This window comes from Grus americana, chromosome Z, assembly GCF_028858705.1.
Source record: "Grus americana isolate bGruAme1 chromosome Z, bGruAme1.mat, whole genome shotgun sequence".
Lineage (NCBI taxonomy): Eukaryota > Metazoa > Chordata > Aves > Gruiformes > Gruidae > Grus > Grus americana.
This window is the reverse complement of record NC_072891.1, coordinates 3,858,646-4,002,824: the sequence shown is the minus strand read 5'-3', so window position 1 is coordinate 4,002,824 and position 144,179 is coordinate 3,858,646. Positions and strand designations below refer to the sequence as shown.

General features: G+C 42.7%; 1 protein-coding gene across 4 annotated transcripts; it reads right to left on the bottom strand.

Annotated features, from left to right (window-relative positions):
- Nucleotides 1-88,136: 88,136 nt before the first annotated feature.
- On the bottom strand, nucleotides 88,137-143,739 carry SMAD2 (SMAD family member 2). 4 transcript variants are annotated; one of them, XM_054810015.1, is made up of 12 exons: nucleotides 143,689-143,739; nucleotides 140,096-140,134; nucleotides 129,613-129,905; nucleotides 103,499-103,588; nucleotides 102,148-102,341; nucleotides 101,519-101,653; nucleotides 98,307-98,381; nucleotides 96,955-97,008; nucleotides 95,645-95,857; nucleotides 93,706-93,843; nucleotides 93,398-93,542; nucleotides 88,137-90,073 (listed from the first exon to the last, which is right to left on the bottom strand). In XM_054810015.1, the coding sequence occupies exons 3-12, from the start codon at nucleotides 129,846-129,848 to the stop codon at nucleotides 89,950-89,952; spliced, it is 1,404 nt and encodes a 467-aa protein (XP_054665990.1). In that variant the 5' UTR covers nucleotides 129,849-129,905; nucleotides 140,096-140,134; nucleotides 143,689-143,739; the 3' UTR covers nucleotides 88,137-89,949. The 4 variants fall into 4 exon arrangements, with proteins under 4 accessions (XP_054665990.1, XP_054665991.1, XP_054665993.1 ...); XM_054810016.1 differs by lacking the exon at nucleotides 140,096-140,134; XM_054810018.1 differs by lacking the exons at nucleotides 103,499-103,588; nucleotides 143,689-143,739.
- Between the last annotated feature and the right edge of the window lie 440 nt (nucleotides 143,740-144,179).

Here is a 144,179-nt window from a genome sequence, read left to right as displayed (position 1 = left end):
CTCATGCAGCTTCCCTAGTCTGCATTTTGCACAGCGAGAGGCAAGGACTATTATTTCCCAGTGCTGGGTGCGAAACCCCAGGGGCTATGAGATCATTTTCAATGTAAATGTGACCTCATCACAATTGCTCACATTAAGGATCACTGTACTTTGCAAGTCATCCTAATAAATTCACTTATCCGCCTGAGGCGGGGGAGAGTCATACATCCTGAAGAGTGGCCACAAATCTGGTCTTTGATATCTGCCTTTGCAGAGTTCGGGAAAATCCTTCTACCCATCGCGTGTGCTCAGCCGTGGAACTCAATGTCACGAGATAATTTTAGACAGAGACTACTAGAAGTAACTAAAGAACTAATCTACGCAAATGAAGTCATGTGTACTAAGGCAATGCTTGGATCAGGCTATAAACCGAAATGTCGGAAACCACTTTTTGGAAGTAGCTGTTCCTTAATTTATTAGGACAGGCACGTATCTCTTGCCAATTGGAGTCTGATGGTGACTTCTCCCTTGCTGTGGGAAATGGGGCTTTTCATGGGATTTCTGTTGCTGTGTGAGCAGGGGACCCTCTTCCCTAGTTCAAGTTCACATCCCTGGCATGCTGCTGACCCACCAAAGGTGACTATCTGATCTTGATTTCTGGGAACTGAATAATTCAAAAGCAATTTATCTGCATTTTCAGGACTGTTCAGGGTAGTGAGTCCACTATTATTTATAGCTCATATACTATCGTATTGGGGCAGACCCACTCCCTGTTCCACTTACTTGATTGATGAGTCTCAAAATCTCAGAAGAATCATAAATTCCAGAGACAAATAATCATGCATTAGGGGAATAAATAAATAAATAAATAAACCCCCAATCCAATTACTGTTTGTTATTTGCCATTCTCTAGTTTATGTAATTTTACAGACATCCAGTCAGAGTCCAGTTACACTACCATATTTTGGGGACTGGTTATGTACCGCACAGTCTGAACAATTCATAACTGATTAACTGGAGGAAAATATGTTTCCAGGCATTTTCAGGTGAAAATTTATCAGGGAAACAGAATCCTATGAATCAGCATTAAGTAATGAACAGTGAAAAGGGGCAAATATATCAGACCTGCTGCAAATGAAAAGGAATTGCCAACACCAGCATCAGCCAAGTTTTAATTACTTTTAACCAGTTTTTTGATCCAGACCTTGGAGAAAATAACTGGAGTCTGTCTTTGATGTCTCCATCCTCACATCAGGCTCTTTTTACTGCAAAGTTTTCCTCTCCGGCACAACTTGGCATGCAGCATATGTTCTCCACAAAGCGCTTAAAAGAGAAGGTAATTCAGCTGTTTTACTTTCCTGCCTAGTGGGAGCTCTGCTCGGTGCTCAGAAATGTATGCAAGTGTGTGACTAATGTACAGCAAAAAGACTCAGGATGGAGCCACTTTATTCATTGTTTGTTATTGTTCTTTGTTGCTCAGTGTTTTGTAAATCCCCCTGGTTATGGAGACGTTTTTATTAGAGAATACATTTTTGAAAATGGGGGTCCGCAAAAATGAAATTTCAGAGGTGTGTGTCTCAGCATTGATTTTTCTATTTGTAATAACACACTATAGCATTTCTTGTTTTATATCAAGAGGATAAAATGTCCCTAACACAGTGATCTCCATTCTGTGGTAATGGATAAAGCCTGTTTATGAGATGTCATTTATTCCACAATAGACAGTAAATAAAAGCCATTTCAAGCTTCGGTTAAATCAAAGCTTGTTCGGGATTTCAGCAGATTTGCAAATTACCTTTGGGACCATTTTCAGTTTCAGTTGTTTTCCCACATGCTATTGACTATCCATGTTTTACTATAAATACTACTTCTTGCTCGCTCGCTCTCTGTCTCACACCAAACATTTGGATTGTAGAGTGATTTGTAAAGACAAGCAGATAAAGTAAATACATGGTACCGTATTAAAATTTCTTTCCCATCAATGGAACAGAAATAAAACTACAAGTTTTGATAGCAGACTGACAGCCAGAGTACCCTGGACAAAGACTTCTGGAAAGTACATAGATCTTCATGAGATCTTCTGAAGGCACCAAAAGAGATACAGCAGACACAGGGTTTTGTCCAAAAAATATCCACTAAAAACTGTCTTATACCAGCCACTTTGGCTTTGGGACTTACTACTGATACTGGACGTAGTCATAAGAGGGTGCTGGGACCACACATCCCTTTCGTGCTCTGCTTTGTAGATGGAAGAGTTAACACCAGCATACAAAGGATGAAGAGTCCCTGGCCTCTGGACTCAGAAAGTACCTCACAAGCCTGAAGTCATCACACAAAAAACCCCAAAGTTTAATCAGAATATCACACATGTGGTATTTTATAAACACTGAGATGGGGACAGCAAGTGTTTTAATCTGCAGTGAAGCAATTTTGGTAATTTATGGGAGGTTCTGCTTTCTTAAAAATGGTTTACCTGTGAAGAAAGGCAGTTTTGGGTCAACCAAAACTTCTTGGAAATTCAGAGTCCAGGTAGCGCACTCACTTAATTGGAAATAATGAAAATGGTTCACGTCACACTGTTTGAAACAAAAAGACTTAATCTGTTCCCTGGTAGGTTTGCAGTGGGTATAAGTGAACATGTAGGAGGACGGATGACTTGCAGCCCATTAGTTAGGGTATGGACAGTTGGCTTCAAATGCTGTCTTCATCTATACTTTTACTTTGCTTTTATTAGAAAAACTTCCAAAGAGGAAAGACATTTTGGTTGAGAGTCTTTGTAATGTCCTGTTTGACCTAAAAACCTATCTTTTCCAAGCTACTGAATATTCTGAAACATTTAGGATAGGGTTGCTACTCCCATAAATTTATTCTTTGCTTTTAATAGTTGAGTCAAAAATCAGTGATTCTCAAAAGCATCTCTATGAATTATTTTGTTCCTTGAAGCTATTTCTTGTTAGTTATTCCTGTATTTGTTTTACTGTTGCCTTTTAAAATTGTGGTGGCTGTCAGTAAAGGGATGAGTGACACTATTTTACTCAACAACAGTTTTCAGGAGGCAAAAAGACTGAGCAAAGCAGGTACCAGGCAAGCCCTATTTAAGACATCAGCTGAACAGTGGCACTGATTTCAGCTCTGCCCACTTCCAGTTGCTGAGGTTTGGAGCCCAGTCTTTACTGTAGACCTTAGAGGTCTCTGAGGTGGTCCTCAGAGATGCCCATCCTTGTACAATGTTGAATGTTAATCAAAACATGTTGGAATCACATACAGAGGGACAAACCTATTTTCACCTCTGCAACCACTAGAGAAACAATATTGCCACAGGAAAGTAAACCAGATTCCCTTCTAGCTCATATCCTACTGAGAAAGTCACATAAAACCATTAGCTCAAGTAACTCAACCTCGGAGAGAAAACTCAGACCCACCTTTCTATATGCAATGTGAATGCCATGTTGTGGTTGAAGAAAGCAAGAAAAAAGAGCTCCCATCCTCCCTGTAGGACTTTGCATTGCAAGATCAGCAATTAGACAGCCAGTTTTAATGCCTGTAAATGGCCTGGTATTTTTAAAAGTGGCCCTGCATTGCCCTAACAGTTGTCCTCTGTGTCTTGGGTGCCTTTGATCCAGAAACTCCTAAAGGGAAGAACTGAACTCACCACAACAAAAAAGGTTAACAAGGTCTTTAGGCTACTTAGAGACATATTTCAAAGCATTTTCCCACTTTCTGGATTTGAAGAAGCATCGTGTTCTGTTCTTTAACTGGACTTTTACCAAAATTCATGGATAACAGGCAGGAAAATTAATTTCAAAGGCCATCCTTTGACAATAGTCAGGAAGAGTCTTTGAAATCTTCATGATGATACATACTTATAGATTCTGAAACATAGTAGTAAACTAGTAGGGAACCAGGCAGGTTTCAATGGAAAACCTTCTTGTGTTTCAGTGGAAGTTCACTGAAAATGAACTTATTCTCCGCTCAGAAAAATTTGGGGTTTTTTAATTGTTTCTGGGAAACTTCCAGACCTTCTGATGGGGGGAGAGCTTTAAGCAGAGTCCTTCTGATAGCCCCCAAATCGGAGCTTTTTGAGAGCACCAGAATCCTAATTTTCATTCTATTTCCAAACAAACCCACTTTGAAGTGCCGTAACATCACAGGTGATGGAAAGGGCAAGACTCACACAGCTCCAGTGATGAATGTCCATTGAAACATCTCTGTACTTGTGCAACCTTTAATGCACAAGTGGCTTCCATGGGACCACTGATGTTCCCAAAATTATATCACTTACCTGTTTTGCTGGAGCAGCACCCAGGCCAGGGTCTCTCTGACTCAAAGGAGTCATGTCTTTCCAATAGACAATTACCAGATATTCATGGAAATGTCTGCAGTTTCCTCCAAGAATGTTGAAGCAAATAGTTGCTCTACCTAGATGTTGGACAAAGAATATTTTTTTGATCATTGGTTACTCTTTTTCTAATGTTTTAAAGATGTCAGTTGTCCAGTCAGGGAGCAAACGTGACACTGAGGAGTCTGGGAAGCTGCTCACACACAGAGCTACTATTTCATAGAGAACTCTTTAAAAAAAATGGATCATTTGATCTCTTAATATTTCCAACAAAAGGGTTTATATATACTGTGGAATTTAACTAGGTATAGCAGATATCTACAGCCTGCGTTATACCAGGGTTTCACTAACTCTCAGTGTTGCTCTGATACAGAGAAGCACTCTGGAGAAAGATTTAAAAAAGCAGTTCTGGGTATGACACCAACATACCGAATGCAGGACTTTAATTTCTTTACAGTTTTGCCTGAAAGTACCGTTACAGTTCAAGTTGTGTCAGCACTTTCATTAGAAATCCAGTTTTGATTTATAACACCAGCTGCAAAAAATTTGCTGCTGGCAGAAATTCAGTGTGAGGTCTCTGGCCAGGGGAAACATTTTAAACATTTTTTGAAAGCTTGTTTGAAGCAAGTTCTATTATACAGACGTTACACAGAAGTTTTCCTTAGATTTTACTAGGTGAAACTAGATTTTTTTTTTTAAATGAACAGAAACAAAAGGTTATTTTGAGAGATCACCTTATTTCTTAAGTTATATCTTTAGACATTTTAAAATATTCCATTAGAAATTGGGTTTTTCTACTAGAAACCCTAGGACTTACATTAAAAAGTACCACCAAAACTAACCAATATCTAAAGAACATCATCAGCAAACATATGTTTTGGCGTAAGTGTTCCCAGCCCGTTACGCTACACTCTGTTCGGTTAAAGTGCATTTAAAGCACTCTATGAAAATGTGCTCAGCGACTCTGCTATTCCTACTTTATTAGCTGGGCATTAGCAAACCCTAGCAGTATCCGTGGTACACACTGGTGTTTAGATTAATTTAGCGCTGGTGAATGTTGTCAGGCTGACAGCGGCGGGGATGAGAGACAATTCATCACCTGGACGGTTACGACACAGCAGCTCCCTCTTCCCACAGCCACTGCCTGGAGGCACCACAGTGAGCAACAAGAGCGTAACTCAACCCCGTGCCCATCCAGCCCTCAACCCCTCGGCGAGGGATACCAGCGTAGACAGCAATTAAACTATTCATGCTGCAGATGGCCACCAGAACTCCCACAAAATGACCAATGTGAAGTCCTGCAGGATTCCTATAGAGCAGCGGCAGAGCCAGTGGTGAGCCTGAAGTGGAAGTCACTGTAACCTACCACATCTTCTACCATTGATCCATGCAATCCCTGCTGGTGGGGGTCCAGTACTAGGAAATGTCTTGTTACCTGTGCGATTCTTCAGGTTATGCCCTGGCATTATTTTCTAACCAAAAGGTGTCTGTCCGTATTTCAGGCGTCTGCTTTCCAAAACATCGTTCGTCTAGGCGACCTAACAGTGCATACGACAGAGGCTGTAGAGAACCCATGAGACTGTGGGATTAAGTCTGTTTCTTCTCTCCTCATCCAGTCATTTTCCCCCATGCTGACCCTCCAAAGCAATGAAAGTATCACCTAGTACAAACAGAAATCATGTGTTTAGTGCACCCATATGATTGTATTTGGAAATTTAATGATAAGTATTAAAGAGGAGGGACATACCTGGGCATGGGAACTTGGTCACTACACTTCAGACTGTCAGAACGGACCTTGGCCCTGTTTTGGCCAAGCAACTAGTCCTCAGCCATTTTCAAGGCATGACTTGAGACTTAAGGTAGTCCAGTGATCCCTCCAAGCAAGTATTTTGGACAGGGCAGCCCTGTTTTGGATGATGAGATCAAGAGCATGGATGCAGACCATACCATACCAGCCGGCTACGGTGCCAGCAGGAAGCCCTGGAGATGTTTAATTTATTATATGGTCATTTATGGAACACTAGGGACTCTGGATTAAGAAATATGAGCATGTAGCCACGTCCACCAGATTGGCACCTGCTGTCCTGACACTCTGCAGAGGAAAATTAACCTACCCTTGGGTAAGTAGATTCAAGTTATTATCCAGACAGTGTGATTTTTGGGACAGGTACTGTATCTTTCAGGGAGTATATACTGCATTTGGCACAAGGGTACACTAATCTCAGCTGGAAAATAGAGATATTATAATAGCATAGAAGTAAATTAACAGAATTCGTCAAAGTATTTTTTGCAAAAGCTACAGAATAAGTATAAATACTCTTGAAGCTGCAATGACAAGTTTACTGTCCTGTCTACCAATGTTCCCCACTCAAGTCAAGGTGCAGAAAAATAATAAAAATTTGGAGGCAAAGATAAAGAGATAAATCTGAGCCCACCACCCTCAGGGAGCCTGGGGGTCCCTTGGGGCAAGGGAAGATGCTGGGAGCCCCAGGGGAGCTCTGGATGTCCCGCAGGTGGTGAGCTGGGTCCCACTGAGGCTCAGGGCACCTGGCTCTGGGACCAAGGGTCAGCATGAAGATGACTGGAGCAGCAGCTCCATAAGGCATGGGGGAGACAGAAACCCTCTCCTCTTCCCTGTACCCCACTGCCCATCCCCGTAGCCAGCACAGCTGAGTGATCCAGCGCTGCCTCACCGTGCACAGGCAAAAACCCCACATCTGAATTCCCTGGCACGGCTGCACTATTGGGGCCTTTTTAATGCCACAACTCATGCAAATAAAATCCTTTTACTGTGAATCTTAATTAAGGGAATGATTGTTTCTGGCCATCACTTGAAAGGCAAATGTTTTAATTGGTTCTGATATTTTTTCCTGCAAAACCCTTTTTTTTTGCCCAGAAGCCATATATCCCAGGGAGATTGCTTTCCCTTACTGCCTGTCCTGTAAGGGTCCAGCAGCAGGGAGAAGAGCCGGTTTAAGGGGCTATCAAGTGAAACGCACACATGAGTTAAAGAGCAGGAGCCGTTTAAGATCCCGAAGTGTCATTAGCAGTAACATGTCACATAAAATGAGGTGCAGATTTCCATTTTCATTTGAACTTCAGGTGTTTAGTAATCCAGAAGCTTTATTTAAGGACTGACCTTTAACCTGGCCTGTCATTCCAATTGCAAGGAGTTGATGGCTACTGGGAATCAATGGGCAGCATGAAGGTCACTTCCTAGAAAAACTGTGGCTATCAATGTGTCAGTTCCAATGAAGTATTATAACAAAGCAGGCGAAGAGCCTATCTGGATCTACGAGGCACTAGCTCACTCTTGGGCTGCCTCCCTCCCTGTCTTCAGCTATTTTGTAAACACAAATAGAAATAAGCTGCTATTTAATGATATGTGTTTCTGAAGACACGTGGTGTTTTCAGTTCTGTGGGTGGCACAAGGCGGGGTGTTTAGAAATACAACACTCATTGATCTGGATGCCAGCAGAAATCCACTTATTCCTCCACACCAGGCACTGCAGCAGAGCCTGTCATAGAGCCACTGGTCCAGTGAGACCTGGGCAACCCCTTCTGGCATGGCCATGAATGCCATGGCCATGCAACAGTTTCCTTGTTGGTGGCATCCAGGATTGAATTCAAATCCCCGCGCAGGATATGGCTGTTTGAAGCATCTCCAAGGTGGACGCAAAGACCACCCTTGAGCATGAGAAGAGGAAGGAGCATGGTGACAACTGCCAGAGGAGCACATGTGCACATGGGAACAGGGCAGGAGGAGCAGCGTGTTGAGATGGTCTTCAGGTCACGTTGAGCTCAGCACACTTCCCTGGCCCTTCAGAAGGAAAAACACATGAAAGTCATGGTCAGTCTTACCTGATAACACTGCTGTGATTAAAATGCACTCTTACTGAAAAAAGGATTTGGTTTGGAGGTTTTGCTCAGAGGTTCAGATCTGTGTCCTGGACAACGTCTGTGGTGTCTATGTAGTGAATCCTGTTTGTAATAATGTAAAAGTAAGATCTAGATTATTTTGATTTCTAATGAAATCTCGGTACTTTAAGCTTTTAGGAGCAGATCCCTGAGGAGTCAGACCCCAACTCCTGTTGTGTGCTATAGGCAATGGATAGCCACCACCTTTAGGGTCTGGCCTGGGGAAGAGTGGGCACAAAAGCTACATGTGTCTATTGTGAGGCTCAAGTAAGGTGCCACCATGAGAACTGGTAATCCAAATTCCAACCAAGGGACAAGAGAGCAGCCAGGAGGTCATGGGATGGACATTGCAGATTGCCCCAGGCACATCCACCATCCTGCTCTGTCCCAGTGCCACATGGAGGGCAGATGTAGTCCCTCTCCACCTGCTGACTACTCCTGGACCAGTGAAGGTTTTGTCTTGTAGGGTCAAGGATGAGCATCAGTGTTAGTTAAAATCACTCAAAAGTCTGCAACATCTTTGTGCTGAGTTTTCAGCTTACAGCTCTCTTCAGCAATCTGTCTCCAGGGGTTGGGAAATTCCCCTATAGAAAAATCCATTGAAAAGTCTTTTGAAAGACCTTTATAATAATTAATAATTACAGTAATTTATTATCAGCCTTTTTTGTACTCTTACAAAGCTTGCAAGATCTTCCCCATCAATTTGTAATAGTTTTGAGAGATAAACCCATTCCCCGGAAATCCTGCACAATATAATTTTAATTTGAATCTCCTTACCAGTCATAGGAGCTAGAAAGAAAAGATCTTTATATTGTTGAGCTTAACATTTGTATATTTAATATCTGTTTAGATCACTGAGCATGCAGACCCGCTGTGCAAAATGGACGTGAAGTCTGTACCTGCCTGTCATACAGATATGGAACCCTCTGTAAAAGGTCAACTTGACAGAAATTAACGTATCATTGGACAAATTCAAAGTTTCAATTTTGAATTAAAACCCGAGAAAGATGACAAAAAAGTACAACCAAAGGTTTGGATTTCATATAACAACACGTAGATATGAATTGGAACCGGATCAGAGAAAGACTGTTAAGAGCATTTCCTCCATGAAGATAATGAACCCTGTGCAAAAGTGAAAAAATTAAATACACTAATGTTGTAAAGAGGCAGCACAGTTTGCTAAAAATGTGGTTGATATAAGGCACTGTTGTCCAGTTTAATCACACAGATAAAGTGGAGTTCAAATACACATGAAGTCCAATCACCTGTGATTTTGGAACCAATCCTGCATTCTATCAGCCTCTGAGTATTTCAGTCACCGAAGAAAGGAATAGAGTCTCTTCAGGAATTTAAATAGGTGAGTCAGATAATCTGCCAGGATATTATTTATTATTCACAACACTTTATTTTAAACTCATTTATTTCCTCTTATTTCCATTCTTTGTATCCTGTTATTAAGGGGGGAAAAGAAAGTATTTATCATGCAAAGGGGCTGTTTTAAAGCATTCTACACATATTTATCTGACTGCTAGTTATAAATGATTGTGTTTAGTATTATTAAATGGATTTTTAAATGTATTTATTCCCATGCCCTGCCTCTCATTTGCAGATTGAAATATTGGATACTAAACACAAAGGTGAGCATATCCTTTTTGCAAACAAACAGAACAAAGTACAATTCCTACCGTGGTACCAAAATGAAGCTAAAATCAGATTTTGGTGATCCGAAAATAGATCAAGAGTAGCATCTCTGTTTCAGTAGAATTGCATGGAGTGGGGCATATTCCATACAAGGTCCTGTGCATTTAATAATTTGCCTTTTTTTCCAGCTCCCATCATCTTAAAGGGTCTAGACCACCTTCACCTTAGATTGTACTTTGTCTAATTTACACAGTGACGGTTTTGTCTGTACACACAAAATTAAGAAAACCACTAACTATAGAATAAATAAACCATATGGGAGGGGAAAGTCCTGCGTGCTGAGGATGCTGCTACACCAAGGAATCAAGATGATTAGGGCTGGTTATTGTTATGATTTTTTTTTTTTTTTCTTTCAGAGCTGGAGATCCCCTAGCAAAGACCTGGAAGCAGCCTGAGTTTCCGTGCAATAAAGCAGCAGTGAGAAAAGCTCAGAGTAATTAAGTGGCTGACGCACAGAAGAAGCCGTTACAAAGATTTGACTAAATTGCCCATTCATTAGTAGCTCGGCATGGAAGGAGAATTACAAATAGACAATAGAGCCTGCAGTAATTCAATCTAACCTTGTACTTACAGAAAACAATGAGATAATGAACAGAAAAATTACCAGGCACATATTGCATTTCGTTGAAGGGAGGAAGGGGTGTGGGGGGGATTGGAATGGGATTGGGGGCATGGAAGGATGGAAGTGGGGGGTGCTGGCAAGAGTGGCCTGGCACATGTAACACTAATGGCATCGCTCAAGCTGAGCAAACGTTTCTCCAACACAATCATAGTTCTCAGTCTAAGGGCCTCTGGGGAGCTGAGATGAGGCTAGATCGTGAACAAAAAAATGTAATTTATAAGGCGTCTGTGGACTGGAATTTATCATCGGATCCGCTCGCCGCCGCTCAATTGATATGTAGTTGATTTCAAACAACACCCCCCAGGCGCCCACAGGGAACATTTTTTAGATTTTACGCTTGGATATATCTGTTTAACTCGCCATTTACCAAAACAACGGCTGATGACAGCACAAACAAGTCACTCAGGAAAAAAAAATACACACACATACACGCGCGTGCGCTCCCCTAGATGGGACTAAACAGTGAGCGCTAGGGTTTTGGTGGGGATGTGGGGAGGGAGAAAGCAGAGACAGAGGCTGAATTTGGGGTGTATATTGCAAGGAAGACATGGATGAATTGTCCAACTCAATTTTTAAACCCACGTTGGGGCTCCTTGCTGTTCTGTTTTGTATTTGCTTCCACGGGTGAGCATCACGTGGGGCCTGTCCCCTGGAGCAGATGTTGGGGCTAGTGGCTCTGGGAGGGGGTTGTGGGGCAAGGCAACCCCAGGGTGGGGGTTCAATACGATGGGAGGTTTGCAAAGCACAGCAAAGGGTGCGGGTAGTGCCCCTTGCTTCGATGGCCAGATGTCCCAACATCATGGTCCTGCTCGTTCCTGAGATGGGCACTGGGGAGAGGTGGTGGTGTGCATCACTGGAGGGATGGAAAAGAAAAGTTATCATCTCTGTATGTCAGCGCCACCAGAGATTCCAAACCAGCATCCTCATTGTATAAGAGATCTCATTGCCTGAGTTAATAAAGTGCTGCTACTTCCCATCTTGCAAGAGAACTTGTGAAATTCCCACAGATGAATTTTACTATGAATAACAAGAAATCTCCCCTGACCGAGACGGTTCATATAATAAGTTTCTGTTGCATTTACTCTCCAAGGGAGGAAAAACAATGCCGACATTAAACTATTTCTTGCAATTCCCTTCCAGCATTGCTTGGAAGCCCTGGACTTAAGCCTTCTGTGGTGGTAGGTGCTGTACAGACACACAGCCTGGAGGTGACCCTGCCCCACAGAGCTCATAGGGAAACAAAAAAAAAAAAAAGGGAATTTTAAGAAAAGCAGGTTTTTGAAGGTGTCAGTGAAAGTTATGTTGTGCCATACCACAAGCAGTTCACAACAATATCTTACTTTCTTCAGGATTCTCATCAATCAATATTCAAAATAAGTATGTCAATAAAGAACTCATGTCAACTGGAGATGGCATTTGGCTGCTCTACCGGGATAACTACTGAGCATGGAAGAGCCTCTCCAGGGGCCACAGGCCATATGTGAACTACACAGCTGAGGTGTTACTGCTGTTATGGGGCAGGTCTCTCCACTGATGTCCTGTTCTTCTACATCACCAACATGGAACAAACCCATGTCACCTGTGGAAAGGTTTTGGGGGTGCCCTTGTGACGACTGGGAACTGTTGCCTCGTAAGCAGTGGTGCAAGGACTGGATGTTCACCAGGGGTGAGGAGCAGTTGGGAGGAATGAGGTGATGCAGGGTAGGAAGGAGATGGGGTGGGAGGATGTGTGACCTGGCAGGGACAGATCCACCTATAGCACAGGAGCAGGTCCACCAAACAGATCAGCAGTGCCTGACCACCTGTCAGTCTGCCTGTTAGGCATCTCCCAAGTGCAGTAAAAGCAAAGATCATTATACAAGAAACTTGCTTTTTGAAAGGCCACAAAGGCAGTATCTGAATTAACCCCTCTTCGCTAGGTGGAAAATAGGTCCATGTAAAGGAATGGGCCATGTTGGATCAACTGCAAAAATTCTTTCAATAATCAAAACTAAGAATTGCTACATGGCTCCTTACTGCTAGTTGTAACTGACAGCAATTTCACCAAGCACTTTCTCACCTAAGACATTTCCTCTGCACTCCTTGAAATGTATTTTACAAAACATTTTCTGACATATAAAATTTCTCCATACTGAAAAGCACACAAAAGGGAAATGCCAATGTATGCAGCACAAGAGCCCTCTACAATCCATGGCTGTGGAGGCAATTAGTATTCTCTCGCTACACAAAGGCTTTCTAATACTAAAGACAACACATGATTGCATGGGATCTGAAGGATTGTGGCTAGAGCTGCATAAAATGGTTTGGAATAAACATTACCCATGGCAAATATCGTGTAACTTAATGAGCCAGACATGGGCTTTCAGTAGGAAAAGGAAAAAAACCCCAACATATCAAGCTTAGAAATGCTGCTTTGGGTTTGCTTTAGGTTTTGCCTCCGTTCAAAGTGATACATTTGCAAATGATGTTCCTTATAGGTTTTGTTGTGGTCTAAAAGAAAGTAGGTTGATGGCTGGATTTGCAGCACCATGGTCTATCCTGTGTCTTGAGGTGGAGCTTGCAGGATTTGCTAAAGTTTGTGCCAGCTGAAATCACTGGGTCTGAACACTGGGGAACTCTAGATTGCTGTCCCCAGATAAATGTACACAACACACCCAGCCCAAACTCCCTCCTCAATGATATGGTAGGGTACGGTGTCAAAACTTCACTTCTGGGTTTAAATTTCAGAGCCCAAGACCAATGCTAGCTCTCAATTCAATAGAAAGTGCATTATTTAGTGTAAAAATGGATGAATACCAGGTGAATTTACCTAGTAAATTGAGTAACCAGTAATTTTCAGAGAATCTTCAGAGTAGTATCACTTCTATGTTGTCACAGTCTAATCTGATTTCTTAAGGAAGCCTCTGTTACCTTACTATCCATGTGTCTGTGCATCCATTTGAGTGTTTCCCTGGTGTATTTTTTATTGCATTTCTTGGTTTCACCCAAAATCAATAAGACAGAAGTCTCCAGCATTACCCAGTCTTTACAAATTACATGAGCACAAGTAGGCTGAGGACAGAGTCCTTCTGAATATGGGAAGGCTGAAATTCATACTTTAGAGGACCTCAAGAGAGCCAACGTGAGAGATCTCACAAATTCCTCCAAATATGGAAAACATTTTAGCTGAGTTCATTCTTTCTTAGATACCCAAGACTGTCAATCACAGGACACAAATCCACAAACCACCACATTTCATCATTTCTGGTGCCAGTGAGATAGCTGCTGTTAATCACCTTCAGAAGACACAGGAGAAGAACACCTCGACTCTAATCAGAGAGATATCAGATCTAAAGATGAGGAAAGCCCAAACTCACCAGTGATAAAGCAGCAGTTTTTATAGTTTCAAATGCTCACTTTTAACGTGTTGAAAGCTTTACACTAAAATTGTGGTCCGCAAAACCACAAAACCCACTTTGAACAATGCAAGGCAACCATCTGCAGACATGCGGTGCTAGAGCTTGCATGCTGACGTGGTGTGTTGGGATGTTGGGGCACCTCTGTCACATCTTTTATTGGCGATGGGACAAAAGCAGGCCTGGCAGGACGTGTATGCTCTTGCTTTTGTTCTCACTAATGACTTGGATTGATTTTTTTTGGCAGCATGCCCAAAGGAAACTTACCCAGGACAAGCAGAACCAGATCTGAACATGGGTCACCACATTGACCAACCTTTATCAGAGGATCACTGGGATGTCCTGTACCAGTTCCCGTCTGTGGTGCCCAGGCAGGACCAGACCCTTTCACCACCAGATTTCAACTGTGGGATCATCAGAGCGGACATGGTTTAGTGGTGGAATTGGCAGTGTCAGGTCAACGGTTAAACTCAATCATCTTAAGGGTCTTTTCCAACCTAAATGATTCTGTGATTCAGCATAATGCCTTTGCTATGAGCATCACCTGATTTGGGGTTCAGATCACCTCTCTCCACTGACCCTGATCTGGAATTAGGAGATAAAATGGCTTTTGTTATGACTTTCCCCTCTAAGTGAAGTAAATGGAAGCGCAGCGTTATGTCAGCCACGGCATGCCAGCAGCGCAACTATTTTCACCATGGCAAAATGCCTTTTTCTTTCCTCCTGGATTGCGCAGTTCCTTTGACAAGGAAGGGTAAAGACCCTCAAGGGTTCTCAGAGAACATCAATATGTTTTGTATTTAATGTGCTGGCTCAGTTACAGCAAATTAAGGAGAGTGGGCCCGGTACAAGATAATGCAGCCTGCAGTTCCTCACTCCCTAGCCGAGTGGTATACACTGAAAATGATACTCCAGTGTGGAGAAATACTGCACATTACATCCCCCTGCAGTAACAGAAGAGACATTAGGCAAAGCCCTGACTCTTAATGGTACACATCAGGAAAACATCTGAGCTTGGGCCTTCAATCACAAACGCTGCAGGATTTAAAAATGAATAAACTTCACATTGTGATTCTCTTATTTATCCTTTATGCAAATTGTCCCTGGGAGGACACATTATGTTCGCTGCATGGCACGGCGCAGACCCACATTAAAGCGTGGAGGGCCACTCTTATGTAATGTACGATCCTCCCGGCCTCTTCGTGCAGTTTGTGGTGCAAAGAGAAACACACACAACCGAAAAAACAGCCTCAGCCCCCAAACCTAGAAATATATTCCCCATTAACTGCTGAAAATATCCCCATGTTAAGCAAAGAAGCAGCGCCGAAAAATCCCCCTCTCTTGTCCGGGTTATCAGTCTGTTACAGAAGGAGATGGCAAGACTGGAAAAATTTCTTTGTAAATTAAAAATATATAAACAGGAGAAGCAAATATTCTAAACCCCTACATCTCTACAAGGTAGCTGAGAAGTGTGCTTAGAAAAATATAATGCATTAATTCACATGGCCACAACCCCTTAAAGCCAGCCCGTTAGCTAACCTTTCTGTTATTAGCTCCTTCTTCTCAATGGGACAGAGACACAGTAGAGTTGATCGACATTATTTTTCCTGGGCAAAATCTCTTTCTCCCTTCAAGCTTTTCATTATTAGCACAAATCTTCCACGGTGTCCTTGAGCAAGCATTCGCGAGATGACTGGATGGCAGAGAAGCAAACAGCCCTACACGTGAAAAAGGAACGGGAAGAGAGTTCAGGGACTTGGCCACAAAATTAACTGCTTGAAAAGACACAGGCAAGACCTGTTAAGTAGAGCTCCAAGGGCAGACTACCAGGTGGGTCAAAACACCATAATCACAAATCCACCCTCTTTTAACATTATCCGAGCAATTTCCTAATATGCCTCCCGCAAACCCAGGCTTCTGCAGAGCAAGTGAGGGGTCCCACGTTTAAAGATGTCCCTGTGCTATGTAATTATGGCTGGCAAATAATCCAGGCTGAACAAGCCCGTCGTGTGAATAAGAATATATACACTAGCTATGATCTACGCCTCTGTAACAGCTTCTTCTGAATGCAGGATCTGATTCAACCCATTCTTCTCCATCCAAGTCGCACTCCAGGTAGATGCTTGGGGTGAAAGGGTGCATGATGTAGATGGCAAGCAACGGGCCATGGGTATTGTGTCCCGCCTCTGTGCACGAGAGAGTTTTGCTGCTGGTCGGACTGTAGGGCAGGTGTGCCACTTGGACACGCTCTTCCTCTCGTCCTCAGCCTCTTTCGTCATGTCTCCAGTAGTAAAAGCCGGTATCAAAGGCCAAATCGCTGTATCCTGTGAGATAAAAGAGAGTGAATACCAGAAGTAGTGGGGGTCTCCTCCCGACCTGTCCCTGTCCCCTCATTTTGATCTTCGTTACTAACAACAAGAGCTGCCAACTGCACGGACATGAAGCCAGTCCCTAGCTGTGCATATGTTTCCCTGAAATCACTGCCCTCCATAATTTTATCAGCTTTACAGGTCCACCAACATTGCTCTTTTCTGCAACCCTTCACTGCAAATTTAGAAAGTAGGTATTTGGGTTTTATTAAGTGGAAAGTAGGATATTTATGTTTGGACAACCAGGAACCTGGATAGTGAAAAAGCAGCCGAGTAAGGAGATGTGGTGGTTCAGCATGTGGTTTTATAGAAATAGTCTACCAAAAAAATCCCTCTGCTCTTTGATAAGACTGTCTGATGGGTTGATGAAGGTAATTGCAGAGATACATCAGGCTGAGAGTTTAGCAAAATGTTTGACTTTTCTGTACAACACTGATTAAACAAGCAGTTCCATAAGCAGCCTGGAAACCTGTTTCTGGAATCCCACTGCCTGGGATCAGGATATTTCTAATTTTACTCTTCCGCACAGATTCTTTGGAGCATTCTCAGCTCAACCTGAATATTTTAACAGAACTTGTAGGAACCAGTGGTTGAAGGTGAGCAACAGATTCAAAAGCTATTATAACAGAACGAGCAGTTCATTTGCAAAAGTGTCTCATTTCCTTAAAAATCCAGGCTGAAAACATCACAGAACATTAATAGATCCAATCCAATAAAGAGAAAATTATTTCTGATGCATGTCAGAACTACATCTGGTTGGGGACTGGATCCTCAGCTATATGGACCCTTTGCGTGAGCCAGTACAGCCACTCTTAGATTATGGAAAATAGTGTAAAAGTCTTAATTTTGCAAATAGCAGCAGACTGGGAGAAATTGCAAGAACTGAATGAAAAAGGCTACCAGATTCTGCTCTTACTGGTACAGCATTTGCTGTTGCCTATTGTGAAGAGAAAGGCGGTTAGAAATAAAAATGGCTAAAGAGAAAACAAAAGTAAGGATAAATTACCAGGAGAAATATAGAAGAACAGAGACTTGACTGTATCTTTGCCAATCATTACCTGGCATCAGGTTAAAGAAAAAAATATGCCGTGCTTTAACAGTGATATTTTTAACTAGGTTGCTTAAGGAAATGAGGCTGATAACTTTTGAGGCTGTTAAAAAGTTTCAACTAAATATGACAGAAGGTTAGCAAACACAGATATATAAATATATTAAATATATTATATTGTAAATTTTCTGGGGAAAACCTTTTCCAACCTGGAAATTTTGTTCTTGTTCTCCTGGAAGAACGGCCCAGGATGTGCTCAGCCATATTATTAGACACAAACCAGAAACATTAGGAAAATAGGTTTCAGAAGTCCTGCTGCTTAAGAACTAGGATAAGTGTAACCCAAGAAATCACAAACAAAAATGGAAATTTTTCATCAAATGTTTCTAACAACATGGAACTTACACAGCTTGAAAGATGTTCATATAGGATATAAACGCCAGCAATATTTCATAGAAGATGAGGGGCTGGTCTTCAAAATTCACTGAATGGAGGCAGATCTCAAAAAATGTTTCATGGCATTTTTAATTTTTGAATGCTACTCAGACATCTGAAGTGACTTAAATCAAGGTGGTGGGTAGCGGTGCAGCAATTCCCCAGCAAGGGCTGGATTCCCTGAACTTGGGCTGTATCGCGTACCTGCCCAGCGTGATGTAAATTTTGGAAGTGCGAAGGAGCTGAGTGGCTCCTCAGGCATGACAAATTTCACACTCCTCTTCGTCTTTATAAAGTATTCCTAGGTTACAAGTTTCTCCAGTGTATTTGCGAATCAGAATTAGCTACCAGTGTGTTTTGCACTTTATAATTTAAAAAAAAAAAAAAAAATCCAACTTGTCCTTATTTGTCACGCCTGGCTTCCTTAAATCACACTGGATGCTCAAAGTCTGCCTGAGCTCAAGGGCAGACAGATGAGCTCATGGAAGGGAGGTAATTTGCACTGAGCAACCGTATTTAGCTCAGATTGCACAAAAAACGGAAATTTTGGAGAGCTGGGTGAGAGTTTGGAGGAAGCATCACATATACAGAATTAGCCTTAATATGCATTGATATTTTAAAGACAAAAGGTGGACTCAAACCCATTGATCTGTGAGTTTCCATAACTCTCCGCTGTGGTGGGAAGCGGTGCAGGAGAAGGCTGCAAATGGTGGACGTCAGCACCACCCGTCTGGATCTGGCAGATTTACCCTCCTTCTGCTGGTGGATATTCTTGCTTCACCCAGCTTTCTTGTGCAAAAATAACTGCTGGCTTTCCTTCATGAGACTCTTTGTAATTTCTTTGGTAATTTTAATCCTGGTTTGGATGCTTTTCATGCCATCCTTTGTTATAGCCTCTTCCCCAGCAAAAATCAAGTGTTTTCCATGGTATGGGAGATTTGGGGTTGTCTTAAAAGAGGTAAAAAGAAAAACAAGGTGTCACAATTGAATCCCCAAAACATTTTCAACTCCCATGAGACTTCTGACATACACTAGCAAGAAACCATAGCTAGGAAATACTGTAGATGCTCACTTTTCTGTTGAACAGACTCCAAACAGCCCAATTCCATAGTGTAGCTCCAGTGCAGCACCTTCTCCTCCAAGGCTGCAAGAGACTGCTCTTCTGCTGCTGCTAACGGACCCACCTGGGGACAAGAAGAGCACCTGAGGTGCTGGGAGGGTCCCATGAGATGGTTCAGGCACCTGAAGATCTGGTGACATTTCTGCCCTGACCCACAGGTAGGGTTTTGCTCTGTAAGACATAGAAAAGATTGCTTGCTGTGCAGGGGTAAATTCCTTCTTCAAGGTTAGAGTGACTCTGCAGCGCAGTTTTCATTGTATAATCCAGAGTAATTGTATCCCACACCTGAAGGACCAAAGCAAAGGCTCTTTTACCACTGTACACCACATCAACATGTGCCTTCCCAAAGGACAAGCCTGTCACTTGGCACCCACAGGTGACAAACCCCTCTTTTAGGGTCCTCTCCAGTCCTTCTCTGTGGACAGACAACACCGCACCAGCCACCATCCCCTTTTTCCTCCAGGACAGCCTGCTGGACACGTGCCCTTTATAGCCTTTCCCCCGTTTCTCCGCAAGCGTTACAGTAATATGCAGTATGAGATTAACAAAGAAAAGCCACAAGTATTTTTTTTCCCCAATAGGAATTTTGAAAAGGTATTTCTTTCTAATATTATGGGGGAAAAAAATGAAGCTGGGCAAATACAGCAATAAGAATATAGCCAAAAAGCAAAAATACGGAGAAAACTAGACATTTTAAAAAGTAAGTGCTCTGCAACAACATAATCTTACTTTAAAAAAATATTCTGGACAAATTTCCAGATGTCCTGTGTCTTACGAGAAAAGTAAGTATGCATGACATCTTAGTCAGCACCTCCTAAAGAAGTATGGACACGAATCACCCCACAGACACCCTTGCCCCATGCCCATAAAGCTCTCTGAGAGCCTCCAACCAGAAGGAGATGCAGAAACAGCTTTGACAGCAGCCCAATGCCAGTGCCCATAAGAAGATGTATCTTACTCCTGAACAACTCCATGGGTGATACCGTTGCTTGGTCCTAAGTAGATAATGGGAGTAATTTAGCTTGCAGTTAATCCAGTAAAAAAACATCTAGGGAGAAAAGAAAACCTCATTCGTTTTTAAGTGAAACCTAAAATAAACATTGTTCTCCTTTTTTAATTTCACAAAACGATCTCTTTACTTTGGTTTCGCATCTACAGAGAAGCACTTTCTGCAGTGCCCTTACAAGGATTAGTAAGTTAATCTTCCGTCTCTTCCTAGTGGCTTTGCATACTTGGATGACTCTGAGTTTTCTGTAATTTAATTAAATCTATGAGCAAATGTCATCTGGGTAATGCTGGACCTGAGCCCTGGTGTTTGCAGGGAGGATCATAAGACCCGCGGTGGGTTAAACCCATTCTAGACACAGGTCATTCCTATGGGTAGCAAATGTGATTTTGGGGGAACGCTGTGCACACCCTCACTGATCCCTTCCTCTGCACCCTCAGGTTCCCACCAAGCCAACAGAAGCTCGACCCCTTCTGCTCACATCCAGGAGTTTGTATAGTCTGTAATGAAGAAGTCCTGCCTTGGCAATGCCAGTGAGACAAGCTGTTTGCTGGTCCCTTGGATCCGGCACGGCGCTGCGTTTTTGTGAGCAATGCTTTTAGTAGTCAAACATTACAGAGCTCTCTCTGGTCGGCTTTTGATTCCCATTTAAGAACAAGCCACTCTGGCAAATGGTCCTATTGACCCAGCCGAATGTTTCACTTACTCCATCCTGCTTAGATAAAGCTCTAGAAATGTTCTGTGAAATAATACTTGCATGGTAAATATTTAACAAAGGGAATGCCTCCGACCTCCTGTGCGCTCTCCGTATATTCAAGACGACTATGATGCATTATTTTGGGAATGGAAATTCTGTTCTTCTGCCCACCTGCTCTCCCCATTTCAAACTCCTGTTATGAACTATCTTGCCCTTCTTACGGGACCATTAATGATTTGCTATTGCAGACTGCTGAGTCAGAACTGGTACATAGAGGGAGAGACGTGAAGGCCAGTCATGCAATTTAGCTAACACCTTTTAGCTAAATGGTTCTCTTAACAAACTGATTCACAAATGGAGAAGCTGGTGCTGCTCCAGTAAAAACATTTCCCATCCCTTTTGTTTTAGCTTGTTTTATTTTAGAGGAGTAAGAGTGAGCCAGTGGTGCTGGATCCAAATTTTCTTCAGGCTTGGTTCTGAAATGGGGTTGTCACTCAGAGCTGAGGTGCGTTTATTGTGGGATATAACCAGAAACTCTGAAGCCAAGTGAAGTAGGTGCATAGACCAGACGCCAAATGGAAGGTGTTTAAGTGAAGTTATCCAGGAGTAGATACAGGCTGAGAGTGACCAGCTGGGCTGCAATGAGTCAAGGTGTGAATATAGATCCCACGCTGGTAAGATGTGCCAGGTAGACAGGCAGCAATTCTCCGTACCTTAATGCAAAGGAGGCCAGAAGCCCCCAGGCTCCAGAGATGGGCGCTGACCTAAGGACAGCTTATGGCCTCCTAACTTGTCATTGTTATGCAAATGTTTATTTGTTCCAGGTTTCAGCTGATGAAACAGTCAGTCAGTAAAAAGACCATCAATGAGCAAAAGGAGTGAGTAAAACAGGAACGGAGAGGTTGTTATTTTGCTCTTTTAACTGTAGGCTGTCTCCAAGCAGCCTGAATTATGAGACAGATCCCAAACAAGTGCTGAGTGACATCTCTTACCCTGGAAAATTACCCCATTTTGCTTTGGGTCCCTGCTACGTAATTGCTTTACTTGCGGATATGCTGCTAAAGACATAAAGCAGCAGAAAGAAAGCAAAGAGACGGATAGTTGAGAAGCATTCAGGAACCGGGTTTCTCTGTTCAAATGCCCACTCTGACACTTGAACTAGTACTTTAATTTGGAGAGAGAATCTGGACCACAAGCAGAGCCCCAACAGCCAGGAAGCCATGCTACATGGAATGCCTCATTCTCCAAAACCATTTATCCCTTCCCCTCCACCCACCATTAGCCAGAGAAGATAGTCTCCATCTACGTGGTTGACTTGCTGTAGTACCCATTGTGCCTAAACCTGCCAGTATCCATGATGTACGACTCTCAGACAAGTATGAAAACACACTGGCAGAGAGACCTGGTCCTTGCAGCAAACAGCGCGCTGCTAAGACAAGGTGGATGCTCAGCAGAGCGTAGGATGCTCCAGCCATGGCAGCATCACTGAAACGGGGTTATTGCCTAATCCCTCGCGGCTCCAACCAGCACTGTCCGGCTGCAGCTCGAGCCCTCATTTGTTTCAAGTTGTTTCAGGCGGGTTGTTGTGTTGGAAAGCTTTAGATTCGATTTCTCCAGCCAGCCCAGCGCTCTTATGGGAAACAGTGGGAGATCATTCCATGCATGGGAAAGTGTCTTTGCTCAGGGCAAAATGTGCTGGTTGGTGAACCAAGCTGCATTGCCTTTGTGTCAGGATGATTTGAGGGCAATGTTGAAGCTTTAACAATGCAGAAAATAAATTCATCTCTCTCTCTGCGTCTTCCCGTACACACACTTGTGAAAGGGGGAACTGCCAAACTTGAAGCACAGAGGAGCAGGGGAGGTTTTACACAAAACTTCTGTCTGAGTGGAGAAGTGCGATTGCTCTAACCCTCAGAGATGAGGCAGATGATAGAATAGGGGATCCCTTTACCAGAGGCCACTGGTTTTAACTGAAATGGAAAAAACATCACTTTGTTGGCAGGGAGCAAAAACGCACAGCCCGAACCCTTGCTTAGCAGGAGCAGGGGAGGGAGGAGGGCAGCCCTCTGCAAACGGCGCAGGGGTGACAGCAGGACCAGCCCTCTCCATCCACTGCAGGGGCATCACCAGGCACTGTGGCTCCTCAGCTCGGTGGCTTGGTGAGGACCAGCCTTGGGGTGGTCAGCAAGGACCCCGCGAGATCTCCCAGTGACTGCTTTTAAGAAACCACCGTGACTCTTTCATCCACATCCTCAGCATCATCAGGATGCCACTGAAGATTATGGTCCAGCCTGCACCCATTTTGGGGGTGACAGAAATGAGATCAAGCCCTTGTTGGTGACTTTTAGTGAATGAAACAGGGCCAGAAAGCAGGGTACAGAGCTCACTCCACTCACCTGTTAGCAGGCTGGGGAAGGAAGAGGGCACTGGTGTGGACACAAGCCAAACCATACCTATTGCCCTGTGGGCAGGAACAGGTCTGGCCCACTTTACTGGCTGGTAAAGAAACAGCCATAAACCTTCGTGATGACAAAATTATTTATACCCTCTGTCTGTGTGGTCTCTAGTCTGAGCTACAGAAAGAATCTCCCGAGGTACATGGTCAAGTTATCCTTCCTTCCTTCTTTTTTTTTAATTTTATTTTTTTTTTTAAACCTAAAGTGAATATCCTCTGTAATGATTTTTTTTTTTTTTTAATATCCTGGTTGAGTGGCACAGGGAGAAACAGGGGGAGGGGTGCCTGTGTTTTTCCTTCAGCATGAGCTCCTAATTCCCATCCATGCTAATGGGACTGGCATGCATGCATCAAGGGGAGAAGAGACCCCTGAGGGTTCACAAAATATGCAGATGACTGGTTTTTAATGAATGCAAAATGTAAAACAAAAGAAGTATCACAGTCAAGCTGCTCATGCATAATAAAGTCACAGTGAAAAGGGAGCAAATAAATAGAAAAGTCTTCTTGGCTATAACCATCCTTAATATGCAATGGACAATTGGGAACAGCAGGCCTTCCGAAGCCCACATCATCAAATAGCAAATACATTTTGGCAACATGAAACCATCTAAGGCAGGGTTTCGCAAGCTCCATCCCACCAAGTTATGGGAAAAATATTCAGGTCTCTCCCGATGTATATTTTTAAGGGAAGCACAGACGTCCCCCTGAGGAGACTGGAGAGCTCTGAGAGGATATTACAGCGGTGCGGTAGAGTCGAAGCCTGCGGAGAGGGGTGGATGCTCATTCCTCCTTGTTTTGGGAGGGGTTTCACCAGGAGTTCACTGAGGCAGAGCTGTAGACAAAGCAGTCACGCCGTGGGGCAGGACGAAGCAAGGGAGTCGTCCCACCAAAGTCAATGCAATGTGTTCACTTGCTAATTTGATGACATTCTGGGCAGCAGACTTAATTAGACATAATTTGAGAAGTCCAGCATGGGAAGCTGTTCAGAAGCATGATGCTCCCTCCTCCTCCTCCTCCTCCCTCCTCTTCCTCCTCCCTCCAACAAGCACATTCCCTTCTTAGCATCTCTTTGCACTGCACACCCCCCCTTCTGAAACAGGACTTCACGTCGCTGTTGCAGCTGAACGCACGCCTACATGCTAGCTCTGGTATTCAGCTGGGTCCAGAAATCCAGGCCCTGCCTCCTCCTCTTTTTGTGCCAGCATCCAGTCGTTAAATCCTTATTTCCCAATTTTACCAGCTTTCTCTACTGGTACAACACCAAATACAAAGTCCTGCTCAACCTGAACCCAGCTGGGACAATTCGCTCTTCAGACTGCTTATAGCACCTATATCCAAGCATGGGAAAATTCTAGTTTTTAGTTTTAGGTTTGGCTTGTTAGGGGAAAGTGAATTTTTTTAAATCCAAGTCCTGACCATATGTAATTGCTTGAGGTTCAATACGAATTCAGGTCTGCTGTGCTCTTTGCCTTGCCCCTAACTTGAGGGAGCACGTGGCCACCTGAGAAACCTTTTCTCAAGAGCTTCCTAGGGAGCATCAAATGCTCAGATGGAGGGTAACGTGATCAAACCCCTCTATAGTAATAGCACTTAACACATAATGAAAATATTGGTGGAAACACAATGAAGGTATGGCATACCAAAATACGGTACTGCAGAGCTGTACTTAGTAAACCTCAAAATGAAAAATGAAACCTTAAAATAAAACCCCTAATAAAACAGTTTTCAGCACTTAGAAAAATCAGAGAAATTATAATATCTGTGCTCTGTACCAGGCAACTAGGGGAGAGATTAAAGAGAACACATGTATAAATGTCATTAGCATGCTAGCAGTGATATAAAAAAACCTCCAACTTTTAAAATAAATGAGCTGCTACAAAATAAACTACCTTACGACAAAATGTACGTAGGGGATATACAAAGTAAATTAAAAAACAGATTAAAGCAACATCTGTATATTAACATCGTCATAAAACAGCATAGTAGTAATAGCAGTGGCATGCAAAGGTATTATAAAATTATAATCTATCCAAGATGTTATGTCATCTTAATGAAACTGTACAGCCAATACATCTCAAGTATTATTCCTTTATGGTTCAAAAACATCCTTTGCTGCAGCTATGTGGAATTAGGCCAACCTCAGTCCTGGTGCAAGGGGCACACCTGCTCCCCAGCTTACACAAGTGATACCTGACGGCCAGCACTAGTGCAGTGATTTGCCTTCAACACAGTTTTTTGCCTTTACAAATCCCATTTTCCCCTTTTCTTATGCTCCTAATTTGGGAGACGGAGCATGAAAACATCTGTCTCTGAGTTTGCAGCAGGACTTGCCCATGATGCACGCAGGACAGCAGCGAAGTCCCACTCCACAGGTGACTTCTGCAGAGAAATGGGGCACAGTTTCCATCTCTTGGCAGAAATGTTTTTTCCACTGTTTCATATTCTGATGCACCCTCCCACTCATGTCAGTGAGCTGAAGACTCATGCCCACTGGTAAAAACTCACAAGTCATAGCCTTTTCTGTCCCTTTCCTTGCCTCTTCCTGCTCTTTCTGTAGAGCTGCACAGTCCTAGATTTTTGCTTTACAAAACTTTCACCACCACTTGTTGGTAAAGTCAGTTTCTCAGCATTTCCATGACATCCGAATAAATGCTCAGCGATCTTACGAAATTGCCTTTCCCCACAAAACCGCATAGATTTTGAAAGAATTGTGCTGCTTTCTCAGTGGGATTTGCTATCCCAGGTTTCCTACTGTGTCACTGAACGCATAAGCAGACCTCTCCACCACTCAGATGAGGTTGCCTGGGGCAAGGGGACTGAAGATTTTTTATTCACCTGGTTCTACCTGAACCTTGATCCTTAGACAAGGACTATGTCAGACCGAGGAGGCCTTCATCTTTGCTTGATTCCCTGCTTAGAGTTTGGTACACTAAAAATCTTGGACTTCCCATTTTGAGGGGAGGTCCCCATAGGAAGAAAGAGGAGGTGGAAGACAGAGCGTGGCATAAATGGGAATCCCTGCCTGCCAGGGAGGAAGCATGGGTGGACTGAGCCCACCTGCACGTGACTGACTTGGTGCCCGTATAAGAAACATCCTTGCCTGTATTCATCCCACCTAAAAGGAGGTGCTTAGAGGAGACAGATCGCTTTGGAGCATGGCTGCCCCATCTCCATCTCTCCTTGTTAGAGACAGACCTGCAGAGAGCAACTCAGTCTCCCTAAGCTCAGTGTTGCCCTGAAGTCTTCCACCAAGTACCTTGAGTCTTTCACCAAGTGCCTAACAGTAATGGGATTTATTGGCACAGATTTATGAATACACCTAAAAACCTCAGCATTCCCATTTACTTAATACTTATCACCAGCTTAAAGCCACCTACATGTTGCCATGGGAGAGTTATGGACACTTACTACCTGTTTCTGTTATTTACCAGCTGAGGCATTGAAATAGAAGTTTATGTGAGTTCAAAAGAGCCCAGAAAAATTTACAGAAGGAAAATACACCGAGACCTATTGAATACAAAGGCTGGACTATGGTAAGGCAGGTCCTAGAGCCAAAGGGCTTTGGAGGCTGGGAGAGTATCCCGGGGAGGAATCTGCGTGCTCACCCTGTTCCTATATCCTCCCCAAGGCATTGAATGTTGGTCACTGTTGGATAGTGGTCTGGATTAATCTTTAGTCTGTGCTCTTTTGTTCTTGTGCTACAGCCTTACGAGCAGCACAGCCAGCCAACAAGACAGCAAAACATGCTCATTCTGCACTTGCAACTTCCCATTTATTTTCCATTACACAACGCTATGGCAGTAGAGGGCTAAAAGCATCTCACTAGATTAGGACTAAAATCTCATAGATATTATTAGCATGACACAGCACAAGAGTCTACATTTGCTGCTATCAGTAACTTAGCACATTAATGACTCATGTAGCAAGGCTAATGCTATAAGAATTATGTAATATATATCATAATTGCTGAAGCAACTGTGCAAGGCTAATGAGAAAGCGGAGAGCCTGCCTACGTAATACAAGGATGGAAAATCCTGATACCATGTGCCTACTAGTCCTCACGTGTCTTGTTTCCTTTCCGGGTGCCTTCTTTCTTGCTCCCAGAAAAAGGGCTGGAGGAAAGGGAGTGAGCAAAACAGACAAGACAGCAGTGGGTGGGAGAAAGGAGTCGTATAGCTACTGGAAATGTGCTTCTGCAGGGGTCTTGCTTGCAGCTAATGCTCCCTAAGATGTTACCTGCAAAAGTGGACAGAGGTGGGAGAAATGCTCCATCTTTGAGGAAAGGTGGTTTGGTTTCATCTGTTGCCCTGCAGCCCTATGTTGGCTTGGGGAAGCTCCTCCTGAGCTGCATTTGTCTCAACAACCACCTGGAGCATCTAGGGTGGACCCAGGAGAGCTGGGGAGGAACAACAGTCCCATGAGGCTCTCCAAAGGCCATGAGCGATGGGGCAGGGCTCATGCCCAGCTCACGCATCAGATTTAGCTGCTAAAGCTGCTTCTGCTTTTGACAATGCATTGAACCCAACTGGATACCATGGCTGCAAACCTCAGCAAGGAGCAGACCATACCAACAACGGGAAGATCCTCACCGCATCAGGTTGCTCAGGCCTGGGCAGATGTTTGCCTTTGGCAGGCAGCTGAGCAGACAGTCTCAGGTAGGCTGCTATTTGCATTACGTATGGAAAGTTGGAAAAGCAAAGTGGTACTCACCAAGAGGATTTGAATCCAGGATGTCTCCTAATCTCTAAAAGGGTGGTAGTGATTAAACCTTGCAGATGGCTGTAACTTGACTCACCTCTGTCTGCTTTGCAGTGGTGCCTGCTAAAAAACTACATTTCCAAAGCCTAAACAGTGTGACTGTTGTTACTACCAGGCAAGAGAAACCCAGAGAAACCACCTCTGTCAAATTCAAGCCCAAGCTCCCAACACACCAGCCTGGTGGTGGGGTCACCCCCTCCAATGCCTCCTGCCTCTGCAAAGACATGCACAGCCATGTGGCACGTCCAAGCCTCACCGTCAGCATCTCCCCTTGCAGCCCAGAGCCGTATGGCCACCTCTGTTATAAGACCTGCTGCATCTGAGAGCCACCAGTACATTTTCGCATAGCTCCCTGATGATCAAAGGATGTATTGAGATCTCACTCAGCCCAGCTCTGGCTTTAACCTCTGAGCCATGCCCTGCTTGTACTCCATCCACCGTGGGCTTTCTGATCGTCTCTGAAGCAAACCTCTCTGCTGGTGTCTCTGTTTTTTTTGTCGTTTTGGTTGTTTGTTTTTACTTTAATGCAATACGTCAAGTGAAATGCAGAAGTTTTAATAAGAGAGGAACGATCATTCAGTGGATTTCACTGCAGTGGGAAGAAACCAAAAAGGAGGGGTAAAAAATGGGAACATTCACAGCTTATGGCAAGGGAAATGAAATATTTAATAAGCCAAACGCTGTATGTGCAAGGAGGGCTCCCCCAGCCCCCTGCTTTCTTCCTTGGCAGAAATTAAACAACTTTTACACACCACGTAGTCTTCAGTACAGTATGCTAATGATGTCCCTGATGCCCTCTTCATCTGATCAAACTTAATTGTCTGTGTCAGGCTGCCAATTAACAAAAGGATCTCCTAGAGTACCAACTTCCAGAGCTACCTTAAAGGTTAATTGAATCATGTAAGCCCAATGCTCTGGCGGACTCAACTTCAGGATCCTATTCTAACCAGGGGTCTGTAGGGGTAACAAATAAAGGAAAAGTTTAATTGCCAAATCTAACAGTTGCATTAGGAAAGAAATGATCTTTCACAGCTCTCCATCCTCATTTTTTTTTTTTCAAATCTCTGAAATAATCTTGGGGTTTTTATGTATTTCAGACAGTTTCTAGATTTCACTAGCAGGGGGTAAATAGAAAGAACCGAATTTTGCTCTTCAATGCATATGCAAACTGGGTCAAAGAAGATACCCAGGTAAATCCAAGAACATGATTTGTTCTTTTATTTACCCAGTACTTCCTGAAATGTTCTCCTACCAAATGCAAAATGGCAGCGGGGGGAGGGTCACAGCACAAGAGCTGTGGGGATGTGGAGGCAACAAGCACTGCCATCGCTCAAGGCATGGAAAGCTGGCTAAAGGGCATCCCTGTTTCCTCTCCATCTACCTCATTTTCCAAGTTATTCATTACTACCCATTTCTGATGGTTTCCCACTTTTTTTCTAAACACATTTTTAAAGTGCCTGTCTTGCTATGAAAGAGTATTATGGCTGTTTCAAAGACAGCAAACTGAAAAAGAGGGTGCCCATAGGAAATATTCAATAAAAAAAATAAGTACTATGAGTAGGATACAGACTGGGTTGAAATCACAGGCTGGAGCTAGGGTCCTCCATGTTTTTGGGAATATTTACTTTTGGGATAAATCCTGTCACGTTTGGACCAAGTGTGGCATCACCCCTTTTTGCCTTGGTACCCCAGAGCTGGGGTTTGAGCTGGGCATCATGCCTTATTTGTCTGGTCCCCAAAAGAATATGGAACCCTTTTGAGCCTAAAAGTGTACAAAACCATAAAGGAAGCGGTGAAAAATAAATGAAATTCTAATATTTTGAAGGATCTGAAGGGGGTTGGTTACAAGGAAATACAAAAAAAATTAGAACAGGCTGGCAAAGCTGTGCCCAAACTGCAGTACCACAGATGAGACAACCAGGAGGTTGGCCAAGGGGATACCTGAGCTGAATGTAATTTTAAATTAACTCAATAAGCATGTGAACAGTCTGAGGACCAAGCAGAAAAAGGCATTGCTAAAGGGATAAGAAATAATATGATAAAAAATATCAAACAACAAACAAAAATACCTCACCAGCAGGATTTTATGAAGGCATCTGATGATGGTGCTTAACAGAGTTGCCTTTCCTTGCATCCTGCTAACAAACTGGGTCTCCACATGCTTCTCCCATCTTCACCCCAGACGTGCAAGAAAGAGGTTGGTGCCCTTTTTGCATAGCTGAAAAACCAAGGTACAGAAGGTGGCAGCACCAGGGCAGCAGAGGTGTTATGGGACAGGGAGCCATGCCCTTGCCCCACCATCCCTCCACCCATCTCACACAAGGGGCTGGTTTCACCATTCCCCATGTGGAGGGGTGACCTAGGAAAGGATGCAAGGATGCTCATGGACCACGCTGCCCAACAGCTCAGCGAGGAAGGGTTTCCTACAACAGCTCTGGGGCAATTCCCCCAATCCCCCCAAAAAAACCAGCTCAACAGGTTGAGACGTCTTGGCCATCCTCCAGATGTGCCGAGTGTCCCTTCATGTCCTGAACCATGGGTGAGTTAAGCCAAACAAAACCTGCTGCATCCACCAGCAAAGAAATGCGCTGCTCAGGAGGAGCAGACAAAAGTCTGCAGCCAAGAGCTTAGGAATGCATTTTAAACTGCAAAGTCTAGGGAAAAAGGGCTGTAAAGCTAACAGAGCTAACCTATATACCCATGGATGATATGATCCCAGAGGTATTTATCTAGAATTCATTCCCAAATTTCTTTTATTTGCAATTTGACCTCTCCAGCCATTTTCCATTTAAATATATATCACTTTAATAATCTAGGCTTGGTAAAAGTTTCCCTTGCTTAAATGTTATGCTCCTCTTACAGCATAACACTGCCTTTTCAACTCTTAAAAAAAATAAACTAAAAATCACTGCATCCCTCTCATTTTTCTGCTTTGTCTTTTCCAAGGGTACTCCGGCCGCTCTTGCGCTCTCTTGCAAGAGCTCTCTCCCCTCCCACAGCTGTGCATCGCGATGATGGCGGTGGTTGGCACTTAACTGACATTGTCTGCATGTGAGCAAACAGAAGCAGACACGACCGCCCCTCTAACAAACTCCTACAAACTGATCTATTATCAACGGCAGGGGCCTGCTGTATCGCTGGCGGGCACAGTAATTAATTTCCATGCATATCATTGCCAGGATCGCTTACTGATCCAGGGAGCAAGATCAGAGATGTCACACCATAAATTGAGTCAGAGCCTTCACCTCTGTGTTCAGCGTGCAATTTTACACGCGCTTGACAAAGTAACAAACAGGGGGTAAAAAAGGCAGCAGTTCCCCAGGGTGATGGACGGGGGGAATTGGCCCAATAAATTGTTCCCTGTAAAAAGCAATGTTTTCCTCATTAAAAGGCAGTGAATTCTCTATTGCTTTTCATTAGTTGTGGCCTTGCTAGACGTGAGGTTTAATTGGCAGTGTGTTTACAGGACGCCGGCCCCAGAGGTGAAGGAGACGAAGAGGCTGAAAAGAGATTCTTATTTATTAAGGAGAGGTGACAGGCAGCCGCTTAATAAGTTTTTGTGTGGGTCCTGGAGAAGTTGCACCATGAAGAATGGCTGTGGAGGTGTAACCCCTTCTGTGCCATTGCTTCATTTGTTTTTACCATCAGAATTTAAAGTGACCATCCTTCCCCTTTTTGCAAGGACGATAAAATAAATATATTTTTTTTAAATAATGAAATAACAATATAATAATTAAAGCCAATTTGCATTGGTTTCAAAGGCCCTGGCTGACTGCTCTGCTCTCAGATTAATCTGAGATATTGAAGCATCCTCCCTCTGCTCGGTGTCTGTAAGAGAGGATGTAATGGGATTACTCCCTTGCTTCTTACTCACAGGAGGGTATGGATGCAGTGTCAGTCCCTCCATGCCCTGGTAAAGTGGGAAAAGCCCAGGAAAACAGAAGAATATTCATGTGCAGAAGTATGGGGCTTTTACAGCTGTCCTCTATAGGCAGCAGCATCTGCAGAAAGGCCCTTAGCACCCAGCAATGGCAAAAAACCAGCAATATTTAATAATAATAAAAAAATATTCAGATACAGGAGTGCAAGGATTAAATGAACTCAAATAGAAAATGCAAAAAGCAAGGTGCTCTCTAAGAGAGGAAGAGAGGTGCGAAGAGGAGAGGACAGGCTCTCACCATTGATGTCCGGCAGAACTGGTTTTAGCTATAGAGCTGAGCTGAAGAGAAGAAAAAAGGCTGTGACTTGGCAAGCAATATTATCTATCACATTTTTCCCACCAAAGAGATACATCCATCCTTCAAAATTATATGTATAGTGAAACAAACCCACCTTTTTGGCAAATTCTGGCTATCTGCCTACCTACAAAAACAGGGTGTTTGAATTTTGTAGTGTTGAACACACAACAAAGAAAAAAAATTTAAGTGGCACAAAATCTTGACAAAAACAGATCAGAGCATTTCTCTATCTAAAGGAGCTTGAATGTTACAGTTCATCCCAATTTAGCAATCAGAGAAACCCTACGTTTACCATAAAGTGTGTTTTGAATCCGATTGCCTGTCACCCAAGACGTTTTTGCTTTGCCCCCTAACAAGCCTATGCAGAAGTGCACCTCTTCAGCACATCTTCTTCCATGCTTTGAATTATCTCCCCCAGAGAAAAAGATTTACCAGGGTCTGCCTGAAAGCTCATAGATGAAAAGCGTCACAGAAATCGTTTCACTCCGGTAACATGGGTCTTTCCTTCTGATTGTTGGATGGGAGATGAAGTGAGGTGGATGGGAGATGAAATGAGGTGCATGGGCTGAAGCAGTGGTACAGGCTCTGCTGTGCTTGCAAATCCAGTTTGCACCGCAATGTGGGGCCCCCTTTCTGGGGTAACAAATGGAGGGTCTCCGTTTCTGAGTGCTACCTAAGGTTGTAGATCTTTATGTAACTTAGGGAAGCAAAGTGAAAACTGCAAACAATACTCCAAATCAACACTCAACACTTATCCCCATTTTCTATTTGTCTTTAACCAACATATTTAAGAGCAATGCGGCCATCCTGGCACTCCACAGCTTGTTGTGTTTACAAGAAATACTGGTGGAATGGGAGCCTTAAAATTAAGTAGCATGGAGTGTCCAGTAATTAAATTAATTTAATTAATTTGATTTTTACATCCATTCTTTATTTAATGCAACTTTAAAACTACGTTAGGAGCTGGAAATGAGCAGTGTAGCATGAAAATGAACTGGCCAGGTTCCAAGTTAGGCAGGGATTAGCATAATGTTAAATCTTGAGGATTCTCCTCATCTCTGAGCTTAGGAGGAGGGGATCTGATGGAGGGAGAGACCATCCACATGCCTATCACCATAGAGATCAAAGCACAGTGCAGTGCCATGCAAAAAGACCATTTCTGCTCCAATCCCAACAGAAGAGAAGGGAGAGAAGGAGGCAAAGACCAGGGATTTGACCAGATCTTGGGAGGAGACTGGTGTCTGGATTGGAAGGCTGGAGCACCGAGTTTGAGTTCTGCTCTGGGGACCATCACACCTGCACTTTGCTCTGCATGATTCGTGTTGCACGAATGAAGCCTCCACAAGTTGCGGGAATGGTCCCATTCCCTGGGATCACGTTGTTTAAACTTGAGTTTGTGTTGGTTCTTTAAGGTAACTGGGCGTGATCAGCTCCCAGCTCTCTGATACCTTGTGTGTTGCTGCTCTGCACCTTTTTGGGGTACCATCTTCTCTATTTCTTACCAGCTGTGAATGTCTTTTGAGAAGGATTTGGTCTGGTCATCACAGTTGCTGTTTGCCGGTAAACCACCTGGTCCTGAGAAGTTGGGTGCTGACAGGTTTGCAGCCAAGAAGGTACTGGTGCTAACGCACTGCTCTTGGGTACTCTCTGATGTGAACACTCACAGTTTCAGGTTCTGGTCCCCCCGCCTCGGGGCTGCCCACACACACACACACACACACACACAGAGTCACCAGCCCATAGATGGGCAAACCCCCTGCCTGGGCTAGCTGTCACTTGGGACTGTACCCACCCACCGCTGATGCTTTTGCCACAGCCAGAACCAGGACTCAAGGACGAATGAACACCTTCATTTAAAAAGCGTAGTCCCCAGAGCACAAGGAGTGGCACTGTGCACTTGGCGACAAGGTTGTCTCGGCTGGCAGGGCTGGCTCATTTGTCCCATGCCTTGTGGCTGGCCTGGCAGCTCTGAGGGTTGCTTTTCCCTCTCCTCTTGCTGAGCACGACTGCCAGAGCCACCCAGGGCTGCTCCCCAGCACGGGTATCCTGCCTTGCTCACTTCTCCCTACGGAAACCCTGCTTCTGTGTCTCTTGTGATCGAACATGGGGACTACACAGCCCTGCAGTAACACCCTCTCCCTCTTGCACCCCACTGCTTCTTGACTCCTTAATTACTTTAAATTCCTGGCCTTAAATTTCAGCCCTTTTGAAGCACAGCGGTGTAACACGAGCAGATATAATGGCATGAGCTCTTTTGAAGATGTTCCCATGTTTGACTTTCCAAAGAGACCATGCACCGAGTCCCAGCCAAGCAAGACATGACCTCTAGAGGGGAAATCCATGAACAGGACCTAACCCTGTAGAGTCCGGCTGTGTGCCAGCAAGCCCTAGCAGAAGTATGCATCCACTGGCCACATGTCTATGATGGTCCACCACGAGCCCTGCCTAACCTCTGTAATTGCATTCCCATTGCCAGCCTTGCTCACACCGAAGCCAGCAGCAGCCTATCTCCGCTGTTTGGTTCCAGTCGTTGGGTTTCCTACTCCAATTTGTAAGAATAAAACCTTAAGGTATTGAGTACATAAAACGGACCTCACATCCCATTACTGCAGCATGCCCAACTTTTATGCAGGCTCTTTTTGTAGCTCGTATGTGTACCGAACGGCCATTAATATTAATGTTAATGGGTGTTACACTCCAAGAGCAGCAGCAAAGGCCCCGAGGAATGGCAACTTTTATAGCACCGATGGTTTCTTTACAGACCATGTCCTGGCTTAAGGTTATCAAGAACTCTTCACGTCTTTCTAACTGCAGGGAGTGGGTTTCAAAGCCAAGAGGAAAAGCATCCGTTGTCAGATGGGCGATGTTCGTATTATTGCTCCGGCTCAAAGTCCGATGCACATTGCAGTATGTAACAGGTAGCGACGTGGCAATCTGGCACGTGAAAATCCATCAGTCACTGAGAAGATTGTTTTGTGTGGACACCTGACGGACATCTTGTGGACCTTTCTTCTGGACACTACTTAAAAAGAGACTTTTATGGGTTTCTTGAATAACTAGAGTGTTTTCTCCCAACAGCAGCACATTTGCCCAGTGTTGGCTGATGCATGGGAGCCAAATTAAATATACGACAGCCCCAGTGCTAGATGCTTGTGGCAGATGTATATAGCATATAAAACGCTTTTCTAAGTTATTTTTCCCAGCACCAGGGGCTGGTTATTTTCACTCCATTTTTGCCCACTGCCCAGAGTTTGTTGCTCCACTTGAGTGATCTGTTCTCCAGATCTTCACACTGATTTGAGGTTTGACCTAATGGAGTGATAGAGGAGAGCAGCATGGCTCCTAGACCTGCAGCTCAGCCCCTTCACTGGTGCCTTTGCAAAAAAGCTGTCTCCTGACCAGAGCCTCAGAGCAGCTTTCCAGCAAAACGTGGCTCCACATCACACCCAGGCATCGCCTTGCAAAAAAATCCCAGGGCTGCACCCAGCCTGAACCAAAGCAAAGCCCACCAGCACCACAGAGATCCTCCACCGCCCCTTTTATTCCCATTTATTCGTGGGATGCTCTTTAATTGAATTGGGAGCAAAGCAAATGTTCTGCTGCCTGTGCACAGCCCTACCTGCCCAGCACCATACATTTGTGTTTTCCTTGGAAGAGTTTAATAATCTGAAGGGAAGACTGTATGTACAGATGGGGAAGAGGGAATTGCTGTGGTCCCCCGTGATGGACCAAGCTGATGAGAAGTCGCTGCTGCCTCCAAGCTCAGCTGTGCCCGTGGGTCGCAGAGAAGCACAGAAAGTCCCACCACAAGCCTGAGAAGGAAATAAACAGGTCCTTTCTATAGTGTTTACCAAAATACCCCAAGTGTCAGCCAAAGGGGCTCCAAGCAAGGGTGGCACGGATCTGCTGCAGCGGGATGGGATGAGGGAGGCTGGGGTTTAACCACGGGCTCCATCCTGGGGCTCTGCCAAAGCATCGCCTTTGTGGCTAATCCTGGGTGAATGGAGTTAAAACTTTTCCATGTCAAAAGGAGAATATCCTGTGCTTAATACTAAGATGCTGAGGGATTCCTTGGCATCCAGGGAAATGCCCTTTTTTTTTTTTTTTTTAAACCAAGAGAGAGAACTATCTGGTTTTGGGGTTTTCTTCCCCTGTCTCTGCATATGACAATTAACGTTTAAGGACAATTTTTTTTTTTTTTTACCAAAAGTTTTAACATAACAAGCACTAGGATGGCTCTACACTGCCACCAGTAATGAAAGTCAGGCTTGCCAGCCAGGCAGGCAGTTTAACCCCTTGGTGACACCTTGTCTTTTAATTCCCTTTGAATAGGCCTGATACAGTTTTGATGGAAAACGCACCCGGTGCATGGTTCAGAAGGCTACAGAATTGAGAGCTATTAAATACTAAAAAGACAAGGTGAGAAACAATTTGCAAAATCTCCTCTTTTTATAGACTGCAGCTATTGAGAAAAATTGAGTAAATTCCCCAGCTACCAAGACTGCAGTCTGTTTCAAGATTCCATCAATTTTTTACGGTACAATCAATATTTATGAATCCCCAAAGAAATGTTGCAAAGAGAAACATGGTGAAACATTTTCCATGCAGTTGCAAAGATGTAACACGGGGACCTAAATAACTTTTAAAATAATCTCAATGACAATCAAAGTGCCTTACATAGCCAATATGGTTTAATGTCAGTGTTTATATTAGCTCTCTTCTAAAGAATAGATGGAGAAGGGAAAAAAAGTAAGGAAAATGTTTGCAGTTTAATCTCTCCTAAAGAAGACATTTTGCTATAATAAGTATTCTGTAATTTGGTGCTTAAAAATTCAAAGGAAGTATTATATTGAAAGTTCTTTGATTTTTTTATGCATTAAAAATATTCACCATCATGCAAGCAATGGATTTTTCAGTCAGCTGGAAAAAAAAAAAAAAGATTTCTATAAAAACTAGGCAAACAAATCCACATTCCTTTAATGGCTACTTTAGGTTTAATATCTAAACTTATTTAAATAACTCTGAACCCTCCTGCTGAGAAATATTGAAAGTAATGGATTCCTTTGTGTGTAATCTCCATTTACATGTAGAGTTTAATTTCCCTCTGGGCTGAACCTGTGTAAAACTTGCCTTGAAATGTCCCTCTGTAAAAACACAATGTTTAGGGGGATGCTTTTTATTTTATTTAAAATTTATTTCACACATTAAAAACAAACAGCCAACTCGCCTACGAGCTGCCGAAACGGTGACTGCACAGTATGAAGCTGAAAATCAGTGATCATGGGAAAGGTCGGTCTGCACCCCAGGTGCCCCAGGTCCACCCAAAAGCAAGGTCAGCCCTGCTGTGCTCATCACACCAGTGAGACAGATCTGTCCAGGGATGCTGGTACCTCCAACCTCTGTGTAGCAGAACCAGGAGGAACAATTTTGCTATGACTTTTCTCCAGGAAAGTCAGATGGCGTTTGCGTTTTTGGGTAGAGGGATTATAAATGTAAAGTTTCTCCCTTGATATTTGGATATCCTTTGGCTCCTTTCCTCATCTCAGTCCTGTCCCACCAGGTGCTGTGCAGATTTTAGCTGCAAATGGTCTATCATGCACGTATTTGGTTGATTGCCATCATCTCTTTTTTCTTTTTTCTTCTTGTTTTTACTCAGAGGAGACAACGCTAAAAGAGATCCCTGTTAATGAAAGAGTAACTCAAAACATTTAATTACCTAAAACAAAGTCTTTACCTTCGATGCTAATATTTTATTTTTGAATACTAGTGAGGGGTAAAGAAGCAGGGAAATCTGATGAGTTTGCAAAACACTTTCAGTGAGGCTTATTTCCCCAAATTAATCAGGCAAGTTGCAGTCCCAGCTATTTAGAAGTCTAGTTAAGTGTTGCTCCCTTGCGAGGTGTTTTTTTCTTTCCTCCCCTCCCATACTTACTGAGGTGTCTCAGTAATTCAGCCTCTTACCTAGATATCTCATCCAGGGGGATCGCGGTGGGAAGATCTGATATCTGATCTGTTTCTATATTTAATGGCATGTTTCATCAGGGGGGAATGTTTTATTGAACCATCTCCCCTGAAATTGTATTTTTATACAGTGAGCTACACTCAAAATAGCGATATTTTAAAACATGTTTTTGCTGGAAAACATGAAAAAAAATTTCTTCTCTACTTCTAGGAAGATTAAGCAGGATCTGCCATAGGGAGAGGGTGGGCCAGCAGGAAAGAGGACTTGTCCTCAGAAATCTTTAGAACGTTATTTAATTTTTTTTTACAAAAAACAATTTCTGAAGTAAAGGTACCTGAGGATGGAGAGGATGAGGGGAAACATCCACAGCAGGATGACCCATGGGTGATGCACCACGATGGAGATGGGGCCCCCTGGCCGCCTGCGCCTTCTTCTGATAAACACCAGAAAGAGTTAAAAGATCAAATGCTCTTCAACCCCACACAGCTCTCCAGTTTATAAAATATATATTTTTTAAAATGCCGCCCCTGCTGGGACAAAAAAAAAAAAAACAAACCCAACAATAACACTGCAGACTGGTTTTGTGGCAGAAGCCTCCCTCTACCCAGGCAGCCAGGGACGACTTGGCCAATGTTTAATGAGTTTACAATGTTACATATCTCTTTATCTTTTAATCCATTTAATCAACAAAATTTCAAACAACAACAATAAAAAAAAAAGATGAAACAACAACAACACAACAACCACCCAAAAAACCCACAATGCCCCCCATTTGTGTTTTGTTTGACTGCGAGTAATATTCATGTCTGCATGAGGATGGCATGTAATTAACATGTCATAATCAAAATGACTAAGTTTGACACATTATAATCACTGCATGGAGATTATAGCATAGCCACAGGCGATCTGCACAGCCTATCTTAATATCATTTGCATAATGAAAGCATGGTGGCAGTAATAGCTTTTTTCTCTTGTTATCATAATTTCACCCAGGGCTGCAAAGGGCTTTGGTACTGTCAGATGTTGCCTGTTAAAAGTCATTGCGAGTTGAAGACTCCAGTCCAAGTGACCTACGTATTTCCGTGTGAGCAATCGCTGCGTGGGTGCATGAAAATACAATGAAATTGAGGGTTTTTTTCCTGTGATTTCTCGGAAAACATACGTGTAGCCTTCATTTCGTGGTCCTGATAGAGGACTTGTTTCTTACCTGAACGACTGGACCGCATTTTCTGAGCAACCCCCAAATTTCCCATGCATTGGGAATAACAGGGCACGCTGTCACAGCACCTTCCCTGAAATATACTTGGAGGGTGCCTGGATGGTGATGCTCCAACCTGGCCCCAGCACCCCCACGAAGGGCGCTGGTGATGGTGATCTGTTCTTACCTACCTGCTTGGAGTAGAGGGACCACATCTGAGCAGCTCGTCGGGCTCAGGCCACCGATTGCGGCTCTCCAGAGCAATCCCAGGCTGGAAGGTGATCATTCACCCTGAATGGAGAATGGCACGTGCTCTGGTGACCTGTGTGGTGAGGTGGTCACTGCTGCAGTCTCTTTAGATGATTCCTATTCAGTAATAAGAGATCAGCACTGCTTGTTAAATCAAAGAAATGTCTGCAGACTCTGGGAGGGGGGGAAAAAAAGGGAGGCTGAGAACTGACACCAGGTCCTGCAGAGCAGCTCAGGTTGATGCCCCATGTCCCCCGTGGTGAAAACAGAGCCATATGGTGAGAAGGGCTGGCAAGGAGCAACTCACTGTCCCTTTGCATGCAAAATGTGTGGCACAGTGCAGAGGGCTGTTCTTTAAATTGCAGTCCCACTTTTGATTCAAGAAGGCTACAGACCACATCCCGGCACCTGAAAGGGTCCCATCAAGGGAAGGGTTCCACCAGCTCCCAAAATTTGTCCATCCCCCAGAATCATAGAATGGTTTGGATTGGAAGGGACCTTTAAAAGTCATCTAGTCCAACCCCCCTGCCATGAGCAGAAACATCTACAACTAAACCAGGTTGCTCAGATCCCCTTCCAACCTGACCTTGAGTGTTTCCAGGGATGGGGCATCTACCACCTCTCTGGGCAACCAGACCCAGCTGATGGCCACAATGCCTCTTCTGCCTGGCCAAACCAAACTCCTAAGGACAGATACACAATAAAGGGAAGCATTTGAGCTGGATCTTGGTCTGGATATGAACCTTGTGCTTCCAGCTGTACCTTTGCTCTAAGTAACGCTTGTAGAGTTTGGTATTTTTTTCAGGAGTTCACTTGTACCAGTAATTCTGTATTTTGTAACTCACAGTATCAGGCTCTTTTATCATTTCTATATTGTCCTAGCCAGTATACAGTCCAATCACATTAACACACAATAATCCTCCTGCAGACATTACAGCATTAGGAATTACAAATTTATCTTATAGCAAAAAGCGCTGCAGTGGCTTGTGTAACATAAACCTGTATAATCCTCCCAGATACACTCAGGAAAGTTCCTGCAGAATTTGGAAAAGACCAGAGGCAATGAACTAAGTTATTTGTGTAGTGTCCTAGCAGCTGGGTAAAATAGTGTCATATATATAGAATTATCTAAAATTATTTTAGCATGGTGTGCTAAAATGATTATGTTAAGTTAGGTTTTGGTAATAGACTCAAGTTGTTTGCCGGGATCTGAGCAGAGATATTCTGTGGGGTCTTTTTATTTAAGTGGAATTTTTATCATATCCACATACAAAGAACAAACGCACTCTGTGAGGTAATTTTTAAATTGCAATGGTATCAGTTAGAAGATCAGCAGTTTTCCCTAATCTGAAATTACCCAACCAGAGGTACAGGTCTGTACCTACTAAACCTATTTGTCCTTTAAAATACCAGCCTTGAGTGTCCAGCAAACTAAAAAGATAGGACATGCAATATTTCCTAAATACTATGAGAAATTACATAATTTCAGAACCAGCAAAGTGAATTATGAAATAACATATCCTTCATGAAAACATCTACCAGCAGCTCCTTTTCCAGTATCTGCCCTGTGTGATCTGTTCAGGCTGGTTGCCACCTTCTACTTCATCTATCAGAGGCTGCAAAGTTGGCCCATGCTTTCTGATGCCCATTCAGGTGTCCGAGGGCTCTGTGGGGTCACATCGAAGCAGCAGGACCCAGATTAAAGCCCCATTTTTCTGTGCAAGTCACACAGCTGCCTGCAGTGGTCACCATGGGACAATAGTGAGCAGCACTGAAGGATGCACAAGAGCTGCTGTCTGTCCCCAAACCTGCAGCCCCTCGGTGCCTGCAAGGAATATATATTTCCTCATGGTTGAGCATCCATGTGCACCATCCCAGCTCGTTAACTGAGGACGCCAAACTAGAGTATTCCCAGATGACAAACCAGGAACATAATGGCCTTCACAAGTGAATAATGCATCTTCTAAAGCAAGGAGGGTCCTTCCAGAACAGGCTCAATGAGTGGCTTGGTGATACACCTGTGGGACTTCAGGCTACTGTAACCCCAAACTGCTTCTGCTCCAGATGTGGCCACCTCGTGGAGACTTCACAACTAGTTGCTAAAGAATAAAGACCTTCAAAAAGGTCCCCCATCTCAGGGACCCCCATGTGAAAACTGCATTGTCCCTCAAGGACCCATTCACCTCTACCTAGCCACTGCTTTTTCCAAATAAAGCATCTTTTGAATGACAGAAATACGAATTCTCACACCAATCACACGTTTGTCAGTGACATCTAACACAGAAAAATGCCAGCCTATGTCTAGCGTCCTGGTAATTTCTGTGCCACTTACAGCATATTTCTGTCCTGCTGATGTCTGGGATCTTTACACATAGATTATAAGATATTTATCTTTTCCCATAAAGGGACCAAGGAGCTGTTTCCAGCCTAATTCAGAATCTCTTCTTGCAGCAGACTCAGTGACTGTGTCCCAACAGATATTATTTATATGACAAAAGCACCCAGAGATCCTAACTGAATTACATTCAACTCTGAAGTCCTGTCTCATAAGAGGGAATTCATGCTCCAGAAAATTGGTATTTTAAACCAACAAAGCCCTGAGACGGAAAGCAGCTGAGCCACGATCATAGGCTGGTATTAGAGCAAGTACCAGGACCTGGATGGGGCAGGATGCTACCAGGCACCCCGGGCCATGCCCTACCCTTGTCAGTCAGATATTTTCTGGTGAAAAGTGCCATGTTGCCTCTGCAATTAGGGTCATCCCAGTCCTCTGCTGAAAATACTGTGCTGTTTTCACTTCTGGGTTGTCCCGTTCCCGTACCCCATTAACCGTACCAGAGACGAGTGCCTTGCAACACACATCCCGCGCCGAACGCGCTGGGCTTTTGCTGAGGAGGATGTCTGGGCTCTGAAAACCTCCCCCGTAGGGCTGAGACATGGTTAATGAGGGTCTCGCCACCAGTTTGGCTTCTCGCAACAGAAACGGCTGTGTATTGTGCTCCCTCCCGGGGCAGCCACCTACCTCAGCCGCTGCAATGGCTTCTTAAATGCCCGTTCTTAAGTCCGACTAAAGTCAAAGCCTATCTCGCTGTACTAATTCCAGTAGTTCATGTGTCTTCTAATCACATGTTTTATGGTTAGCAAAAATGCCCCGTGGGAGCTGATTAAAGGTTTATGAGAACCAAGAAAATCTGATAGGATTTGGTTTGAATCCGACCGGTTTTTTAAGTTTCCTATCCATAAGCTTTTAAGTACTTACAAGCCATTATTTCTATCTTTGATGCGGTAGGGTGGTTGTTTTTCCTTTTATTTTATTTTTTTTTTTTTTTTTAGGGGGAGGGGGACAAAACCCAACCTAAATCTCAGAGCAGAGATTTTTAAAAATGATTATCAGATTTGGGTAAGATTTATCTTCCTCTTTAAAAAAAGCTTTTCACAATCACAATATAAATGCATTAGCACAAAAGCAGTCTAAACTCACATTCGGAAAGATACAGCCCTCTGATATGGGGCTTCTTTAGTGGAAAGTACCTGGAACATGAACGCAGCTTAACTCTTTGCCTCCTAGGTCTTCACCCAGAGCTTGCCTTGGTTATAGCCAGAGGCACTGAAAATTCAGTATTTCAAGCTCTATGAAGTTGCCCCAATGAAAGGTCTTTGGCTATACGGAGAGTTTGCAATGCAGCAGTTGCACCGGTTGCTGGTGCACGTGAAGTTTGGGATATCTTCCCAAACAGTTCCTTCCTTCCTTCCAGCAATATGGCACAAGGCTTTTTTTTTTTTTTTTTTTTTTTTTTTTTTGGCTTTTGACTGGAAATGTGGAAATGTCACCATTTCAGCCTGTCACTTCAGTTGGGCAGTACAATTAGCTCCTGACCAAAAATGGTTGGCAAATATTAATTCAAAGACATTAGCTCTCCACCAAACCCACCTCTGAGCTGATGGGTGCCACGGCCTCAGAAGACGCTCTGATGCAGCTGATTTGGTTGCTTTTTAGTACATCTAATTGCTGAATAACTGAACCAAAACACATCACTTCTGCAATCACAGAGGGAGCATCTGCATGGTCAGTTCACTACTTCTTTATCTCTTTTTTTTTATGTCTTCTTTCTTTGCCTCTCCCTGTAGACCTTCATATAATCTATGGGTCTTGCTGTACGTGATGAATGACTTATTTTCCTTGCCAGTCTTGGGGGCTTCCCTTCTCATAGCAATGAAACACATTTGGTTCCTTCCAACCAAAATTATTTTGTAATTTTAAGGAAGTCTGTAGGAGACAGACTGCGTGAGCCAGGAGGTGCCGAGTTGGACAGCTGATGGGTTCACAGCAGTGACGTGGGGGTCAGGTTGGCTTGTTTCTGCATCCTGAGCAGAACTTCTCTGAGCAGTTTGAGGGGAGCTTAATTTTATATCACCTCATTTTTTTCACCTACAGAAGAAGGGGTAAGGGTGTTTGAATAGTAATACTGGTGAATAAAAGGACATTACAGCTGCTGAAGTGGCAGAATCCACATCTGCCTATATTATACCTATTTTATATGTTTCAGCGCATGGTGGGTATAAAGGTTGGCTGGCTAGTTCTGCTCTCACCCACCTCAACTGCAATCAAGAGGAGCTTCATGCAGCTTAGCATTGGAAGCAGCCCACAAAAATTCAACAGGCACCAAAAGTATCAATTGAAAAGTGTTTTGACAAAATGTAGGTGGATGCAGGAGCAATACCCAATGCCAAGGACACGATGAAGACACAAACACTGCATAAATATTCATAAGCCTTTCTCAGGGTCTGCAGTACTCTCCTCCAATCAGGAACTGTTAATTTGATATCAGTTATTAAAGCCAGATTTCTAGTGGGTATCTAGCAGGTCTTCTTGAAGAACAGCAATATCTGGCCCTATAAATTCCCTTTTTTCCCCATAAAATGTTTACTCTTGTTCTGATAATCCTGTAGCACAGTCTGCAAACTTCCACTTGTACCACTACAGAGGAGGTTCACGACACTGCCTGGATGCTCTCCTTCCCCCTCCATCAGTGTTGGAGGGAAGGTTTAAAACACATAGCACAAAACAGGGAGGGAAAATATTTACATGCTTGACTGGCACTTATTTGCCCCAAAATACCTCTAACCCAACAACAACAAAGTGCTTAAGAAAAAACATAAGACAGTGGTGTTACGGGTGGACCTAGAGACATGTATTTCTGCAAAACATGGTCTTGCCACCCCTTGGTGTCTACCGCTGCTCCCCGGCGCCTGTTGGTGTGTACAGATATTTTGGGAATGGCAGCAGCAAAGGAAGAGGCTGAGTTCAATCTGCATCATTCCCAGCATCAAAGATACAGAAATATTTAAGCTGATGCACTCTCTATCCTGGCATTCAGAGAGCGATGCTAACTTCTGGAAAATAGAAGAGCCCCAGGGCAGGCTAATAACAGCACTACTTAAGAACGTAAGACAATTATTACCTCCAACTGTGAAGGAGTCTGAGTAATTAAAAAGGGTTCTTTATTTTGATTAAAAAAGATTCCTTTCAGTCTGTTTGAATCTTTAGTAAAAGCCCTGAACGATATTTTTAGATGCCAGACAAGAGGCTCTGCAACTAATGCAAGATGCGTAACAAACTCATTAGAAAAATTCTCCTATTATCATCATATTGTCCAAAATTAATTAATTTCTCATTCTTTCACCCACATCACTTCCTGGACACAATACATGTCTAACCCAAAGCTTCCAAAACCTTCTTTGGATTAACAGAAATCCAGAATTAATTGGGTTTAATTACTATAAATTTCCTTCCCAATAAAATCTCAAGAATTTCCAATCATGCTGATTTATTTGAGTAATTAGAAAGCCATTCACAGATGTCACACTGTTAGGTAGTGTGGATAATGCGGGGTTTGCTTAACTGGATCCTGAGACCACAGCGCTGTGAAGAATGACAACTAAAAAACTCCAATAAAAAGCAGGAGATTAAGGGAAGTCAAATGACACAACCTCAGGCCGTGCGGGCAATGCCAGCGGCTTCCCGAGGGAAACCCCCTCCCCTCCGCCATGCCTCCCTGTGTCTGCTGCCCCCAGATAACTTGCTCTGGTCTTAGCACTTTGCACCAGCAGGTTTTGAGGGGCTTTGCAACCAGCCCACATTTACAGAAGGGGAACCCAAGGCTCCTACAGATGAGACATCACACCTAGGGTCGCCCCGAAGGATGGTATCAAAGCTAAAAGAAGAGATGCACCGAAGTTTGTAAAATTCTCAGAGGGTCAGGCAGATCCTACTTCTCTCCAGGGAAAGATGGTGCAGAGTCAGAAGACCTCATGTGCCCATGGGCTCATGATTTTATGAACCTGTAGGACAAATGGGATTGTACCTGCTTGCGAAGGTATTTTACAAAGCAGGTGACCTCTGTAGGCCAAGGTGGAAATCATCCCACCTACCATCAGACACCAATGATAACGCTGCTGAGAGCTGGACTGATCACTCTGCCCATTTGGTGGAGAAAAACAGGTTCACAGGGGTGACTCTTCTAACCTCATATGGGTCCTTGCTCTTCCTCTGGAAAGGCTGAAGGATCAGGGTGACTCTGGAAGAGAACCTTAATTTGTTTTTTCTTCCCACCTCTTCTCAGCAAAGTAAACCCTCTGCTCACCTGGGAGCCAGACTCTTCCTGGGGAGAAAAAGTCCCTGGGTTTTCTTGACTGTCCTTTCCAAGAGTCCTGGGACTCGAAGGAATGTAAAAATTTGGGGAGAATAACACACATTTCAGGTTCTCCTTCCATCCAAGTGAGGAGGTGAGGAGACAGATATAACACACCCTCCCACAAATGGAACACACTTAATTTATTAGAAAGGTCATTTGCTGATTAGTAAATGAAAAGAAAGCATGTCAGGGTTGCCAAACTTTAGTTTGGTGCTGTAAATATAAATAGCAGTTTATAAGAGGTGAAGAGCATATTTTTAAAGACTCGGTTTGAGCTGAATCTAACAGCTTAAATCTGAGCATTGACAGAGAATTCCCTCCTTCCCCAATCCTCCTCCCTGCCCCCCCAAATTATCTTGGGTTTATACATGCCAGTATTTGACTAATAACATAATATTTAAATACCACAGTAATCTTAGCACCATAATCCTAACACTCACAGGTTATCTTAAATAAGGGTCAGCTGAAGAACATAGCATTGTCCAACCCCCCCTGGGCTGTCAGACATCCTCAGCTATAAGAAAATCATCTTTACTTTTGGCTTGAGCCTTTAATGGCTCTGAAAGCTGCTGCTTTTGTCTAAATACATACATTGTGCAGCAGTTTTAGGAAATAGGTGAAAAGGCTTTAATGGAGAGATTAGTGCTAGACATTGTGAAGCTGCAACTAGGTCGTAAGAGATTTCAGAGGTCAGGAAATTTTACAGGGCTTAAGTGTTTTGTAATGTAGTTTAGTTTGCCCCTGGACCAGGACATAATGGATGCTTCAAAACTTGATTTGCATTGATTAAAAATAACCAAGCTGCTAGTCTGCGCTAAGAGTCACTTGACAAACTCCAGCATGTACCAGCAACTGCTCTGGTCTCTGCAATCATTTTAATGGGTTGGGGTCAGGTGGGGCAGAAAAGGCTTTTCTTGCCAAATAAAGGCCACCAAAGTCAATGAATCAGAAAATCAGACAGTTAACAAAACCAGAAGCTTTTTGTCCCTCTTGTATAGTCATAGTCTTCCTAGTCTTTGGTCAGATGGATTAGGGAACATCTCATTAAAAAATTATATACCAACCATTTAAATAAGGTATTCATGGGGAAAGGAGGGGTTTAATGGCAGAATGAGCCTTCCGTGTAAAATCAATGCTGTTAAACTCCATTACAGCAGCTTTCCTCCATGCCTAAGTAACCACCTTTCAGATACCAGCCAGACCATAAACAGTGACACCAACCAGCAACAGGCAGGAAAAGAGAGAAGTCATCTGTCACGTGAAGCATTCTGGAGGATTATTAAAAAATGAATACCTCAAAGACGTAAGGTCTTTGTCCCCTCCACTGAGAGCTGCTCTTTAACCTCCTCTGCCCAAGTCGCCTATTTTCTACTCTCTCACATTTGTGTAATTCAGGAGAGACTTGAGGGAAGGCAACAGAGATGCACCAATATGGATGAACATGAAATCAATGCACGTTAGGTCAGTCAGAAGCCACTGAAGTCAACCAACACCACAGATGATGACAGGTCTGTGCATCCCTACTTATGTGTCTGAAATGACACCTTGGTGCAAATTGATTTGGGTATATAGAGAATGTGGAGCACCAATGATCTGTGCTCATTGCTGGAGAAAAGTTATTCTGAAATTTGAGGGGGAAACATAAACCTGTGCTCATAGACAAGAATAATAGCACCTCTCAAAGTCTCATTCATGTCCAAAGTTGGGTCTCTCTTTGGAGTAGTTTCTCAAAAATTTATCTGTGAAGAACAATGCAAAAAATGACTGAGATACAAAAAAAGTGCCATGGATAGCTTGTAACTGGAGAAAACTCCTGGCAGAGAGCAAGAGCTCTACGCATTTAGCATATCAAGAGAAAGAGATGAATTATAACCCTCCATCATGAGATCAACAACCTGCCCTTCCCAGGAAGAAAGTACAAGGTACCGGGCAAGATCTGCAGATCTACCAGGACAGGCTCAAGAAAAACCCATGGCTGGAAGCAAAAGCCAGGAAAATCATAGCATGACATCAGAAATCATTGATAATTCTAAATTTAATTAACCATGCATCAAGTAATAGCAGTGTATCAAGGGATATGGTGGATTCCCCATTGATTGATGTCTTCCAGCCAAAAGCGTGGTTGCTTCTCTGGAAGATATACTTCAGGTAGATGCAAGTTCTTGGCTCAATCAAGGGGGTCACTGGACCGAGATACAGAGCAAGCCAGGCTGGCTGATCCATTCTGGCCTCCATAAATCTCTGAAATCCTTCCACAGAGACTTGCCCTGGGATGCAAAAGATACATAGACTAAGATCAAAGTGTTGGATCAGCCATGTACATCTTTGTCCAAGACTTCTCTCCCTCCTCCCAGCTCAGCAAAAGCAATGGAAGCTGTAGCCATCAAGCAGAGGGGCAGTTTGGTTAAAAACACTGATAATGCACTTCCAGTTCTTTCTTCGGAAGATCATGCGGTTTCTCAATGTGTGAGGCCAAAAAAGATGTGTGGCCCGGTGCACTCTTGACAAAAGCATAGATTCACTGAAGCTTGCAATTAATATTTAATACCAACAAGTCTTCTGTGATGCTGTGCGGATGTAAATAAGTGGAGAGAACGTGATATTTACCCCACTATAAAACATTCATGAGAGCTAAGCTATTTACAAAAGCTAAATACGACACTGTATTTACTGTAGGTCACCTCCTAGGGTTAGAGATGAAAAGTTTTTGGTCTAATGGAAAGTAACATAATACACCATAATAATACAACCACTGTCTCGTCTGCAAAGAAATATCTCCTGGCTCCTTCTTTCTATTGCAATTACAGGTGGGTAAAGCCACTACAGGGGAAAAAAAAATAAAAAAAAAAAAAAGGAAAGGAAAGAGTGCCTTAAGGAGACTTGATACCTTGGGCGGGCTTGTTTTACTGTGTGCTCTGCTTGCTCATTGTCAAACATTGTCATGTTCATGCAGGAACTCAGGTCACTAGACAGGTATGTGGGATGACTTCACTTTAATTGAAGTTACACTACCTCAGGATTGCAAATTAAATATCAAAGTGTGTTGAAACGATCTGGGGCTTTCCTTCTACTCCAGTTTAATTCAAATTCACCCTGAAAAGGTTCCTTTGTATATACCAAAACCTGCAATCAATATAGGTGGTTAAATGGGATTGTCAAAACTTAAAATGCCAATACACTGGGAGTGAACTCACTGATGCAAGTCTCACAGCATTAGGCTCAGGATTTATAGACCAGCATAGTTAGAAATTTGTTTCCACAAACTAACACCCACAGCAGACCCCCCACCTGCTGGCTGCATTATTTGCTCTAAGTCTCAGAAATCAACAAAGAATTGTCAAAGCCAAAGCAGAGTCCTGATTTAGGAAGCATTTGGGTGAAATTGTATTAAAAAGACTAACAAAGAAATTGCTTAAAAAGACACATTTTTCTCAGAAGTTTGGCTTTTTTTTCGTTTGACATCCACAAGTGAGCTGAAAAATGATGTGAGTCATTTCTAAGGTGATAGGCACTTTTGGTGGAGCAGCAATAAATGTAAAAAGGTAAGGAAACTTCAGTCTTTGGTGCATATGAAAAGTGAATATGTGTTATTGTGAGCATATTAGAAATGGGTCAATGCCACCTACCTCTATTTACACCTTACTCACTTGAGTATTTTCCAGTTGGTGACTTACAGATAGCAGTCTTCATCCCTTTAAAAGTTTTCCAGAGAAGAAAAAATTAGGATGGCTGGATGGGTTGTTTGTTTACCATGAATTTAACAGATATGAAAAAGATAGATAGGGTCAAATCTAAAAATAATAGAATAGTTCAGCTGGAATGGGACCTACAACGATCATCTAGTCCAACTGCCTATCAGGTCAAGTCAAGACTGCCTTGTGCCATAGAGAGAATTTTGAGAAAACAGTTATTAAAAATGGAAGTGGTAGCTAGCATCTCCCCTCCTCCTCACCTGCAAGAAATCTCCAAGTAGAATGGAACCCCCAGCACATATTTGCCAACCTCCTTTCCCTACAAATCCCTTCTGCACAGCTGCCCCAAGGCGCATTGCTCCAATGGACAACAGCATCCCAATATTGGTCTACATACCACCAAGAGATGCCTTCTCTTACAGCTCCTGTGGGACACCCTGCGGCCTTTCCACCTCCTCCATCTCCAGTGGACTGAACCTCAGGAGCTGAAAGGGAAGTACACATTGACTCTAATGTGACACAAGCAAGAGGTCCACATCCTCAGAAACCCTACAATCTCCCACCCATATCAAAAAGTTGGAAGTGCTAATGTATTTTTGCTGCTCTAGGAGCAAATGACTTGCCCAAGGTGACTCCACCTAGTCAGTGGCAGAACCCCAGAGTGCTCTCCTTGTCCAGTTATTATGCTCTGCTCCCTATACAACCATTAATAGATCAAACCAATGGTGGAACCAGTGACAAGATAATGAATCAAGACAGCAGTCTTTAACAAAGGCCTGAGATCTATCTCTGGGGGCTGCTCTTGGGAGTAAATCTTACTACTAATATGCTCAGTATGCATACTTCAGGATAGATAATCTATCACTGCGCCATGCAAAACCTTTTTGATATCTGTTTATTGAATTCCCACAGAGACAGATGAAGTTTCAGTGTGATTGATGAAAGAGAATCAGTAAAAATAGGGAGATCTGCACAGTTTCAGAGTTTTTTTAAGAAAAGATAGCTCACCCCATCCCCTCAAAATTTTCCACAAATGTTGGAAGATTACCCTTCATGCCTGTCATTTGGTGCTTCTCAAAGCATGGGCAGAGGAAGATGCTGTGCTGAGATGCCAATGAGAGAACCCCCACTACTAATCTCCTTTGAGTCCCAAAGGTGGTATGATTTTGGATTCAACTTTAAGTTTGGTCACATTTGGACCCATTGGCACTATGGTGCAGGAGATTTAGGTAGCCTTGATGCTCGGACATCTCATCCACCCCACAATGATGGAGGTCAGCTGGATGAAGTCTCAATGCATGTCAATGTATTCTCCAATCAAGAGAGGTTGGACAGCCTCTCTTGACCAAACAGAAAAGAGGGTGGAAATGAGGTGCCCAAACACCAGTGTCCAGTGCCAGACACCACAAGACTAGTCAAAACATCTCTAAGAGGATGACAGAGTGAAGACATGACCTCCAGGAGACACGTCTTGCACAGCAGCTGGTGATCATTTTGGATGCACTGAGGCAGCTCCGATGTGAGTGAATGCCTGGGTTTTCACCTGAATTCAAATCCAGTCCCTGCAGATTGTAGTCCAGTCATTGTCCATGCAAATGTGACAACAGGGAGAAACTGAGGGAACTCCTGGGCCACAGAATCGGTGGGGTTTACCTTTGAGAGGTCCATGCCAGAGGAAATAAGTTCCTGTTAAGATCAACCCTGCAAGTACGAGGTGGGGGAAAAAGTATTCCCAGTGACACTGTAATGCCTATTGCCTCGCAAGAATTACCTCTCAGACACACTGAGCAGATTTGCATAGATTCATTCCAGGTGAGTACAGACAAAAAAAACAATGTAGAGATTAAAAAATACAATGGAGGAACTTTCCATTGGAGCAAAGTGACATTCACCATGTTGGCAGCTCCCATCTTTGCTCTTTGAGCAGATCTAAAAGGGAAGATCATAGAATCATAGAATGGTTTGGGTTGGAAGGGACCTCAAAACCCATCTAGTTCCAACCCCCTGCCATGGGCAGGGACACCCTCCACTAGACCACATTGCCCAAAGCCCTATCCAGCCTGGCCTTGAACACTTCCAGGGAGCCAGGGGCATCCACAGCTTCTCTGGGCAACCTGTGCCAGGGCCTCAGCACCCTCACAGGGAAGAATTTCTGCCTAACATCTAATCTAAATCTCCCGTCTCTTAGTTTGAACCCATTACCCCTGTCCTGTCACTACACTGCCTGATAAACAGTCCCTCTCCAGCTTTCCTGTAGGCTACCTGAATAAAAGAGGGGAAACAGGTGCCTACCTAAAAAGTAGAGTGGTCTAAAAGTTTGTCATTAAAAGATATTTCCAAGGATTGATGCACTTCTGGCAATACTGAAGGGTTCCTCATGTCTATACTGATTGCAACAAGATTGGTTATACAGAAATGGAAAAACTTCTTACAACACTGAAGTGTCTCATTTAAATTACTTTCCAAACATTTTCATTTAATCTCGAGACATACTTTATTTTGTGCCATCTTTTCAGTAAAACCCCTCTCTAATTTACATTTAGGTTTTTTTCAATTAAATAGTTGTCAGACCGACTTTTCCCCAAAATCTAATTTCAAAAAGGTACCAAAATATTGGCTTTTCATTCAAATTTGGTAAAATGTGAATTTCAAAATCTTGAGGTTTTTAACGACATGAAGAAAAAAAAAATCTTTTCTCCAACCTGATTTACACACAAAATGGCTCCTCAAAACTCAGATGCTCAAAAAACATTGTCATTAGAAATTCTTGCCCCAAGATCCCATTTTTGGATCTCATTCCTCCCCATTTATTGTTCTCTCAAAAGCTTCTCTGAAGCACATTTCCTTTTGCCTCACTTTTCCCTACATGTCCAGCTGTAGTTTAGGAGAATTCAACTACAGACAAACACTGTTGCTCCCATGATTTGCACATTTTTATTTGGGAATATTCGTAGCACAAGTTATTCACAAGAAAGGAGAAACGATCCCAAATGAAGTAGAGGAGATGTTTGGCCATAAGTGTTTTGAAATGCTCCTTCTAATGCCAACCCAAGGAGTTTCTCTCATTACAAATTTCTCTGTCAGCCACAGAAAAGTGACGCTTTTTGTTTATGAGAGGTGAATTAATGGCATGCTGGTGAGTGTTTGCTCAGCACCTGCTCCAGTTGTGGACAGCCTTACCTGGGCGCAGCCCCTAAAAGCTGGCATTTCTGCAAACGAGCCCCAGTCAAGCTACCGAGACACATGAACACCGTGGTGTGGCACCTTGAGCTTACAGATAATTTGTGAAGAGATGACGATAGATGCACAAAAATAGGTTGCAGAGCGTGAAGGTGCCCAGAAGACCAGCCCATGAGCTGGGGCTCTCCTGCCCCATGCAGCCTACAGAGATGATGTGCAGGATTCACTCTTACTGCTTTTCTCTTCCGCATTTTAACACCACTCTGCAACACACACTGATGCTCTGCTACGTCCCGTGGGAGGCAAGATTTCTCCACTTACCCTGTCCATCATCACTGTTAACATTTCTCATGCAATGAAATGTCATCAGAGGAGACAGGATGGAAGATGCCCCAAATTCTATTCCCACTTCCAAGATACAGAGAAACCTTATTTTTATCTTTCCATTCCCATCTTCCTTGGTTTACTACCCCATACAAAGATGACAAGGAAAGCCACCGCCTTTAAAAGGCTGACGACTAGAGCTATGACATTATGAAATTGATAATGCAAAAAATGTTTAAATATCCTCCCTGCAGAGCTGTGCTGAGTAAGTCAGGTAATCACTAAGGGGTGCACAACCATTTTATGGGTCATCAAGTGATAAAGCTAATATGCTGCTTAAACTCCCCGGGAGAGAGGTCTCATTTGGTTGCATCAGGCCATTACGCAGGGCTGTAAAAAATGCAATTGTTTGATTTGCCTAAATACAGGTGAGATGTAATAAAACCCCTTATTTGCTATCCCTTGCTGTGTTATGGCAATCTCAAAGCAGGCACTGACCTTTTTATTTGTCTGTGAAGCACTATTCTTACCTATAGTACCGTAGAAATAAAACTTAAGTATGTATATGCATACACATAATCTATTAATGGTATGGCGGGGGAGAATAAAAAGCAAGAGGTCTTTTCAAGATGAGGCCACGCAGATTGGGAAACGTGATTTCCTTGAGTTCACACCAGTATCTTCAGGCTTGGGGGAAGGGAGGGAAGAGGATAGGGGAGGGCAGCGTGCTTTTGGTTAAAAGGGGAACGTATCCGAGCATCCCGAATGCCTGAGCAAAAAGGTCAAAGAGAGAGAAATAAAAGCGTTCACCAGTGCGGTGGGGGGAGAAGAGAAAAAGAGAAGGACCCTGAGAGCATTACATCTTGATCAAGGAATGACTGATAATATTCCAGCGCACCATCTTTCAGGCCCCTCGTTTGATGACAAAGCACGGCCAACATCCCACATCCATTATCCGCTTCCCTCCCTGAGGCAAGCGCATCAATAACGCTCCCTCTGCCTCTCGGTGCCGCGTCCCCCCGTCTGTGCCGCGGCCGCTGCTGAGGGCTGGTGGGCATTTCCATACAGCCCGCGCGCATCATTACAGCCCACCAATCTTTCACCGCTCGCGCAGCGGATCCTGCTGCTACACAGGAGCGGCGGTTTTAACCAGTTCCTCTCTTTCGGGGATGCTCCATCTATCCCAGGAGGGTTGCAGGAAGAGCGCAGGGGCTGCTCTTTTGTCGTGTAAGATCCATGTCTCCTCCCTTTACACCTGATTACAGGTGGTGAAAAACCTTCCGGCATTTCTGTTTTGTATTGTTTTTCCTTCTCCCCACCTTTTAATTAACAAACACCCTCATCCCGCCTAGTTCATCCAAGAGGGCGAACAGTTTGAATTTGAATGTGAACATCTTCAAACATCTGTTGCCATAATTTGGCTGAATTAACGGTCTAGTTTTTTCGACCATCTGCTGCTCTCCAAGAGCAGAGTTGGTTCCTGGCACACATGGTCCCATCAGCCTGCCAGCCCATACCAAGGTGGGGATGGCCTCATTCATGCTTCGGTTTTCTCCTGAAAACCAGCAATGGGCTCCAAGACGCTCAGAAGTCAGGGGAGGATCTGAACTCCTGACCTACCAACTCTGGATGAAGACACAATGGTTCGGCTTGGGAAGATGATTAGTTGGACCTGGTGTGGATCTTCTTGACAGTGTTTCAGAGGGGTGCTTGAGCCTGCAAGCACCAATGGTGGGAATTATTTTAAATAATTGGCTATGGACCTTCCCTGAAGCTGCAGATGGAGAGAGCTACAACTGGGGCGTTGTCAGTGTGATGGAGACAAGGGAGACACCAGGTGAGGGGAATAGATTTGGAAGATGTTGGTCAAACCTCTGACTGGCACAAGGTTAAAAAGATCTGAAGCAGACTCAGATACCTGCTTGGTTTCTCGGCAGCCTTGACTGACTCCTGATACATCTGTATTTTGCATTTATTCAGGACAAAAAGGTGCAGCTTCAGGTGTGCTGAACACCAACATGGAGACAGGAGCCACCTGGCTGAATCTGTAACAGAGGCAGTCCTTCCATGTCCACCATGCCCAGTTCAAAATCAATTGCCTCTACAAACTGGAGCTGGCAGCAATTTCCTTTCTCCCTCTGCTGAAGTCAACCACTGCCTGACCGCTCCACCTGTTCATCACGGGTGACCCAACAAGTTGGCTGGTGGTGGAAAGCAGAGCACACCTAAGAAAAGCAGCAGAGAGCTTTTCTGCAAATTACTGACTCAAATCCCAGCAGGATCAGTGGTGGGTTTGAAAATAGATCAGGTAAGTTCCAGGCAGCTTCACGAGCTGCTGGAAAAGATTACTTAAGTTCAAGTCCTTTGAAAATGAAATCTCAGCAAATCAGGAAAATTTCTGTCTCTTAACAGAGTCCCCCATTCATTTCCAGGATAAATGGGGGCAATTCCAGGCAAATCAGCTGGTAACACCTCTGATGAACCTTTGACAGTGTTACAAAAGAAATAGGGAATTTCAGAGGTGAAGTGTTCACTGTCATGAGAGAAAGAAAAAAAGTTCCTAAACCATCTCAAACCCACCAGTTGTTTGGTTTTTGGGGTTTTTTTTGCTCTTGAAGGAGCGAAGGGGAGCCCAGCCCATTCCTCCTGCCTTCCCAATTACAGGTTTGCGCTGCCTACATGCTGCGATTAAAGCCAAGACTCAGCCGTCACACCACCTACAGAGAGCAGATCTCTGGCAGGAAAAGATAAGATATGTGGGACTGAAACCTGTGCTTAACACGGAGGGGTGAGGGCCAGGCAGTCTCCAACCTGTCGCCTGCTCCAGGATGGGCTGGGGGGGAAAGGTCAGCTCCATCAAAGCAGCCAGCAAAGTAAGCCAGTTAATAGAAAACCTGTTTCTAATTGCCTCCTGTATTATAGCTACACCTTCAACCACCTGAGACCACCAGGAACCCATTCAAAGCCTTGCTTCCTAGCTTACACATAAGCCTTTCATGTTTTATTGTAACCCTGCCGATTTTTGCTTTCATTTATGTGCGAGAGAAAACGGCTACTTTGCTAGCCTCAACACACAAGGGGACTTTTTTCAGCCTTATTTCCACATACATTGCCTCCAGAAACCCCCAGCAGATCCCCTCTGGATTTCTGCAGTCTGATGCTCGGTGCACTGATGGCGGCGTGTGACACACCGCCAACACCCTCGGGAGCAGGATTTTCATCCTTTCTTGCTCTGTGTTCACGTGGGTGACAAAACCACACCAGTGCTTTCATATTTTGGTTGTTCTAGTTTTAAGTGTGGTCTGTTAAAGTCCCCTACCTTCATGACTGCAGCAGCTACCAAGGCATGGAGGAGGTCCTCCAAGAAGCTCCACGAGAGCTCCCTGCAACGGCAGCTGTTACCGCGACCTCTCACTCATGCCCAAATCCATGCAACCTCATATGACACCATGTGCATTCTCCCTCCAGCCCATCCCAGCCTCATCTGGTTCCCCTGCAATATGACAAGTAATGAGTCAGGAAAGGGTTGGGATGCAAAACGTGGGGAGCAACCACAACCAGACCCAACCTTCCTCTCCCAACTCAGCCCCACATCTCAGCTCTTGCCCATCAGAATATGACCTTGGGGTTCTCTACTCCTGCAGTAAGTACCACGAGGTGGCTGTGCTCTCCTCCACTCACCCCTGGCCCCAAAAGCCCCAATATTTCCTTAGTGGGATGACAGGTCCTGGCCAGACACGGGACGGGAATTGCCTCCCCTCACCAGGCCAGGTCCCTGGCACTGAGCACTGCTCCCCTGCGTGATTCACCTCTCCCTTGACAGTCTACACCTCTGACAGTTAATTCCTAACCACCGACTATGAATATTTCATAGTGGTAGCCAGCACCGGGATGACACCGCGACGGTTGCTCCAGAAACTTGGGCAGACCATCCGGGTAGTCTGATCGCTAAATGGGTTAGGGTTGCCCTGGCATCACAGGACATTTTTTTTCAGCATGGCTCAAGGTTATGGCAAGGGGCACCCACCAGCAGCAGCACCTCGTCCTGAGTTTTCAGGCAGATGTGGTAGGAACGCACTGAATTACAGCCAAACCCAGCCGTGCTCAGCGCTTAATCCTGGCTCAGCGGAGCCCCAGCCACCTTCTCTCTGCTTTTTTTTTTTTTTTGCTTTTTTTCTTTTCCCTGTTATTTAAATGATTTTGAGCAAGAAAGTAGGCCATGAAAAAGGGGGTAGCATTGTTTTAATAATTAGCAATTATGATCGCTGCAATATTAATTGCATATTTCCATAGCAAACACCCCCCTGGAGGGGAAAAGTGAGCGGTGGTTAGAGACCGCCGAAGCCTAAAACTGGAATTCCTGGGAACAGAGAGGGGAAAAAAAGGGAGAGAGAGAATGAACTTCTTACATTCAAGTAAATTACTACAGGGATTCCTTAGAAACCTTTAATTAGCCCTGCTCTGCTGTCGCATTGATTGGTCTGAAACTCATCAATTATTCAATGGCAGCAGCTCTTTCTTTCTCTTTTTTTCCCCCCTTCTTTTCATGCTTTAGGTGGAAGAACCTGTTCTTAACCTGCTGGGGCGTTTCTGTTTCCATGTCATCAAGCCACGGGTCAGGAAACTCAGCTCCATTTCAAACTTCCAGCCCAAACCCTACAGGGACCCGGTCTGATCTTCACGCCGGAGGATCGAGGTCCCATGCCCTTGCCTTGCTGGGGTTGTCTCTCCCTGGCAGGGCTGGGATGGTTCACAGGTCACCCATGCTGGCTTTTGGGGATCTCTCACCAGCCCTGGCTGCTTTCCAGCTTGGGTAATTGCATACTGGCCTCCAAACGTGGTTTTTTTTCAGGGCACAAGGTGCTGCTCACCCTAGGCATCCCTGCAAGGTGGCTGTCACCGGAGGGATCACGCATCATGGCTCTTCCCGAGTGAGGGCTGCATTTCCATGTGGGGAAAGCCATTTTGGGGAACGCAAGAAAAGTAGATCCAGCAGACAGCCCTCATCAGCTCTGGCAAGAAGAGGCTGACCTGGATATGCAGTTAATTGCTCCCCAGCCAAATTTGACCTGGGAAGTTAAGAGTCATGCATGCAAGGTGCTATTTGCACCTTACATACAGCTATTCCACTGCTGGTTTGCAGCTGAGCATCACCGACATCCATCCCAAATTGACCTCTTTCTCCAAAGAGCCACAGTTTCAACGTTCATTTTCTAAACGAGGCACAGCCCTCATCAGCTGTCCCCTCTCACACCAGCACTGTCCCAGCACCGCCTTGCTGGGCTGATTTACCCCACCACCCCCTCCTCGGTACCTGTCATTTAGCTAACGACAGCACCACGGACCTTGTCCTCCCGGCAGCACCGAGCCACAGCGCTGGCTCAGCCACGGTGCCGAAACGTCACGGATTAAGATGAACTGCAATGACCAAAATTCATCCCTGGCTGCCTTGCACTATTTAAACTGTTAGGAGAACAGCTTTGCTCCCCATGTGTGTATACATATTAGCCTGTGTATTTTTCGATCCCACTTATCCCCCGGAATTTACTCTAAAGCTGGCTTTTGGAGACCCCTACGTACGATGCAGCTTCACAGACTGTATGGATGCAATTTGCGATTCAGCGATGCTGGCTCCCGCACGGAGCAGAGGAGCAGCCGAACGGCAGTGAGCGCCTGTTCACGCTAGTGCTTAGGAAAGAGATGAACTCGCTGGGAATACAGGGCACGGAACCAGGAGCGCTTACGTTTTTCAGGCTTTGGTCTAAACTACAAGCCTTTCCTTGAATTTGTAACTTTGAAAAATGTTGGTTAGATATGCAAAATTTGGTTGATTCCAAATAATTTTTTTTCCTTTAGTAGATGATAGTTTAATTTTTTTTAAGCTTAATCCCCCTCCATGTACTTTTTAATGGATGAAATGGAGCTGTGGGGTTTTTACTTTTCCCGCGCTGAATGTAATTTTTCTGTCTCCTCCTTCCCTCACACAACCATCTTTAGACTTGTAGGAAGATAAGATATGAGATAAAGGACTTCAGGGGAATGAAAATCAATGGGGAAAACACAAAATTCAAAGCCTTGACTCTGCGGACGGCTCCAAAAGCTGCTGGGGGCGAAAGCAGGGTGGGCAGCACAGCGGGCTGGCACATAGGCAGATCTCTTGGGCCAGGCAGACCCCAGTCCCCATATTTGCAACAGCAGTGGAAAAACCAAAGCCATTTTCATGACAAAATGCCCAGAATTACCTTTCAAATGGTTACTCACCTAATTGAATGCAAACCGTTATCACAAATGGTGATGACTTGAGTGATGAACTTGTCCGTAAATGGAGTTTGTGTTTTCCCCTCTCCAAAATAAAACCCTGAAGAGACCTAAAAAATATTGAGAAAAGGCACAAAACTGGCAGCTAGCTTTTCCACACTCAAAAAAAGAGACAGTTTTCAATGAAAATCCCCTTGTTTCAGGGAATCCCAGCCACCTCCTGTGCCTTTTGGCAGTGCTACGGTCCCATTCATCTCACCTCCTCAAGTAAAACCCAGCAGGACTGCACAAATTGCCCTGGAAAACAGCTTGTCCAGGCAAGACCTCTCACCTTTTAATGGAAACAAGCTTGGAAGGGTGAGGATGACTTTAGGGTAATTCACCAAGAATTAAGCTAAAAGTGGATGCACGCAATAAAAGAGGAAAATTTAAACGCAAAACCTGGATGAGCACTCCGAGTGTGGCCCATCTGTGCTCATACCCCAGAAAAAGCTGTATTTAAACCAACAGAGAGAGAAAATTGGGGCAGCAAAACCCCTTTTCCATGGCTGCTGGCACAGAGCAGAGCCACCCCAGTGCCTGTCCTGTGTCCTCCCCACCAGCCACCTACTGTCCCATGGATTGAGTTGAACTGTTCTCCCTTATTTTCTGGTCCCTGCAAAATTTTGGAGAAAAAAACAGTTTGCCCAACTCATAAGTAAAGTTCTTTATTTTTTTTCTTGTAAAGTTCAGAACATTTATTTTAGATTAAAGGAATGTTTAATTTAACCCTAATTGTTTTACTCAAATTCATGGTTTTTTCCAAGACAGCAGTGAGGACAAGATCTTCACATTTTCAAATTAATTTTCAATAGTTTGAAAATATTATTAAAAATTGTAAAAATCCCATTTAGATTAACTTATAATGAAACTTCACCTCTAAATTTTTAGGGCACTTTTTTCCCCCATGCATTTAATGTGATGCCATTTTGTGAATGGTTTTGTTCACCCCAAAAGTCCACCTTTTGACATGGAAATGATTTGCCTTCTCCCCTCTTCTCCAGCTTTCATTCATCTCTAATACGCTCCATAGTTACCCTTCAGTTAAGCTTGTTTTAAAATTTGCTATTTAAAACACAAAGAGGAATGCGTAATTCTTGTTGGCAATAATAATAATAATAACAACAATAATAATAAACAACAACAATAAAATAAAATTATGGCATTATCAAAAAATGGTACTTTTTGTACCTCAGAGGAGCCCATCCCCAAGCAGCAAGGATGTACCTGGAGACCCTGGAAAGGTTGGGATGGTCACACCGGGTACCTCAAGGTCCCCCCACTCCTACTCTCACATTCAGGGATAGCTGCAGAGAAGTCACTGCTGCATACAGGGGAAAAGAAAAAATAAAAAAAAAAATCCAACCCAAACAAAACCTGAACCCTTTGCCCCAAGAGGGGGATAAGAAATGATCTATTGACTATGAATTTCATTTATCTTACCACCTTCCTCGGTTTGAGCAGTTGCAACAGCACCGCTCGTGATGCGCGTACACATATTAGCCTGTGTATTTCCCATACTACTTATCCCCTGGAATTTATTCTAAAGCTTGCTTTTGGAAATCCATAAGTAGGACATAATTCGCAGGATTTGATGTTGTGGTCAATGTTTTATCAAGTAGTTATTCTGCAAGCCCTGATATTGTGGAGAAAAATGTTATTAATTTATTTTATTTTATTTTTATGTATATAATGTATATATAAAATTTTACTTACATATATATAAAATCAGAACGATACAAAACACAAACATCCAGAAAGACGTGGGACATTTGGGTTGCTTATCTATGCCAGACAAGCACTTTGAGCTTATTTTAGGGTAAAATAGGCACAGACATGCTCCCTTGTTCAAGGCAGCTCTTCGAGCCCGCATCAGGCAGCCAGGCACAACTGTGCCACCCAGAATTGGCACAAATGCTGCCAGTTAGAAGCTTACTTTTTATTATGCATAATAATTTCTATCCCTCTCTTGGAGATCTGGAGCCCACTTGCTTATCCCATCACCTGCAGCAGCTCGTGGGACACGGGGATTCTACCGTATCCTATGGTAAAACCCAATATATTACCATTAAAAGTCCTCAGAAATATTCTTACTACAAGCTTTTTTAAAACAACTGGATTATTTTCTCTAATTTTGAGGGTAGGAGGGGGAAGATGTGACAGGTCTTTCCAGGCTCTCCATGCCTCACCACCCCCATTTGTACTCTGAAAGCAAGGGAAGAGGAAGAAAAATTGAAAATAATACTTTTTCCTCATTTTTCAGTTCCCCCCCAATTGCAAATACAGGTGGGAAGTGTTGCTGTTTTCTGTGGATAAAGAGAAGAGTGCTCAATTTCTATCAAAGTAATGACACTATGTGAGAAATGACCAAAGAGAACTGATCAAAAAACTAAGCAAAACCATATTTTCCCCTTGACAAAAAAACCTCCAAAAAACCCAACAAAACCAAAGCTCTAACGTGTCCTAAGAATAAGTTGCCTTTTCAGGGAAAGTATTTAATTGGATTTTTATAAGATATATTGAAATATGTTTGTTTCAAGTCCAGTTTTGTCTTTGCTGTAACAATTCAAATTTCCTGGCTTAGAAAAGAAAAAAAAAAAAAATCACAATTTTGCGTTCTGTCTCCCTTTTCGATTTGCAAAATAATGTAATTTTCAGAAACTTGCACTTTCAGTATAAAATGTTTTGCTATTCCTCCACCAAATATATTCTGGGGGTCCCCAGGGTGAAGCTGGGGGGAAAGTGGGGTATCTTGATCCTCTCTGGCAGCTGTCCGCCTCTGCCTGCTGGGATGCCGTGAAACCTCAGGGGGACACAACCACTTGATCTGCTGGATCTTGTCCTCGACGCAAACCCCAAAGCCCTGCTCTTGCTGCATGTCAGCTAACCCTGAGTTAAAAGAAAAAAAAAACAAAACCAAAACCCTTATACACAAGGATGGCAGCAGGCTACCCAGTCCTACAGCTGCAGGGTAGAAATCAACTGCTGGTAAATTAAAATTTCATGCACCGGGGAAGGTAAATGCAAGCTCTTTAAATCCTTACCCTGCACCAGAGAGGAGGGTAAGGATTTAATTCTGTTAATTTTTTTTTAATTTATTGCTAATTTTTTTAATGTCCTGATTCTAACACTTTCCATCCGCATCACTAAAAGGTAACGTCTTCCCAGGAACACAAGTTTACACCCCGACTGCACCGAGGAAGGATTGCATGGGCTATGGGCCCACAAAACTTTCTCAAAAACATTTAGGAAGCTGGAAAAAGGCCTGAGACTGAAAATCATCTTCTCAACCCCCAAGGAAACCTTTTTTCCCTGGGATCAGCCTTGACGCCACAGCCTTGCGCCGCAACGCAAAAGAGCAGGGACAGATATTCCACTTGTCTCGCAATTTTTTTTCGCTCCACTGGTGAGCTTAAAGCTAGATCTCTACAGTATGTGAGAAAAGGCTTCTTCTGATGTTTTTTTCTCTCTTTTTTTTTTTTTTTTAAAGTTCCATCCCTATCACTAAAGCAAACACACGTGCATGTACCCCTGCCTTTAAAAGAGTGCTGGCTACTTCGTCCCTCTCGTCCTCCCCCCCCCAAATTTCAAGGAGAACATACAGCTCATGAAAATTTAATGCCATATATAACAAAGCAAAATGAATATTTAATTGGGGCTTTTATGTGAAACCAGATAACAAAACCAGTTACACACAGGGAAAGAAAAAAATAAATAAAAAAAATTAAGCCCCTCTAATGTTTGATAAAAACTGGTACTGAAGCAGTTAAGCTATTGGCAACAAGCGGCTCCTAATAAACACTCAGCTAATTCTGTAGGAAAAGCACTAATTAGAAAAGCAATAATAATCGGTGTAATTGCTCTAAATTACCCTCCTCACCGAGAAGTGTGTTTGGATACTGAAACGCAGCTGCTCCTGCTCCATCCAGGCCCTAGCAGCCAAGGATGCTCTGCTTTTCTCTGCTGCCCTCTCCAGGTCCAGGAAGGTGGAAGAGCTGCCACCTCTCACATCCCGGGGAAAGGCAGGGGGAAATCTCCCACCCTGGGCACCCTTACGTCCCAACCTGCCTAGGCTCAGCCTGGGATCCCTGGTAGCATCACCTGGTTGTTGCTGGCTCTGAAAAACACAGCATTGGGCTCCAGAGCTGGGATTGGGGTGGTTGAGGAGATGCAAAGAGGGTTGGTAGGTCCCTCTGGATATCCAGCTGCTTATTTACCTGCCCAAATAGAAATAATAGAGCTCAGACAGGCATTAGACAGGCCAGGGGTGCATAGACTTTGCACACAGTGTCGTAAGTCCACATGTTGAAACACGGCCAGGGCCTTGGAGCACGAGCTGGAGAGCAGCATCCCTCCTCGGGGCTGCCGATGAGACAAGGGGACCCACGGACATGCAGAAGCGCGGAAGGGATGAAACCCACAGCTCTTGGATACCAAAGCACAGCAGACAGCCCAGACGTCAGCTATACCAGGGATATTAACTCCTCTGCAATGCTCACAGCGCCCAGAGGAGAGGTGCAGGAAAGGGCACGTGAGGACTGAATCGGCCCTTCTGCTGCAAGGGCTTCATGGGTTTTATTTTAAAACTTGTGGTTAGGAAGATGAGGACACTGAAGACACTGTGTTTTTCACAGTTCACATTACAGTTAGATTTTGGACATCAGGATCCCCCAAATGGTCCCCTGTGCTGTGCGCAGAGCACTGACGTTATTAGCTTAACGACGCTCTCTTGCATGATACTTTTGATTACTGGCAAATTTGTTTACACCAACTTGAGTAATAATGAACCGAATAACAAACTTTCATTGACCATGTGTCTGTACCAGCCAGTTGGGTTGCACTAGAGTTGGTAACCAGCATTTGCAGAGCAGTACATTACCTCCCGGTGCAGTAGCGAGAAGTTAAAAGGCAAGCTCAGAGTGACTGGAGAAGGCCAATGTACAGCCGGGGCTTTAGCATGATTGCATCAGTTTCCCCTAGCTGTGATGCTGAGCTCCTTCTTCTCCAAGAAGGCTAAATCAGCTGCAAATCAAGAAGTCCTGTAGTTAGTTACCAACCTACACACCTGCACAAGTCAAAATCATCCTTACATGGGTGCTTTGAAGACAAATAATCGCATCAGCATCATATGGTGCCCCCTCCGTGGTCTCACCTGCTTTAATAGCACAGATTAATTTAATCCAACAATACTTAAACTGTAACCCAGTGACATGCAACTATTAGCTGAGAAAATAGAAATATTCACCTCTTTGAGTGTTCTGCAACCTTCACCTGGGAGCTTTGCCTTTCTCGGTGCCAGGTCAGTGACTGTAAGATCAGGACACTCCATCCCTGGGTTACCATGGCACAGCTTCTAGGCAGGGTTAGCCAAAACCAGCCCAAAGTTGAATTCTTGCTCACTGATGCCAGGCTGGCCAGCACTTGGGAAAACAGCCCTGGAAATGTATTTTCTACTGGTTGTGGTCTGAATACTCATTTTGCACTGTAAAGGCCAGACATCGTGCTGTGCTTTCATGCATGCTTTGCTCATGTTGCATGGACCTTCCTGGCAGCAGAGTTTGGCTTTTATTATATAAAGTTAATTTTTTAATACTGCATTATTTTATGGTTTGAGCAGCTTTCCCAAATAAATCTGCATTGGCTCTGCATGATACAAAGTCCTTGACAAATAAAAAGGTGGGTGGATGTCCTGGGGGTTAGGATTTTCTGGGCTAGTGGCAGGGATGGCACGGCAAAGCCCTGGGCACGTCAGCTGAAATGGTCATTGAATTCCCCTTCGGAGCTTGAATCTACAGATGGCAGATGTACAAGGACGACTCCAAAATGTTCTCCAAAACTGGCCCCATATGACGTGATATTTTCATTCACTTCACTTCCAGCAGCTCCCACGGCTATAGAAGAGATGGTTGGGGTTTTTTTGATTTAATTTCATTGATCTTGATGGAATCATTACAGAGGAAATTATTCCAGGAACAAAGTAAGATGATTAGAGCCTGTCCCCAAATTTTCTCTTTAAGCAGAAATAAATGCAGAAACCTAAAACAGTGCCTTGGAGAATCAAATCCCTCCTGAGCTCTGTTTAATCCCCTTACTTCGGTGATGCTACTCATGCTGCACCGCAGCCTCAGAAAGCGGACAGTCACGCTCCAAGTTTCCCTGTGTAATTACGTTTAAATCCTCGTTGCTTCCATGCATGCTTCAGTGTTATTTATACTGGTTTAACGATCCATTAAACAAATACTGTACTTTGGGAAGTGCTACTTTGCTTATGAACAATTACAGTTTCTCCAGCGTTCAGCGGTGCTAACCACAAGGAAGAGGACTATGGTGCAGCGCTAGCTTGGAGTAGGGGCTTGGGGCTTTTGGAGGTGTAGGGAAGGGCTTTTAGCAATATTAATGTAACCATTTCTGGTTTTGTGTATTTTGAAAAATATTCTGAGGAGGTTCAGAAGGTTTTTTTGTTTGTTTGTTTTGAAAAGAACTTTCTGTAGAAATCTGATTGCACTCAAGAGGGGATTCCTACCTGGTAGGATATACTCAACTGGAGCCAGCTCCTGCAAATACTTACAGAATTTTGGTGCTGCGGATGGGCTCCAGGCAATGAAGCACATCTCATGAGCCAACCTCACCTTCCTGATTGCAGACACTGCACGTCCAGCCACAAACACTGAAGCATGTCCCATGATGACCATGTGTTTGGCCAAGAAGGAAAGACGTGGTCCTGGCCCCTGTGGCGAGCAACCTGAGCCACACTGGGACTTTGGACATGCGGGGCAACAGGTTAACCCAAAGAGTTAAAGCAAAGAGTTAATCACAGAATCATAGAATGGTTTGGGTTGGAAGAGACCTCAAAGCCCATCTAGTTCCAACCCCCTGCCATGGGCAGGGACACCCTCCACTAGACCACATTGCCCAAAGCCCCATCCAACCTGGCCTTAAACACTGCCAGGGAGCCAGGGGCAGGCACAGCTTCTCTGGGCAACCTGTGCCAGGGCCTCACCACCCTCACAGGGAAGAATTTCTTCCTAACATCTAATCTAAATCGACCCTCTTAGTTTGAACCCATTACCCCTTGTCCTGTCACTACACTCCCTGATAAACAGTCCCTCTCCAGCTTTCCTGTAGGCCCCTTCAGGTACTGGAAGGCCGCAATTAGATCTCCCTGGAGCCTTCTCTTCTGCAGGCTGAACAGCCCCAACTCTCTCAGCCTGTCCTCATACGAGAGGTGCTCCAGCCCTCTGATCAGCTTTGTGGCCTCCTCTGGACTCTCTCCAACAGCTCCATGTCTCTCCTGTACTGGGGCCCCCAGAGCTGGACGCAGTACTGCAGGTGGGGTCTCACCAGAGCAGAGTAGAGGGGCAGGATCCCCTCCCTCGACCTGCTGGTCACGCTGCTTTTGATGCAGCCCAGGACATGGTTGGCTTTCTGGGCTGCAAGCGCACACTGCTGGCTCATGTTGAGCTTCTCATCAATCAACACCCCCAAGTCCTTCTCCTCAGGACTGCTCCCAATCCATTCCCTGCCCAGCCTATAGTTGTGCTTGGGATTGTCCCGACCCACATGCAGGACCTTGCACTTGGCCTTGTTGAACTTCATGTGGTTCGCACGGGCCCACCTCTCCAGCCTGTCAAGGTCCCTCTGGATGGCATCCCTTCCCTCCAGCGTGTCGACCACACCACACAGCTTGGTGTCATCAGCAAACTTGCTGAGGGTGCACTCGATCCCACTGTCCATGTCGCTGACAAAGATGTTGAACAGTGCCAGTCCCAGTACCGACCCCTGAGGAACACCACTCGTCACCGTTCTCCACTTGGACATTGAGCCATTGACCACAACTCTTTGAGTGCGACTGTCCAGCCAATTCCTTACCCACTGAGTGGTCCATCCATTGAATCCATGCCTCTCCAATTTAGAGACAAGGATGTCATGCGGGACAGTGTCAACCCAAAGAGTTCCTCTTTGCAGGCAAGAGGTACAAGGAAATAAATCCCAACACCAAGGAAGAGATGGGATTTGGGCCACTGCCCTTCAAAGGCAGATTTCAGTTAGATCAGCAATGGGATGTAATGGGCACGGTGGTGCCTTGTAAGCCCATCAGTTCAGCTCATGATTAATTTAATTGATTTTTTTTAAATTTTAAATGGTCTTGATTTGGGCAGTTGAGCTTATTTTATCCTTCCAGTTTGCTAAGCCTGAGCACAAGGGAGAAGGATGAAAAGGAACCAGAAGGTATAGGTGGGCAGAGACCATCCCATGGCAAGGAGGTGGACAGGGAGGATTTGGGGACATCAGGGGACTGCAGGCACCTCCCTGATCCTGATAACATTCAGGGCTGTGAGACCCCATGAGTGCTGGCAGCAGCTCAAGTCTGCAGGAGCAGGGGGACGGTTTTGTGTTCCACCTAATTAGGGTGGCTGCATCCACCTGAAATGCGTGCTGGCTCTTTCAGGTGCCCATTCACCCTTTACTCCTTTCCAAAGTGGTCTCTTGTGTCTTAAGACCTGTCTTATTGTGTTTGGTCTGGCAGAGTGGAAAATTTAATTTTAAACTAATTAGTTTCTAAGTTGCCGAATATCCTCAAATTACCGGGCATCACCTTTCCCAAAGCGGGAGAACAACATAACTCACCTGTATCCAACATTTGACACTGCTGGAGTCAAGAGCACAGAAACAAAGGATCCCCAATTGCTTATTGTCTTGGCTCAAAGGTCGAGAATCGTTTATGACAAAGCTCTAATTAATAGTTTATTACACGTAACTGACCATAGTCTCTTTTGTTAGCATTTAATATTATTAGCTAAAGGTTTGCTCTGAATTCAGAATGAGTGTATCTTTGAAATCAACTTGTCTGGCTTTCCTTGGGCTTCAAAGAAGGCTGCCCTCCGGCCCGCCGCTCCCGTGTTCCCTGAGCATAGGCCTATTGGTGTCAGCAGCTTTTCACCTGACACCAAATCATTGACGTGCTGTTGCTCTGATTACTTGGTCACTGAAAGGTCATAGGGATATAAATACTATTTTCCAGTTATTCGGATAAATGGGCTGGTAACCACGCAAAGACAAGCCAGGTCTTTAAAGCTAACAACAGCAGCAATCACCACCCAAATTTAGTTTTTCAAGTTCATAAAAAATCTAGGTTCCTCTACAAGCATGCAATAGTTTGCTAAAGGTTATGTTGTGTTTTCTTTCCTTCTTGCTTTTTAACTTTGGCCCTTTGAAAGGCACTCAAAGTAGAGCCCAGGCATTGGGGTGCAGACATAGCATCTGCCTTCAGGACGAAGACAAGCTTCCACCCACTGGTTGGTTTTGGAAGGGGCTTTGGGTTGAAGTGGCACTCTGCTTTCATGGCACTAGCCCAAAGCATCCTCTCCCCTGGCTGGTGACCTGAGCTGATAGCAACAGTGGGGACATCCTTAGGGGATTTGAGGAGGGAAAGGGCAGGAGGGGCTTCACACCAAGCAACGTGGAACCCAGTGGGTGTTTTCTACCTTCCATATGTCTCTGCACAGTCATTTAAGAGTTCATTTAAGGCACTTACAGGTGAGTGCTATGTACAACAGGTTGATGGAGATGCTGGCAATTCCCACTTGAGATCCCCTGCCATCATTGCAGCACATGTGCGAGAAGTCGGGTGGGAAGGGGATGGGCAGAGAAGACTTGGGGGGGGCAGCCCCTGCCCCAGAGACCTTTCCTCTGCTAAAAAACTCTCCAACCTCCCCATTGCTGTCTTGATGCCATTTCTGCACATGGGATCTGCACAGGGCAAGAGGAGACAAAAGTTAATCTAAGCAAAAAAATCATTCTGTGCTCTTCCCGCCCTCCTTTTTCATGTAACTTCATCTCATTTCTTGCCACAATAACTATTTTCTTAGTGTCAAATATGCCACGAGGGCCCAGAGACAACACTGATCACTGCAGATGTACAGCAGATTTTTCCATTCGCTGGCAATTAAAAAAGATAATGTAACTGGGAGAATAACAGCAAAAAGTATTAGTAAATTTAGAAGTTAAATCATTGGTCAAACCTTCTTTCAACTGCAGCATTTAAAAATATATTTTTTCCCAATAGAATTAAATTAAAAATAAAAAAAAAATTTGAATAGAAAGAGTTATTTTGCTTTGAGAGCAAGATATTCCTTAAAGCTTTTTTAAAATTCCTCTCCTGTGACCCAAGCAGTTTGGCAGAACAGACACTGAAAATCAAAGAACTGGGGTTATTCCTCAACAAGTGTTTCAGTCAAGAAAGTTACCCCAGGTTTCCTTTAATGAAACATGCCATGGATGGCTGCAACTCCATGGCACATGGGAAGACCCACATCCTTGCCTGCTCCACCAAGCCCTGGGAAGAAGCTGGTGGCATGGACAGAAAATGCCATTCGTGCTATGCAGAAAGGTGCTTGCTCCAAATTGCGGTCACTGGTGGCTCTCACTGCTTTCCCTGAGACATGCTTTGGTACCAAGACTTCTCCTGCTATTGAGTACTTCTGTCCCATGTAAAACAGCTCCCCAGTTTTGCTTCTGGAGCCCTCCCACTTGAACACCATATGGTAAGCTCCCAAATTCCCCATTACATCCATCCACGTTCCATTGTCACTCTCCTCCTGACACCTCAGGCCACCACCAGTAGTGCTCACAGCTGAAGGGACCATGGCTGGATCCAGCACCACTTGTAGGGAAAACCATGGACACCCAGCCTGCAGCCATACCATCACAGCCCTCACCACCTGGGTTTTGGAGACGTTAACACTTGGCAGAAGCGATCCTCTAATGACGCTGGCACTTCATGCTGCTCATCGCATTGTGGCATCCTCAAAAGTGGTACCCAAACCCCGCATGGCCTTTTCCTCTTCAGGAGGGCACAGAGATGCTGTTGGTGAGTTCTCCCCAGGACAGGGGACATCAGCTTTCACCATGGGAAGGCCACATCACCAAACTGCACTCCATATTTCAGAGATCCCCCGTCCACATTTGGCACTGGATGGATAGCTGGGCTGGCCACAGTTCACCCTGCCTGGGCTCTTCCCATTCTCTGTTCTCTGCTGCCATCAGGTGGATGCTTGATTTTATTCAGGATAAAACTGAAAAATTCCAGCGTGTTTTCCCTAAGCTTAACCATTTTGGCCACAGGCAGTAGATTCCCTGGCCTTTTGTTATGCAGGCAAAGCCATGGGAGCCTAGAGGCATGGAAAGATCCCTGGTATTTTCCCCCTTCCCGGGAACAAGCTGATTTTGGCCACGGGAGAGACCTGGCAAAACCCAACAGGCAGCACTGTTAGGTCTTGGTCTTGTCTTTAAGTCAGTGGTTTGGATCCAAGCCACTTGGTTGACTGGCATAATTTATCACTCCCCTTAGCCATGCCGTCAGCATCTCCCTTGCAAATCCCACCCCAGGAGAGGCAAGATTTTAAGCAGTAGCAGGACTTAGCACCAGCACCCACCTTGGCATGACCCCAGGGCCAGAGGCTTTTCTGCACATGCTTGTTCAGGAGTCAGCCATCTCTGGCATGGGATGCTCAAGACAACACAGGGCAAGGTTTGTGTCGAGTGGGGCACCACAGCCTTTTGGAGATCTTCTGGTGCTGAATGCATGGAAGTGAAGTTGCTGGCAGAGATAGAAAAAGCAATGCACACCTTAATTTCCCAGCCAACTGTGCTGAGCTAATCATCCAGCAGCCAAAAGCTACCCCTGACAAGGACTGCTCCTAATTCCACAAATGCATCTTCTTCACGCCACACCACATGGCTTCTGAGAATTGCTTTGAACTGTAGCATTTGTAAAGGGTTTTGGAATTGTTTAGCACTTTCTGTGGAAAGCAGTAGCTAATTTAAAAGGTGTAAACCACTATTTTCCATGCCACAGCAACAGCACCAAAAGCCCAGAGTATTGTCTCAGTACTGAAATTTGGACAGATAGCACGCTTGTGCAGACGAACTTTGGTAGTTTGATGGAAGAATCAACCAACCTGATGCTGCTGAGACCCAGGATGCTGCCGAGATGTTCAGTGCTGATACAGTATGATATGAAGTGTTGCCTGTAACCCGGGACAACGCGTTATTTTTGTAGAGTAGTTAGCAACAACGATGCCAACTCATCCACTAACCTCACACAGAGATATACAAAACAAACACATCTAGTGGTGCTTCTTCATCGTCACTGAACATCCACCTCTGGTGTTTCATTTCTGTTATCTTCCATTGCATTTCAACCCCTTCCATAGCAGAGGAAGTCCCCAAGGAGAGTTTTCCCACCGATCACATCTCCTCTTGCCAGGCTGCACATTCAATCCCCGGCTGGCCAGTAGATACTGGTTCACCAGTGGTGGATCAAGCAGAAAAGAAATATCAAGATTACTTTGCAGCAGGGTAGTGGTGCGGATCTTCCTTCTAGGTGGCCCTAGAAGATCCTACAGGGCTGAGCATCCTCTGTTGAATGTGACCTAAACTGGTGAGTAGGTTCAAAAGGCAGTGGGAGGGGAGATTCGGGACCGACAACAGCATGGGCACAATTGTGCAAACTGAAAAACCACAGGAGACATTTTCAAGTTAGGCAGAAAGAATGCAAAGCAGCAAATCAGGGTATTGAAAAAGGTATCTTAATTCTTTTCCCAGTAGATTTTGATCATATACAAGTTGTCAAGCACTTCTCCTCCTGTCTTGGTGGAAAGAAGAGGTAGGAAAGCAAAGTGACCATGGTACAGGAGCCAGGACCACTTCTTGAAGAACCAGCATCTGCTGACCTACAAGCAGCCCCTGGCAAAGGCAACAGGAGAGAGAAAGAGAGAAGCAGCCACAGAAGCTGGTTCCTACTTTCCAAGTACACAAAGTGCTCATGGCCTGGAAGTCCTCTGTCAGCTGTTTTTCCTCTGCCCCTAAAGTAAATAGGATGCTCAGGCATTGACAAAAGGCTATCAGCAGAAAGCAAGGTTAAAAAAGCAATAATTCAGCCAGTTAACTGCCATCGTTGTTCCTTCCTATCTCTGCATTCTTGATAAACAAATTCGTAACAAGATTTTACTGCTCCGTTCCCTGGAGCAGTCTATTAGTCTGTTGTTCAACATGCACTACCAGTCAAAGCCGAGCTCCCACAATACAATATCCCTTAAGATGATCTCCTTTGCATTTGCTATGATGTAATTATGCTAATTATCCAGCCAGCTTTGATATCCTCATATTTTCCAGGAGGTTTATGATCAAACCTGTTCCTTTAATTTACTTCCCCTGCCATCGGAGCAGGGGTGTTTTGATGCGCTCTGCCACACGCACGTGTCTCGGTGGGCTGTTACAGCTTGTCAAGACCACGGGGAGCTTAGGCAGAACTTTGTCCCAGCTGACAAGAATTTTAACAATCACTTCTCCTAACTAGCATTTAGCCCATGTTTGATGGCTTCTCCCATCTATAACATTATACCGATAATGCCCATGCTTTTCAAGTTTTCATCTTTTGTTTTGGCAGCATAGTAAATTTCCTGGGAAACCTTCAAACATTTCCCCTTTCATTTGCAATGAAAGCCCTGCCCTTTCACGGGAAATGAAAACCCTAGAAATTCTGTAGGTCAAATCCTTCCAGCTAGTATAAAACCAATGCAATATTATAAAACAAATGCAGTGAGTAAGCAGCTGACTTTTCAGTGTCTGGAATGAACTGCTTTAAGTAATACATATGAAAAATATCATTTGACATACAAATCTCATTGCCTTCCCAACAGCCTGAAATACAGCATGGTTCAAACCCTGTCACAGTAGATGACAGAAAGTCCTTCTTTTTCAATGAGTATTGGCTTACTTAAGAATATTTTCTTTCATGTTTATAAAGTTTCAGTGCAAACGCTCTGCAGAATATGGGTTTCATTAGCTTTTTCATTTCAAGTTTGCTGTGTACTTTCTCCTTTTAAAATAAAATAAAATATGAATTTTCATGGCTTGAGGCTACCACAAATTTTTCTCCCCATTAAACGTGATTTAAATACCAAGAACCATTGGCCATAATCATAACAAAATAACCATACATGACCCAGATTCCTTTTATAGAGGTTTTTTCGGTGTGCATTGTTTCCATATATTCCTGGTGTGTATGGTAGCCTTTAGTACTTGGTAATTTGAAAGTGCTTTCACAAACTATTTCCTGCCCCTCTGTTACTGTTGAGCTGAATTGCCTCATGTTGTTATGTGAGAAAAATGATGCACTTGGCAATATTTTATACATTTATTCATGTGCTGTGCAGAGGGATTGCATCACAAGCTCTGCGTCTCCCTGCAACAGCCCCAGTGCAGCTTTGCAAACATGGAAATCGTATGGTGACTTCTCCAGTGCCTGGACCAGCACCAGAGCTACCCACAACTCAGTACATGGATGGATGAAGGTCCATCACACCTCTTTTGGTTTCCTCTCTCATACAGAAATAAAACTCCAGAAGACTGCGTGCAAGCAGGTGGGAAGAGGCTAACCAGCACACACGTTTCCTATGTACAGTTGTTTCACCCACACCAGATCTTATCTTCAAGTGACAATCTCCACCTAATCCCAGCAATTTCCCTACGTCAAATTCAAAGGGCAAAGGGTCAGTCACTCATACCAACTGCAACCACAAAGCTGCTTAGCTTAACATTGCATCAGCTCTCAAGGCTTGAAGAGATGGGACACTGCTTGAACTAGATATGGAAGATGACCCATGATGCCTGCAATAGAAAAAGCACCTTGGTTCCTTCTGCTTGAATGAGAGGACCTGGTAGCTGAACCTGGAGGTGGAGGCACCCTGGCAACATGGCAGCAAGCCTCAACGCACCCTCCTCAGCTTTGCTTGGAATTGCCAAATTCTTACCTTGTAGCAACAGTTGCAACGACCCACTAGAAAGACCTTCAAATAGGAGAACTTCCCTGACATGAAGGGTGTGAAAGAGAGAACCTTAGACGTGTGAGGCTTGGGGCGAGAAACAAGATTAATCTCTTGGCTGAATTAGCCACAGTCTTAGAGAAAAATGTGGGTAGACTCTGAAGGAATGCTCTTCCCTTGACAGCTAAGCTCCATCAGCCATGAGGAGTCAGGTTTCCTCCATCCTCCCACCACAGGCTAAGAAAGCAGATGAAGGAAACAGATGCCCAACCCACAACCAGGCACAAGGACAAGATGCATCTTAAAAGAGCCAAAGGGGAAACCCAGGCTGCTGGCTCCAGCGAGTAACCCAAAATAGTCAGAAGCTGTAACAGAGAAAGAGGAAAGCTGCTCCTAAGAGACCTCCATTCCCTATCTATGACCTCTGGTACTACTGGGAAAGAGGAGTTAGCAAGCAAGGAGACCTGTAGGGCATCCCAGCTGTGAGGAGCAGCATTTTACAGTTGGTATTAATCAAGTGGGCAAATCTCTGTCTCACGAGGTCAGGGAATATCCCAGATGGATTTCAGAGACCTCAACTGTGATATGAAGACTGCCTCCAACCTGCTTCAGTGACTAGAATCATCAGAGCATCATCCTGTCTTCCTCAGAGCTCCACACAGAAACAGTGAAGCTCAGGAGATCAAGCGCAGGAGGGTTCAACCATGCAATCTGAAATACCTGAGAAAGACCCTGGGCATAAACCCACTCTAAAGCAGAACCGTCAACATTTCCTGGTCACATGGGAAATAAGCAGGCTGGGTTTATTTACATTGAGCTAATCCCACATCACATGCCTCTGAACTAATTTCAAAATAGATCTCCTACCTGGGGAGAGAGGCAAGCAAAACTTCACTTGATTTATCTCCTAGAGAGTTCAAGGACAAGCAGGAGGCGAGCTGCTGAGACAAGCAAATCCTGTTGTCTTTACACCAAACCCACAGGGAAATCGGGACTGCCTGACAGAGGAAAAGGTAATCTTTTTGATATAGCAAACTGTGGTTGACAGACCAGAAAGCTTTGCATGAATGCCTTTTAAACCACCCCAGAGCTTTAGGGCATGAATGTGAAATTTCTGTGTCTACCAGGACTATACCAAGGCTACTGAAATTGCCTGTATGAGCCACTCCGACCAGAAAAGATGGTATTTGCTAACACTAACCTGAGGAGAGAACGGCTTTTGTTCCCAACCACCGAACGAGTCTTACCACAGCACGAACATTGACCACGTTGTTGTGGGAAAGTCTGGCAGGAGAGTAAAGAGAGTGCAGCTCCATCTGGGAACACCTGAAGCAAAGGTTGTATATGAAACTTCATGTGAAGAACAAAGACCGTGTGCCCAAGAGCGATAGACACCATCTGACCACGGTGGTTGGCTGGAACATCAACTGCAGAATCAAGTTTAGCATAGCGGAAACCTTGCCCATAGGAAGTCATGGTTGCCTTGCTAGGGAGTCACAAGATGCTCCAACAAACTCCATGCTCACAATAATATATGATTCGAATCAAGCTTGGTACCTACCTGAAAGGACAAGGTCTTACCTTTAACAACTGTTAGGATGCCTTCAAAACAAGCTTTTGTGGCCTTTTTCCAGATTCTAGCTGTCCTAGGTTTTGTGAAACCTAGGGTTTTGCACAAACCATCTTGAGAGGAGAAAATTACACCTCTCAATGACACAGATCAAGAGATTCCTTCCCCAAGTTGTAAGATAAGGAGACTGGAGAGTTAAATAATAGCAGAGCACAGACAGTTTTTGGAAGACAAGACAATCCTGGTGTGAGGAGGTAGGGAGAGGAGTGAAAACCATGGAGGGGTTTAGAAGTGGCCTGAATTCATACAACAGCTTTGAGAAAGAGAAATACTTAGATACAGAAGTTATTGTGCCGTACATAACAACAGCTGGAGGAGCTTTAGAACTGAATGTCCATTCTGCGTGGAGAGAGTCAGATCATTTTCATGTTATATGCGAAAAGAAAATTCAAAGTGAGAAATATTCAGTAGAAGACTTGTCAGAAAAATTTAATTTTGAAATAGGTGGAGGACACATGGTGTGACATAAGCTCAGGGAGGTTGCGTGGCTGGAAAGATGACCAAGGGATTGACTTGTCTGCTTTGCTTTTATTCAACAGTCCCATGTAATCAACACTTTTCCATGTAACGTTTCGACTCTCTCAAAAGTGCCTGGCTCTTTAATCCAATGCTGACAAAATTCGGTGACCTCTTATGTAGATGGGAGAAAACCTATCACCTAACACTGTGCAACAAAGCTTTCTTGATATTTTAAGTTCCTTAAAGCATTGTAAGGTAAAGCAACAAAGGTACATCTCTTTTTTCTTTTTTTTTCTTTTTTTTTTTAGAGAGTAGTAATTTTCAAAAGACTGACTTATTCTCAATGCAACACTAAAGCCAAGGTGCTAATTTGCTTTTTTTCTTTCAAACTTCTTCACTCTTACAACCACCAGGTTATATTTAAAACCCCTGCTAGCTGTGAAACAGCATGTGTCACTGGTCATTCTCACCCACCTTCTCTGTGAGGTGAGAAGTGCTCAGATTGTTTATCAGATTGCTTTGGAAACATGCCTTGGGTTGATGCCTAAGGTCAAATGAGCTTGTTTTACATAACGAATCAAGGTCAATGAGGGTCCGCAGGCCTTGTACAAAGTAGCTTCACCCGTACAATGAGCAAAGGCAGCTTGTAGTAGTGTCACATCTGCAAATTTGAAGACTACTAAGAACAAAAATAGTCGGTCAAATGATGTAGAACTAATTTCATAAATATCAACACCTGTTTCTCATTATTTTGCCTCTTTGAAGAAGATACTTTCCTATTTTGGCTGGTCAGAAGGCCAGCCCCATCTTGAGTTACAGTCTGGTCACAGTACCTCCACCACTGTCTCATTAACTAAGGAGAAGACAGCCACCCTGATGGGTCTCACTGGGCTGAAGCCAGACCAATTCCACAAGCCAAAGGAAGGGGGACGCAAAGCAAAACACATCTCTGTAGTCATATACAAGTCATTTCAAAGTTTCCGTGACTCAGAGCTACGGGCTGCTAACGGTGGTACCCTGTAAAATAACTATTGTGGCTGAGTGAAATCGGCCTGATGCTGTAAGGCAGGAAGACGTGGGGTTTCATGCTGGGTCTGCTGCTGCATCACTGGGTAACGGCAACCAAGAAATTCCCCAGGAGTTTAAATTTATTTGAAAGTAGGTAGGGTTGACACACAAAAGAAGTACCCGAGGAGTGCCCAAACCAAAGGCACAAAAGACTACCCACTGACTACTTATCTGCTTTCCATTTGCACTTAGATACCGTTCATCATACTCTACCTCTGCCTCCCTTGGCACTCCTCCACACAGACTTTTAACAGATCATTTTCCCCCTACTCCTCCATAGTTGCGGAGGCTTGACGCCTGCGTTGAGAGAACCTGATGCTTCTGCTGTATAAAACAACCCATGCAAGCACCTTTTAAGGGAGTGAGGCTAAGAAGAGATCTCCTACTTCTCTTTTAAAAAAAAAAAAAATTCTGAAATAATATTCATGTTACCTTCATCATATTCAATATCAGTATTTCATCCCTTTTTAATCTTCACACTTTATTAGTTCTTTTCTGTGGAGAAGAAGGTCCAAGGGACTTGGCTTGTGATAGACTTGACATTGCCTTGACCACAAGGATAACAAGAACACAAAAGTGAAAGGCTAGGCTGCACCAATGCCAGCTAGAGCATGAAATATTTAAGAACATTGAAAGAGGAGAAATAGCTCCTGTACACCTGAAAAGGCATATCTTAAAAATCATTAGTTTCGGAATTAGCTCAATTACAGCTGAGGAAAAGGCTCATGTCAGAGCTCCATGGCTGCACACACACCAATATTGGCATCTGATACATGAATTTGAGGTTGAACTGGAACCGCCAATTAAACATGCCATGACCAAGTCCACCACAATTCCTCCTTGCTCTCCCACTGTTTTAATCCAGCTACACGTTCTCTTAACTAGAGATCTTTTAATGAATGGGTCTAACACTAAAGAAATGCAAAAGCATTTCAATGCCTAACTAACTTGTTAAGCTGGCTTTTGACAGGGTCCTAGCAAATTTAGCCTACCAGCAGCCTCTGCAAGCAGACTGGAGCTCCCGAAGCCACCATCTGAATCACAGTCAAAAAAATGAGTTAATACATTGCCACCTGTCTCTTTTTTGTTAGCCACCCAGCTGGACATAACAGTCCCAATGTTAGCAATTAGTGTGGCCAGTGCTACCTACTGCAGTGCTAACATCACATCAGTAGTTCTAAACCTACCCAGCTCTTTTGACATCACCAGACATAGGGGATCGGGGGAAGGAAGGGGAGAATCATCTTTGCTTACACTAAGTCAGAGATTCAACTTCCCAAAATCCTGTTCATCCTCCCAATGTCACAATAAATCATTCTTTCTGCTCATTTAAGTGTCGCAGCTCTCAGACCGCGTCCTGGGTAGCACTGGGTACAAACAGATCCCACAACTTTATGGTTACCTTTTGGTTCCCTAACAAAGACAACGCTCAAGGGTTTGGACTCCAAACAGTGTCCACCCAAGCGGCCACAGCAGGTAGAGCTCAGAGAGAACAGACAAATTATGTTCATTATCATGTAATTATGGTATTGCTACACCAGCAGCAAAGTCCTCCTGTTAGGGCCCTGGATTTCAACTGGATGATCAGAAATAAGGTCTGAGAGGGTATGTGTGAACGCACCCGTGAGAAATGGGACTACTGAGCTTTAGCTTGTGACCTTGGGATGGTACCAAGATCAGAACTACCTCCCTACAGGCACCGAGTTCATTTCTTACATTGCACAAAATTAATAATTCAAGTGATGGCTGACCTGTTTTCAGGTGTCTTCACTGGAGACAGGATGCCTTCGCTGTACTGTTTGTCAGTCAAATGAAACTACACAAAACAACGGCATCTGTTGACACAACGAACTAAAAATATAATACATATTTGTGATCAAGTGTCCTACACTTGAAATAAAGCCTTTTCAAACTTAACTTCAGCTAGGCTTCGATCCATCAGCCAGGCAAGTTTCAACCCAGTGCTCTCAATCCAAACACAATTAAAATATTTAGACTGTTAATTGCATACTAATTCCATCCCTACCACCCCCCCTCTCCCCCTTCCTTTTTAAGTAGATAACTTTGAAGAGGGTTTTTCCTTCCCCTTTCTAATATGACTTCCTGCTATTGGCAAATAAGAGTTTTGGAAAAAAAATCCTCTTTAGTATTCTTCCTCAGGGCCTCAGAGGAACACAGTGTTTTCTCCACATTTAACAAGCATGGCTGCTGTTTGTCATGCAAAAATCTGCTAACTTTGGATTTAAATGTTTTTAGAATGAAATCAGGAGACAAAGAAGTCTTGCAGAGCTTAAGTCAGACTCTCTGCTCAGTCCTTAAAAAAACCCAAACCCACCAAAAAACCCCAGAACAAAACACCTTCATTCTGCAGGATGAGATGTACTATTTGTTGAGGAGCACTTGAACATTCCCAAGAATTGTCTGAGCATTCTCATTAAAGACAAAGTAAACCTCTCTTCTCCGAAATCAAAATTCAGGTAGATATTATAGCAAACCTCTTCCCACAGAGCTTATGGGCTTTTTAATGCTATTTATTTATTTATTTGTAAGATTGCTTCTCCTTGCGGTCAGGTAACAGTCTCTTCCATCCAGTACCAGGCTACAATACAAGTTGGGTCACGTCTTCAGTCCTGAGCTCAAGTTGCTTCTCAAGGGACTACATCGAGTCTTAGCTTTGACAACAACAGAGACGAAACCCAGATCTGCGCTCCCCTCAGCCCAATTTCCATTAAGCCCTCTCCTGTGCTCCGACAACTCTTTCAGTGCTGTAACAAAAGGAAAACTAGTTTTATGGTCTTTAACTAGCAGATACATATGAAGAGCATTCTGATAACTGGTAAGGGTACTTCTGTGACCGCATATCACTGCTGAAGCCGAGCATCAGACTCTCTTCATTTTTTTCAGCTCCACCACTTTTCCTGTTCTACTAAACCTCAGTATTTCTCAGCCCTGGCTCTTTGCCCATTTTAATTTCATACACTGCACAAACCTCAAAGCCTGAGTACATTATGAAGATATTTTCCCTCCCATCGGTACTAACATCGGCGTTGCTAATAGCTGTGGTTTTTCCTCCCATTGGACTCCCAGACTTCTGAAGCTGTAAAAGAAAAGATAGTGTACTTGTCTAGAAGGGGATTGTTGTTCCTAAATTAATGTTATCATTTCCAAGGCTTAACTACAAAAAGAGGAGAGAAGGTTTCTGCTGGCGTATGAACGTACACCTCAGTGCTGTACATACATCTCTTCTGCAAACCAGGATCCTGTTAGGTTTGTCCAGCCTGGGGGGTGGATGCTCTCCAGAGCAACCGCAGTCCTTCCCAACCCACAGCCTGCCTCAGCGCTCGACAGTCCTCCCATACTTCTGAGACTCCTCAGAGGCAGGACAGTCCTCATCGAAAAGACAATTCCATTTGCTCACCACTGCAAAACAAGTTATTTCCAGATCCTCCTCTACCAAAGTCAATGCTGTTTGCTATTCAGCAGATTGCTTACAAAAAATACATAGCAACTAATTCTGAAGTCCTTTTTCCACTCTTAGATGGCAGTCTGGGTAGCGAACATACATTCAACCCTCAGGCGGACCCTGTTGAGCTTTTACCCATCTACACTGGCAGCACAGACAAGCCCAAGCTGTACCTGCCTTTGCTAGCTTTGGAACCGAGCGTGCGAGGAAGCACAGCACAATTAACTGTCTGTAGACAACTTGGCCCAGGCCGGTAAGAAATTTTGTTTGGACCAGTACCTGAATTGACATCCCCTCTGACAGTACACATTCCTTCTCCGCGTGGTGTTACTCACATTTTCTCCAGCTCACAAATCTCGGCACTGCCTGCCACTGCTTCGTGGCAAGATAAATTTAGCTCTTCTTGGAGCTTCAGTAGGATCAAATCTTGCTCCTCTCCTGAGAAGCCTGCCTCTGCTGCCTGAGGGTTTGGGTTTTTTTTAACCACAGGCTCCATCAGTGATTCCACAGCAGAAAAAAAAATAAAATACACCACCACTCAGCTGTGAAAGCCCTGGGGAGTCCATGCTGAATAACCCCCACCCAAATCTCAACAGCTTAAGCACATCTTTTTCTCAGCTTCACTTTGTGAATCCTACAGATCAACTCTTCAAAGACATGCGACACAAACAGAAGAGACGGGACTTCTGAAGTGCTTCTAAACTCATTATGCATCAGTTTTATTTCAGGGTAATGCATGCATCTACACAACCTAAGCTTACCTGTACATTATTCCCTGTCCAACTGTTTCATATCTATGAATAGGTTGGAGCATGTGGCAGATAACCCTGGGGAGTCTGCAATTCCCTGCTCCGAAGTATGGCTCTACAGCTTGAACTGCCTCTACTCCAGCTTCCTTGCGTAGTTACTCCTTGATCAAAGGTGACCAACTGTCTAGGTAACTCTTCTTAAAGATTAAATAAGAACTGATGGACAGCACCCACCTCTTTATCCAAAGATAAACTCCAACTGCTGGCTATCTAAGTTCAATAATCTTCTACGCTTGGTGCCACAACAGCTGTTCTTGGAATCTTACTTCAAAATGAAATGGCAAGAAAGCAAGATGTTAAAGCCAAGATAAGCTTTAAAATCAAACAGAACTTGCACCCTCAGGTACACATTGCTCATAAGCTCAATTAATTCATGAGGCATACATAAATTTTTTACAATACCTTACTACAGCTTTAGACAAGCTAATAGCTAGATGCTGTTAACAGAAAAATCAAGAGGGACGGAACTTTGTTTCAACTTCCCCTGATGCAAATTAAAAGAAAAAAACCAAAAACAGTAGGACTGGAGCATCTGTGTCCATTGCCACTTTGGATCCTATTCCAAAAGGAATAGAACAAGCAACTGGGCTTTACTGAATCCATTCTGACTAGATCTTCTACGTGAGGGAAAAGGATCAAGACACCTTTACATATCCATTATTTGTCATTCATTTTTCTTCTGCCAACTAACTAGATTTAATCCCGATTACAGTTAATGAAACAACAGCTAATGTAACATCAAAGACTGTTCTCAGCTTTGAAGCCTTGATTCTAGTTTTTGTAGCTGTGACAATCTAGTACTAGAAACTTACTCCACTAACTGAGCTTTCCCAAGAGAAGAAACAGCAACCTTACCTGGAGATTTTTTTTACAGAAGAGAGATGGAAAAGAGGACCAACATGACTGAAGGTTATTTTTAAATGGCCTCCTTTAATAGAGTTTATGATGGTTATTTACCAGCCAAGCTTAAGTGCTCAGTAAAATGGACATTTCATTAATATTTTCTTAATAGTAATAAACTTTCAGACCAGCTGCAATGTAATTCCCTGAGCAGGTCCTTCTAGAAGCACTTTCTATGCAGCTGGCGTGTTACTTGCTATATGTGTAATTCTTCTAACGAAGACAGTATTTCACTGACTCTTCAGAGCTAGTATTGAAGCTTCAGCGTCCCCAAAATTAGGTTATAGTCAAACTTGTTTTGGTAAAAGGAGCACTGCTTCATACTGAAGTAAAACACTGTGTGGGTGGAGTGTAGTGAAATCCTGTATTTCACAATATTTTAACTCAAAACCCAGCTGCAGTAAAATTTCAGTTTGCAATGCTAAAAAAAGCTGTAACCACAACGAAGTATGACAAGTTTGAAGGTTACAACAAAACACTTACAGTTCACTGTGCCAACAATTTAGAGCTGCAGAGGATTATCAAACCCCCAAACTTCACACCCTCCCACTTCAACATGAAAAGTCAAATTGGACACACGAAAATAAAAAGTTTAGTGAAGTTCTAGTTTTTACTGTGTAAATTAGAGTCAAACTATTATTCCTAAACACCTAAGCTGACTACTCTGAAAGCACCCAAGAACCTTTAAAGGCAGAAATTTATACTTGCTTTATGCATTCAAACCAGGCACCTCAGCCAACAGCCTAGGCTCTCTACCAGAGAGCAATTCAGAGCCCCAAATTCAGACTTTACCTCTCCCTGCTGATTATACAGGGAGTCTGGAGTCAAATTATTTGCACTGCTTGCCTGCAATCAGTCTCAAGGAGGGTAAGTTCTGATTAAGCACAACGTCCTGAATAAGAACAAGACAACACCACAGCTCTCACCATGTTCTAGATTTGTGTAAGAGCACCTGGAAGTCGAAGGACTCCGTGCAAGACGCTCAGGTAACAGCACAGAATTCCTGTGGCCGACAGTTTACCACCTAGATAGGAAACATGCACAAAAGGAAAGACACAGAGATGATGCTCTGCTACCAATTCTCACAGTTTAGAGGTGCAAGAGTCCAGGCGTTTGATGTTGTTGTTGCAGCCTCAGCCCTGGAACAACTTCTAAATGAAATTGTTTTTTCCTCTATGGGGGGAAGGGTTCTGAAATGTCAGGTCAGTGCATCCAAGCTGCTAAAAGGCAACTCAAAAATAATTTTTAGGGTCGGGTGTTTACAACAACTACCTGATTTTTGGTTACTTGGCTTTGGCAGTACTATGAAAATCAAGCTCAGACGGCGCTAGTGACAACAGAGAGGTCAGAACCCAGGCACATGGAATCCCAGTCCAAACTTAAGGCAACAGTTACATACAGAGTTTTTCCAGCTTCACGATACAGATAAGCAGCTGGCTACCCATACTTAAAGGATTTCCCTGCTTGGTAAGTGTTTTATTTAACAAAACAGCAGAAAAAAACCAATTCACTTTTCAATTGTACTTTGGACACCAGTGCTTTGACTGGCAGAAGAGACGAGGGATGAAGTCACATTGCTTTACATACCACAGGCATTCTGCACTGAGATGCTTGAGCAGGCACTGGTCATATTCTGAGGAAGAGCAGAACCGCAGCGGGATAAGTCAGAAAGGCACTGGATTAAGAAACAGGAGTAGGTTAAAGTTACTCAAGAACTACCAAAGGCATTTAAATGAAATACAGGCAAGCAAACATTTCAAATGCAGATAAGTTCCCTTGTTCCACTAAGCTGTGGCTGAAACAGTAATGGCAGGAGAGAGTATTTTAGCGGTACTAACAGAATTTAAAAGAAGTCATTTCTACACAGACTGAGATGCCCTTGCAGGCAGGCAGCACCACAGGTCCATAGATAATGTCTGCACTGTCCTTGTACACCGCTTGGAAGTGTGCACCGAAAAAGGATACAGTCAGGATTATTACAACGTTCAAGGCAAAGCAAGTAATAGCGCCAAAACTGAAAGAACACATACAGAAATACACAGTAAGGAGACTACAGAATTAGGTCACCCAGCTGATTCAAGTTGCAACCTGCTCATAAGTGCAATGGAGTCTTTCACCCAGACGAGTCGCTCTTATCTAACTGTTTCACAAGTGAACATCTGAGCTAGTAGGATGTAATTTGATTGTGGAAGAGAAAAGCATCCAACTGGGGAATGAGCCAGGCTAACCAGCGCAGGGACAAATGGTCCTTAGCTGCCTCCCAAGATGAGAACCAGAAGGCCAGCCACCTCAAGGGTGTGTGTGGCTACAATGGATCCTCTTGCACTCCTCCAGGGAAACCTCCATAGTTGATTACCTCTCTGAAATGCCTGTACACCAATGCATGCAGCGCAGGGAATAAACAGGAAGAACTAGAGATCTGTGTGCGTTCGCAGGGCCATGATCTCATTGCAATTACAGAGACATGGTGGGATAGCTCACATGACTGGAATGCTGTCATAGATGGCTACACACTTTTTAGGAAAGACAGGCCAGCAAGGCAGGGTGGTGGAGTTACTCTTCATGTGAGAGAACAACCGGAATGTTGTGGGTGTTTACTACAGGCCACCTGATCAGGAAGAGGAAGTGGATGAGGCCTTCTACAGACAGATGGAAGTAGCCTCACGATCATAGGCCCCGGTCCTCGTGGGGGACTTCAACCACCTTGGTATTTGCTGGAAAGGCAGCACAGCCAGGCATGCACAGTCCAGGAGGTTCCTGCAGAGCATTGATGACAACTTTTTGACACAGCTGGTAGGGGTGCCCACAAGGAGAGGGGTGCTGCTGGACCTTGTACTAACAAACAAGGACTGGTTGGGGATGTGAAGGTTGACGCTGCAGTGACCATGAGATGGTGGAGTTCAGGATCCATCATGGAAGGAGCAGGGCAATAAGTAGGATTACAACCCTGGACTTCAGGAGAGCTCGCTTTGGCCTTTTCAAAGATGTGCTTGGGAGAATCCCTTGGGTTAGGGCTCTAGAAGGTAAGGGGGCCCAAGAGAGCTGGTCAGTATTCAAGCACCACTTCCTCTGAGCTCAAGATCGGTGCATCCTGAAGAACAGGAAGTCAAACAAAGGAGGAAGGAGATTGAATGGATGAGCAACAAGTTCCTGGAAGAACTCAAAGGGAAGAAGGAAGTTTACAGAATGTGGACAAAGGGACTGGCCACTTGGGAGGAATATAGGGATGTAGTCAGAGTGTGTAGGGATGCAACAAGGAAGGCTAAGGCCCACTTGGAATTAAAACTGTCAAGGGATGTCAAGGACAACAAGAAGGGCTTTTTCAAATACATCAGCAGCAAAAGGAAGACTGGGGAAAATGTTGGCCTGCTGCTGAGTGAGGTGGGTGCCCTGGTGATGGAGGATACAGAGAAGGCAGAGTTACTGAATGCTGTCTTTGCTTCGGTCTTTACTGGTAAGGCCAGGCCTCAGGAATCCCAGACCCTACGCCAGGAGGCAGGTCTGCAGAAAGGAAGACCTTCCCTTGGTCAAGGAAGATAAGGTTAGAGAACATTTAGGCACTCAACATACACAAATCCATGGACCCACAAGTGCTGAGGGAACTGGCAGATGTTATTGCTAGGCTAGTCTCCATCATCTTCAAAAGGTCATGGAGAACAGGAGAGGTGCATAAGGACTGGAGGAAGGCCAATGTCACTCCGGTCTTCAAAAACGGTGAGAAGGAGGACCCAGGAACCTACAGGCCAGTCAGCCTCATCTCCATCCCTGAAAAAGTGATGGAACAGCTTATTCTGGGGGTTATCAACAAGCAAGTGGAGGAGAAGGTGGTTATCAGGAGTGGTCAACATGGATTCACCAGGGGGTAATCATGCCTGACCAATATGATAGCCTTCTATGATGGCATGACCAGCTGGGTGGATGAAGGGAGAGCAGTGTATGCTGTCTACCTTGATTTCAGCAAGGCTTTTGACACCGTCTCTCATAACATCCTCATAGGCAAGCTTAGGAAGTGTGGGTTGGATGAGCAGACAGTGAGGTGGGTTGAGAACTGGCTGAATGGCAGAGCCCAGAGGGTTGTGATAAGCATCGCAGAGTCTAGTTGGAGGCCTGTATCTAGTGGTGTGCCCCAAGGATCAGTGTTTCGTCTGGTCTTGTTCAACATATTCATCAATGACTTGGACAAGGGGACAGAGTGTGCCCTCAGCAAGTTTCTGATGATACAAAACTGGGAGAAGTGGCCAACACACCAGAAGGCTGCGCTGCCATTCAGCGAGATCTGGACGGGCTGGAGAGTTGGGTGGAGATGAACCAAATGAAATTCAACAAGGGCAAGTGTAGGGTCCTGCACCTAGGGAAGAACAACCCCAAGCACCAATACAGGTGAGGGGTTGACCCGCTGGGAAGCAGCACTGCAGAGAAGGACCTGGGAGTCCTGGTGGACAACAAGCTCTCCATAACCAGCAGTGTGCCCTCATGGCCAAGGCGGCCAAAGGTACCTGGGGTCCCTTAAGAGCAGAATGGCCAGCAGGTCGAGGGAGGTTCTCCCTCCCCCTCTGCTCTGCTCTGCCCTGGTGAGGCCGCATCTGGAGTTCTGTGTCCAGTTCTGGGCTCCCCAGTTCAAGACAGGGAACTACTGGAGAGAGTCCAGCAGAGGGCTGCAAGGATGATGAGGGGACTGGAGCATCTCTTGTATGAGGAAAGGCTGAGAGAGCTGGGGCTGGTTAGCTTGGAGAAGAGAAGACTGAGAGGGGATCTCATCAACGCTTATCAGTATCTAAAGGGCTGGTGTCACAAGGATGGGGCAAGATTCTTCTCAGTGGTGCCCAGTGACAGGACAAAGGGCAACAGGCACAAACTGGAACACAGAAATTCCATCTGAACATGAGGAAAAACTCTTTCACTCTGAGGGTGACCGAGCCCTGGGACAGGCTGCCCAGAGAGGCTGTGGAGTCTCCCTCTCTGGAGAGATTCAAAACCCACCTGGGACGCCATCCTGTGCCACCTGCTCTGGGTGATCCTGGTCTAGCAGGGGGGGTTGGACTAGGTGATCTCCAGAGGTCCCTTCCAACCCCTACCAGTCTGGGATTCTGTAATTGCTTTAATAAACTTGATCTGGAGTAGAAGCCTGTATGATTAAACACACATAGATCCCAACCTACACAACAGCCGTATAAGAAGTGATTTTAACATCTAAACGATTCCCATCCAGTCACAACATGCAGGTCACTTGTACTATTTGTTTGATTCCTAAACTTCAACAGCAAATGTATACAGCAATTAATAAAAAGAACAACCATCATGAGAAGTAAAACCTTTATTAGTGTATTCACATATTAGGCAAATGCAACACGCATGAAGCTTATTTCTTAGGTTCACAAGTTCTACCAATACATTAGTCTACTGGTAAAACTAGCACAAACTGGTAACTGCTTTGCCAAATTTTTAAAGGTGTCTGGCCCACTTTTTCAAGGCTTGATTTTTGGTATTGCTTCTATGCCCTAGTCATTATGGCATGAAAATATCCATCACTATCATCAATTCAGTCAACTGATTAAAAGCTGTAACACTGGCCACATTTTTGTTCTCAAAGCTGTTATCACTAGCTGTACTTACGAAGTACAGTACTAGTGTAACGGATGAAACAATGGGAAAAACAGACAAAGGCAATCCTGCTACTGCCACAATAACAAAAGAATGACAGACAGCTAGATCACAAGATTGTTAGTAAGATGTATATTTTTCAAGTCAGAATAACCCTTCTATACAGTTTCCCAACCCTTCCCCAACCCAGACTTATTTGTAGAATATATTTCAGAATATTTTTAATATGGTGCAGCTGTAGTGTCCAAGGGTTCACAATAACACGCACTGTCATGAAGAACCTAGAAGTCCTCCTTCGCTGGTCATACCTCAGCAACCACTATCCTAGAGGTTTTGCAGAAGCAACTACTTTTAATAACAAGGCCCATTACGACATAATGAATGCGTATGATCTGGTATGTAAGTAAGCTACACAAAGCCACTCAGATCAGAAATTCAAATTCTGTTACTGAAATATGTTAAGAAGCTGCATCTATTTAAAACATATACGAAAGAGTCTAGTTTACCCTGGGAAAGATTTTTCAAGGTATTTGGCTCCAAAAACGAAGAACAACGATTTTTAGTGACATCTGTTTAATGAAAAAATACAGATGTAAGGGTAAGCCAATAACCTTGTGAACATAATCCAGTATCCGATGCTACCGTAAATTCTCATTCCATGAGAAAAAACACTGATTTCAATGATTCAAGGTACAAAAAAAGTCCAAAATTACATCCGTGCCAGCAATACTGCTGGCAACAGAGGCATCAACTTAGATGGTTAAGGGAAAGTAGACTCCTAGTGTGATGGATACTCAGAATTTATAATATGAATTCATTTTAGGCCCCATTAAGCATATAAAGTATCTTAAGATTTCACAGATGAATCTCAAGACATTTCTTTCCCTTCCAATGGAGGGATTTTTTTTTTTTCTTTAAGAAGGCAGCAAAAAGTTAAGCTTTTCTACAAGGAAAGTCTGCTTTTTATGTCTAGGACAACTCGAAAACCTGCTTATATAAAAAAATATAAAAGAATAAAGGAGTAGTCTTGGAATTTTATGAGAGATTTGCCCCAATCAAAAAAACCCAAACAACTATTTATGGGAATTAAAATGTAGAACAGCACAATACTGTGATATTTGAGATCATGATACATTAATTGTATATATATTTAGCTATTCATGTTATTGATAAACCATTAGGACACTCAATTATATACCAAATAAAAACACCATTAAGAGTTTTTAGAACTGTCCCTTCTTTCTGAAGAAGGCATTTCTATACACTAAATTTTCATCTAGTATCAGAGTATAGGAAATAGAATCCACAAGGTGCTTTAATTGATGAGACCTCAAGTGCTGTTTTTCTTTTTTTCTTTTTTTTTCTTTTTTTTTTCTCTCTTTTTTTTTTAAAAAGTTTTTTGGATAGTAAACAGTTCATAGGGACCACACACAAATACTACGACAGACGAGCTGTTATATTAAGTCTGTTGATGGGACTCTACATTTAGCCCACTGATAACGGAGGAAGGAGTTTTACGACATGCTGGAGCAGCGTACTGAAGGGGAGCCCATCTGAGTCAATACTTTGTCCAACCATTGTAGAGGTCCATTCAGATGAAGTTCAATCCAGCAAGGAGTGCTTGTTACTGTTTGACGCCTAGAAAATAAGGATTAATAGGAATAGAAAGTCAGAAAGAAGCTTTGGCTGCCATAAAGTTCTCCATCATATGATCAAATATGTTTCCATCCATATCTACACAGAAAGATAAAAATCTGCAACCATTACCATAATTGTTACTAAGCTTTTTTCAGGCAGTCTTTGAAGACAAAAAATAAAACCCAAACAAAAAACTCAAACCACCCCACATCTGTAAGACACATCAATAATTACATGCTTATCCATAAAACATCGAGAATATTCTGCTCTGGTGAGTAAGATAAGAACTGCAGCATTTGCTTCACTATCACAATCGTAAGGTCTGGCTTTTTGGAGCAATTGACAAGATAAACGTATAAGGAAACTGCTAGATGTTGTCAGAAACACTACGTCAAAACACAGTGTGTGGTTATACTGTGATAACTGATGCTATCTCAAAGAAACACCAAACCCCATCTCTGATTTCCTGTAATCTTATACTTCTACATGTGTTTTGTACTGTAACATCCTCACACAATCAATTTAAGTAAAAACTGTGTTTCCCTTGTCTTCTACATAAACTTGCCTATAATTTTCCACAACAGAAGCCCTTAATTAAACACCATATAGAAAGCCTCAGTAAAGCTGAAGGACTGACAACCATAAAAACTTCACTCTATATATCCTTGTTTCAGAGACCTGTTATTCAAAAATCTTCCTTCTCATCTCCAAAGTAATCAGTATGGGACATACTCTGCCTGAGAAATCCTGTTATTTCACCGTACCCACTCCAGGCATGGGAGTTTTCCCAAACTAGACTGGCAAGACTACTGTTGCTAAGCCAGTTTTTCCTAATAATTCTAAGTATCCCCAAGTCAAAGCAAGGAGGCATTAAGATTCAAAGGCAGCAGATTAGTCAGACACAAACCCAGCCCCTTCATTTTTACTGTTGGCACTGCAACCCTTTGCTTTAAGGAAATCTGTTTATACAAACAGAGGAACTGAAAAGGCAGAAAGATTAAGCCAGTGAGAGGATGGATTTCAAAAGCTGTCTGTGGTTTCACATTTTCTAGGAGAAGAAAGTGGCTGGGGTCTGTGCTCTCTCAGCACTCTAAAAAACATTGTTATCTTAGCCCCGAATGCCTATGCCAAAACAAAGTGATCCAATAAAAGAACAATCTAAACCACAGGAAATATAATTCCATTTAGTCTCGAATCCTCTCCCAAAGAAGGAAGTTCATTATTCCACCACTGTCAACTCCCCTACAATGTGTTCCACAACACACTTCCTCAAAATTTTGTAACTGGTTCTGGTTTTGTTCAACAGCCCTGGCTTTGTACTACACTGGCAAATGTTGATAAAATAGTGACGGTCACTTAGCAGCCATCTCAAAGCAAAACCTCAGCCACTTCTACCCATGGATTTCCAATTCACATATCACTAAGTCTCTCTGCAGTAATTACCTCTACATAACTTTCTTCAGAAGATGATCCTAGACCTGGATAGTTCCTGTGTTAACATCAGCACTTGACTGCTGATCTGAACTTCTACCATCGTCCTCAATACAAGCCAACATGTGTTGAGCAAAAAGCTACAAGCTGTTTTCTCTACCAAGCTTATAAAATCTACCACCTTGCCGTATCTGCACCTTTATGCATGTATGCCGTATGGCTAAAATGTAAGTAATGCTTTGGCTTTGCCAAAGCCTGTTCTATGAGAAATGTTTTTGACACAATAATGAAACACAGAAGTTTTAACAAGAATGATGGATTTTACAGTGCTTCCTGGTATATTTTGACAATTCAGACTACATTCATTTACATTCAAGGTTGTGTTTGCAGGAGCAACCTCTTCTTGCTTTAATCACAACTGCAGCATCACTTACAAGTTTTGTGCTTCAATAATTTATTAGCACCATCTTAAACAAAGATGCAAAGGAAATGGTTCAGCATTATGTCAGAAATCAGTTTCTGTGCTCTTCTGGAAGTGTTTTCACTGGAGCTTTTTCGACCCCATGATCTCTAAAGGTTTACCAAAAGCCTCCCCACTGTTTTAACCCAGCATTTACACTCCATTCACTTCAAGTTGTCTCCATATAATCTGACTGATTAAGCCTTTCTTCTGTTCTGATTTGAATGTTGTATTTAATTATGCGTAAGTGTATACATACTCCTTTTGAGCCAAATCCCTCAGTTCTTTAAACCTGAGCCAGATTCTTTCTTGTGTACTTCTTGCTAACAAAGAGGTTCCAATTTATTCCATTAGTCAAATTTCTCATTTCATCTAATTGGACTTTTGCAAAAATTGGCTTCATTATAGCCGAGAAGCCTCCCCCACTTACTGACACTGCTATTTACATGTATATATTTCAAGAGCAGATAAAAGAATCAAAACCCCAGGATTTAGAGTGGAACCTATATGCCATCACTCAACTTCAGAAATGATATGGATTTAAAAAAATCATTATGTATTGCAATAGAGTATTAGTATGTCAGACTTCATTCATTTGGTGGACAATTTCTAGAGAGGTTTAAGGGATTTGTTTAAAACCCCATCTCTAGCTCTCCAAAATAATGAAATCTTTAATACTGTTCAGTTAGAAGTCAATTCCTTTTCTTCCCAAACTCCCACACTACATTAAAAACAGACAATGTCCTCAACTATAGTTCTTAGGTTGTGCTAGTAGAGAATACAACTGGCACCCATTCAAAAGCAGATAAAGGACTATTTTTTCCACTCAAAAAACTGGTTTTAGCAGTTTTACTACATAAACACAGTCATCTTACTCCTGCAAAGTTTTTTCCACTACAAGTTCCAAAATATTTGCCATCCCTTAAGTGTGTGTTCTCCAGCTGTTTTATTCTGCAGAATGCACTCCAAGTGACTCCAATTCTTTCCGTCGGGTACTATCAAGTGCATTGTGCACCACAACCTAACAAACTCATTATAGTCCAAATAGAACAGGACAGAGACTAAAATGACTGTACATCTAACAAACAGCAAATAACCTCGTAGCACAAACCGTGAAACTTCTAGATCTTGCCAGTGATTTCACCACAATAAGCAAGCAAGCAGGACCGAGCGAGGAAACAGAAGTTTGACAACATTCCTTGCTCAACAGCTGACTTCAGCGCAATACTAAAATCAGTTTACTGGTCTTTATGACTTAGGAGCTCCATAGCTGAGGGAGGGAGTAAAAGGAAAATATGGGTTCAACTTGCAGACAGCGTATCTAAAATTGGAGTAAGCAGCCTGTACGTATGGCTTTCAAGCCACATAGAAATACTGTATTACTGAAAGAAGAAATTAACTCGAAATTCAAATGCAAAGGGTTTTTTTCCCACCTGTATTCAGCTCCCCATCCTTTAACAAAACTCATTCTTATGGTACACATTCTAGTAAGCTGATAAACTGCTTCAAAACCCTGATTCACAGATTGAGCCAGAAGAGCAGCAAATTCTTGGTTATTAAAGATTTTCAGATTGCATCCTATAGAGGAAAAAAAGAAAAAAGGCAAAAGGGTACAATCAGTGAATAACTGTGTTTGCTACACGGAAGCCCAAAACTATGAAGAAACCCTTCTAGGTATCAGAAGGAAAGCAAATGTCATCCAGTGAATACATTCACTAGAGACCTTTGGTAGGCTACTAACCTGGTGGAATTTTGCACACAGTTGCAGGGTGCCAGCCATATCTTTGATTACAGTTGGGGCTCTGAACAAAAATCGCGCTATCACTTAGGCACTCAGCAAAGACTTCTCCACCAATGTAATACAGACGCACTCCCCTCCCTGTAGTAAAATTCAGAGGAACTCTAGTTATGACATAACCCAAGCAGATTAACAAACAACAGAGCATTTTGTTTCAGAGAAGGCCAAGGTTTTTCTTTACAACAGAAACAGAAATCAATTATCTACAGGATCACACTGCTGGGTTGACAGCTGCAGCAGGATGAGAATGCAATTAACCTGCATTTTTGTCCCACAAACACACAATATTTGAAGGAGAAGCAGAATAATTTTTCGTCAAAAATGAGACAGAATTTTCTAGCCATGTAATAAATGGCTTGTAACCAAATCCAAGTTACGAAGAAGTGTTTGTTACCAAAAAACTTTTCCACTTAAAGAAATACCAAAATTGAAAGAAAAAGATTAGATTCAACAGAATTAAAACTTCTGCCAATACTAAGTGCTGTATGTGAAGTGGCACACGCCACTTATGGCAAAAAAGAAAACACAAGTATACCACTTCAACACTCTCCACTTACATGCACCCACACTGTTTCACAACCCACTGCATGCCCCTTCTCTGTATTACTTGGACAAAACCAACCGGAATTCATTTAGTCCCATTACAAAAAAAACCCTCATAAGAAATCCTATTGTTCACTTTTAAATTGTGATCTTGCTGTCTCTGAGCAGAAAAAAAATAATCTGTATGTGTTTCTAGCACAAATAAGAGAAGTAATGTGCAATTGATCTTCCCAAGAAAACTATTTGTAATTAACAGGTCCTTTTTAAAGGCCATAGTTTCTCTTCCCCTTTCTCTTTAAAACTATTTTTCAAACAAAACGTGAGCTGCTCTATAAAAAGTGAGAGGCCCTTACATTTTTGCTTTTCCTTATCATTGACCATTTTGATCGGTCAACACAGGCATAGCCTGGGTTTTTGCACATGTAAAATTTTATTAGACAAGCATTTGGATTTGGCATAGAGGGACTCAGAAGGTTCTACTAAAGAAATTGAATTTTTTTATTAAAACAACAAAAAAAAATCTTGTGAATACTGCTAAATAAAAGAATCCGGGGGAAAAAAAAGAGAAAAAAGTAATTTACTGAAGAACTTAAAAGTCACTGTGGAAAACAATATTCTTTACTAACCATTACAAAGAAAATCTTGATCATGTTGAAACAGCGTGTTATCTCAATGGCAACTTTTCCCATTTCAGAAAACAGTCCAAGTACTACTAATGTCCATTCTGCATTTTATAAATTGGAATAAACTAAGCAATTATTAATATTTTGTAATTAAAGCTTAAATTTCAACTATAAGCAACTCTGAATATAAATGCTACCCAGGACAGAGTGGTCCAATGAGGAGCCTAAAAGCCAAAAGCCTGCCCCTCGGGATGCTTTGGTGCATCATCATCTTTTTCCAGAAGACACAGAACAGCAACATGAGCAACAGACATCCCATAGAGCTGAGTGGGCTCCTCCTGTGCCATGCTCAGCCTGACAGCTGTGTGACGGCTGCTGCCACCGTGCTGCCACTTAGTGACCACTGATTGAGCACAGGCAGCTCCTTCCAGCTCCAGCCATCACTACATCGCTTCCCAACTGCGGCTGGATGTGGCAGCAGAATCTGCTACATTTCTCCCCGATTTCAGAAATGGTGACCTCTGGTGTCTTTAGGCTTCTGTCCTTAGCAAAAGAGACCAAGGTTTCCTTGGCAAGCCTCGAGAAAGAAGTTCAATGGCTGGCTGCACAAGGGTGAAAAGATCCCAACACACAGATCTGCCCATCCTAACTGGATCATTCCAGATAATTTAATGGCTAAAATGAAATTAAGTAGTTAAAAGGTCAGTGATTTTTACCTATATGTCTCCTTGTCATTTCCACCGTAGCATTTCTGTTTACATTGGAAAGCAGACCTAGACAAAAACGTTCTGAATTTGATGGATCTGTAAAGCCATCTACAGTCAGAGAAGGCTGTGATGCATGGAAGGTTTCTCCCACTCTTTGATTCAATTCATAATAGGCTATCGAGCACCAAAACGCAGGCTCCGAGTAAGTAACTGGTTGCAAGTCTAAGAAAAAAATAAAAAAATTAAGAAATAAGCTTAACAAAGAATTTGAAGCTGAAATCTATCTGCCCTGCTATTCGTCTCTTTCAGAAATGACAGCGATAGTCTCCTCAAACTACTCAAATTATATTTCGCTTGCTGTCATTTTTACCTACCCCAGTAAACAGAATGGAATTCAGTATTCCACACAAGGGAAGGAGGAGGGGAAGAAGGGCTGATCTAATCTGACCACAGCTCATGTAGTTCAGTTCTTGCATTTTGCTCAGTAAAATGATTAAGCTAATGTTGCTGTGAGTGCCAGACGTTGAGAGATTTCTGTTGCCTTTCTGTAACTCGCAAACATTTTGGCACCATTAAAGAAAAGATTAAACTATCAAACACTGAACCACACAAAGGAAAAAAATATTAATATGAAAATGATGTTCTCTTGTATTACACTGTCTTATACGGTCTCTTTATCTAAAGGCAGCAGCTCTAAGCTCCTCTTACTCTCCCCAACTAGAGCTCACTATCTTCCCTGTGCATCTTCAGCTTTTCCTGCGCTGCTTCCCTTTTTTACCTACTGTAATTACTTACTCAGCATTCTGAACAGCATTTTCCTGTCACATCCTGTCACCATTCCTTAAACAAACCCGAGGGAATCTGATCTTCCTGAGGCGTTTATACAGACACACAGCAATGGCACCTGATCAAAGCAGGTGGGCAACTAATGTGGGAGCAGCAATTGTGTTGTGGTCACCGGTGAAACAGGACATGAGAAGAGCAGCAGAACACACATACAAGGGAGACAGCAAGTCTGGGCAGCACTACGGATAGGCTAATGTCCTTTAAACTATTTATTTTATAAATGCTATTCCTGTATACACAACTATATTGTTCCTTCTCTTTGCTAGAAGCTCAACACTTACAGAAATAGAGCAGTTATTAACAAGTTATTAACCCAGCCCTATTACGTTTATCATCAGGAAGCCAAACCAATAGTCTTGTCCTAATACAGATCTTACTTTTTTTAAAGTACATTTTCATTTGTAATGTAATTATACTTATATAAAGAAGAGTCATCACACACACAGAAACAATTATACGCATTTCCAGCTTACCCAAGCTATGATTAACTGGGGAGAGAGTACTAGGAGACAGCTCTGCTGGAGATCCTGTGGAAGCAATACAGATTGTTTCAGAGCAAATGATTCTTGTTATTTCAGATGGGTAGGTATGACCATTATCTAGATACAACATTACATTAAAATTCTTTGGAATAAGAAACCTCAGAAATCCTACAACCAGTTTTCCAGCATGTCACATGCTTATTCTGAATTAAGATGACATTTAATTTTCCAGACTCCTGGGAACCTACCCCTCCTTGTAAAGACTCAATTAACATCTTAGTGTTGTATTTGGCAGAGCTCTCACTTCATGCACACTCTGTGAATATAACTTTATTTATGCACTTCTCCAGTGAGAAGGTAGTGACTTCTTCCCAAATCCAGTGAAAAAAAAAAAAACTAAGAAAAAGTGGATGAGACAATCAGGATATTACCTCTCTATTCTCAAAGGAGAGGGTTTATCTCTAGAAAAGAAAAAGCTGGATTTCCTCATTTGAGGAAATTATTCTTTCCTAGAAGGAGGAAGGAATGAACTCAGAAAAACATAAACTAACACAATTTGTGCACTAGTAGGGAAAATACAGAGAGGCTTTGCACAGAAACATTCCTACAAAGACTGCTGATGTCAGGCTTTTTTAATTAAGGTACCTGTTGTCACATAGTGGGAAAATACTGCAGTTCTTATAGAAAACAGTGCAGTTGATTCCAATTAACTGAAAAAGGTTGCTAACATTAGTTAACCAAACACATGCTCAAGTCTGCCAGCACATAGCAGGAGGTTCTTCTCCACCACATTAACACTGCTTTGTCCGTGTCTAAGGCCAACCAGATTATCTAGAAACTCCTTCATACAAAGGCACAAACACTTAACGCTTCTACTACTCTTTCAATAAAGCCTTCCATACAAGAATTAATTTGAAACATGGCAGAAGTGATAAGGTTGTCAGAGACACGTTCTCAAGATGCAGCATTTCTGTAACTTTTTTAGGCCAACAGACATTTTTCTTCAGTGAACCTGGTTCCAGAAGGTAAAGTTAGGAGTAGGTTGAAACCAGTCAGCTATTAAATTCTATTTTAAAACTTTCTGATGAAGATTTAATTAGATCTGTATGCTTTTGTTACAAAACAAATGGAATGTATTTAGATACGACACATAATATTTTAAACATACTCCCCTAGCAAAAAACCCCTATTTTCGTCACAAAAGATTGAAAGAAACAAACAGAAAAAAACCAGGATTTACAGAGGACTACTGCCAGTATTGTTCGGCCTGAATTCATGTCACTATGCAGAGGGATCACAACTAGTAATCCCAAGTCTGGAAAGTAGCGGAAAATAAATGTTACCTGTATCCATGCTTTGGTTCAACTGCTGGTCACTTGTTTCTCCATCTTCACTGATGTATCCCGGAGGTGGTGTTTCTGTCAAAAAAACCACATAAAATCCACCTACTGGTTCAACGAATGGGGAAATTTGTAAGATTTAGCATTTGGGGTTTTTGTCCTCAAGTCTTCACAAGCTTCATATGATACCCAAACATTGAATTAGGATTTCATTTTGCTGTCCCTTTTTCCTTCCAGTAGGACCTCAAACTCATTACCTGCCTTACTATCTATGTAAAATATATAATCTCTTCTATGCCAGGCAATTGCTCTGGTATGTTATATAATTGACAGATAATCCTTGTTTGTTCCATTTAATACAAGATACTCTCACTACAATGAGTAACAATTTTGCAATTGTGATCAACAGCTTTCACATTTAGTAGAATTACAAATGAAAAAAACCATCTGGTGACTTCTACAAAAAAAAAAAAAGTGAGCTGTCTTTATGTAGTATAAGCATCAGATCAGATACCCTCCCACGCCTTAGAGAAGTTGCTAGATGTAAAGGTTATTTTTCAGTTCAGTTCCCAAATCCAGTTTTCTTCAATACCCAACAGTTGATTTCACTCATTAATGATAACTATATTATCTAACTAGTTACACTGCACAAGCTCCATTATCGTTACTATTACTTCCAAGCTCTATTAAAATGATCATCTATTGTTTTAACTAGCTTTCTTTAAAGATGGAGTTTCACAGACCAAAGGAAACTCAGTAACTACTTTGAAGCGTTCTGATACTAGAAACGGTGTCTAATTCCACAGAAATATCTTCAAAACCCAGGAGAGTATGGTTGTTCCTTTTCTCCATTCAAAATGTACTTTGTAATCCAGATAATGAGGTAACCAACTGCCTTTCAGGAAATAATTTTCTTTGAACTGGGCAAATGTCTTTTCCTATACATTAAAGGCAAAACCTGGATTTCTTTAGTGAAAGTGTTTGAAGCTAACTATCTCTACGATCGCCTTACAATTGTCTCTGAGACATCCAAGACATTAAACACATTTAATTACATTATTACCAAACAGCAGAAATTTAAAGATAAAGCCTTTTGCTTAAGAATTAAAATCAAATTATATCAAATAGCATGTCTGAAATTTACTATATTAGCAGTATAGTAAGATCAGAAAGAAGTCAGAGAGAGGAAACTAGATTAAGTCAGTTGATTAAATAAAAATGAACTGGAAGAATTATATCTTTGGATCATTCTTGTGTGATAAATATAGATGTGACAAAATTCAAGTGAGAATTTAAAAGGAAGATTAAGGGAAATCTTGACTAGCAAGAAGTATGATGACAAAAATCGTACTTGTTTTGACTATTTTTATAGAATTCATTGTGATAAAGCGGACTCCACCCATCTCCAAATAATTCGTTACAATTAAGCCCACAGCCATGGTAAAAGGTCAATAACCCATTTCCAATCCAACCCACACCTCCTGTTTCCAGTTGCTAATCTAGGCTCTCTGGCACAGATTATTTTCCATACCTAGTCTCTGTCTGAACAGAGATTTCCTCCACCTAGTACTATTAATATTGTTTAGGGTCAGAGGTTGAGCACCACCATAGCTCGAAAGAAATGCTCAAGTGTGGCATTAAAAACTCTTAGCAGATCTTGAGTGCTGCCAGAAGTTTGGACAATGCAGCTCAGCACATCTGTAACCTGAATGGGAACATCCAGCCCCAAAAGCCACCCTGCACCTTCGTTATCACCATCTTCCAAGCTATAGATAAAACCAACCTCCCTGTAGACCAAGTATTGAGACAATATTGTGGTGCAAAACTAGCACAGTTGTTAGTCTGGCCTACCGCTAAAGAAAATGGTTCTCTAAAGCAAGCTGTCAAGACACACAAGACTTATCAGAACCTAGCTAAATATTCAAGATTAAGTCAGCAAGGTCAAATAAAGTAAGATGCCATGATATGAATATAACAGGACAAAGAGTCAGTGACAAAGAGAAGGAGGCAAGGTGTGGTTAGCTGCATAAACATTTGAAGATCATGTGAATACCTGCAATCACTTTCTGCAAATAACTACCTAGAGTTGCTTTAGCTCATTTCCATAGCACTGGATTTTCAAATGGTGGCTTTCCAGTAAGTTGTTTGCAAATTTTATCAAAAGCCCTCAGATTGAGTCAAAAAAGTATACCTAAGTTAAGAAAGCAACACCAACTTCTAGCACCTTAAATTGCTCTTTAAAGATCTGCTGTCCCTAGGTGGCAACAAACATGGCAGAAATTAAACAGATGAGATGAAATTCATTGACATTTTTGGTGCTACTTCAATTGTTGGATACATTTAAAGAAAACATAAGCAACACCCTGTTTAGGACATGTAAATGCAATTTGTACATTGCCCATATTTGAGTTTCAAGGCAGTCATCTTATTCTTCAAGAGAGTCCAGACCTGAATTTTCAGCTTGTTCATAACATAGCTGTATTAAACATTTATGAGAAAACTTTAGCTCCGCTTGGTTTTACACTCCAGGGAACTTCCTGAAGAGATAGGAAACAGGAAGTTGGGGCAGGAAACAAAGGTCACTGGTTTTATGTTTCAGTAAGGGTACAGGCTTTTGGGTGCGCTGTAGCAGATTAGTCTTGGTATTTGTTTTGGGGTGGGGAAGAGGCAAAGAAGGGGAGGAGGAGTTCTTTAAGAGTTCAATATTATTAGGTTGTTCTTTCATACTAAAAAGAAAAAATCTGTATGCACACAATAGTAACAAATACACAAAGCAGACCTCGATCGATTGTGAACTACAGATCAAAACACTTTTTAAGTCACTATTTTGCAACTTAAAGTTTTCTTCATGTTCTACACGTGGTGAGACAGAGCAGCAGTTTACTACTCAATCTCAAATAAAGAGCATTTGGCAACCTCTATATGTTTGTAAAACAGGCTTAAAGCATGAGGTGAAGGTCTACTTTGTACTCATTAGCATTTTGAATCTTAAATAAGCTACTGAAACCAAGTAAGCTATTGTGAAACCACAGCAATGTGGTTTCAAACAGCAGTGTTCAGGTGTTTCCATTGGAATTTAAACATTAAATCAACCAGATTTAATTTATTGCTGCATCTTTCAATTAATTTGATTACTTAGGGGGATGAAATTACCAACATTGTACCACTGGAACAGTGTTAACGTGTACTGTTTGTGGTAGGAGTTAAGAAAATACCTGGTATGTAATTGCTTTGTGGTTCAATTCCAGCTGGAAAGTTAGTGTTTTCAGGAATGGAATGGGTATAGTCATCAAGAGGCGGAAGCTCCGTTAGAATCTCAGTGTGCCGTGGCACCAGCACAGGAGGCAGGACTGGAAAAGCAAAATTCAAAGCATTAGTAAGACACTCAAAATACACACTTCTGTGAGCTAAAAGGAAAAAAAAACCCGAACAACTAAAACATCTAACAATTTCTTAATATGTTTTGAAATTTTGTCTGTCAGTACTGCCAATACTGCAATTGTACTGTTAGTTACGAGAAGAATCAGATTCCTGAGGTAGTTCTTGAGTAAGATTATTCCACATTAGCGAAGGTAAGTCATCTCTATTCTTTTCAGTCTGGACCATACTTAGCCAGCTGGAAACACTATAAGTGTTTGTCAGGGGTATTCAACACATTTGTAAAAATTTTTCAGTTTTTACTATTAAAAACTTCCGGGGGATGGTATTCTCAAAAGCTGTATCTCTAAGAGTCTTGTAGTTTTGGCAAGAGAAAGCATTATCTTTCTCTACTTTTCATTTAAAATATTATGCTGAACAAGTACATACAGATGCTGCTATAGAAAGTAAGAAGCAGTCTTCCTACCTGGTGTCTCCACTCTCTGGTAGTGGTAAGGATTTACACATACTTCATCCTTTTTAAGATTAAAAGCATATTCACAGTTTTCAATTGCTTTAAGTTCATGGTGACTGTGAAGATCTGGCCAGCGCCACAAACGACAGTAAATAACATGCGGTAATCCTTTACGATGAGATACCTGCAGACGGCCATCGAGAGATCTATACGGGAAAGATGTTGAGAAGTATTTACAGACTGCATGCTGGCTCTTAATCACTCAAGCAACAGCGTACACACGTGGGAGGGGTAGTTTATTTATTCTCAGAATTCAGTGGATTGACACTGTTAGTGACATTTATACTCTTGTTAAAGGGCTTCAAATGTGATAAAAATGATGGTATCAAGCAGTGTCCTAACTTATTTTTGAGCTGCTCAAATTATTGCCAGTGAATTTAGAATTCATTAAAAGCCACTTTACCTCCAACCAAGTATTTAGGGTGATTGCTTCGTATACATTTTTTTAAAATGCAGAAGATGGTTGTTAAAAAAGAATAAAAATAAAATCACACATTTAATAGTCCGTTCCGCTGCTAAACCTCAAGGCTTTGCTGTGGCATGGATGCTTTATGTCTTTAAGCATAAGAATTCCCACAGGACTGCAAATAAGCCTATAAGCAGTCGGCTGCCCAAGTGATCCACATGGCAGTATAACTGTAATGCAAAAAGCATGAATGCATATCTTGTAAGGGCTGTACAGTTTATCTTCTTGACTTCATCTGCCCTGCTACCAGCTGAAAACGTTTTGCTAGTTTTAAGACAGACTGCATATGCTTGCACAAATGCAGATGTTTATGATTGTTATGGGATGGGAGACAAACCTCAATACACAAATCAAGTAATGTGACATGAAAAAATAAAGACCCTGTTTAGAATTTGCCCACCATTAACTACTGAAGAATTTACAAACCATTCTTTAGTAGCTCGTATCTGAGCCAATTAACAAGATTTAACGGAAAGCTTGTGGCATACAAAGCAGTTTAAACACTTTGTAAGATTAGGTCTAAAGAATTAAGTATCTCAACTTTGTTAATATAAATACCAAATCACATTAGACCTTGCATTTAACAAGTCTTCCCATTCTTTCAATGGCACTGGCGTGAAAAAGGAATATTCCAGAATTAGAGTTTCATTGGTCAAAACATCAGCTGAGAACACTTGGATTTCTACACTGGCAAGCAAGTATTTTAAAATGCTGTACCGTGAGAGGCCTAGGAAGCATTTTTAGTCTATTTTACAGCTAAAGCATCCCATTACAGACCCTCCAAAGCCAATCCCTCCCACAAGATTTCTATGATGCGAGAGAGGGCAGAATATTCACCTGGTTTGTTCAGAGAAGCTGTAAAGGCCTGCTGTATCCCACTGATCTATCGTGTTTGGTGTACTCAGTCCCCAAATTTCAGAGCAAGTGCTGTGCATAAATTGAAAACAAAAACAAAAAATTGATATGAATATGGAACATGGTTATTCAAAACACCATGATGTCAAACATGGAAAAATGTACAGAATACTTCCTTTCACATAGAAGATAGAGCATTTTTAGACTTGCATTTAAACTGACATCTCATGCTGTATTTTCTATATGAAGGAGGCTATCAAAATGGAACACGTGATTCAAGGTAAATGATAATGTTTTTAAAAGGTGAACAAATCCTCTGGATTTAAGTAGTCAATACACTTGTAATGTTCCTTAAAACAGGCAAAACTTCCTCAGCCTAGCTCTTAACAAAATTAAATTTTAAAGGGTAGTTTCTGAGTTGGGTTTTTTGTTTTTGTTTGTTTTTAAACATAAGCTTCCCTAAGATTTCAAACAAAAGGCCATGTGTATCTGAAACACCACAATCTAACTTTCAGGTACCACCACTTAAGCATTAATCTCATTCTCCACACACATACTAACTTGCTGCTTTTCCCAAACCAGGAAAATTCAGACCCTGAAGAAAAGCACATTGTAGCTGATACTTCTCACCGTTTTCTGTACTCTCCTTGATTAAAGAACTAAATATTCTTTTCTACTGCATACAAAACACAGAATGCTTAACACAGTTTTAAAGTGTAGTATTGTAAGACTTAGCTATAGAATAGCAACTTTACTTTAATTGCTGTATCAAGCAGGAAGAAAGGAGAGACAACTAATTCTTTACCAAACTGGTTCAATGACAAGATTGCAACAGTGAAGAAAAAGGAGCCTCCAGTGATAGGCACAAACTAAAAGCAGCAGCAGATTTAAATAAAGCAAGAAAACAGCATGGGCTTGTAAACACGCAGCAGACTTTCAGAAGCATAAATCAAGCTCAGCTCTATCACAGACTTGCTCTGTGACCACTGAAGACTCACAGTTTATTTTACACAAGTAACACACAACTAGGCTTTGCACCTCAGAAATGAAGAGAATTTGGTTGACAAGCAACTTACAACTCCAAATCCTAATGATGAAGCCTGAAATTTGACTGGCTGCTACACTACCTTTAAAGTAAATAGTCTCTGAACAGTTGCACCAAAAGTTCCTCAAACTCCCGGTTTTAAATACAGGATTTGCTATTTAAATTTAAGCTACTATACATTCACAAGTTTGGACTGAATGCTTACGGGAAGAGAAGTGAGGTAGGTATTTTTACATCTCCTTCCTACACAGGGAAAATTCATTAGTGTTATGAAACAAGAGAGCAGACAACACAGCACTGTACTTAAAAACATTTTCAGGGCTGACAACCACCCCAATTCCGTGGTGACTTTAATAAAACATAACCATGGGCTACTGATGAGGAGAACGAATGGTTTGTCCCCCCACTTCTTGCCTTGTCCCACATGCCTCAATTCCAATGCTGTTCCAGGGAGGCCGAAATGTCCATGCAATTGAGCAGCAACCCAAATCAATGAACTGGCTATCTGACCACAGAACATACGTGGCTGAAAATTAATGTTTTAACTGACTTTTCAGCCAGATCATTTCTTCTATTCAGTGTGGAGCTACAAAAGCACTACAAAGGAGGAGCGAGAGTGTTGACTTTTGTCAGCAGCCTGTATTTATCACAAATAAAATATGACCTTATACATTTTACTGATTATGGACCCATCTTGTACTAGATGACCTTTTGTCTAGTAGAGAGCAGTAGAGTGCTACACGTGAAGGCCCATTCTCTGATATACATCCCGCTCTTCAAAAGACGACTTGTCCTGAACAAGTTATGTCCATCTCAGACACAAGCAGCATCACAGCTGTCCAGAAACAGAGTGGACAGAAGAGGGATACTAACCATCACTGCATCAATTGGAGCCTGCAACCTCTCTTCTTCATATTCCTAAGACGCCTCCAGGATGGCAGGCTGCCAGAAGCTGCCTAAGGACTGAAATAGTTGCCCTGAAGCCACACAGGCAGCCTGTGAGACACCAAGGAGCTTCCCTACACTGTACTGTGTCCTTAAATATGTACCACTACTGCTGGTAAGACAGATCATCGTGCACATTAAATTAGAAGAACAATCAGCAGACACAAAGCCTGCTGCATATTAATTGACACAGCCAGCTCTGACAGCTGACTACCTTTGAGCAATGGATCCTTTATACAAAGCAGTGCTCCAAAGCTGATGCTGTCACACAGATTACACGTTCCCAAAATTGTGGGGTGCATCACTGGTGTAAATGTGACATGCCGTGCAGTTGCTACACAAGACTTTTAAGACAGGATGTGCAAAAGTAAAATTTTATAGCCCTTGACAAAGCGTGATGAACAGGAACAGTATTTTATATTGCTAACCTCTTCTCTCTATAAATATTCAAACTATCAGAACTGGCAGCATATTCCATAATCTACAGAAAGACAAACAGTATCCTGAAGCGACTGTGTGATGGAGCCATAGCTTGCAGTGAAACTCATGGAGGGAGGGCAGGCCAGTGATCAGAAAAAGTGATCAGTTAGAGCAAAACTGCTCCAACATTCAGCAGCTTACATGACATGCTGTCTTCCAGGATGTATGTCTGCTTAGAGCTGGGATTACTATCCATGTCTTACTGGTTCATCTACACTAGGACTATACTCCACCTCCAATAATTCACAATCAAACACTGAAGAGCCTGCAGGAAATCATCCTGTATGATCAATAAGTCAGCTCAACACAGCTTTTACTGTTCACTGGAAGCAATATCTGAGGAAATAAAATGGTCTCCCCACTCTCCTGCTCGCATAAGAGATCCACTGCCTAAAAGATGCAAGACCGATCCCCCACCACATCACCCAGATGGTAAACTAATGCTCTTAATATTCACACACACGCACACCAAATCAGAATGAAATTCCTCACAACCATAAAAAGCATACTTCATACATAGCACTTCATGAAAGGCTACAGTATGTTCATTCATACGCAATACCAGGACAGAGAACAGACACTCCTACTCATACCAGAAAGGTGGTGACTGGAAAGGAGGTGACTGCATTCTGAAAGACATTTAAACAACCACTAAATCCATCTAAAAGGCAGACAAGAGGTACAGACTTTTTAGCAGTACAAAATTACTCCACCAAAACAAATAGGAGGCATTCTCTCCTAAACCTACCTTTCTGAAGCATCCTAAACCCCTTGGGATATGAAGAGCCCTTCTATGCCTTAGTCCATAAAGAATTTGGAAGAATCAAGGACTAACGTGTACTCGTAAGTTAAGTCTTGTCTGGAAACATTCCCAGGCCCTGGAACATGATCATGTATGCTAGAAAGCAGCTAGAATATTCCCCAGCACTGGACTGTGCCAATTGCTGTTCTCCCACACAATTCCCAGGTTTGTGAGTCACACACCACGGGGACCACTTGCAGCGGGCAGTTCAGATGCAGCCACCCTGCCCTGGTAGCTAAGACTTTAAGAGTATGGACGAGGCAGTCCTGAGCCAGTTGGCCACAGTGCCTGGGAACATTCCCAGGCACGTTTAATTTATTAGAAGGGAGGCAGCCAAGACATATCACCATTTCACCTTTAGAAAGCAGACTGCCCTCAAACCAAAGTCTAGGAGCGCACTTTGGGCTTCATGTTTTACCAAACAAGGGGTTTTGGTTTTGAACTCACTGTATTCTGCAGCACTAGTAAGTCATCATTGTTTCCAAAATATGGCTTCTGCATCCAAGCTGTACTTAAATCTTTCTTGTGTACAGACACCACTTAAATATACTCCAAAATACAAGCTTAAAGCTAATATACTCCCTCCCACCAGAGCGGACACTTTAATTCCAAGGATCATTTTCATTGCTGTTCTCAAAACAATTTGTCTGCTGACAGAAACGAGGTCAACTATACAAAAGCCAATATTTTTATCTTTTCAACGCTAGCTTAGATTAGCAAATCACCATGTTCTGTGGCCTCTAGCATTCCCAGAGCAAGGTTGCTTGAATACTAGATTGCTGCTTTTGCAGACCTCACAAAATAAGTGAATTTAGTGTAAGGGACTTCAGGGATATAAAGCATCAAATTGGCTCAGTTTCCCAGGTGTTTGGAAGTTCTAACAAAAGAAAACTATTTTCTAGAGAAAGGAGAAAGGCTCAAAGTATACTTGCAAGGAATAACAACTACTCTTTGAGACCCAGGGATTTTTAGGGAAAAGTCAAAGTCTAGCAGACATCTGGTTAAACTGCTACACACTCAACCTGGGACAACTCAGTCCCGCAATTCCTATCTTGGGACTGACCAGAGGACTGATGTGGTGAAGCAAGGGTCAGGCAAGTTATTACTGGGTGGAATCGAAGCTACTTCCATCGGAGCCTTTCCCTAAATGGAAAGGGTTCAAGAGTTGGTGTTTCAACCCGACATTTCATCTTCTTATAAGGACCAGCATCTCAGATGATATTGTACAATTCTGGCGAGAAGAATCTTTAATGTGGCTATCAGCATGCAACAGCACACAGTATGCCTTCACTTCTTCCATTTCATCATTTCCTTTAACAGGAAAATCTGAGTTCCAAAAAAACCTACTCTAAGCAAGAAATTACCTAAACAGCAAAGAGCTGTAGCAATGCTTCAAAATTTTGAGACAAAGTGCCAAAACTGCCTTTCTTTAGTAAGACAGAAAATACTGACGCACACAATAAAAATGTGGACACAGGAAAAATCTAAGTATCAAAGATAACCAAAAAGTATTTGTCTTGCCTAGACTGTGTATCACAGATGATGATCCCAATCAGCATCAACAGTGCAAACCATCTTAGTGGAATAATAGTAGCTGTAACTCCACTGCAAAACTGGACTATCAAGTCCCAGTTCAAATATAGATGAATTATTGATCTGCCCAGGAAGGATGAAGATGGACAAACGTGGTTGGTGCCACACTCATAAGCAAGCAATGTGAATGCTTGCTTTAATGTATTAAATCCCTATTGGAGGAATCAAGGTTCATATGGAAATCTGTAATAACCAGATATGAACTACATGGGATGAAACAGTCTAAAGTAACACACTATAGTCACATTCAAGAGTACAAAAATACAGATGGACATCATTTCAACTGGAACACACTGCCCAAAAATAGATTCTTGTATTTGTAGTATGATTAGGTGGCAAAGGACACTGACCCATCTAGGTGAATAAAGGAAGAGGATAAGGCTGAACAGGATAAGATGACCATTGCCAACCAGCATGTTAATGTTAGTCTGTCACAGTACAACCTCATCTTGGTGAATACAGAAAGCCATTTGCATCGTGGCTTGCAGTGGCAGTAATCCTGAATTAGAAACTTCAGTAGTTAGAGATGCAACTGCACAGAACAATCCACTGTTGAGGGATGGTAGTTGTTTAAATAAGTAAGTTTTAATTAGAATAAATTACTTAGGATTATAATAGGGTGTGATTTGTGCTGTTTGCTTAGCTTTACTTAGCATGAAGAGCTAGATTTGCTGAAGCCTGTAGGCCGCAATAGAGGTATTTTTCTCAGTAATTTTCCTAGTAGTTTTCCTAACAGCTATTACAGTGCTGTGTTTAGTCTTTCAGTATGGGAAAGTATTTTGGTATCACACTAATGTCCTTCCCAAGTCTGGGATCTTCAGTTCTCCATGTTCCACCAGGAAGCGCAGGTGCACAAGGAATGTAAACCAGAAGATAAGGAGGCTCCAACCTTTGCAAAAACTGCAAAAGCTGCAAGTCAACAAGATAAGAGCCTGTCTGGACACAGAAGAAGAATCCAATTAGACGTTAGAAAACCCCAAAACAAGAGTCACCATTGGACTAAAGGACACGTGGGCAGCACGTGAAGGGCGTGTGAGGGGCGGGTGTATGGGACCCAAGGCTACGATTGCCCTGGGATTTCTTCGGTCTCAGTCCCTCTCTTTGGAGGCACCCAGCCCGGGCTGATCCTGCTGCTGCACCTTCTGATTAAATTAATTTTATAAAATCCAATGTCTGAGACTCTGCTGCAGGAAATCTAGGGTCCAGCCTGAAGAAGGAGGAAGTGTACCCAAGAATAAGTGTGTGTGAATGCTTGGGCAGAAGCTCCTCCTTTAACACCACAATCGCCTCACTGATGTCCAGATTCCAACTAATAAAGCCACTTCAGGTGGGTACTCAGCCTAGGCTGCATAATTCACTTTCTCAGCACAGTAAAAAGCAAGATGTACTGATTTGCAGATCCAAGCAAGTAGGTGCAAGTAATGTCCGAACGCTCATGACCACAGCATCAAAGAAGTTGGTGCCTATGCATGGCACTGCACTGCACGCACTCCAAGACATCCCTGTACTTTCCCCAAGTGCATTTACAAAATAGAAGATAGAACCAGGGATAAAGGTGGTAGGTCTCACCAGTAATACTCAGTTTTATAGAGCTGCTGGGTTTTTTGAGGCTATAGTTGAAAGAATCCGAAGTCAGCAGAGTTTTAAGTAGTACCCTACGTGCACCAAAACTGTCACAAACATAGGCCGGTATCTGCACATAATAGGTTGTTGCTACCATGAATTTATTACCATTTTTTTCTGACAGAATGAACAAAAGCAACTACTCTACCACTAACACTATTTACAGTATTCATAGCATCATAGAATGGTTTGGGTTGGAAGGGACCTCAAAACCCATCTGATTCCAACCGCCTGCCATGGGCAGGGACACCCTCCACTAGCCCAGGTTGCCCAAAGCCCCATCCAGCCTGGCCCTGAACACTGCCAGGGAGCCAGGGGCAGCCACAGCTTCTCTGGGCAACCTGTGCCAGGGCCTCAGCACCCTCACAGGGAAGAATTTCTTCCTAATATCTCATCTCCATCTCCCCTCCTTCAGCTTAAGGCCATTACCACTTGTCCTATCACTCCATACCCTTGTAAACAGTCCCTCTCCAGTGTTCTTGTAGGCCTCTTTAGGTACTGGAAGTACTGGCAATGCTGCATGCTCTGGCTACTTTTTGTACTAAATAAAGTGCTTGCAACAAGTACATCATCAGATGAAGGCAGGCAGATCCACTTCAAAGATATTTACATGTGAAGTACCAGAATCTCCAGTTGTTAAATTTTGTCGCTATTCATATATAACTACAATTCCACTTTCTTCTTCAAAGTCTTGCAAAGAAGTGGAACAGCTCTAAAGGAGCTAAAAGGCACAGAGTTCAATTGGCAGCCTCCTCTTTACCCGAAGTGGTAGCACTAGAAAGATTACCAATAAAATCTGAAATGCAAACTGTGTCACACTGGTCAAAGCCCATATTATATAGGAATCATTAGAGAATGGTCTTGGACATTTAACTTGTTTATTTGTGAAGTATTACACTGAACCCCTAACATTTTTCCTCAATCATTCATATCTTTCAGAATCTACAGCCACTAACAGGTGTGCAAGTCCATATTCAAGGCAATCTTCTCCATTTGTCTTTCTCCTGCATCTTATAATCATGAGCCTTTCTTCACTGAATCTAATCTGTTTGTCCCTATGTTCTGATGCATTTGCAGTGCTGGAACTGTGACTGAAATGAAAAATAATTTCAGTAAACTGTGATAGTACCCCATTTATCCATTTTAAAATGGGAAACAAGAATGAAAGTTAGTTTTCAAGTTCTAGAATTCTCATGGAAAGTCTTCCCTACTGATGTGAGACTGACTTTTTTTTTCACTAATGCTTTCACTCAAAGACTAAACAAGAAAAATGCAGCAACAGAAAAGATCAGGTTTTCACTTGAACTGGAGAAGTTACTTGGCACAGGCACACAAACACCTTTATACCACCCTAACATTTATAGGCCTTACTACCTTGACTGATATTTTGTTAAGGGGGCAGAAAGGGGGCACAGAAGTTGCTTCCAGAGCTACACCAAGCTATCCGAAATGGAGTGTGTTGGGTTTGCATGGCAAGGTTTTGGTAGCCGGGGGGCTACAGGGGTGGCTTCTGTGAGAAGCTGCTGAAGCTCCCCCTGTGTCTGACAGAGCCAATGCCAGCCGGCTCTAAGACGGGCCCGCCGCTGGCCAAGGCCAAGCCAATCAGCGCCTCTGTGATATAACATATTTAAGAAGAAGAAAAACACTTAGAGAGAGAGCTTTTGCAGCCAGAGAGAGGAGTGAGAAGATGTAAGAAACTCTGCAGACACCCAGGTCAGTGCAGAAGGAGGGGCAGGAAGTGCTCCAGGCGCCAGAGCAGAGATCCCCCTGCAGCCCCTGGTGAAGGCCATGGTGAAGCAGGCTGTCCCCCTGCAGCCCATGGAGGAAGGGTGAGGGGATGTAGAGATTCCACCTGCAGCCCGTGGAGGACCCCACGCCGGAGCAGGTGGAGGCACCTGAAGGAGGCTGCGGCCTGTGGGAAGCCCACGCTGGAGCAAGTTCCAGGCCAGACCGGTGGACCCGTGAAGAGGGGAGCCCACACCAGGGCAGGTTTGCTGGCAGGACTTGTGACCCCGTGGGGGACCCACGCTGGAGCAGTTTGCTCCTGAAGGTCCGCACCCCGTGAGAGGGACCCCAGGCTGGAGCAGGGGCAGAGTGTGAGGAGTCCTCCCCCTGAGGATGAAGAAGCGGCAGAAACACCGTGAGATGAACTGACCGCAACCCCCATTCCCCATCCCCCTGTGCCGCTGAGGGGGGGAAGGTTGAAGCCGGGAGTGAAGTTGAGCCCGGGAAGATGGGAGGGGTGGGGGGAAGTGTTTTAAGAGTTGATTTTATTTTCTCATTCCTCTACTCTGTTTTGCCTAGTAATAAATTAGATGAATTCCCTCTCTAAGTTTGGTCTGTTTTGCTTGTGACAACAATTAGTGAGTGATCACTCCATACTGTCCTTATCTCGACCTACAAGCATTTCGTTATGCCTTTTCTCCCCTGTTTGGTGAATGAGGGGAGTGAGAGAGCGGCTCTGGTGGGTACCTGGCCTCCAGCCAGGGTCAACCCACTACAGGGAGTTACAGCAGTAAGAAACCGTCACTAGATTTATGGAATCCCATTTTCTTACAGCAACTGTGGTTCAAGAACCCATTAAGCTTGGAGGGAGATATACCAAACTCTTGAGACTAGCTCAGAGAGGGTCTCAAAGACAACAGTGACAAGAAACTGATTTGAAAGACTTCAGTCTAATACAGATGAGTCAAGATCTGCCTGATCATGGTTTCCTTAATTCTGAGTTTCAAAAAGAGTATATGTAGCTGCTTTTATATTCTGACTTGACAGTCCTTTCTGTATGCTGGCAATTAGCATTTCTCCCTACTACAGCCTAAAATGTCTATGTACCAGCCAGTAGTAATCCTAATTATACTACCTGTATTTGCAAACAGCACCTCAGCTAGCTGTACAGCCAGTTGTCTGAACAAAAGCTAATTTGGCTGGCCTAAGTGTCTCAACTACCAAAATGTATGTTGCTCATGGTTTATTCTCCCCATGCTAGGGGTGGCAGGGGAAAGGTTATTTGCACTATGCTCACTTATAAAACATTAGAGATCAGCAATAACAATGCAAATGTTAAGTTACTTGCATGAAATAACTACTACCCTACTCTTTGAATCCTACATCATTTTGCATCCCTGCAGAACTGACCAATCTTTTTACCTGCATCTCCATCATCACATATTACAGTGACAAAATGTCATCTACTCACTTAAATGCACATAATCAGGCATACACATGCATTAAATGGCATGACTCGAAGCTACAGCAGTTCATTTCTGCTTGTGAAGGATGTGAAGTAGCACAGAGGTCCTGATCTGATTTTCTTGCAAGAGAAAATTTAAAGATTCAGTAATTCAGAATGAAATAATGATTTTTCTTCTAAGCACCTACTAGTGGGATGAGCTAGTAACTTGACCAATGCTGATTAAAAAGCACAAGTGTGACTTTTTAAAAATTATTTACAGGTATCAGTGGCACTCATCCTTAAGGGGAGCTGGACAAGACTCTTCAATGGAGACCATTCTGTGATAATCACTGAGGTAAAAAAGCAGACCCCTAGGAAAGTTCTGTTAAAGGGTAGTGTTAGCAACCATAGTAAATGGATATTTACACGTAATAAGTACAGGTAGACAGTTAGTTTGTTAACAGATTTTTCCCATTCTTCAAAGGAGAAACAGAGCCTGTTAAGTCTAGGAAAAGGATATCAAGTAATGTCTAAAAGAGCCCTGGACTCCAGAAAAGAAAGCTCTTACAGAACTGAAAGGACAGGTTTCTCTCTCAGCACAAACTGAACAAAACAGTAAAACTGGCAGCTGGGGTGCTCAGCTCCCACAATTATGAGTGCTTCCCCAAGTGTCTCTAACCCCTTAGATTTACTTTTAAGCAATTGGTCTTATATACATAAGAGAAAAAGCTTGGTTTTCCCTCTCCCCCAGAATCCAAAAGCAGACCTTTTTTCTTCAAGCATATGCAACACAAATATTACTAGCTCAAAACAGTAACTGCACCTTCTCTTCCTGCCTCCCTCCTCCCCACATACACACTACATCAAGAAATGTTTAAGTATGTGCATATTTAGTAGAATATAAACCACAAACCATTATACAACTTCTCATAATCAGAACCATTTTACAAAAAAGTTTACACAGAATTCTATACAGTACATTCAAAATCATTACATCAAATACAAAATGCAGCATCTGAAGTGAGGAAAATGACTTAAGTAACCTTCTTTATAAATGGATGTATGCTAAAAATTAACACATCAAAATAGCTAGAAAAGCAGGAGGCACAGGATACAATTAACCTCTAACACTGTGGGAAAAGAAAAAAGTCATTGAACAACTCCCATTTACTTCAGCTTAAACTTTAAGGATGTCCACAGGGGATGTAAATGTGGAACGTGAGGTACAAAAGATACTCTGTTAAAGCCTAACATCTGAGCCACCCATTGCTTATTTCAGGGCCAGTAGCTAGTTTCTTCCAGTTTTGCAGAGTGCCAGGCCAACAAGTCATCTTGATGAACAGCATATGCTTCTGTTGCCTTTTCTAAAGGCACATTTCTTCTTGGTTGCATGTGCTACAAACTGCATACAAAGGCAAAAATACAGATACAATGCGGGCCTCTTCTAAGCACTTCACCCTCCTCTCTTCTCCCAAATCTTGACATGCTAGCCCAGTGCTGTCAGACAAAATAATAAAGCAGCCAACAACAATCAACGTTACCTTTATTTTTCTCTCAATGCTAGGAGATGCTAGAAGGATAGCACCTCAAAGTTCAAGAGCAATTTTTCCAGGATGCCATGGAAACCAAGCAGAAGTAAAACATTTATTTCATTTCTTGTCCATATGGTCTGTTCAGATGCAGATCCTATCAAAGAGTCTTTACCCTCTGTTCAAAGTCAGGTGGAGAGCAGCCTGCAAACTTCTAAGCTTCTAAATGAGAAGGTCAAGCAGGAGAGAGATGGTGTTCAGGACTGAGAAATAAAAGGCATGCAATACAGCTCCCCCTCACTCAAGAGTCAGCAGGGAGCTGGCCACAAGTCTCACGCTCAGAGACTGAAGACAGGGAGCATGCAAACACAGCCTATGGAAATCATGAGCTAAGAGCTTTGCTGGGAAACTCGTTCTACAGTTCCCTACTCTCAACATAACACCACAGCTTTCAGCAGCTGCAATTTGTATCTCACTCCAAAGCTGTCTTACTGGAGATAAGATGAACCACATCACAGATTTACTCCCCTCAGTCACATGTTCAAGAAAAGCCATCCAAACCAGTGACTTCTAGATCATCTAGTGAGGATGACAGATGTATAACAACATTCACAATGGGAGCTCCCCAGAGGCTAACCAGACAGAAGGGAAAATTTTTTCCAACAAAGGAAAAAAGACCATCACGTGAACCCACAAGCTCTGAGGACATGGATGTTTGTACTTTAAGATAGTCTTCTTGAAATGATAACTTGGAATTCCTACACTGCTTTCATTTGTTGCACTATTATAGCCAATAAAGGCTTTCTGATTGCTGTATTATTTTGCAGTTTCTCACAGTATCTTTAGAAATGTAACTATGGCGCTTAAACTAGGGTAAAGGTTTGCAGGTTTGAAGCTACCATAGCTGAAAGTACCGTGTTCATTACATGTCTGAGAACTAGTGTTGAAGGTAAGTTATCGGTATTTCATCCGAGAACGACACTACACTGTAAAATGTTTTCGGGCTTTCTGACAAAAGCTTTCCAGAGAACACAAGACCACCACCTCCTGAAAGAAATAAAGGATCAAAACTCTTATCAGAGTAAAGGAAGCATAACCAGGAATACACACTCCAAAAATGTCCATTTAGGAAAAGAAACAGAGCTCCAAGTAGCTATGAGACATTGCACCACATCATGTAGCAGGCAGCTATGAAGCAAGTATGTTCAACAACTCGATCTAGCTGAGAAATCACCATCTGTCCTCCACTCTCATTATACCATGCCTATGAAAACAGTTGATCAAGCAACTCCTTTCTAATATTTAAATTACCACTGAAATGCTCCAACTAAAAGAGACAGATGACTAGCATGGTCTTCCAGACCAGGAGCAGTGTCAAGCTGTTAAATAGCTTTTACTTACAAGTTACATAAGCAATGAACAACCTAACAGATTCATCTCAATTTCATTTCACACCACATGTGGTTACTTTTTCCTTTTTTTCTGTCTTGTATTAGTAAGCAATATCATGCCATGGGTTAGGGTGAGACCCGGCTGAGTTTCACAGAATAACGCTCTATCATGTTTAACAGACCTGAAGAGAATCAGAAGTATCAAAGGATAAAGTATCTTTGTAGGGAGACACATCCATCACAATACTGGCTGATCTATCCACAACAAATTGGTTTGTTAACAACAGACAGCAATCTCATACAAGATCATACTTTCAAAAGACATAAACAGAGCTTGGCATACACATTTCAGGACTAGCTCCAGACAGACATTAAAAAATGACCTTTATCTCAAGTTCCCTAACCACTATTAGTCATAGTAGGTGCGGTGAAAGCTTTTCCCACAAGCTAACAGGTACAGCTACCAAGAGCTAAGTCAAATAATTTCTCAAGTAGTCCATCATGCTACAAGTGGGTGAGCGGCTGATGCTACTGCATGAGTGGGCTGTTTTGCAACTGATGGACAGCTGAAAAAAATATATGGCATTTTTATTAACCTTCTCAAACTAGTGGGTATTTGGGGTAGTGAGGGGGAGGGATTAGCTCTGCAAGACATTTATCTTGTCCGTGTTCCTTGAAAAATATGCTAACTTGGCAAAAAGATTACTCAGAACAAGAGTTACAGGAGCTTTTAATACCTCATTTCAAACTGAAGCTGCGTCTGGATGGCTCTCCCTATGAATTACACACCCATCTTAAGAAACCCAGGAAGACAAATGAACACAGGATATTACTACATATATAAGTGCTCAATGCAGGGAAGGTACTACACCCAGAAAGACCCCTGTTGCAGGGGGCCCAAGCCATGCATACCTAGTGGAAAATTGGTGAAAGAATACATTGAACTTGATCCATGTCCAAACAAGAGACTATCTCTAAAAGTGAAGGATATGAAAATTCAGAGAAACATGAAGTACTATATAACTAAGGCATGCAGTGTTTCCTATAAGATACTTCATTTCAAGTTAAGGTTTGGGCCATAGAGGAAGCTTCCCCAAGCAATGTATTGGGGAAGAGAACTGAATGGTACTTGTGCTGTGACTGTTACACCATTTTGATAAATATGTAAATACAAAAATTATGTCAATGTTGCTACTCACAGCAATGCCCACATTTTATAAGAAATATTTAAGAAGATTCACAACTAGCAAGGAAGCCATAAAAAGGCTTGAAGAGTTTCAGTGTTCAGATACAAAAAAAGCAGTATTTTATTTTTAAAATTAACTTAGCATGTTTCCTGAGATATTATATTGCCTTAAGTGCTTAGCAAAGGCAAAAATCAAGAAAGCAACTTAATGGCTGAGGTAACTACAGGTCTTTGCTCTCCTCAGGCCCAGAACAGAATATGGGACCCCACATTAGATACTATCAACAGAACACCTGAGTATGCAGGGGGCACCCTTAGAACAAGGATCAAAATCTATTCCCTGAGCTTCACTGCCTAGAGCTAGACAGATAAGAGGTGTTAAGATCACAGATGAGTCCTGAAGTCTTCGGCATCTTGCTCACGATCCACACCCAGAACACGCATCTCAAGACGATGCCCACAAGTGCTCTTGCCTCACATGCAATTGCTTAACAGTTAAAGCACTTTCCCAGGACAACCAAGAGTTTCTTCTCCTCGCTCCACTCAACAGGAGTCAACCCTGACCTACCACCATCTGCCCTCTGCTGAGGTGGCAGTTGCCCTGCTCGTCCTGTATCCTATTGCAGCCAAAGAGATGAGAGTTTCAAAGGCTTGAGGAACATTAGCACTCAAACGGTCGTGTGGCTTCTTGCTGCTAGGAGAGCTGCTTAAATCCTTCTTGGAATGTCTGTGGTTATTGGACAAAACATCAAAGGGTTCCCATGTGATGAACAAACATGCTGACACTGGGCTCCAATAAAAATGTCCTCCTATCAGACTATTACAGCATTTTTAAAATAGCTGCCACCAATGCAGTTTGCAACAGGCAAAAGTTGTTTTTGCCTTCTGTTCTCCACCTATATTCATCTAATTGAGACATACAGGGGACAGCAAAACATTGCTTTTTGGTTACTAACTGTTCTCAGACAAGCATCAGCCTGCAGGATAGGTACATGGGGCACAAGCATAACATCAGACACTCCTAATTTAAATACAAAGGAATAAAAAGGTATTTTCATTATTAGCTTTGTGAAATTCATTGGAATGGACACAATTGAATTCTTTCCCTGATATGGCTGTTGATAGTCAAGTTCCCCTCACTATAAGAGAAGGGGAGATTTATTGCAGAAGGACAGTAAAGAACTATCAGTAAGCTTTGGTGATTGGAGAATGTGCTGCTGTAGGCTTACACAAGCACAGCAAGGTTCATAAGGCACCCTTGGAAAATGTAGATAAGTCCTTTGAGTTACCTATTGAAAAGACTTTTTCAACCAAACACTCAAGAGTCAAACACCATTTCAAACATGACTCTCCATATCACAAAACTGCAAGATTCCACATCAGTTGATATCAGCCTTTATGTTCAAAATTTCAGAACTGCAGCATGAGTTAAAATTATTTCAAATATCAGAGGAACTTGGCTTGAAGCCTCCCACAAAAGTAAGAGGAAGTGAAGATCAGTTCTGGGATGTTACTCACTAATTCAACCAAACAGTAACTTTGAAATTCTGCATTTAAGCAAAACTCATTTGCTGTTTCTGCATCAGGCTTTTCTCTATGCAGTACCTAATGAAAGATAACCCAAGCATCTGAAGAAATGGTTACTTTACCTACCATTATGGGCAAAGACTCTAAATGAAGACTTTCAATTCTTGACCTACTGAAACATGCTTGTACATTTCAGAATAAAAAGCCACAATTTGGGGGATCTTTTCTGAACAAACGCTGAAGTCAGATTACTGTGCAGCACTTGTTCAAGGGGATTTCCCCAATCTCATTGTTGTTCTGCCAATTTTGAAGCATATGCAGCGAGATGTGAACTTACTCCAGCTCCCGATTGTTCTCTTGATTCCTGCCGGTCTGCTTCAAACAATGCAGCATGACAGAAGCCCAACGAAAGCTGTTCATGGTGAGACTACAGCATTGTATACAGTAAATTTTAGAAGTTTTCCACCAATCAGCACTGCAACTGAGTCAGAGTAAGTGAACGGAAAGAAGTAGTAAACAAGACATGGGAAATTATTTTTATTAAATTAGCAGGTGTAGATTACAAGCAGGAATAAATCAGTAGGGACCCTGCTAACCAGCTATTTTTGTTCAAAGCTGCAGTAGTAAAAGAACTGCAGTATGTTGTTTATCCTATAAATTCTTCCTAGACTAACAGCCTGAGCTACATGATTAGGAAGTTCTTCCTGTAAAATTGTTCTGGTTGTCATAAAACATTCACACTAGTAAAAACCAGCGCTCAGGTGTTTTGTTACAGTACCAAGACGACTAAATTGGCCGACTTCTACAAAAGAAGAATATGATGAGGAGAGGTATCTTTGCCACACTGAATAGCTGGCCTGCTAAAAAGACACTAATTACCATAGTAAGCCAGGGAATAGTTTAGCACTGACTTGGGCTGACTAAAGCCCTGATTCCTTTATTGGAAGAAAAATAAGTACTATTTATGAGATAACTTGGGGCTCGATATTGGCAATAAAGCACAGTTAACATTTTTCTTGAGTGACCAACATGTCTTCTTAATGGTAGCATGAAGTGTCAGATACAGATATTATTCTTCCTAGTTTGAGCTTTGTACCGGGACCCACTGAGCAGATAAGTCACTAAAGTAATCACAAGTAGCTATTTTTCATTTTCTTAAAATTCAACAATCCCAGCATCAGTTGTTAACCTAACAAACAATTAGTGGCATACAAAAATGAAGCAAGCTTTAACACTCATTTTTGATTCCAACTCTTCCTGCTTCTTACCATTAAGGCAATCCTAATGAGGAGCAACAGTAGCTTAAAGAACTTTCACAAACTCCAACAACTCATCACCCCAAATTTGCTTTCCACACCACTGATGCTCCAATGGGAACAATGCCTTAAACTTACACTTCCTAATCAAATAATACAGCTTATACCGTTGAGATGAAGAGGTGGCATTATCACTCACCTTACAAAAAGTCGTCTCAATTTATAGACTGAAAAATGTCAGCAAATTAAAAACCTGTAAGGTTACCTGGGAAAAAGCAGCACAGTCAAGGCCAGAATCCACATCCCCCGAGCCTTTATCCAGTGCTCCAGATAGGATACAATATAGTCTCCCAAATTCAACAATTTTTCCTCCTGACTCAAAAGGCAAGCTCCTTTGAACTATACAGCATTTTTCTATTGGCTAAAGATCTTGCACATTTATATTTTTACACGTTGACCTACCTCAAATGACACACCAATACTTTCTGCTTGGCATACCAACTCTGTAACAAATTATGTGGGTAAGTCACATGGCTTCCTGAATTGCATGAGCTTAAAACTGGCAGCCCTAACTTTCTTTGTTTAATACTTTATGACTTCCTTTTTCAGGATGACATCAATATTATAAGATGCAGTAACCTGAACTATGTCTACATTAAAGCTTAACCTTAATTACACCAATTCAGTGCTCAACATCAGCCACAGCTGTGCAAACTGATTTAACAGTTAGGTTTTACTATTTTTAATAAAACCTCCCTCAATTACACTTGAACACAACCACTATTCTTAATTTCAATCAATACTGTGTTAGAAGGCTAGAAAACTTAAGTTTCCAAACTTATCTTCTAAAAGAATGACTTACCTACAGAACAGCAAGGCCCCAGCTGCTGTAATAGGTGGCGTCTGGGCAGTGCCCAACTGATGCACATACACTGTTCTGTATACAGATTATCAGGAATGAGCTCTTGCTGCTAAGTGGCCATTCAAGTAGGAAGCATAGGTAGAGGAAAATTAGGCTATTCGGAAAAAAGCATTCTCTTATGCTCATATTAATCCTGCATCCTATTCTACATATCAAATACATTGATGCTACGAATCAAATGGGAGAAAGTAAACAAAATTTAACTGTAGGCTATAACGTGGAAGTTATGTAGAAAGGGTTACGGAAAGAGGGAATGACAGTATTTAATTTCTTGGCTTACTCTGCTTTGACCATTGCACTGTCACACCCCTATCCATGATGGCTCCTCTCAATAAACAGGTCCTCAAGACAGTTCACAAAAGAAATGCTTCAAGCACTGTTTTCATAACAAAGCTTCAAAAAGGCCTTTAAATAAAGTCAGTTTCTGAAGACAAGCACAACAGTTATCCAGCTCCTTCACTGAGTAAGCATTTTAAAAAAATACATAATTCAGGAATATTAATGCCAGACAAGCTGATATTTCCATGTGGTTAGTTTGCCTGAACAGATTTATTTTTCTTTCACCAGCTTAAAAGAAATTGAGAAATTTGTGAGTGACCACTAGTTATATAAGTTTTAAGTTTAGTTTTGTGATAAAACACTGAACTGATTTAAGATAGTTTTGTAGTTAAAGGAAATGCATAGGAGTACTTTTCAAACAGATGCAGGTAATGTCACCAACACTGTCCTACTGACCACTAACCTCAAGTTGAGAAATTAAGTTTCATAGAGACTTAAAGTCAAACTTGACATGAATTTTTATTTCCCATTACATGTCCACGCAGCATCTGAAGGTTTTCTACAACCTAGAGTTTGAACATGTCATTTTACACATATGTAAATAGGGCCAGCATCCTTCTGCCTATAACCCCATCATCCTGGACCTTCAGAAAAGCTCATAAGAACTGTACACACTTATCTTTGGGCAGTAGATGGTCTTGGAAAACCAGGTGCCAGCTTCTATCACCCCAGCTCTGAGAAAGGCTCCAAGGAAATTAGTGTAATCTCCAAGAGCACTCTTGTTTTCCCTCTCCACACTAATCCAGACTGCACAATACAGCACCACAGAACATGCACCAGCTGAAAGCTGTCAGCAAAAGATTTTGACAGAAACTCTCAACACAGATTAGAAGACACTGCAAAATATCAGAAAAAGACTCCTAAAGTCAACTGCTTTGCACTCGCCACTTTCAGCAATAACAGACTTTCTCTTGCAGGATCATCTTTTCTCATTTTACATTCTGGCACTGCAGGTGGACTCTAGTCACCTGGCAAGCAGCTGCTTGGCTGTTTTCTAGGCTTGAAATTCAGGCTGCACAACACCATTTGCTAAGAGGAAGTCAGGAAGCTACACAGCAAGCTGCCAGAGGAGTATGCACGCACAGGGCCAAAAGATGTCACACACAACAGGAAGCCACTGCAAAGCACACCATCATTCTGTCCTTACTGCCTTGCAGAGGCCAGAGACTGCACAATATGCTTTGCAAGCACCAAGAACATCCTTTGGTCTTTCACAGAGAATGTAGAGACAACATTCAAGTCCCACCATAATTACGGGACTGAAAAGAGCAAGACTAATTTGATCCTCCTGCTACACCTTTCCAGTGAACACATCCAAAGCCTTTACAGCACCAGATATCACAAGGATGATCAGGGGATTTTGAAGCTAATTTTGGCCAACACTCCCCAAAAATCTCAGCCATCTCTTGCCATACTTGCAGAAAAAAAGCTCTCTGGCTTTGTTTTAAAGCATTATTTTTATTGAAATTCCAACAACAGTAAAAGCAAAGAGGGCTCTGCTTCATCCTCAATAATCCTGTCATGAGAAAAAGGAGTCAGCTTATCAACAAGCAATTTACAAGCATGCTCTTCCTGTAATCTCAGCAATAAAAATGGTGCTTTAGTGTATTCTGATGTACTGTCTTAAATATCTATACTTATTTTAGAAAGCTTAAGATGTTCAACTATAGTCAAACATTTATAGAACTAATTTACATCTAAGTGAATGCATCCAAACTGAAATATGGTATATGGTTTGAGGATGTTCTTTATACATAGCAGTTCTCAACTTGCAAGCTATGATTAATAATCAATGTCTGTCCCCAAGCTGAATAGTGAATTCTCCCAACTCTGCTATAAACTAACAGACAGTGCCAAGTACTGTTTTCTGGGAAAACAGACTTCACCTGTGTGGACAGCAATGGTATTTTAGGATCTACCATGCCAATCCAACTGCCTGCTGTTGTCCTCAATTAACTCACTCATAGCATAGCAGCAGATGTTGGGAATTCTCCTAAAACAGTTTCCAAGGGACAGCCTTTCCCCTAGAGTAATCATTGCAATCACCTATCTCCCATGGCTTTAACCTGAGAAGGAACAAAGGAATTTCTGTATTGCTATCCTCTGAAGTAACCTATTTTGGGGAAAGATCTTAAAGCTTGAAAACAATCTGTTCTAGAAGCCACATTAGCTTGACAACTCTGCTCTACTGGTGATCAAAAGCATCGCTGAAACTAGGTTACTGCATGCAGCTATGTGATTGGCTTCCTGACAAATATTCCCAAGAAATTAAAAGAAACCATGCTAACTGGTAGCACAGGTTATATTCAAGAAAAACTGTGCCCCTTTACACCTAAATTAGAAATTACTTTTTACTCAGTTATATGAGAAAGGCATCAGAATGTCCTAATTTTAAACATTTGTTTGTTCTCAAATAGCAGCTCCAAGGCAATTGTCCCATCTTTAAACAGGTATTTTCTTTGCCTAGTTTACTTCTGCTATTAACTCTTTTGTAGACACTTTGGTCAGCACTAATAAGCTCCATGTATGGAGGCTTATATTAACTAATAAAGAGAGCCAGCCCTCAGAAAAAATTTTTAACATGTGCCATAAGCTATGCCTAGCCTGCTTATCTTATCCATAGTGCTAACCCACTGGAGGGAATGAGGAAAGGGCTGCCAGACAAGCAAGCAAAGGAATAACACTAGCATAAAAGAGAAATCCATAGTTTCTTTAGAGACTTTTGGCTCAGAATTCACATTGAGAAGAAACTCCTGGATATGTAGATTTTTGCTTCACACAAAAATAAATTACTGCCTTCAGAAGCAGCCCATATTTACTACTACATTTTTACCTTTTAAATATTTTTCTTTGAGAAGGTATTCTGAATGCAGTCCTTAAATACTATCACGCTATTTCCTCAGGAGAATCAGGACACAATTGGTTCCATGACAGCAGTTTAAGAAATTACCAGTCTTCACTACAGGCTGAAGTGAAAGATACATAACAGGATTGGCTTTAAAATATTGCTACTTCATCCTAACAAGCTCAAAGAAACACCAGTGTTAGTGAAGTTGGTCAGTAAGTAGCTCCTAATTCCAATGCCAACCAACCACTTCACTTGCAGCTGTCTGCTTTGCATTCCCAACACTCCCTCACAATCCTCCATATTCCCTAAACCATGGAACCCATTGCAGGGTTTCTTCTTTGCCTCTGGATGGTACAAAAATTCAGAATTCATCTCTTATTTGATGTAGAAGCTAGGTACTTCAGGAGTCCAATTGTTGACTGTAAATTCCACAGATTGGCTACACTCTTCAAAAACCAATGGCAGGATTTGAGCCCCTCTCACTATCTCTCTCACTTAAGTCAGAATTAGGAGGCTGCTGAAAAGGAAGCAAAAGAAAAGCTTCTGAAAACCAGGAAACATAGCACAGGGATGCTATCCTCATATTAAGCAAGAAGGGCAGAGGGCACAGATAAGACTACATTTTCTACATTCATATTGAATTGTTAAGCAAGAGAAAACATTTTTCAGATAGTACTTCCTAAAACTAACGGCACAGCAGGCCAGAAAGCAAGGGTTTGACAGGAGTATTAGCTTTCTCTCTGCGCTGGATACAACTGCTGCATTTCACCTAAGACTCTAAAGCACTTCATGATACTAGCACTCCAGCAAAGAATCTCTGAATTGGGATTTAAGGAAGTTAGTCTTAAAACCTTACTTCAGCCAGTAATCTGCCAGATCACTTTTCATAAACATTCAACACCAGCTTTGCTTTTGTGCTGTAGTTTCCTCTCATATAAAGCGGTGATAAAATTTACTTCCTCTGCAGAAACTCAGGAGCTCCCACTAAAGCTAATATTCAAGCGTTAAGTGCTGTTCCACACATAATACCAAAAGCAAGTTTACGTAATAACTGTAATGTAACCGCTACTGTTAACGTCAACAAAAATTTTATCTGTTCAAATGAAAGTTTGTTAGGTTATCAATCAGGAAGTTGTAGAAGGGTTTGATACAGCAAACCCTTCTACAAGTACTGAGATGAGTACACAAACATTTGGAAAAAGAAAATAGAGGTATACTGTTATAGATGCATCTTTTAGTTGCCCCAACTACCAATAGCCTTTGTTAGGGCATACATGGAAACTACATTCACTATGCAAAGCTAAAATGAATGAAAGCTAGAGATCCTGAGACTGATGGGAAGCACCTCTTCTTTATCCTCCTGCTTATACTGGAAGAAAAAAGGTGCACCTATACATCAAGTGATCTCATATGCCTCAGTTCAGCATTGCATCATGCAGACCATGTCAGCAGTAGAACAGGGAAACTGCCAGCAAGGAGAAGAGATAGAGTACTGCTCTGTGGGTTCAACAACATGTAAGCAAAAGCACAGTACAGGTTGGAATTTTCTAGGGAAGAGTGAATGGGTTACAACATGCAACAAATGAGGACTAGTTGTACCTGGGGAGTACTCCATATAGGCAGGTTATCTCTATTACTACTCATCCTCCATATAAGATTGGACCCTATCACAGTTGTTATATTACCCAAATATTGGCAGGGAAACAGAATTCAACAAGTGCTATGGATGTACCCAGTTACAGGTCAGGAAGGACAGTCAGTTCTGCATTACTTTTTAGATATCTACGTTCCTGTAGAGGAACATAAGACATCACAAAGGAATCTAAACTCAATGCTTCCCTTCCCTTGGTTTTCTTTAAGTTTTAAAAAATACAGGAGCTACAACAGCCCAGGTCAACGTTATCCCAAACCTAGTACAACTAATAACAGAGTTTAGTTGGAGGTTATCAGGCATTTTACAAAAGCATCTGCATTTTGTAAGTTTTCTTTAAAAGCAGCAAGAAGAAAGCATGAAGCATATCTATTCTCTTTTTAAAACAGAAAAAACACACAGCTGATCACACCAAAATACTGGGACACAAATTAGTGATTTGTGTTTCCCTACTTTATAGTCCTCCAATAAGTCACTTCAGTGGTGACAATACAGATTTTCAAATAACGGCGATACACTGAATATGCCAATTGAGTATTTACTGCACGGTCTGGTTTGTTAAAGGCTTGGATTTTACCTATCGCTAGTTAAAGTATTTATTGCAAGAGAACAATCCATGCTAATAAGGAAGAAACTGCTCCATGAGAAGACAACTTATATAAATGGATGCTTATGCTCTGTTTCTTCATTGACTGCTTGTGCTCTATTTGCATCAAAACTGCAAGGGAGACCATAAAGATGGTATCTTTAATTCTACAGAATTCATTATGTATTTTAGAAAAGTGAACTCACATGCCAACATTTAGTTTCAGGATACACAGGGATTATGTGATTAGAATCCCACTGGTTTGCAGGGAGGATTCAGCAAGATAACTACAAATTACTTAAAGGGCTAGTGTCAAAAGGACCTCTGTACTTATTTAGCCTCTGCTCTAGATTACTGACCCACTTATGAAGAGCTAAGCACCCCTGCTGTGCGATGCCAACACCCACTCCATCTGTTTGCTTCTGCTTTCTCAGAACCTCTATTAGTCTGCGTAAGAAGTTGTGTTAATTACCACATGAGCAGCTTTTCCATAGTACACACAGTATCAGCCTCACTTAGTATGTATTCACCTTAAACAGCACAGAAACCTAATTGCAGCAGGATTATCAATGACAAAGTATATGCAGATTTCTGAAAGGGCAATTTAATTTAACTTTTGTCCAAGCTGCTCTCAGTTTTGAGAAGAGCTTGTAGGTGTGTAGTTGCTCTGGGTTTCCATGATGAAAAAGTATACTAGACTTAAGTGCTGTATCAAACTTGCTGGAAAACTCCAAGGGAAGCAGAAACCAGTGAGACCACAACTGAAACTTCTGTGGAGGGAATAATGCAACAGTTGCAAACAGTAGCATCCCATAACAATTGTGAAGACCTACACTGAGTTAAACAGTATTTAAATCTAAAGCTAGTTAAAAAACCCCAAACACACAAAACCAAACACACACACCCCCCTGCAGAAGAACCTTTGGAAAGTTAGCCCAGCTGTCACATCAGAACTGCATCTCAACAGCTTAGCACTTCAAACTTCCTGCTGACTAGGAAGAAAAAAGTTTCAAATTCAGCAATTTATTATTTATCCCTGCTGATCTGCAGATCTTTGAGACATTCATTAAAGTGAGTCTCAAGCAGCAGTTTCATTAACTTACTAAATCCAAGAACAAGAATCTCCAGAAGTCATTACAGTACTGAGTTGACATTTGTTCTTTCTTGGGAACCTAGACTACTGCTGTCAAAGTGAAATAATATCAACAGTCCAAAAGCCAACTATGAAACTCAAGAATTCTGTATAGCATTGCTGGCAACCCTCATATCATCTCACCCCTTAATAGCAAAGCCATTTCTTAGTTTAATTTTAAACCTTGTATAATAGCCAAGACCACTTGAAGGGCTCTCCAGCTACCAGCTCACTCCTAAGGTAATCAAGAAAAGTAAAACCTAGATCCAGCACTTTTCACAGCTGACTGGAGGATAGATGAGAACAGGACATGACAGCCCCGCAAGAACTGCTGGTCACAACATGGGGGCTATACAGAGTAGAACAGACCTTCGTATTCTGTTTTAAAGAGTTATTTACTGTGTCTAACCCAAAAGGTCACACAAGCAGGAGGAGATACTCAAATACAAATGACTAGTAAACCAGGAAAACAATGATAATTGGCACACTGTTTGTATCTTTTAATATCATCTTCAAATAAATTTAGACAACTATTCTTCTGAAGTAGCAATATTTACCCCTGCAGGAGAGCTCCAGGTAGTCTCTCCAAGAACTCTGAAAGTTAGATATACATTTTATACCAAGTGAATCTTTGTATGGCATTTTTAGCTTCTGTCTATGAAACGCCTTCCAGCTAGGCATTTTGGTTTTGTCACAGTAAAGACTTACTAAATACAGAGTCATCTCACGTCAAGTCAAGAAATATATATCCCTACCAGTTCCAATCTTAGTCTACTGATATACACTAAGACAAGAAAGCTCTAACATTTTATTTCTCATTGTTTTCCATCTCGCAGAAGGAGAAAGCAGAAGGGACACCCAGAGAATTTTGGGACTGCTCTAGGAAAGAAAATACAAGCAGGGGGCAGCATTAGAAACAAAAGGTGAATAGAAAAGAGAGAACAGAATTAAAGTAGTCATTCGTTCAGAGCATACACATGATTTTCCCAGAAAGCTGTGTCAAATCTAAAAGAGAATGCTAAACCCATTATCAGATAGCAGCTGTAACATTTGATATATGGAAATCATTACTGACACCACTCAAATCTAGTTTGTGCTATGATTAATACAAAGTTTAAAAGTATCTGGGATGAACATGCTGATACAGAAGTTAAGGTCATAAACCAGATGCAGCTTCTGTCCCCTAGAAATTATTTTAAGTGCCAAGGGGCTAAGTGCCCATAATATTCCTGTGGCACCAGATCCTCTAATTTTTTCATAGAAAAACACCTGTGAAGTGATTTGATACTTATGTCTCACATAATGAGCTTACACAGGCACCTTTGTGGGATTCCTGTACAACACAAATAGAGATCAGACTGCATTATACTTACAAACATAACCCTTGCGTCTCGCACAGCAGTTGCTATGAATTAAGTTGAGAAAGTCAAAGGGGTAGAATGCAAGTCATTCACCTAAATGTATATACATAGCAGGAGCAGAAGAGCAGTTCTAGAAATACTCCAAGTTTTTAATAAAAGGCACTTTCATTAACCAGTAACAAATAATAATTACAGTAAATAAACTGGTCTTCAGACAACCTGCCTCCAAAGATAAAATTACTCTTCAAAAGGGAGAATGGATGCAGCTTGTACAAATAAATGAAGCTACCAGATACAACTGAAAATAATTAGGTAACTGAAGTGTTGACCAAGGAAAAACTAGTCTTTTTTTTAAGTGTAAGGGTAGGTTTAAGTATGCCCCTCCAATTATAGACAGTCTTATTAAATAAAAGCATAAGGCAGTGCTACAAACTAAGAGCTGTGCTAGGCACCACCAGAATACATAAAAATTGGAATCTATGTAGTAACAAAAATTGAAATGTAAAGATACTATTAGAAATTGTGACTTTACAAAGTGCATGATTCAGTTATATGCAAGCACTATATAAAACCCAAATAGGTTTTAAAGAATTTTTAAAGAATCAAAAGCATACAACTGATTTTAGTCATTTGTTCACAGGATAGCCTAAACATCTATTCAGTCATTTCTTAAGTTGTTGTTACAATTTCAAACACAACAGCACTTACCTTGGTATAGTCACACATTTTGTATTGCAGTTCTGAGTGGTAATTGCCTTCTCAAGCTCATCCAGCTGTCCTGTTTTCTTTAGCTTCTTGACCAAGCTTTTCACTGCTTTTTCACACCACTTCTCCTCCTGACCATTCTGCTCACCACCACCAGCCCCTGCAGAGCCACCAGCAGATTTCTTCCACCCCAGAAGCCTCTTCACAACTGGCGGAGTGAATGGCAGTATGGATGACATGACTTTCACCAGACAGAACACTCAGCAAGCAGTAAGTTAGAGATGCCCGTCTGATCCCTAAAAAACACAAACCAAAATACACACATTAAGCACTGAGGTTTCACATGAAACAAAATACCTTGCTTAGGACTTTTCATTACCAAATGCCATGGGACACTAGACCCCAAATCAAGTCAGATAATAGTTCAGAATTAGTCTCCATCATGGTTAGTTACTTTATCAATAAAGTTAAAATGCAAGTCTGCTGCAGACTCTTCAACAGTTAATGCAAACATTTAATTTTTCCTCAAGTCTTTCCTGGCTAAAGTCTACTCCAGAAAATCCAGAAGTTAACTTGAGTCTAGCTTTCCACCTAGGCTGGCTGGTTTTAGTCATTTATTAAAATTTTCCACAAGTGATTAACAAATTGCATACACAGATATGCATGTTCTGCCCATCTTCAAATTAATTTAGCAAGCAAAATTGTGTTTGGCATGTCATTTAGTCATTATGGCTTGACAGAAGTCTTCCAACAACCAGCCATTTCACAAGCCTTTTCTCATTTTGTTTGTCATGTTTTAAATAACTACCAATTTTTCTTCCACTAGGGAGAATGGTTTGAAATTCACTCATAAGTTTGGCAATAAGCTTATTCCCATCTTTCAATCTAGAGTTCAATGGCCTACAGATAAGGAATTCTGTTCTCAACTGGCGGTACTTAATATCATCAAATCTTTCAAAATTCATTAAAGCATATTTAAACTTAGTTTGCAGGCACCTGAGTAGTAGAACTGCCTGTTTTCAATTTTGATAGTCGTTCATTCAGTATCAATGACCAGATCAGGATGTTTATATAAAACGAAAGATTAGAAGGGACACTGAAACTTGGGCTATGTTTAGCATACATTGCAATTTGCACTTCAAATAATTTAGGAGAAATTAAAAAAAATCTTGTTTTTGCAGCTTCTATTAGGCTAGTTTTTAGTATTAAAACATAAGCCCCAAATCAACCGTATTTTCAGACAGCTGTCAGAAATTGCTTGAGGACGTAATTGCCCTGTGGATAGAAGTATGGCACTGAAGTCAAAACCAACCTTGTTTCCAAGCAGCAAATTGGTATTTGAACTCCAGAAAGCTACCTTATTTCCAAGCTGTGTAAGTTAATGCAGTCAGCTGAAAATACCTTGTTTTAGCAAGAGCTAACACTACCTTCAGGCTACTTGACTGGAGCTTTCAAGGCAGCTTACCTGCCTCTCCATCCTGTACAGGCGCACACCTCACTTCTATCCAAAATACACCAACTTCATCTTACTGAAATTTCCTATCTGCAAAACAGCATGTTTGATTTGGGATACTTCAGGCTACAGTACTGATGGCCAATTTATGCCTTGTCATGTCTTTGCAGTTTCAGTGAGGATCGACAAGTTAAACACTAACTTATATTCTACAGGTAACTTTAAATCAAAATTTTTCAACTTCTGCAAAACAGAACATTCAGTAAGAATCACATTTCAGTTTCTACTAAATTATACCTCCATACATCAGCTACTGAGAACACCTAAAAATATGACTGAAGAATTGTAGTGTTCTGGGGTCAAGGAGACAGAGATTCCAATTAACAGGGACTCAAGATGAACAGTGGTAACTTCATGCAAGTGATTCAAAATAATCTGTCCTACATGACAGAATCATAGAATGGTTTGGGTTAGAAGGGACCTCAAAGATCATCTAGTTCCAACCCCCGTGCCATAGACCAGGTTGCCCAAAGCCCCATCCAACCTGGCCTTAAACACTCCCAGGGATGGGGCAGCCACAACCTCTCTGGGCAACCTGTTCCAGGGCCTCAGCACCCTCATGGGGAAGAATTTCTTCCCAATATGTAATTGAAATCTCCCCTCCTTCAACTTAAGGCCTTTACCCCTTGTCCTGTCACTACACTCCCTCATAAACAGTCCCTCTCCAGCTTTCCTGTAGGCCCCTTCAGGGACTGGAAGGCTGCAATTAGGTCTCCCCGGAGCCTTCTCTTCTCCAGGCTGAACAGCCCCAACTCTCTCAGCCTGTCCTCATACGAGAGGTGCTCCATCCCTTTGATCAGCTTCGTGGCCTTCTCTGGACTCTCTCCAACAGCTCCATGTCTCTCCTGTCCTGGGGACCCCAGAGCTGGATGCAGTACTCCAGGTGGGGTCTCACCAGAGCAGAGTAGAGGGGCAGGATCACCTCCCTCGACCTGCTGGTCACGCTGCTTTTGATGCAGCCCAGGACACGGTTGGCTTTCTGGGCTGCAAGCGCACACTGCTGGCTCATGTTGAGCTTCTCATTAATCAATACCCCCAAGTCCTTCTCCTCAGGGCTGCTTTCAATCCATTCCCTGCTCAGCCTGTAGTTGTGCTTGGGATTGCCCTGACCCACATGCAGGACCTTGCACTTGGCCTTGTTGAACTTCATGTGGTTTGCACAGGCCCACCTCTCCAGCCTGTCAAGGTCCCTCTGGATGGCATCCCTTCCCTCCAGCATGTCGACCACACCACACAGCTTGGTGTCATCTGCAAACTTGCCGAGGCTGCACTCGATCCTGTTGTCCATGTCGCCAACAAAAATGTTAAACACTGCCGGTCCCAGTACCGACCCCTGAGGAACGCCACTCACCACTGTTCTCCACTTGGACATTGAGCCATTAGCCACAACTCTTTGAGTGCGACCATCCAGCCAACTCCTTATCCACCGAGTGGTCCATCCATCAGATCCATGTCTCTCCAATTTAGAGACAAGGATGTCATGCAGGACAGTGTCAAATGCCTTGCATAAGTCCAGGTAGATGACATCTGTCGCTCTTCCCTTGCCCACCAATGCTGTAACCCCATCATAGAAGGCAACCAAATTTGCTAAGACACGATTTGCCCTTAGTGAAGCCATGTTGGCTGTCACCAATTACCTCCTTATTTTCCATATGCCAGAGCATAATCTCCAGGAGGGTCTGCTCCATAATCTTGCCAGGCATAGAGGTGAGACTGACCAGCCTGTAGTTCCCTGGGTCTTCCTTTTTTCCCTTCTTAAAAAGGAGGGTTATGTTTCCCCTTTTCCAGTCAGTGGGAACTTCACCAGACTGCCAGGACTTCTCAAATATGATGGAGAGTGGCCTGGCCACTTCATCTGCCAGTTCCCTCAGGATCTGCAGATGCTCATCAGGTTCCATGGAGCTGTGCACCTTCAGGTTCCTTAGATGGTCTTGAACCTGATCTTCTCCTACAGTGGGTGGTTCTTCATTCTCCCAGTCCCTGCCTTTGCTTTCTGTGACCTAGGCAGTGTGGCTCAAGCAATTACCAGTGAAGACTGAGGCAGAGAAGTCATTGAGTACCTCAGTCTTCTGCATATGCTGGGTAACCAGGTTGCCTGTTTCATTCCGGAGGGGATCCAATTTTCCCTCATTCTCCTTTTATCACTAACATACCTACAGAAGCTTTTCTTGTTGTCCTTAACATCCCTGGTCAGATTTATTTCTATCAGGGCTTTGGCTTTCCTAACCTGATCCTTGGCAGCTTGGACAGTTTCTCTGTAGTCCTCCCAGGCTACCTGCCCTTGCTTCCACCCTCTGTAGGCTTCATTTTTTTTTTGTTTGACTTTGCCCAGGAGCTCCTTGTTCATCCATGCAGGCCTCAGTGGTTTTGCCCGACTTCCTCTTTGTTGGGATGCATTACTCCTGAGCTTGGAGGACGCAATCCTTGAATATTAGCTGGCTGTCTTGGATCCCTCTTCCCTCCAGGACTTTGTCCCATGGTTTTCTACCAAGCAGGTCCCTGAAGAGGCCAAAAGTCTGCTCTCCTGAAGTCCAGGGCAATGAGCTTGCTGTGCACACTCCTCGCTGCCCTGAGGATCTTGAACTCCACCACTGGAGTGGTCACTGCAGCCAAGGCTGCCCTTGAGCTTCACATCCCCTACCACGCCCTCCTTGTTGGTGAGAACAAGGTCCAACATGGCACCTCTCCTCATTGGCTCCTCTATCACTTGGAGGAGGAAGTTGTCATCAACACATTCCTGGAATTTCCTGGACTGGTTTGACTGAATCATAGAATGGTTTGGGTTAGAAGGGACCTTTAAAAAAATCATCTACTCCAACCCCCCTGCCATGGGCAGGGACATCTTTCTCTAGACCAGGTTGCTCAAAGCCTCATCCAACCTGACTTTCAACACTTCCAATAATGGGGCATCCACAGCTTCTCTGGGCAACCTGTTCCAGTGCCTCACCACCATCACCGTAAAATACTCTTCCTTATATCTGATGTAAACCCACTCTCTTTCACTTTAAAACCATTGCCCCTTGTCCTGTCAGTAGACATCTTGATAAAAAAGTCAAAGCATTCATTTTCACACAAGACTATAATATGAAAAGAATTTTTATCCTTTCAATAACGTTAATTATTATAGAATTGTCCCTGGTATTTCAGACTGCAGGGTTTGCAGTCTGAAAAGCATTGCACTGGAGCCCTGGCTGCAGTGCATACAATAAAAATAAACTCAATATCCAACATTTTTGAATTAAACACTGACTAGGACACTTGGGGTATAATTTCACAGGAAGCTAAGCCAACACCTGCCACCAGAATCCCAGGTCTCCTTCCTTTCTTTCCTGTGGTACCACCACCACCTCAGCACCAGCACCAATGCCTTTCCACAAAGACTCAGCTAGACAGCCAAGTAACAACTGACCAGGCTTTTTTTTCTGAATTAGCTCTTTCAGGTTAAGAAGTTGCACCTGTGTACCCACAGTACTGTAAGTACTCAAGCTGATGTCAGGTGAGTTACAGGAGTGTGGATGGAGAACTCCAGCCCCAGACTTCAACAGCACTGTTAACATTGTCTGCATCGCTGGAAGTGCAATCCGGGCATGTACTTTAATTTAGATCATTTATTTTGGTGGCAAAGCCAAATTAAGAAGTCTTACTCTCTTTTCCACGTGTTCTGAACTGTTCACAGGCCTGGGAGTGAAACATTAGATCCCTAGTCCAGTACATTGAGTAGCTCCAGAGATGAAACAAGGGGCTTGCATGGCCTCTGCTGTTTTAAGAAATATTCACACTAGGTATCTGAAAAAGGGAACAGCAGTCACTGAGCTTTGTAAGAAGATTTCAACATTTGAGCAACGCCAGCACTAGATGCTTCAGAGGCATATGCAAGAAATTAAAAAAGACCAGATCAGATGGGATCTTTGCAGTAAAAGAGGCTATTTTAAACACCAGCAATTGACAGTATAATATCTAAACATTAAATTCAACGCTGACAGGTGTAGGCAACCAAGTACCAGTATCATTGTTTATCCACACACCAATTGTCCCATTTATGGAGCTCACTGACACATAATATACATATTTCCTGTTCTTTACCTTCAAATTTGATACCTTTCAATGCCCAGGAATACTCCTTAGATTGTCAGCCTTATAAACATACACTTCAGTAGGGTCTCATTTACCACCAAAGTAAATTGCCTATTCTTCCAGGCCCTCTACACATTCTCAAAGCTTTTATCTAATTTTTCAGCTTTACAATAACCCTAGTGATGAGGTGTCCAATTTTGCAGTATTCTCTCCCTTAAGACATAACACTGATCTATATCATTTTCTGTACTCTCTGGTGCTTAATTTTTTTAAAACTAAGATTTGCCTTTCTGCTTCAAATGCACATTGAGTGATTTAAGTTTTGCAGCAGGAAGGAATTTAGAAACCTCATTCATTTCAGTTTTTCTTTATATTTGAACTCTCATACTGTTTTTGACATACTCAGAAGAAAAAAATCTTTCTTTTCCCATTTCCAAAACACTGTCAGCTCAGACCTAATAATCAGAAGTTTCCAGATATACTTAGCTTTAACCTTAGATCCCTTACAGACATTTGCTCATCCAGTTTCTGCAGCTGTCAGAAAGCACAGGTTGATCTGCTAACCCTGTGAAAATTAGCTTTTTTTTAAAAAAACAAAACAGAGGAACATGCCCAGAGAGCCCTTTATTACAATGATTATTGCAGCTTAGGGTTTTTTTAAAAAACTGCTAACAAACATACACCACAGCTGCAGACTAAGAGTCTGGGAGGCTTAAACTAACTTTTTCCTTCAAACTATTGTTCTGCCCTGTCAGGGACCTGCCAGGAGTATCAAGAATTTCACTAAGTTATTCCAGTAGTGGCCTTGTATCTTTCAATGGCTGAGCACAGAGAATGTGACACAAGTAGGACAGGACTTCACTCAGCTTAATACTTCAGCCAATTGTGATGAGTACTCATAGGAGAATATTTCAGCCAGCTTAATTTATGCAAAAGTAGCACTCTTTTGCAAGCCTAGAGGAGGCACTGCAAAGTGCAAGGCATGGCTAGGTTAAATGCTGAGCAATTTCAAAAAATCCAAATTATGCAAGGAAAAAGCAGCAATAAAGAAATTGATAAGAAATACCCTACTAGGTAAGAAGAGTGGTGCACCTAGCTTGGTGCTCCATCTCCAAAGGTGACAAAAGGATACGCTATACTCAAGGAAAGCTCATGAACCTGGCTGGTTTATGTAGCCCATTCTCTTCATAGATCTTCAACATCTTAAACTGTTACTGCAGGAAATTAAAGGCTACATACCTACCTATTCCCTTTAGCAGCCATTTATGGACCTGTTGCCCCCAAATTCATCTAACCACTTTCCAAAGCTGCCTTCCCAATCTCTTGTGGCAGACAGCACCAGAATTCAACTGCCCGCTGTTTAAAAAAGTACTTTTAGCTATTTCAATTTATTCTCCTCCTAGCTTCAGAAAGTACCTTTTGTTCTACCACTGCAAGTTCTGCTGAAGAACAGTTTGTATTCATCTCGTTCACAAGCTTTTGGATTCTGTACATTTGAATCACGTCCCTCCCTCAAATAGAGGACTATCAGCCTTTTGTCACAAAGAAACTATCTGAACACAGCTCATAGTTTGGGAAGCTCCTCTGGACAGATGCCAAAAGCCTGAAAGCTTTACTACTTCAATTAAATTACAAGTACTTGAAGACAGTGCATAAGGACTGATCTAAAGACCATAGAAAAATTGTATCAGTCTATGGTTATCTTCTCATTTCTCTTTTTGGTCATATTATCCTAAAGCTCTCAACATTATAGTTAAAAGTACAAAGAAAGCTACACCTCATTAGGAATTTGGAGATAGAAGGCAGACACTACGTCTGCTGCTGAACATCTGGCAGGAGGTCAAATCAAGATGAGGACCCCTACAGTTGAATTGGGTTCTAACTCACCCACCTAGACAGTCTCAGACACGGTGTTTATACTAATGGGTTACAGCTCATTTTTGATCAGCAAATCCCATTTCAATTCATCACCTGTAACTTTTGCCTTCAAATTGATACAGTAATATAAGGAGTTTTGATCTTTATTCCTAAAGAATCATCTTCTCATGTACTGTCACTGGTGATACTAGCCTCTTGCTAAAAATATTCCTCTAGTCTTTTTCCTTCTACACTTTCTTCATCCACAAAAAAATAAAAATGTTTTTTTCCCCCCAAATGCAGGCAGAAAGCAATGTTTGTTAACACTGCATGAAACACTTCCATATTGCTAAAATGGCCACAGATGAAAAACATGCTAAATATGTAATATACCTTCTTCCTTGTAATGTAGTTTTTGGTGATTTCCTTGTAGTCTACAGCCAACCATCTCCAAAAACTGAGTACTCATTCATGGCCTTTGCTTTTAAGGACCTTAGATGTGCTTTGCCATTGCTTATTCTCTGCACTGTCTCTCCTTTGCTCACTCTTCTACTGAGGGCCAACATCAGAGCCCAAATCTGATCTTCTGCCCTCCTGTGTGCTATGCCCACTACAACACACCAACATATTGGGACTCTGAGTAATCACAGGGAGATTTTCAAGACCCCTTTCTGAGCTCAATTATAGTTGAAGTATTAGTATCAAGGCAGCATGATACAGAGCAGAAAACTTGCACTATTTTATCCCTTTCTGCATTTTCTGGATTGTGCCTTAAAACTGCAACCTTGAATACTCAAGGAGTACTCACTCTGCTGCCTAGAGAGTTACGAGTGTTTCTTTAGATTGCTGGAACATAGGGAGCACATGCTGTTACTCCCAACAGATTAATACTGGAAAATTTACAAATTGCCCATCTTCAGTGGCATTTGTTTCACCTCTGCCCCCATACTGTATCTCTGCTTCCTGATACACACGTTTCTATAATTGGTCAAACAGTGTCATAGTTGGCAACTTTTAAAGTCACAGTTTGAGTCATGTCTGCTATTATTCCATTCTACTGTGGCTCTCTGTAACAAGTATTAAATATTAAGCCCATGATCCCAGCAATAACTAAGCATAAAAGATGAAGAAAACCTTAAGGGCAGCATGCTAGGAGACTAAAATCTTCAAGGGAAGTTGTCCTTTCCTGAGTGTCTGGAAGATACTATAAACACACTGGTACTACCAAAAATATAAAGTGATTTCTGGCTAATTTATTCTAAAGCCTTATGCAACATATTTCATATCAGTCTGCTTATTCATCTTAAACTTGAAATAAAGAAATCTGACCTCTCCTGGTTTTACTAGAAGTATTCTGGCTTAGATGAATTTCATTTGTGAGAGCTCTTCTGGAATAATGAGGACAGAAGTTAAGCTCCCAAGGAAAGAAGATCGAGGAAAATAATTTGTGGCATTTCAGAGAAATTCTACAAGTTCCTTTCCTCCCTATTTTAGTCCCATTTTTTTAAAGGCTTTTTTTTTTTTTCATTAATCCTGGAATTTGGACAAGATTCTTTATCTGTTTCACCCAGTGCACAATGTTTCAGATCTTTCAGAAGAGGAAGTAATATCCAGTCTTTCCCTTCACATGCACATTAGTTGCTTCAGAATAAGGCAACATTAATTGAAGCACAGTCCATTTAAGGCAGCATCAAGACCTTACATTAAAGCTAAACAATACTGAGGGTTGAAGTTTTAAAGGGCATGGCTTATGCAGCCCTGCACGTCTTCTATATTAATCCAAAGTCATTAAGACTTAGAGAAATGATGAAACAAGTATGTCACCTTGCATTGAACAGAAGCAAAACAAAACTAACTTACGATCTGCTTCTGGATACATTAGGCTGCTTATTCCTAACAGAATTTGAGAAAGTTTTCCCCAGTGTTAACAATCTCAACCTGAATTCTGTATGAAGTTCAAGCTAAAATCAACATCAGTTTTTTCCTTTTAAGATAGAATACACTCTAGTTAAAGCACTCCATGGAACAGACAAGATAAAGACTTTCACTTCTATTGCACCCACAACCCTTCCAAAAAAACACCTTTTGAGACTCCAGAAGGGGTAATTCTTTCTTCTTCACCTAAAAATGTGTATTAAAGACACCTGGTTTTATCATACATACATCCCACATACATACTTTTCTGAAGACCAACCACGCAAGAAAGTGAGATGATGGCTATCCTTCCCTCTTCATATGCAGGTCCAGGCAGGACAGCTTCAAGTATTCCCTTACTGGTTTTTGGGTGTTTGGGGTTTTTAACTTTGGGGAAGGTGGGCGTGGAAAGCTGGGGGAGGGGGAACCCACCCCCCAGCTCAGCTTTTCAGCCAATGAGGCCAGCAGTGGGGAGTGGCTCTGAAGAGCTCCCTCCCAAGGGGCTCCATCTGGCCCTCAGCTCCATCTGGCCAGCTCACAGGCCAAAGCTCTGAGAAATAAAGCCAAGGTCCTGGTTCAGCTTTGACATGAGCTGATGAAGTTCAAGGCTAGCTGCTTGTGATCTGGGGCAGGAGGGATGGACAACACAGAAACAAAGAAAATCCTTCCTCTGAGTCAGCTTTAGAGTGTATGTGTAGGCATGTTTCAAATCCTCATTCAATTTACACATTAATTTTAAGTTTATTATACTGTAGTATTGCAATGCATCTTGAAACTCTGCATAACTGTTATCTATGTAGCTCACTGAAAACAGAATTACCCACCTACTTTGAAAGTAGACTTTTTCCTCTCACTCATTTCATGAAGTTTGGTTACGAATCAAATGAGAAAACTCATGTTTCTCATGCATAGAGCTAAAATAAGCATGATCAGGATGTTATGAAAGCTTCAGAAGCTGGATTTTTCTTCAATTACTGAGGACTACTGCAAATTACAGACAAATGTAATAATGAAAAGCTATATTGCTATTAGTATACTATGAATGCATGTGTTAATATAGTGTGCTAATTTTCTAAAATCGCATGCAACTGGAGACACGAAAGAAGAAGAGATGTTAATTTTACTTACCTTTGATTAAACTGGGAGCAATGTATTTTAGCAACTCTCCTAGAATTACAAAAAAGAGGAAAGTTACCACAACTGCAGTAGGCCAATCCACCTGTCTCTGGAAAGCAGCAAACTTCTTCCACTTACTTAGTATTATGAACAACCTTACAGTATTGCTCCTTAAAAGACTTTAATCACCCCACAAAAGCACGGAATAAACACTCCAAACCACAGTAGCTGATGACCTTCTCACCTCATTTGTTTTGACTAAAGTTTTCCATGTGTAACAGGTACTTGTAAGTTTCATTATTTTAGAAAATACTCCTGGGCTAAAGTTGACAGAAATATTCACAGAACTGATTATCAGGTACCTAGGTACCTGTTTCAGACTTTATCTGTAGAGCTTAGCAGTTTCTCCACTTCGTTAAACCATAAACAATTGCATTTAAAAATTAGTTAATGCAAGTTCACTTTCAAAACGGGCCTAACTAAGATGTCTTTGAGACAGGCCAGCTCCCCCACCCCCTTGATAAGCAGGGACCACTCTGCACCAAGGAGCATCCTTATGTTAAGGTCATATCACTCCAGCGTAATTAAATCAACCTTGAGCCCCAGACTAAACTGATAGGAGACCCAGGAACCGCACTCTCGCAGTCTCTTCTTGGTCTCACTTCACACTACGACTGTCAGAGACACATAATCATAACAAAATGTCATCTGGAATGAAGCCTTACTCTTGGTAATACCATTTCTCTACTGGAAGTGGAGAGCAACATTTAGGAAGGTTTTCTGCAGCAGCCAATTTCTTCTAGCCCAGAGAGTATTGAACACAGGGCTGCCTGTACTCTCCATTCTATTACAAAAAACTAATCCCATCGCATGACCTGCAGCAATTCAGTTTAACAAATCAACAATTACAAATATTTTGGCAAAGTAAGCTTAGGTATTGTTTGCCTCTCGGCACAGTTCACAACCAGTTTGTGGCTTTATGATAAAAGTCATTAAATCCAATCTGAAAAGCAGAATTTACAGCTCACTTAGCAAGTCAGGCCCATAAATGGATGCTTTCAATTACAGGGCATTTACATGCACAATCATTAAGGCAACATTGAATACATTTGAAAGCTCTAGAATGCTTTCTATAATTATTAAAACTTTGCGTACTGTTCTTTATATAAACAAAACTTAGGAATTCTCTTCAGTCTCAAGCAGAGCTCAGATTCATTGTTATCCAGAACCTACTACAAAGCCTGTTCTCCCGGTACTTTTGTGGGAAAGGGATTAGAGAGATGGAAACAAGTTTTGTTTTTTAAAGTTGCTCTCAGTAGCAGAGATTTTTTTTTTTGAGCTCCAATAAACTCAATTATATCAACTGGTGCTCAACATTTCTGAAAGATCAAGTGGAACAGGAAAATGGAAGAGGACCCAGGAGGGCCTTTCATTTGGAGATTCACTGTGTAATTCAAACTTATTTGATTTTGTTCGTGACTCTGGCTTCTGGATGGAATAAAAGAACAGGTCAGTTGAGAGACCAATTTTTTTAACCTCATTTTTTCAATTGTGTTCTCCTTTTTATCATCAAACAGAACCTCAGGAAAGTTGAGAAATCCCTCTCCAAGACTATTACACATGCCTAGCTTCTTCCATAAAGAAAACTGGATCTTTAAACACTTTTATTTGTTTAGGTGACTGTCAGCGTAGTCCGAGTCCAACACACACAACTGCAGAACAACAGTCAGCTACCAGATTACTCTATTAAACATGCCGATATATTGCTAAATGTGTGCTTAAGACTTATCTTTAAGTTTAAACCACCTTAAATGAGGTCCTCCCCTTCCTCTTTTTAAAGGCATTTGTAACTAATGCTATCTTTCATCACGATAGTGCTAAGCAAATGGGGGGAAGGGACTTCAAAAGCCACCCCTTTACTTACATTTTCATTCCTCTCTAATTCACTGAAGTTTTAAAGCTACACCTCCGAACAAACACACACACAAAATCTATTCATGCACCATGCGAGCCCCAACGCTGCAATAAAGCATGGGAAAGTCTAAACAGCAACCTTGTTCTGATAAGAGAAGCCTTAACAAGAGGGGGTTTTGGGGGTTTTTTCAGTCTGGAGAACAAGAGCAAAGACTAATGAGTCTCTCGCTAGAGAGTCCAGTCCTCACAGAAATAATGTCATGAATCAGTTTGAAAGTACAGCTCTCCAGGCTAAGAGAGAAACACTTAAGAACAGACAAACCTGCTGTTATGTGCCATCTCCTAATAAGCTGTCATGATAAACTTCTTGCTACAGATGGAATACAACTTGTTTATAACGATGACCTGTGATAACAAGCTCTACACCTAACATACACAGGTCACGGCATTCACAAGCAGCATTTTCAGAAATACTTGTTTGGTAAACCCAGTAAGCAAAACGTTTTCTTACCACTATCTATTTGTTTGTAGAGTATTTGAATAGAGGACAACACACATGGTTGTTTTTTTCAGTCAAAAACTGTGACGGACAACCAAAAAGACATGAGACTAGCCCGCAGTCTGAATCCCAGCTGTTCAATTCAACAGCTCTCCAAGACTATCACAAGGGCCCTTCACCCACCCACTTTTTTTTTTTCCTTATTTCTCCAGAACGAGGACTAAAAGACCGTACTGTGTCCGACTTTTTCTCGTCCCCTCCACTCCCCACAAGAAAACCTGCAGCTAAGAACTCTACAACTCTGCAGTAACCAGCTACTTATATTTATCACAGCACAACTTCTCCCGTGTGCTTGTCTAGGTAGATGAAACACTTAACAGGTTACGTTTGTTTACCTCTTACAACACATAGATAGCTACTGCATCAACACTAGTGCCATGAAGAAAACCACTAATCTCAATTCACATGTACACATCTCATGTAGGTAGCATGCATTTCAGATCCATGGTTCTGGACTAGGAGAGGAACAGACAAAAGGGCACTAGCATGAAGCGAAGCCTTGCAACCTAAACACTTCTTTGCAACTTGCTCCTAACTTTCTGCACCACCCCGGCACGAAGTTTTGCACACCTGATCTCTGCAAGAAAAAAGACCGGGTAGACAGGGAGAGGGAAAGAAAGGAGAAGCAGAACTTTCCCCCCACCCCCACCACCTCCCACCTCCCCTGCACACACAGGGAGGCACAAGCCGGCCCTTCCCACCCTTCACCGCCCCGCGCCGGGGGCTGCTCGGGCGTGCGGGCGACAGGGGATGACAGCGACCTGCCCTGCCCCCCCACCCCGCTTCCCCTCACGCAGACCCAGCGAGCGGCCGGCAACAGCCGCGCTCCCCCCTGCCCCACACGCCCGTCTCCGCCCGCCGGCAGCACACTCCCCCCCCCCGCCCCCAAGCCGCGGGCCGCCGTCGGGGCCCACCACGGCCGCTAGCCGCCCTCAGCGCCGGCCGCGTCCCACCACAACAAAGGGGGAGGAGGGCGTGGGGAAGCGCTCCCGTACCCCGCCGGGACCAGGCCCGTGCCATCCCTCCCGGCCCGTACACAGCCGGCGGGGCACCTCTTCCCGAGGAGCGGCCGCCTGGCGTGTCCCGCCCGCGGCGCGGCCGAGCCGCCCGCCGAAACCTGCCCGGCACCCACCTCCTCCTCAGCGAGGTGCGCTGCTGCCTTCCTCGCTCAGCAATATCTTTCCCTGGGCGCCCGCCCTCCCCGCGCCCATTGGCTCCCGCCGTTCCCCGCCCTCAAAGGTGGGCGGGGAGAAAACGCATTGGCCACTTGAGAAACAACAGGTGAGGATTGGGCAACGGGAGCGGAGGCCCGGCCTTAGCCGCCGATTGGCGGATGGAGCCGCCAATCGAGTGCCTGCGGTGGTAAAAAAAAAATACAAGGGGTGAGAAATAAAACAGAAGACGCGAAGCGAAGGGAGACGGAGCCGGGTGAGCGGTGCTGCGTGCCCCGCGCGGCGGGGGCGGGGCGGCGCTGCTCGTTGGCCGCGCCGGCTGTCACTCCTCGCCCCACGCGCTCGCTAGGAGCGGTTGATCGGGAAAGGAGAGGCAGAACGGAGGTTTGAGTGACCCGCAGGCGCGCAGCCGCACTGGCGGCGTGAGGGTACGCCGTGGACAGAGCCGGTA

Bases quoted from the DNA above. Each gene is read 5' to 3' on its own strand.
- SMAD2 (XM_054810015.1), bottom strand. From the start codon at position 129,848: ATGTCATCCATACTGCCATTCACTCCGCCAGTTGTGAAGAGGCTTCTG. The intron at 97,009-98,306 runs GTAACATTTATT...TTGCTTCCACAG, and splicing joins GAACCAAAGCATGGATACAG to GATCTCCAGCAGAGCTGTCT. The intron at 95,858-96,954 runs GTAAGCTGGAAA...TTTTTTTCTTAG, and splicing joins CCCAGTTAATCATAGCTTGG to ACTTGCAACCAGTTACTTAC.